Source organism: Natator depressus, chromosome 16 (assembly GCF_965152275.1).
Source record: "Natator depressus isolate rNatDep1 chromosome 16, rNatDep2.hap1, whole genome shotgun sequence".
Taxonomy (NCBI): domain Eukaryota; kingdom Metazoa; phylum Chordata; order Testudines; family Cheloniidae; genus Natator; species Natator depressus.
Window position 1 is genome coordinate 16,648,859 of NC_134249.1, and position 144,179 is coordinate 16,793,037.

The 144,179-nt window shown below is 42.8% G+C and overlaps 3 protein-coding genes across 7 annotated transcripts in view; 1 reads left to right on the forward strand and 2 right to left on the reverse strand.

Annotated features, from left to right (window-relative positions):
• Window positions 1-211: 211 nt before the first annotated feature.
• NTNG2 (netrin G2) lies at window positions 212-73,566 on the forward strand. Of its 4 annotated transcripts, none has more exons than XM_074973628.1 (8): window positions 212-361; window positions 3,813-4,937; window positions 30,732-31,375; window positions 49,035-49,207; window positions 51,231-51,257; window positions 69,413-69,580; window positions 71,445-71,579; window positions 72,371-73,565. In XM_074973628.1, the coding sequence occupies exons 2-8, from the start codon at window positions 4,725-4,727 to the stop codon at window positions 72,589-72,591; spliced, it is 1,581 nt and encodes a 526-aa protein (XP_074829729.1). In that variant the 5' UTR covers window positions 212-361; window positions 3,813-4,724; the 3' UTR covers window positions 72,592-73,565. The 4 variants fall into 4 exon arrangements, with proteins under 4 accessions (XP_074829729.1, XP_074829732.1, XP_074829730.1 ...); XM_074973631.1 differs by lacking the exon at window positions 212-361 and adding an exon at window positions 1,624-1,645; XM_074973632.1 differs by lacking the exon at window positions 212-361 and adding an exon at window positions 27,787-27,937 and having other exon boundaries at window positions 4,806-4,937; window positions 72,371-73,566.
• A 6,752-nt stretch (window positions 73,567-80,318) lies between these two features.
• On the reverse strand, window positions 80,319-128,563 carry SETX (senataxin). The gene is made up of 25 exons (XM_074974023.1): window positions 128,469-128,563; window positions 121,885-122,068; window positions 121,113-121,323; window positions 120,804-120,913; window positions 117,568-117,787; window positions 116,353-116,472; window positions 113,524-113,695; window positions 112,314-112,404; window positions 106,622-111,283; window positions 105,429-105,531; window positions 104,484-104,660; window positions 101,746-101,975; window positions 101,030-101,197; window positions 100,242-100,398; window positions 99,260-99,361; window positions 98,562-98,677; window positions 97,501-97,572; window positions 96,349-96,498; window positions 94,994-95,101; window positions 94,013-94,200; window positions 93,512-93,604; window positions 89,945-90,109; window positions 89,288-89,386; window positions 86,429-86,516; window positions 80,319-84,358 (listed from the first exon to the last, which is right to left on the reverse strand). Exons 2-25 carry the CDS (start codon window positions 122,065-122,067, stop codon window positions 83,555-83,557), a joined length of 8,589 nt encoding a protein of 2,862 aa, XP_074830124.1. The 5' UTR covers window position 122,068; window positions 128,469-128,563; the 3' UTR covers window positions 80,319-83,554.
• An 8,045-nt stretch (window positions 128,564-136,608) lies between these two features.
• TTF1 (transcription termination factor 1) overlaps window positions 136,609-144,179 on the reverse strand; it is a 21,373-nt gene continuing 13,802 nt past the window's right edge. For both annotated transcript variants that reach the window (XM_074974013.1, XM_074974014.1), the window contains exons 7-11: window positions 143,509-143,737; window positions 142,360-142,449; window positions 141,032-141,097; window positions 140,599-140,684; window positions 136,609-138,952 (exon numbers count right to left, since the gene is read on the reverse strand). In XM_074974013.1, the coding sequence (XP_074830114.1) occupies window positions 138,780-138,952; window positions 140,599-140,684; window positions 141,032-141,097; window positions 142,360-142,449; window positions 143,509-143,737 (644 nt within the window). In that variant the 3' untranslated portion in view covers window positions 136,609-138,779. The remainder of the gene's footprint in view (window positions 138,953-140,598; window positions 140,685-141,031; window positions 141,098-142,359; window positions 142,450-143,508; window positions 143,738-144,179) is intronic.

Here is a 144,179-nt window from a genome sequence, read left to right on the forward strand (position 1 = left end):
GGGGGCGGGCGGGCTACGGCCGCGGGTGTCTGCGGTACGAAAAAGTTCAACTTCTCGTATCCCTGCTCCGGGCTTCCGAGCTCCCCCTGGAGACGGGGGGAAGGGGGTTGAAATTTCTACACCGCGCCCCCCCCATTTTACCACCCCCCCGCAGCCCCTTTCCTCTCCCCCCCCCCCCCCGCCCAGCCGCCCGCTCCGCCAAGCCCTGGGACGCTGCCCCGGCAGGTTGGTCCTTACCGAGGGGTGGGGAGCAGCCTCCCCCCCCCAGCCAGGAGGAGAGGACGCGTGTGCATCGCCCGCCTGGCACGGAGCTCCGGCGGAACCTCCCTCGCTGCAGCGGCTCCAGGAGCGTCGAGCCCCGGTAAGGAATCCCGGGGCGCGGGGGAGGGAAGGAAATCGGAGGCGGGGAGGGCCCCCCGATATCGCTGAGCAGGGAGCTGCCCCCCCTCCGCTGCGTGGGTTTGTCCAAAGCCGGCGGGCGGGTGGGAAGCCGCCGCTGAGGCTGGCCAAAGCACCCACCTCCCTGGGCAAAAGTTAGTTAGCAAGATGGGGCCACTGGCGGGCGGTGCCCTGCCCGTTTCTTTAATTTTCGTTTTAACTTGTGATCTGGATGGAAGGGATCGTTGGGGAGGATGCTCTGTGACCAACCCATCGCTCCCACGGCGGCTTTCTCCGGGTGTTTGGGCAAGAGATTAACAGTCCAGCAGTTTCTGAAAGGTGTGAAGTTACAGGGTGGCTCACTTCAGTCTTTTCTATCAAAGTGCTCTGTCCGCCTTCCCCATCCCCTCCCCTCCTTAACTCTGCCTTGACTGGCTGCTTTGCATGCTCACATTTTAAACATATATATCTCTCTATATATAATAGAGCTCTGATTTGTTTGGAAAAAACAAAAGTAGCAGGAAACACCCAAAACCTTAGATTATCCCCCCTGCAGTTCTCTTCCTGGCTTTTATGGATAAAGTGCACCTATGCAATAATTTGTTTGCCTGCATATGTTTAGGCAGATGTTAAATGATTTACTCTGCTCTGCTTATTGTAAAAAGATGATGCATAGATTTTTGTGATTAGGGGAGGCTTTGTAAAACTATAAGGACACACAAATCCCAAGTGCAATATTATCTGGACAAATATTTTTAAAAGCCTCACCTTATTATTGATTGCACCCAACTTTCTGCAGGAAAACTTTTATGAAATTAACCAGTATCTTGGAATTTTCAGTGCCTGCAATTTTCCCTACCTGACAGAGATGAAAGATAGAGACTAATAGCAAAGTCCCCTGGTAACAAGCTCTAATTTCCAAACAAGTTGTCTGGAGCTTTTTTCCTCCACCTTCTTTCTCTAAAGTTAGTTGTACGACCCTTGCAAAGTACACTCTAGATTATTTCTCAAGCTTTCACCCTTCTTGTGACAAGGAAGTGCTGTTCTCTCCACTTAAACTTTTTTTAGAGTTTCAGAGTAAGTGATGCAAAGCTAGAGATCATCATATTACACTGACATCTAATTTCCTATTTTGCCTGCTTTCTAACATTAGTCCTTGAATGCTCTCAAAGTCCTTATGCAAAGGGGTAAGAAAGAAAGAAAGAAAGAAAAAAAAGCAGCATCAATTTATGTGGAACTACAAATGCATTAAGGATAGCAGCTAAATGTGAGTGAGATTTGCAATCTTTCTGTTGGGAATATGGTTCTCCTCTGAGCTTTGCAACATCATGTGCCTGCTGTATTACATGCTGGGGGTATATTTTCTAACTTTGCTCTTTAGAATGAATTAAAAAGGGGTATTATCATCCTGAAAAAGAGAGAGGGGATTAAAAAAATCTCCTTGCACACAGTGTGTGTCAGTCTTTTTGATTTTTATAGTTCGAGACGACACTTCTGGAAAGAACATTGACAACTCCATCAAGTTTACTTTCTGTACTTAATTCCTGAGCAGTGTTTTGTAACTCAAAGTCTTGTCTCGTTATTTCAATAAAGGGTTGATCCAATAAAAAAAGGAAAGAGCTAAGTCCAGATACCCAGATAAAATCTAATTTTGTGTTTTTAATACTTTGGCTATCAGTCCCTTGTGATTGCTGAGTACTCTTAAAGGAAAATAAAGAGCATTGATTCTATTTGTTCCTGTGAACTACAGTTTCTTAATTACATTGGGTGAAGATTTATTTTCCAAGGACAAAACAAAACTGATCAGGGTGAAACCTGTAGTTTCAAAAGATTTTTTTTCCGTATTAGCTTTATGCCATATTATTTCAGAGCAACACTGAATTATTTCTGCAAAACATCTGTACGGTTAAAACGTTGACACTACAACTATAACAAAGAGACAATGTGCTTGTTTGACTAATTGTAGATATATTCTCAGGCAGATTTTTATTTCCTTGGGAATATGTGATATTTAGCAAATATAACAACAAAACAACTAATAGATAGTATAGAGTCTTTCCTTCTTAAGCTTCTCCCTCCGTCAACCATTCAAGTGCAAAATGTATTATTTTTAAGGTTATGAAAATAATTTCTTAAAGATAACAGCACGGAGTGCCCGTCGACAGAAAATTACCTTACTTGGTTTGTGTATTCTACTGAAATCTCTACTTCTCTGTGATGTTGTTTACCAGTTGGCGGTGGCTAATTTGATGTAAAAATTAGGCACTGACTTTTATAATAAAAAAACAGCTCTGATGTCAGCAGGGCTTATAGACACTTCTGTGTCACACCATTTTATTTTTTTTACTAAATTTACTCAATGTAAAAATAGCAGACTATTCTTTTTTGGGGAGTTTATTCAGGGCCAATGAAGCTATAACTGGCTCTCCTTTGAACAACTAGAGATGAAGCATGAAAGATTGGTTTTCTTTTCTGCATTCATTCATCTCAGTCAGAAACCCTTCAGTCTAAAAAAGGGGGCGGGGAGGGAGATGTTAACATAGATGTATGAATCCCCCTAACATGGATCAATGGATCTGTAACCTAGAGTTTCACATAGTAACCAAGGTTCATGATAAAGCAAATACTGAACACACTATGCAGGCAAAGTCATCTTTAAATTCTGGAGGGGGAAGGGGAGTTGTAGACTCAGGTGGAAAGAGAATTAGTCATTGCTCAAGTTTTTGTTCTGAAAACACACTTCACACCTCTCATTATAGAACTACTTTGGGATTAATGCTGAGAGAAGTTTGCCTTTTTTTGTTATTTTGTTTTGTGATTACTTGCGATTTTTATACTCCAGTGGCAAGAGAGTACACACTTTTTTTGGTTTAATCTGAAATGAATACCGGGAGAGGTCATTGATCTTCGTGTATTAGGAAACCTTAAAGGTTATTAGTACTTTAAATTGTTTTCATTAAATGTTATTGTGCAAATAAATCCTGTCTGTGGATACTGGACTGTGTATCTGTCTGCCTAGCTACCTTATTTATTTGCTTATTTTGTAAGACTATCAATTTGTCTGTCTATCCCTCCTGTCTATGTCTACCTATTCATGGTCCATTCTCAATCTTCTAATGACCTATCATTTCTTCTTGATATAATTTAGAGATCCATTAGTGCTATTGTTTTTCAGATACTGTTAAAAATCAGATACCCTTAACTGAGGTAGCTACTGATACAAACCTTCTATACAATAGAACGCTTATAAGTATTTTAATATGGATTGTTTTTATTAAAGTTGTATGTCTCACTTACAAGCTTTTTTAAATCTCATGACTCCTAGAAAGCTCAGCCTAATTTGTGTATATTCCATAGGACAGTTGTGTTCTTGCAAACCTTGTTTCACCTTCTTCCCCTTTCTTCCAGCTAATCTGTCTTTTAATTTGTTGCAGGTGGTGCTTGCTAATGAGCTCTCCCTTTCCCCTTATAATGAACAAGAAACGAGACCGCAGGTAGTTGGATGGTTTGTAGCTGAAGCTTTGGAAACTTGGCATTATTAGCCAGAAATTGTCCTACGTGCATGCCTTTTCACCAATGCAAGAAGCAAAATAAGAAACAAACAAATCAATGGTCTTATTTTCAATAAAGTGACCATAGGACAATCGGTTTAGATGGCTTGCAAAATTTACCACCCAAATTATGTTGTCAGAAAAGTTGCCCTTTAAAAGAAGTAAAGTTTAGGTCCAAAGAGTCTCCCATTTCAAGGTTACATAGATAATAATGTCACTTAAATATTTTTTAAATAAAGTTTTTTTTTTTTTTTTAAATAATTATTTAAGGCACACCACAGTTTAAGGCACTTTAAAAAACTATACATTGGTAGCAGATGAAAAGGTTAAAGAAAACTTGATCTAGGCTCATCATATAGCCTCTCCAATTTTTCTCCTATCAAATTTCATCAGCGAATCAGAACTTGATAGCTCTATTGATTGAGTAGAGTCACCTCTAGATATTTTCACACTGATGTAGACGATCTTTTATGCAAAACAAACAAAACAAAACAAAAAAACCATTAAGTTAAGGAAGACTTTTGACCGCTGATCAGCAGTTCTGGAAGGGCTGTCCATAATTCTCCAGATCAAGTGACTTGCAAACTTGGCTTCTGTACTAAGAGACTTTCCTTGTCTGAACACAGCATACAGAGCTGGGCCATTGTTGTCATCTGGATCTCCTTAGGCTATATAATTTTTTAGATGAGACGTTTCCATGCTGATCCTGACAGTAACCCCTAGTCCAGTAGCTGCCTTTCTCGGGACTCTAGGCATTTCCTTTGCCCAGGGACTCTGCGCTTGGTATCAGTTGCCATGCTGCACCTGGTTGCTTTTCTGTTGCACTGTCTCCCTCTGGCCATGGGACACTATGACATTTGCAAATCCTGGGTGACCACAGATGATGGCCCATCATGGGAGTTTTATGCTTGCCAGCCCAAGGCCATGCGAATGAAGGACTATGTGACAGTGAGAGTGGATCCACCAGGAATCACCTGTGGGGACCCCCCTGAGAGATTCTGTACTCATGTAAGTATTTGGTTTCATTTGTTTTCCTAGTTGATGTGGTAATTAATTATGCTTATGTCATCAGGGACAGAGTACTGTAGCTCTGAGACAATGGGTAATAAGGATACCCTGGATCACAGTGCCACTGTTATCTGGTAGTTAGAACAAGGAACAAGAAATCAGCTTGTCTATCTAGGTTCTTATACTGTTCTCCTCATTGTCCTTTCTGAACACCTTAGTTTTATTCCCAACTCTGCCACTGACTCACTGTGAGACCTTGGCGAAATCACTTTAATCTCCCTAGGACCTCAGTGTCCCCATATGTGGCATGGGAAGAATACTTATCACCACACAGGGGTGGTAAGTAACTGTTTGCAAAATGATTTTGAGGCCTGTGAATGAAATATGCAATCAGCATTATACTACATGTCTGGCTCTCAATAGCATTCATCTTTCTTAGAAGCTCCCCTGTCATATCTTTTGCTGTAACATGTAAATACCAGCAGAACAGCCTAAGAGTGGGAGATAGTGCTGTGTCACAGAACAGAATAATGAAGACGGTCCTTAGATCAAAGGAAGAATCACTGAAGCTGAAGATCAGTTGTTTTGTTATCAGTTTGGGATGGATGATGTTTTTAGGTCACTAGGGCCAGATTTTCAAAAGAGCTCAGTGCCCAATGTGCATCCATATTTTGAAAAGGCCCACTTAATTAGTGCCTAAATGGGAGCAGAGCACTTCTGAAAATCTGGATCCAAAGGCCTGTGTAGTTCACTGGACTCCTATGTCAATGGCACAGAATCCTAATCTCAGGAGCCATATTTTATTAGTGATGAGTAGATGTTCTGTAAGTGTGTGCTAGGGTGCTGAATAGAAAGGAAGGGTATATTTTGGTTCATGGAGGCAGATGGCTTACATGTAAGACTCCTGCATCTCAAAATAGCTTCATAGTGAGAAATCCCTAAAGCCTATCCCTTTTCTTTTCTCCATTTCAACATGAAGAGGCACCATAGCCAGACACTCACTCTTGTATTTAAAATCTTCAACCTATTTTCCCTTAAATATTAATCATTGCCTTTTACTGAGTGCACCACAAAGCTGGGCAGGACCATTTGATTTGTAATTCACAAGGATTACTTTGTTTAAAGAGTTCAGAAGTCAAAACAAACAGCAAAGCAATATGGTTTAAAAGTCCTTTCCTAAACTATACAACGTTAGAACCATGGTGAGTCAAAAAAAAAAAAAATCAAATTACATTTTTAAGGAAGATCGACGACAATCAAACTATGTACTGAAGAGGCTTACATCCTAATGGCACTGAAAGGGGAAATTTCTTCTTTACAGATTCTAAATCACCAATTATTTGTGTTGAGGCGGGAGTATTGTCTAGTGGCTAGACCAACTGGCTGGGAGTGAGGATTCTCAGTGTCTATTCTCCACTCTACCACTGACTTAATTTAAGATTAGTTAAACCACATGAACTCTGTGCCTCAATTGCCCTATCTGTAAAATAGGCAAAATAAGCAGCTCATTTACTGCTCTTGAGAAAAATCTCGATTTATTATCCCAAGAGGAAAATATTGACCTAAAGCTAACTGATGCCAAATCTTTATGTTCACCAAAATACAAAGCCAACATTTGTATTGTTACATATGTTCAAAGTGTTTTCATTAGAAACATCTAGTAATTAAGTCCACTAATTCCAAATTTGTAACAATTTTCTCTTTTAAACTAATATTCTTATAGGACAGATGAAGTTATAGGTCCACAAGAATATAGTTAACTATTGATAAGTCAGTCTAGAAGCATAGATTTCCATTTATCTGATTGGCTGCAAAGGGATTAAAAGGTGAACAACAGATTTCACTGAATTCGTCAGGATGCAGTTACTCGCCAGTGCACTCTGGTTAACACTCCATCAGACCTTGGTGTTGTTGACCTATCAGGAGGTCAGTTAGAAATTTACCGACCCACTACATAAATGTATTTAGCCAGTAATGAGCCAGCATCTATTACATGTAACAATAATAATTCCTATCTTACAAGGTTGTTGTGTCTTAAGTAACGTACCTGAACTGCTTGGAGAACCTTGAAAGAAAGGGATCTAGAAATGCAAAATATTATTATGGATTTGGTTGCAATTCCACAGCTAACTCCAGAATAAACATACCGGTCCTACTATAGACATTAACTGAGTTGTACAACAGGGAGAATTTGACATCTTGTTAAAGTTTCAACTTGTAATGCAACAAAATGCACCCAAATATATTCCTTGAAGAACAAACAGATTTGGAACAAAAGTGTTTAATTGTAAGTCATTTTCTATATCATGTGACAAATTCTGCTCCCAGACCCACTTGTGCAACTGTTATTACAATTCATGGGAGTTAAGCATGTGTAGCTGAAGGTGGAGTTAGGGTCCCATGCGTCTCTGCTACAGTGCAGTTAAATAAGTACCTGGGGGAGCTGTGAACCTAGGAATTGTGTAATAACTCTCCATCATAGCCCAATGGTAAAATATAATATCATGAAGGTAGAGCGTGACACTTGAAGCCTCTTCAGGTAACGTATCTGTTCATCCTGTGCATTTTGTTCCATTTATTTTGATTTTTATAGCCTCTTTCTTAAACTCCTGGTGTTTAACATAATTAAAAATAGCAGAGATTCCATTTAGAAAAATTAACGGATCATGTTAGTTAATTAGCCTTATAAAACCCCAGCTCAAGCTGCCATTCCCCCTTCCTGGGCCATCCCCACCAAACCCCTTGCCTCTCCCAGTGCTGAATAAATTCTAAAGGCGTAAAGAGGTATATGATAATGTTGCATATAACAGTAGATAGAAATGTAATAATAAAAATTAAGCAGAGTAGACAGCCAGCCCAAAATTCAGTGGGTAGAACAATGTGCTGCTATGAGAGAAACCTAGGATGGAGTCTAATTCTTAGGACTTCTGCACCTTTGGCTGGAAGGCCACCATGGTAACTTTTCACAGCTTCTGTCATGGAGAATGGTATATGCTCCCTTACCCTTGAGCAGCCCCTTGTGGTCAGCAGAGAGAGAGCCAGTCTTGGAAGAGGTGGTTGGTTCAGTCACAGGGCTTGCGTGGTGACTTAGCACCTATTGACACAGAGAGGAGAAGACAATCTAAAGTGGGGGAGTGAGGGCTGTGAGCAAAGAATAATGGCCCTGTATAAAGGAGGTATGAGCAAAATCCCAGGGCTCTCCATCAGTCATTGTGGCTTCTAATCCTTAGTCCCTGTATTCAAGAATTGCAGGTTTAGCAACTCCCACAAATGTTGTGTTAGATGCTGTATAGCAAAGCTAACTATGGTGTATGATTACATTCTCCACACACTTTTTCCTCTCCTGTTGAGCTGATAGTAAAATATTCAATCATTTGCTCTCCTCTGTAGTTTTTAATTACCGATGCAGAGCAGGTAGACACTCCTCAGAGCATGGCTTTCTAGCAGAGTAAATTTTATGATGGCTGTTTTGATCTCTCTTCTCTCAGGTGTCTTCTGTAATGGCAGGCTGCTATGCATCTAGTTAAAATAATAATTTAATTACTAATTAAGCACTCAGTGCCGAGGTGTGTGCAGGGCACTGTACAGACAATTGAAATAAAAATAAAATTACACACAAGATTAATAAATACATGATTAAGAACTTCAAAGTAGATAAAGAGGAAATGGTGATCTAAACACCTGGCATTATTAAAAATGGATGTAGGAGGGGAGTCCTGCACAGAAGCTTATGTTAAGGTGGCTATCCTGCAAGATGTTGGATGCCTTCTGTGTGGTACCCTCAACTCGTATTGAAGTCAAGGAGACACTCTGCAGCCTTCAGAATCAGGCTCTAAAACTGTAACAACTCTGAAAGAGGAGTGTTTTCAGATGGTATTTGAAAAGTGGAGTGTGATAGGCTGAGGTGGTTGTCTGGGGGATTGCAAAAACTCTACCGAGTACTGTACCGTCTCAGTTCTAAAGAAATTTCTGTTCACATCTGGCTGCTTTTTCCACTCCACAGAGCATTCCTGCTGATTATTAAAGTAAGGGGTTTTGTTTTCACAGTTCTTGAACTTTCTCCTGTTTATGTCAGTACCTTCTGGCAGGGTCACCTGAAAAAATGAATTGTAAATTTCATGATGGCTGGAAAAGGGGTGGGGGGACGGGGAAGATGGATGGATGGATGAATAAGAACCTGAATGAATCTAAAAGTGAGACTAGAAATTAATAGGAAATAGATCTCTTAACCAAGGGTGCTTGGGGAGAAGGGTGAAATTTCAAAGACCAGCTGCAGTGTGCTGCATACAACAGCTAAAACCAGATTTCAAATGAGGGAAAGTAAGAATTGCTGCTCTATAGTAAATCTTTCTGTGGGTTTGTGTGAGTGCAGTAGCATGCTTCTGCATTACCTGATACAAAGCTACTTTGTCATCAAGCTGTTTTATTGGGGGGTGAGTGGCAGAATACGGCCTTTCTAATAAAACACACTCCGGTATCCAGATATTTTGGACCAAATTCCCCTCTGTGATATACAGAGACAGCCCCTATTGAGTATGAACTGATGCCACTGAGAAGAGAATGTGACATTTGTACTTTATTTTTCCAGGTCTGCAAAAGACTAATTATTTACAATTAACACAGTTGTGTAGGTTTACAGTGCAACTTACAGACACCGAAAAGACACATTCTCTGCCCCAAACACAGGCAAATGTTAGGGTTCCCAGCTAGTTATAACAAATGCATTCTGATCAGGGTGGGAAATGCTCAGCTACAGCCCTCAGGTACTAGAGAGGTGCGGCAGCAAGCTAATGTCCAAAACTGTAATCCATGTAATTAGTTGTTGATTAATGCTACAGAGAGCTGTCACTGTGCTAGAATACCTCTGTGGTGCATGCAGCCCATCTTTCCATTGTGAATTAGCCTTAGTCTGCAGAGGGGGGTGCTAATCCTCATTCACATGGTGCTCTTTGACAGAGGGCAGGGCTCTTAGCCCGTATTAATGTGTCAGGGGTATTTTTTACAGTGTCAGCATTGCTTCATCTGTAAATATAGCTTGTTGATTTTGACAGGAGTCTGTGAAAGGAAAGAGCTCCACTTTATTTGTTACACCTTCAGCTACATGTGATCTGTGTTGATTCCTAGCTAACTTCTCTGAATGGATCCTCATGTTAGGTCTTTACACCATTGGTTAATGTTGTTGTTTCTGTAAGTTTTAAAGCCACACGAAAATGGGGCTTGTTTAAAGAATGCTCTTCCAAAGACACTCTCAGAGATGCCTTGACACAACATATCTAGGGGTCAGAACAACTGATGGTTTAACTCTTCTTGTTAGCTTGAGCCACGACTAAAATTGGCCCCCCCCCCGTCCCAGCTCACACAATGTCCTGGCAGGAAATAAACAAGCCAACCTCACTATCTGTTTTATATTACCTACGTTACTGGAGCTGAGTCCAGAAAACTGGTAAAACTTCAAGTGTGAAACTGCGTGTGATGTCTTAGTGATCTCGGAGCATACGTGAGCAACGACAAATATGTGTATCCACTTCCCCTCTTGCTTTTTATAAGTTCAAGCCTACCTTCTGATGACTTTAAAACATCATTGGTTTGTCTAGGGGACAGGGAATCAGAGCTCCTTGCAGTTCTATTTACAGCTCTTCTGCTGACTTGTTGTATGACCTTGGGAAAGACATTTCACTTCTTTATGCCAAAATTTGTCAGCCCAGGCACAAAATCTAGCCTCTTACTCTAACATGAAGATGATGAAATTATGAATGATATTTTACTCACCTATCAAAAACCTAATGTAACTACTTGGCTGGGGGAGGGGTGGGCAAATACCATTTTGTGAAGATGTTTTTCCTCCCCCTTTGTAAGCTTGGAAGGACCATATTTACTAACATTGTGGTGTTAGGATGCTAAATTAATGTTTAAAATGGTTTGAGTTCCTCTGACGAAAGTGGTGGGAGAAGAGCAAGCAACAAAGCATTACTGTTTCTTTAAATCAGGAGTGAAAGGTTTTCTAATGCACCAATTCCATCCATTGATCAGTATTACTTCCAAATTTGGGAGGAAAGGCTGGGTAGGACTCAGAGTTAGTTTCCTATTCCTAATCACCTTCATCAACAGTACTGATGTTAGTGTGACATTCACTGCTGCATTTGAAATTAAGGTCGATGACTCCTTGCCTGCTGCCAGACCCCAATATGTATTAAAATTTTCCAGCTCCGGCTGCAAAAGCAACCAAAGGTTCTACTTAGGTACCATAGAATTTGAATGCTCTAATAATCTGGGGGATCTACATCACAAAGTTAGGTTGGCTTAACTACATCGCTCGCTCAGGGTTGTGAAAAATGTTATGCCACTATGCAAAATAATAAAGCCAACCTAAGCCTCAGCATAGACACTGGTAGGTTGACGGAAGAATTCTTCCATCATCCTAGCTACCGTCTCTCAGAGACGTGGAAGATGGAAGAACCCCTTTCGTTAGTGTAGTGAGTGTCTACCCTACAGAGCTACAGCTGTAGTATTTCTAGTGTAGACATACTGTACAAAAAGAGCCTGAGGTCTACACAGCAGCTGAGAGGCATGATTCCCAGTGCAGGTAGACATACACCTGCTAGCTCTGCTTCAGCTAGCGCTTAGAAATAGCAATTTGGCCCCCGCAGCATGGGCAGCAGCTTGGGTTAGCCACACAAGTACAATCCCACCTAACCTGCTGGGTGCAAACGTGGGCAGCTAGCTCAAGCCATCACCTGTGCGCTGCAGTCACGCTTCTGTTTTTTAAACACACTAGCTCAAGCAGATCTAGTGCGTGTCTGTCGGCCTCCCAGCTGCTGTGTAGATGTACTCTAAGGGGGAGTGCATCTCCAGCCTTAAATTAGAAGTTACTGTATAGACTGAGTTTCCCACACAAGCTTTAGCTAAATCAGTTCAATGATCTATTAAATGCATGAAGCAGGATTCATCTTGTGATGAGAATAATGTCCCACTATACAATCAACTCTTCTCAAAATGTTGATGGAAAAACATGGTGATACAAAATTAGGCTGCCAAATGGATTTAAATGATACAGTGAACTTTCGGCTAACCCCTCTGTGAAGGATAGGGGAGAGGGAATGAGCCATTTTTACCACTGTGGAAAAGTCTTATAGAATTTAATAGTGGTCTATGGGAATTACTCCAAAGACGTGTATAGGAGGCATTGTGGTCCAGTGGAAAGAAGACGCTTACTGCTTATATTCTTTCCCTAGGTAGGCTGCAGCAAATCTGTGTTACTGTTGGGCACTTCAGGTAAAATTCATGGAGTTCATATTAAGGGGAAAGTATTGGGGAGAACTCAGTAGATTTTTGAAAGTAAAAGCAAGAGTTTATTTCTTTGTCAGTGGTATGGAGTTTCCTTTAAGTGGAACAAACACAGACCCAGGGCACAGGATAATGCATGGAACTAGAGAACTTTTTTCTGTTACTGGTATTATTATTTATAGATTGCTGTGTATGGCACTTTACAGATAATGAATACATGACAGGGTTCTGCTCTGACGAATTTCTAATCTAAATTAGGTTTATCTAGATTAGGAACTCTTCTGTTTTAATACCAGCTCTGCAATTGGCTCATTTGGCCTTGTCTTGGTCAAGTTTCTTAGTCATTTTGAATCAGAAAACTGGAATTTTTCATATAGAAAATATTGAAACAGTATTTTGACAATTTAGAAACTTTTTACAAAAACATTTCAAGTCAAGAAATGTGTTAGCACCCAATCCTTTCCTGCAAAAAGGATAGGTTTCAACACATTGGCATTTTCTGAGAAAAAACATTGCCAGAAAATTCCCAGCCGGATCTGATGGAGAACTGCTGGTTTCCTCCATGCTGTCTCTTGTCTGAGCAGACAGATGCAATTGATTGTTTGAGAGAGAAGGAGCAACCACCCTAGTCATGTCTGACCACCACAAAAAGATGCAGATCTTATGCCAACAAATTTAAGGCGATGGGGTCTCTTAGGTTAATGAATTCATTTTCTGACCTAGTTTGTGAGCTCACTCATGCGTATACAACAGCAACTCAGCAATGCTCAAGTAAAAGAGCCCAAATTTCAGACTTGTCAAACTTATTATGCACGTGGGGTTTTCAGTGACCTCGTTAGCAGGAGTTCTTTAGAGAGCACCATTCTATACCTCCTTTCAAATTAGTGTCTTTCCCTAAATATGCGGCGACCCACAGGCTTTATGCAGTTCAGATTCATTAGTGGAGATGTCCCTTGTTTATATTCAAACAGTTCAACCTGGTACACATTTTCCGGTGCTGGAAAATGTCAAAAAGCCCCTGCTTCTCATGCATCCACATGGACTGTCCATTGCAATACATAAACTCCAGTCAGGTCAAGGAAGTTGAAAGGTGGGGGAGGATGGGGAGCACTGTGGCTGCAGAATCCTGGCCAAGAACCACTGCAAGTAATAATATTTAACACTTATAGCGTTTTCCGTCCAAGAAACGCAAAGCACTGAACAGTCAGTATTATAATTCCCATTTTAATGAAGGGGAAACCGAGGCAGAGTTTTTTTCAAGTGACTTGCTCAAGGAGAAGAGTAGCATTGCCATGACGATACATCAGAACCTAATGTTGGCTTGAAGATATTTAGCGAGGCACCAATGTCTAATGGACTGAGATGAGGAAAGGAAACCAGGAGCCCTTTAGTTCTAATCCTGATCAGTCTGTGATCTTGGGCAAGTCCTTTAGATTCTCTGTGAGTTTCCCCATTTGTAAAATGGGGGCATTGATACTTCCTGCCTTCACAGTGTAGTTGTGATGCTTAATAAATTAAGGTTTACAAAGTACTTTGAGATCCTCTATAGAGGTATTAGTATTAAAGGATTGTTATAACCACTGTACGGAAGATGAACATTTTTTCTTGCTCGCTGGCACGTTCGCACACATTCTCTCGTTAGGGGATCGTCTCCTCCTATCCCTTGAGACATTGTTTAGCATTTTACGGCACACTGATGGGCATTTGTTTATATAATTAGCATGATATTTTTTACCATTCACATGGCTCTGCCAGAAAAGAAAGTATCTGATGTTTAGGGAAAGGAATAATAGGATTTAAAGTGGCAGAGAGGGGCATAGGGTACCGTGGATCCGTTTCATAGAATCATAGAATATCAGGGTTGGAAGGGACCTCAGGAGGTCATCTAGTCCAACCCCCTGCTCAAAGCAGGACCAATCCCCAATCAAATCATCCCAGCCAGGGCTTTGTCAAGCCTAACCTTAAAAACTTCTAAGGAAGGAGATTCTACCTAGGTAACACATTCCAGTGTTTCACCACCCTCCTAGTGAAAAAGTTTTTCCTAATATCCAACCTAAACCTCCCCCACTGCAACTTGAGACCATTACTCCTTGTCCTGTCCTCTTCTACCACTGAGAATAGCCTAGAACCATCCTCTCTGGAACCACCTCTCAGGTAGTTGAAAGCCGCTATCAAATCCCCCCTCATTCTTCTCTTCCGCAGACTAAACAATCCCAGTTCCCTCAGCCTCTCCTCATAAGTCATGTGTTCCAGACCCCTAATCATTTTTGTTGCCCTTCGCTGGACTCTCTCCAATTTATCCACATCCTTCTTGTAGTGTGGGGCCCAAAACTGGACACAATACTCCAGATGAGGCCTCACCAATGTCGAATAGAGGGGAACGATCACGTCCCTCGATCTGCTCGCTATGCCCCTACTTATACATCCCAAAATGCCATTGGCCTTCTTGGCAACAAGGGCACACTGCTGACTCCTATCCAGCTTCTCGTCCACTGTAACCCCTAGGTCCTTTTCCGCAGAACTGCTGCCTAGCCATTCGGTCCCTAGTCTGTAGCTGTGCATTGGGTTCTTCCGTCCTAAGTGCAGGACCCTGCACTTATCCTTATTGAACCTCATCAGATTTCTTTTGGCCCAATCCTCCAATTTGTCTAGGTCCCTCTGTATCCTATCCCTGCCCTCCAGCGTATCTACCACTCCTCCTAGTTTAGTATCATCCGCAAATTTGCTGAGAGTGCAATCCACACCATCCTCCAGATCATTTATGAAGATATTGAACAAAACTGGCCCCAGGACCGACCCCTGGGGCACTCCACTTGACACCGGCTGCCAACTAGACATGGAGCCATTGATCACTACCCGTTGAGCCCGACAATCTAGCCAACTTCCTACCCACCTTATAGTGCATTCATCCAGCCCATGTTTCCAACATGATCATCTGCAGAGACAAAGTTCTTTCAGAGTGTGGGGCAGAGAAAGTGCTGCTACCCTGTGACTTCACCTGGTATCCATAGCATTCATAGGTCCTGCTGGACTGAACCACAGGGAGGTAGCATTTTGCAGGTTGGAAGACCAACCCCAAAAAGTGGCAGACAATGTTAACCTATTGATAAAGATCACTCTCATACAGACAGTAACCTGTGGTTACTCCACAGCGTTCTGCACACATGCATCTACCCAGTTATTTCTGTGCCTACAAACAGACAGCTTTGGGGTGGGTGGGGAGTAAATTTGTTTTTCCACAGGATACCCCTAGTTCCAGTGGAACTCAACTTTATTCTCTAACTTTTCCTGAGCAGGTTCCAGACTCAGTTCAGAGGTAGAGAGGTGAGGGAAGGCGGGAGACAGAACTAAGTATGGAGAGTGCATTCAGGTATATGTAGCTGTGCAGATTCTGTGGGCCAGATTGATCACATCTTGTGCTCTCACCTATACCTGTGCAAAATTGGTCTAAACCACAACCATTCTGTTTGTTTTTATGCACAATTTGAACTCACTTTACACCAGTGTGAATTGCTATACACAAGGCAAAGTTTATGAAGAATCAGGCCCCATGTGTAGCACACTGGTGGCATAAGACAGTGATATGTCAGTGTATGCTTGCGTGGGAATGGTGGATGTGCATCTGGATTAGTCCAGGAGCTGAGGGGTGGGGGTGTTGCATGAGAGAGAAGTGGGTGTGTATGTACATTTTAATGGAAAACAATTATGCACGTTTCCAAGTGCACACCTACAAATTCCTTTTAAACACAAACTAGAAAAGTATCTTCCGTTGCCAGTGCTAAACACATTTAAGGAAGTGGGAAGGCTCCCCCACACCGCGTGGGTACTTTATAGCTTTGTGTCCCTGTACACTTGCAGAAGGGTGTGACGCTGCACTCTCTATGGAGAGACAGAAAAGTCACTTTCTGCTCAGAGCATTCGTCAGCCACTTTGGTACTGCCTAATGTACCATGTAAAGTACATGTACCAGGTAAAGCCCACATCATCTTACATGTTACCGTTTGTACTAGACATGTCCTTTTTGGAATGCTCATGTTCCAGAGGAATAGCCAGCCAGTGCTTCAGAGAATGCCCCTGCATTCTAATCCCTGCACAGGGGTTGGACTGGAGAGGACAATTAAATGGTTAAAGAAAGACAGGTGTATTGAACTGGTTAGAGTGTGCACCTCTGCCCTCTAATGGACAGACTCAGACCTGCTCCATTGTGTCAATGGCCCTGTACTGCTAGCAACTAATGAAAACTCAAATGATAGTAATTTGGGGAAGGAGGATCTCTCTTCTGTTCCCTGTTGTTGTTGTTAAGTTACTGTGACCCTGGTGTGCAATGTAGTGTCTAGAGCTTAGCAACTAATTGATTTTTCGGTTCAGTAGCTGAACCAAAAATTGTTTAATTTCAATCCAAAACTGATTTAAAAAAAACTAAATGGTTTGTCTAGAAAATTTTGAAACAAACAGTTTGACTTTCAAAAAAAAAAATTCCATCACCGTTATTTTAGAGGAAACAATTGGACCAATTAATGAATAGTTTCGGTCGCCCAAAACAATTTTTTGGTGAATTTACTATTCACCAAAACAGTGTCACTAATGACTGACAGTAACACCTCTGAAGTCCAAGATGGCCATGAATTTGTGTTAATACTTTGCCTTTTAAAGAATATAATAGCTATGTAATTCTGCTGGAATATTTCTTATATAAAACAGGAGTACGTGCTAAAGTGCCATACACAGGAGCCATGATACTAGGCCAAAGGGTCAGAGTGGTGGTCACTCATGTATCCATCATTTTGATATGAGCTAAGTTCCCTGCATGAAGGTTTGCTGAGAGAATCCCTGCCAACCTTTTTAGGAACTCCACATCAGTTCTCAGCTCACCTCCCCTACCCCTTTCCACCCTTACCCCTGTGTCCTGCCCTCCCCCATTCAAATTATCTAGGCTTTTTTTTACATAATAAAATATTAATGTCAGCATAGACAGTCTCTCTGCAAAGGCTGCGTGTATTGAGCTTACGAGGCATATAAGCTTTTAAAGAGCAGGACACTTTTACTACTTCCTAAGCATTTTCTTAGTCTTGAATCAATAATGCACTTACTATTCAGTATGTGGGTCATTTTTATTGTGTTCCTTCTCATGCTGTGTGTGCATATGTGCACGCGCACGCACACACACGTGATTTATCGCCATAGCCAGATCCAGGCCCCAAATCTGTCAGGGGCTTGATTGGGGACAGAGGCCAAGAAGCTAACTCTTGAACACAAGCATTGGGGAAGGGAAGAGGGGAGAGAGGGTAGCAATAATTCCCCCCAGCAATTTGTCAATGCAAGAAGAGAGAACCAGGAAACATATGAATAAAGAGGTGCTGAGAACATTGGGTTAAATCTCCCTCAGCTTCTTTGAATGTATACGTATATTTGTCTCAGATACGGTTTCTGATCACTTTGCTCCCTGTTTGTTTGGAGGATCTTGGACTGTAGGTCACTCTGTTAATCCACAATCAAACTCACAAAACAAATAGTCACTGTTGGCAATCCTGTGTCTGAGATCTTAGCCTGCCCGTGGTGGGTTAGGTGGGTAAAGAGGTAAGGTAAGGCAAGACTGTGGAGGTGAAAGGACTGTATCTGATGGTGATGGGATTATCGGTTCAGAAAGAAGGAGCTGTTCAAAAATTATTCCCTGGAAGCTGGGGCTGCGTGTGATGCATGTATGTGCCCGGTGCAAAGAGGAGATTATCTTCTTAAGAATGGAATTTTCAGCACAGAGAACTGTTAACCCCTGCCTCCTCAAAGCATAATATATACCTCTGCCCAGACCTCTAATGATGTGGGGAAAACACGAACTACATATCTTTGAACAATCAGCAGACAGACACAGGGCCAACTTTGGGGAGCCCAAAGCTGCAGCCCATCTATTCAGGGCCCTAGAAATACCAGTGTCAATCTGTCTTTAAAATAAAGTTTCTAGCCTTTTTACTATGAAGATAAATTGTTCACTAGGCTTGAAAGTTTACATCTTAAAATGTTGTCACTGTGCTACTCCGCCCACATGTAAATTTCTAGGCAGTGTGTCCTAGTGGGTAGAACACTGACCTGGGACTCAAGAGACCTGGGTTCTGTTCCCAGCTCAAACACTGGCCTGCTGGGTGACTTTTGGCAAATCACTTCACTGCTGTGTCTCAGTTTCCCCATGAGTAAAATGGGGATGATACTGCCCTCCTTTGTAAAGCACTTTGAGATCTACTGATGGAAAACACTACAGTGGAGCTGTGACAGACCTGTCAGAATGTTGGTTAAACTCCTTGCGTCACTGGGGTGAGTGCAGATTTAAGAGGAAAGATAAAAGGGTTTTATTCTGTACCCAGTTCTGTGATGGCAGAAACATGACCGTCCAGCTTGGAATATGAAGACTCTCAGTCACTCCTTTATTGCCAATGGGGAGAGCAAACTCTTTGTTCTCTGTCTTAGCTAGCTCAGTTGATCCTGGAACCACGCCTCATATAACCTTGGCAGGGTCAGTTCACCTCTTTATCCTCATGAGGTGGACGTACTACTGAGTTCTAGGGAACGTTGTCTCTTGGTTAGAGCAGGAGCTGAGATTTTAGGGTTCTGTTACCAGCTCTGACTCTGACTCACTTTATTAGGGCCAGTCACTTAAGCCAGAATCTTCTAAAGTGGTCTCTGATTCTTGGATGCTTCAATTTTGGGGTGTCCAGCTGTAAACCTCGTAAGGGGCCTGATCTTCAGAAATTCTGAGCACCCAAAAATCCATCTGAAGTCAGTAGGAGCAGTGAGTGCTGAGCAACTCTGAAAATCAGAGTCCAACCTGTCTTGAGTTGGATATCCAAGATCAGGGGCTGCTTCTGTAATGTTGGGCCTTAAGCCTTCTGAGCCTCATTTCCCCAGTCTGTAAAATGGGTACTGTGCCTGTCTACCACACAGCTGTGTTCATAATTATGAAGCTTAATTATCGTTTGGAAAGTGGTTAGAGATGTTGGGCTGAAAAGAGTGCACCATATTATCAGCAGTAACAGTCGAATACCGCTGGACTATAATAAAGCACTAACAAGATCCTTCTAGAATTCACAATATAATAGATTGGAGGCGGGGGGAAGGAAACAAGTAGCCTGGACATATAGGTTGAATCTTTTCTATTTCTTTTCATGGTAAGACAGGCCCAGGGGAACACATGGGGCTTGGGTGAACTGCATGCTGTTGACTGAATAAGTATATCTGCTTCAAGACAAAAAGGGGTGGGGGTGGAAGCAAGATGTCTTACTAGACATATCCCGGCTTATGATTACTAAGGGCTGTTTTATTCAGACAGTGGTGTCTGTTTCTGCTGACTCATGGAATCCTGAACAAGCACACAGACAAAATGTTTCCTAATGCCCCTTGCTGAGGAGTGACCTTGCACTCAGACAACCTTTGATTGGGAAGAAATAGAAAAAGAAACCGAGGGGGGGGAGGAGGGGAGAATAGGGAAGAGTGCAATCAATTGCGAAAACCACAGGAGCGGGGGAGGAGAGAGGATGAGTGACATGAGGGTGAGCCAGAATTAGAAGCGTCTCTGTACAGGGACCCCATTTCTACTGTGTTAATAATTCATACCAGCTCTGACTTTTCTTACCAACAAACAGGAAACAGCTCGTTAGTAAGGACATTTTTTTTCACCCCTTTGCTTTCTCTGCCCTGAGACGAGCCCCTGGTGGCTAGTGCAGAGGTGGAAGGGGATGCGGGGAAGGGCAGAAAGGATGCAAGTTATGCTGCCCCATCCTTCCCACCCCTCATCTGCCTCTCTTCCCTAGTGCCATCGCCTTAGGGAGAAGGCCAGATACATTCCTAGGAGGATGAAACTTCTAAAATGTGTCACGTAACTGCTGACATCTCACCAGAATCTTTTCCTATGTACATGGCCATTTCCGAATTTCTCCTCAGAATGTTTGTTTAACATGAAAATGAATAAGAAGGCAATTTCTCCTCCATCTCCAGCTGTGCAACTCAGGTTTGCTCGCTTTTAGGAAGTAAGTGAGGCTCTTATAGCTACAAGGTCATTTACAGGTGCACCTACCCGACCGGGTTTTCAGGGGGTTGTATTTTGTCCCCCCCCACTTACAATCTTCCATCCAATGTACTGTATCTTCCCACAATTTGGAAGGAAAGGAAGAAAGCCTTTGGGTTTGTTTTTGTTTTTTTTCCCCAAAAAACATGCAGAAATTTTCCAGTGTTTTTTCCCAATGGAGAGACTTGATAACTTTAAGAAAAGGACAATTTTCCAATGAAATTTTTGTTTAGGAAAAAAGGGCCTTTTTTATAAAAAGATTTTGAATGAAAAAATTCAGCCAGCGGGGCACACACATGCACTGCACACAGTCCTGGCTTCCATGTAATAATTTGTGAGCGGCTTCATCTTTCCAAACCGATAATCCCATCACAGTCTGATATAGCCTTAGTCCCTTCCATGGCCTCATTATCCACCTACCCCAGCCAGAGATAGGAGAGAGGGCACGGAGTCAGCACCACCATGCCCTACCCTCACCCCATTCCCTGCCCCCAGACACTCCCCCTTGCCTTTAAGAGCATCTGAGATGATACCAACATAACAATTTAGTTGAAGTTTTCAAAAGTCAGATAGCTTAGACTCATTTCCTTCTTCAAAGATGTCTTGCACCTGACTCAATACATGGCTCAGGATAGCAGAATTTCACTTGGCTGGCACTACTAGGTCATGCTTTCTAACCTGATTCAGAATGGTGGTATGAGACCCAGTCCCAGTTCGTACTGGTTTAGCTACTTCTGTTTCAGGCATGTGTTTTGATCAACTGTAACTTCAAAAACAGCAATGATTTGAAGACTATGGGTCTTTCAAGTCTTCTAGCACTATGCAATACTTGATGGTTCAGAGGAAGATGTAAATATCCCCATGATGCACTTGGGTGAATTGGGCAACTTTGTATAGGGGGTGGGTGGAAATACTGCAGAACTGTTTGTTTAGTATGAGAGAGGTTCACCACATATATGTGTTAGATTATTTTCAAGCATCCAGATGCCTCTGCTGGCGAGTTATGCTGCTTGCCAGCTATTAGAAATAATCTCTGAAAAATTAATTATAGCTGTTTCACCCATCTCTTCCTTCCTAAATGTGTGAAGAGCAAAAACTAATTGTCAGTGAAATATTTCCATTTCTCTGGGAATTCCATCCTGACCACTGGCAGGTTATCAGTTTATGCCCTGAAGAATGAGATTTAATTACCTACAAATGTAATTTTTGGTTATAAAAATCACCTTGTCCTTTCTTAAATCCAGACACAACATTTGACCCTATGAGTCAAAAGCAGCAAGAAAAAAAAATATTTAACTAGGCTATTTTTAAATACAAAATATTTAAGTAGCTGGTGTATAGTCATATTTTTTTATTTGTCTTTTGAAAAAAAAAGTTCTTTAATCAAAGCCAGCTGAAGATAGTAGAATAGTTTTTGATTTAAGGATCTCTGAATTTGGTGTTTGTTAACTATTCACATTTTCTAAGATTGTCCTACACAGAGCTGATTGAATAACTGATTTTTCAATTCAGTGGCTGAACTAAAACAATTCTTTAAAAAAAAAAAAGTTCAAACCAAAACGGATTATTTTTCCTTGCCAAAATGAAAAAAAAAATCATTTGGGGTCAAATGAAATATTTCCTTGGACCTGAAATGAAATTTGTTGCGTTTGATACCTGTGTTTCAAAATGAAACATGGTTTCAAAATGAAAAGTCAAAACATTTCAAAATGGATGAAACCACCCATTTCGGTGTTTTTTGGAAATTTAAGAATTTTTTTTTTTCGGCTGAAGCTGTTCACTGATTTCACCCCAAATTTGTGAATAGTTTTGGTGCCCCAGAGACTGCATATTTTGGCAAATTTAGTAGTCACCAAAAAAAAATAAAATAAAGATGCCCAGCTAAACCTTCATTGCAGGAGTGTCTTACCTGTAACTCTGATGCTGAATTGGAATCCCCGTCTCACGAGTCCCATTTTGGGGGTGGGATGAGGAACTCAGATAAAGGAAAGTCAAGCCCAAACTGGTCACTAAAAACCAAAGCTTCTCCTGGGCATTTCAAGCTTCGACAACAAAAAAAGAAAGTTGAGGAGTTTTTGTTTTAAACACTGAAGTTAATTATTTGGGAAAGGGGACAGATTGATTTCCTCTGCAACCAAAGTTCTCCGTTTTCTCCACAGAAGAGGGATTGCACAGACAATGGCAGTTCAGACTTCCTCCTTCACCAATCTACCTCAGACCTGATCTGGGGCACGGGGGAAACCATCTATATGGATGGTGGAGTTCAGGTTCCATGGCCTACTCAGTGTTTTGCTCTCTCTGTTGAGACTGCCAATTATGTTACCAGTTATGGTGGACTTTTGTGATCTCTGCCTGCTAGGAACTGGCCTGAGACAAACTTATTGTGCAAAGGCCACCGAGTGCTAAGAACTGTTGGTTGTTCGCTATCGACCTGCACCAGCTCTGAACCAGTGGTTTAGAGAGGGCAGTCCCCATAATCCAGTATTCATTACCTTGATTTATCCCATCTTCTAACTTTCTCTACCACGTATTGTTATAATCCTCCGCAGTTAGGGTTTTATAATGAAAGTGCTTAGAGAACCTTCATCAGAATGAAGGTCAGAGGCCTTATTCGAATTACAGGTATATGACACCAGGAGCCAAATTCATCCCTGGTGTATTTACATTGAGGCCAATGGAGTTTTATTTTGCCCTACTTACCACGTTACTAGATGCCCGATTAATGTGAGGCTCCATACACAACTCATGGGGTGGGGGCGGGAGGACAAAGATCTGCACTAGGAACTAGCACAGGCAAATCACTCCTTTGCCCCCTGAAAAGGGACAGAAAATAAAAGGAATGAGGTTTGGGTGCCTGTCGAACACGTACAATATAATCAGCTGCTGTGAAGAGCACTTGGGGCTGGCAGAATATTAATGCTGATAGGGCCTCTAATCCTAGGATTAATCTGGGGAACTCGGCTAAGTGTAAAGAAGAGAAACAGAACATCAAATGCACTGGAATGAAAATTTCAGCTTTATCCTGCAGTCTCCGAGACAAACAAATCCAACTTTGTGCTTCAAAGAAAAACAATAACCAACTGCATTAAATAGAATGCATCTCTCTGTGCTTGTGAGCATATGTGAGAGAGACAGAATGTTGTTATGGGCGCTGTTTGTTTAAACCTTTCCGCAGCAGGAGCGGGCAGGGTAAATACACAGGCTGATTCATTAGTGCTCCTGACCATCTGCTCCTCAGAGCTTGAAGCTGAGGCTGAGCTCCGACTCCACAGGTCGGGTCAGAACGGGGTTTGACAGCAGTGAGGTTAGAGATTTACACATCTCCTGTGGCTGTTGGGTGTCAATCTTCTCAGTGATTGACAGGTTGCTTGCAACGGGGGCGGGAGGAAAGAGGACTAAAAGACACCCATGGTTCATCAGAGCACTGCTTGATACAGTAGAATGTGCTTTTGTAATGTCTGCTGCTCCTTGTGGCACTAATTGCAGGAAATTGAGTAATCAGGTGCAAGTGAATAATGTCTACAGTTGCCTTTGCAGAATCTGAATAAAATTTGATCCTAACTTAAGCACTTTGTTGCTGTCCTAGGCAAAACAGGGACTTTGTAGACTAATCAGCTAATCTTTAAGATGGAAATCAAAGGCAGGGTCATATGGCACCCTACTAGAAGCATAAGGAGCTCTCAATTGTGTCATAAGGTCCTTAAGACACCTGAAGTGCAATCAGGATGGGCTAGTGGTGTTAAGGGAGGAGGACTGCAACCTGGTAGGAGTGGGGGTGAATTCAAGCTGCAGTTATCTAGCTACCAATATCCAGAGGAGGAAATTGCATATAGATTTCCAACTGTGTCCACCTCTGAAATTGCCCCAAATTGAAAAAACTTGAAGACCACAGAAATTCTAATTCCTCTCAGTGATATTTTTCCTACAAAACATAAGTGTCTCCTATCGAAACTTCCAGATGTGTCCCTGATAAACCAAGAATCTTAGATTATTTTAGCTAAGAATCAATAAAAAGTCCCTTTGCAACTTGCTTTTATTAGTCCCTGTTTTAATTCAGAATATTATCCTTACCTGCTTCCATAAACGGGCTCTGATCCTAATCCTTGTGTGTGTCAGATATGCCCATCTACTGTCAGTTGTCACTAGCCTTCACTACTCTTTTCCTCTGGGCTTGATCCTGAGAGGTGCCAAGCACCCACAATTCCCATTAGCTTCAGCGGGAATGATGGGTGCCGAGCACCTCATGGAATCAGGCTCTAATACGGAAACACTGCCAAACCTCTTCTTTTCTTGCCGTCAGTCTTTTGTCACTTTACCTATGGCCCAATCGTGTTCACTTTGAAATCAATTGGAGCGTTGCCACTGATTTCCAAAGGAGCAAAGTCAGACTTTTAGTCAGGTTCCTTCTAAACCTGCAGTTGATATCAGCCGCAGTAGGTGTGACTGAAATGCCTTTCATCCTAGTCCCTCTATACCACAGCTGTCTGCAGTACTTGCAACGAAATCTGAAAACCCTCCAAAAATCTGAGGGTTCTTGCTTTGTGTGTGTTGGTGTTGTAACACAGGTCTAGATTGGGGTGGGGGGAAATCTACAGAACACTGAGGTTTGTTTTATTATTTGTCAAACAAATGCATTTTCATTTAGAAATTGTCCTATTTAAGAAAATCTTCCGTTTTTAAAATTCAAAACTTTATTTCAAGGACCAATTTTAGTATCAAAATTGATATTTTGTCTTGAGGCAAAATCTTCCATTTGTATTAGTCACATTTCTTTACTATTATAGTACTTATTTTGTGAAAGGCAAAATTTGTGCCCTCTTAAAATGGCCGTGTTGACAATAATCCTAGCAATCTGACCCAGGAAGCAATTACATTACACCTGCATGGGGTTCCATTGACCCCAGTCACCTTGTGTGTGCAGGCACAAGGGCCCAAGCAAATCAGATGGCAAGAACAGGACCATAATTAATATTTTGGATGAAATTTCACAATAAAAATGGGGTGACACTAATATTTGTATTTTTCACAGCCCAGCTCAGAATGTATTTGATTTTTTTTTTTTAAATATAGTATTTTTCCCCAACTAGGCTGTTAGTGGTTTTCTGTTTTGTTTTTTTCCTGGCATGGAGATCCACAGAGGGCTACATTTGTATTTTTGTGCAGCTTTCATCGTTCACAACAAATGTCTAGCTTATTTAAAGCATTCAACATCTTAACAATAAATAAAGTAATTTCATCTACAAAAATATATATATACACTTTGTGCTATAATACACAAGTGGTTTATCTGGCAGAAAAGCAAACAACTTCCCATCTTCATTAAGGGCCAAATTCTGCTCCTATTAAAGTCAGTTGCAAAATTTCCACTGACTTTACTGGGAGCAAGAGCAGGCCCTAAAAAACTAACTGGTTTTATAGAGTTGTAGGGCTCTCTCATTTTGCGTCCAGATTTTTTTTCATCTGTCTTCCATCTGTCTTCACCCCAGTTGAATAACCAGTCCAGCTACAGTGTCTTGTATTTATATTCTTTTGTATTGCCAGACTTTAATCTCTTTTTTCTCAGCTAGCCTCTCAATAAACCTGTAACTGGTTCTCTGACCTCCATGCTCTTACTCCTCTTGGTATTTCAGTTCCTAAGCAGTTTCGTGTCTGATGCACAAGATCATCTGCCTATCGCTCACTAACTTGGATCATGTTCCCTCTTGATGGGTATGGTCTGAGGACTCAATTCTGCAAGGTGTTAGGCACCATCAACTCTAGTGCACTAAGCACCACTTAAGAGTTTCTCAGCACCTTGCAGGATCAGATTGTAAGTGATGTTTTCAGCCCCAGGGCGTAATTTTTAGAGATGGATCCCAAATCCAAACCCTGGAACCAAACACCCTTACATTTGGGGTAAATATTTATTAGGCTTTGAACATTGCAGCAGGCTCCATCTCTCTACTGGGCTGAAGCAAAACCTTGAATCTGAACTCACTTGGACTTTGAGGACGTTCAGATCTGGATTTGAACAGTCACCTTAACCCATTTCTAGACAGTTCATGCTCTCAAGCAGATCTTCCAGATATAATAGCACAAGAGTGCCTCTAATTGGTCATTATAAAAACTGTACTCAGATTAGGCTATTGGAGTTTGCTCTGCCACCTTGGGGTGTGGTCTCACAAGCTAAACAGGGGTGGTATCATATCATTACACAACAGAAAAAATAGTGACCAAAATACAGCATACAAAATAATAGGAAAATGGAAACATCAGATTGCCAGGAGAATAATCAAGCAGCCATGAATGGTAGCATGTGACTTTAAAAAAAAAGTCAAATCAGCTCACGTAAGCCTTTTATAATGAAAACGTAAATATCTTGAATCCTCAAAATAATCTACCTAGGGTCTCCTTGCATGCATGAGGGAACAGATACTGAAATAATACCTGGAATTGTTTCAATGGCACTTTTTAAATGATCTTCTCAGAACCAACACAGGAGCTAAAGGCTAGCCATCTGCTTCTGCTCTCCCCCTCCTCCATACGGAGCTGCAATCCACCTACCATTTGGAAATTTATTGAGTATCTCAAGAGACAGAACATCTTAATGAGCTTTAAAAAAAACAACAACAAAGTTCATTGTAGGAGAGGAAGGGAGAGAGTCACTACCTTTGTGACTTGCTTGATGACTACTGTGAGGTTGTACCCAACTGTATGAGCTGACTCACTACTGGAGTGCCCCTCTCATGGCTGGGCCTGGCATAGAAGTTCTCCCCTCTCTAGCAGCCCATGCAGACAGTTTCTATAGCCCTGTGATGGTCCACCTATTTTCATGACTCAGCCCTCCAGCCAGGTTGCATTTTAGTCCAACCCTTCCAGTTTAATAGAAAGTCCAACAGAAATAATTGTCCAATCCCTCCATCCAGTCTGCCACCATCAATCCTGGGTCCAGTGGTCCCTATGCCCTTTTCTCAGGGCCCTCAAAAGTGCTTGTCCCCTTACATCAGGGACTTCACACCACCTTCCCCAGTGGCTGGTAGGAGAACCCAGGCCTGCCCTTTTCACTGGGTTCCAGTCCAAGACCCTAAGACTAGCAGTCAAAGCTCACTCCACCAAACTGCTTGCTGCCACGTCTTTTTCCCCCACTAAGCCTTTCCTTGGGCTCTCTTCACCCTGCAAGAATCATCTTGTGCCTTCTATACCCCTTCCTACCCTACTACCAGAAGAGTGACTACAGAGTTCCCCACCCCCTGCAGCTCCCTTCTTTTTTAAACTTCCACTGTTTGCATCACCCAGCCCCTCCCCAGCTGGGTTTCATCATTAATTAGGCCTGACCCACCCTCCAGGTGCAACCAGGTGGACTCAATTGGCGTCTCCAGCCCACATTAACCCTTCCATCACCTGTGTGGGGTAAGCACCCCATCACCCCAACCTCCATCTTCTCGCATGTTCACTTTTCTTTAAACTATGTCTGCACGTGTCCTGTTACAGCATTTAATGTGCAATTAATAAACCTTATTGTATCTTCTACAGCTAGACTGGGCCCTGCACTGGGTACTCATTATGGGGCATAAGGTGAAATATGGACAGCCTTCACACCCCTGCGTGGGCTATGCAGACTTTGGGTTCAGATGTATAGGAGTAAGCAGGCTACGCATCCGCTACTCCCCTCCCTTCAGAACAGGTGTGTGGGACGTGGGTAGAGTCTTGCTCCTCTTCCTCCTTCCCTAAACACACCAGCCCACACCTGAGTCAGTGAGATGGGCATCCTAATTTGCTGCTATCCTTATCCCAGCAGTAAATTGCTGCTCCCTAGAAGAAGGGGGAAGCAGGAAGAGAATAGTGCCTGTCAGAGGCACCTTTCTTTCCTTGCAGTGCTCCTGGGGCAAGACTGTTGTGTGTCACCCCATACAAAATGCTTATATCATGTATGTTTCTGTTTTGCAGTGATTTCATTGATGCTGTTTTTGCATATTGTGTTTTCTCTTGCATTGTCTATATCCCTTGTTACGTTTTGACTCTGATGTTCTTTCCCCATGATGTTTGTCCCCTGTGTGAACCTGCCTGGTCACTACTTAGAAAAGAAGCCTCTCCAGGGAAAACCCAGAGGAAAGTGAGCCTCTGAGGCCTAGTCTACACTGAAAGGTTTGCTAGTAAAGCTACAGAAAACCTTCTCAGTGCCGATACAGCTTTACGGGCAAAAGAGGGCTTTTGTCAACATTGCTTACAGAGATTCCCTGAATGAAATAAACCATGCTAGCAAAATCTTTTTTTTTAAACCAGTATAATTTGTGTCTTCAGTAGGCATTTGCTAGCATAGAAATGTTGTTAAAATAAAGGATATTAGGAAACAGACAAAAGTTTCTAGTGTAGACCTTGCCTTAGTGGCATTTTTCCCTCTTATATGGCTTACCCTTGTGTTAAGAGGTGCTTTGCTGCTATTTGTGCCATCTTTCAGATGAGAGGCAAAACCAAGGTACCAGGACTATTACCTGTTTGTTTGTCCCAGTAAAATAAATTAGCTGTCTTAGACTTTAAGGCCAGAAGGGACCATCGGGATCATCTAGTCTGACCTCCTGCATATTGAGGTTCTGTGGCCTGCACCTAGCTTCTCCTGTAATAGACTCATAACCTCTGGCTGAGTTACTGAAGTCCCCAAATCATGATTTAAACCTTCAAGTTACAGAGAATCCACCATTTACTCTACTTTAAACCAGCAAGTGTCCTGGTTTCATGATGGTGAAGTTGTGAGTGTACTGCAGCAGAACAATGACCCAATGCTAAATTTCTCCTACAGTTTCAATTGGATATGGGTTTCTTCATTTTCCATCAGCCACTTTCATATAGTGCTGCTGTGTATTAGTAAATAACTCCTACAATCCATCCAATAGGTGCCTGCATTTCAGTAACGAATGCAAGTAATTCCTCATTATAGGGAGTTGGATAATTGTGCTATATTATATCTTAAATTATATACCAGTATTCTATAAATATATATAGATATACACATACACACACCCTACAATGGAACATAAGCCTTACCATATGGGATCAGGCCCCTGTTCCATCCAACCTACTAGTGGCCAATGTATTTTTTTCCTTCAAAGGAAGATGGGGAAAACTATCACAAAACACTTGGCCAATTGTGCAGTGCTCTAAATTCGTACCTGACCTCTGCAAGTGAGTCTGAAGCATAGCATTGATTCACCTTATTCCGCTTGCATGCTGCAAGTGTTGTTAAAAGGCAAGAAAATTACCCAGCCCCTTTTGTTTTAAAGATTAGCTGAAGTGTCGATTTAATATCAAATGTCCTTTTACCAGGAGAAGAGTTTGTTAATCTGATAATTTTGCTCTCTCTCTAATTACTACTGTCCTTCTGTGGTTCCAGAGGCCTCTGTTTCTTTACACACAACTGGATCAAACCAATATTACTAAAGTTACAAAGTCAAGCACTCAAATGTTAAGAAATGCCAGAATTAAGGTTGCTTGTGCAATGTGAATTCAACTCCCTTGGGCACGTGCATTATGACACAGTCTTTAATTACAGACAGCCTTAATTCTGGCATTTCCTAACTTTTGAGTGCAACCTTAATAATGTTCCTTTATTGTAGGTTGTGTGAGAGATTTCCTATATTTTTGAAAACAAACTGAATAAACAAATTCCATCATGTGACATCACTGACACCCACACAGTTCATCAGCAAGGCTGGAACCTTTAGTTCCACTGCACAGACAGTTGCCACTTGAGCTAATGGAGTCAGTGCTAGCAACAGGGGATTCTCATCCACTCTGTGGGCCAGCACGGCAGGGGGATGAAACACACTCTTTGCCAGTGAGTTTCAGAGATAGCTGCTGACAGCAGAGGAATGTTGGGTTTCCTCCCTGGCCCTGGAAGGGAATGTGCTCTAGTGGGCATAGAACTCAGTGCCTGCCCATTCCCACCCACGCTTGACCCTTTCTGGCTCCATCCCCTCCATTTCGTTCCTGTCACAGTCCTGTCTCTTCCCAACCTCTGGCTCCTTGTCTCAGTCCCAGTCTCCTTGCCCAGCCAGTCCTATGCTCTCTCTCCAGTTTTATGTCTAAATTCCAATCTTCCCTCTCCCCTCTCTACCCAGTCTTTCTGCCCTGTCAGTCCAAGTTCCCCTTTCCTGGCTCCTCATCTGGTATGTCTCTCCCCTCCTCCGGTCTTGGTCTCATCCAGTCTCAATCATGGGCAAAACACCCACCTTTTCTCTTAGCCTTATCTTGAAAATGGCTGAACCATTTTGTCTGAAATTTTCCCAAAATTTCAGCCTGAGAGATCCCCAGCATATCAAATTTCATCCTGAAGGGTTAAAATTTGGCAATGTTTTAAGTAACTGGAAACAGGATCTTTGTCATGGGACGTGTCGGCAGCTTGAATAATAGTTGGCACTACCAGCCCCACCTTTAACAACACTAAGGCTCGCCTTCTTCTCTTATTATTGTTCATCTTCCAGGAGAACCCATACCTGTGCAGTGATGAGTGTGACGCTTCCACCCCTGACCTGGCCCACCCACCAAAGCTGATGTTCGACAAAGAGGATGAAGGGCTGGCCACCTACTGGCAGAGCGTGACCTGGAGCCGCTACCCAGAACCCCTGCTGGCTAACATCACACTTTCCTGGAACAAGAGCATAGAGCTGACAGATGACATTGTGGTGACCTTCGAGTACGGACGCCCCACCATCATGATGCTGGAGAAGTCCCTGGACAATGGGAGGACTTGGCACCCATACCAGTACTATGCGGATGACTGCATGGAAGCCTTTGGCATGCCAGCCCGGCGGGTCAGAGACCTCTCTACCACCAATGCCAACAGGATCATCTGCACAGAGGAGTACTCCCGCTGGGCAGGCTCCAAGAAGGAGAAGAACGTGCGGTTGGAGGTGAGGGATCGCTTTGCCATTTTCGCTGGCCAGGACCTCAGGAACATGGACAACCTGTACACCAGGCTGGAGAGCGCCAAGGGCTTGAAGGACTTCTTCACCATGACTGACCTGCGGATGAGGTTGCTGAGACCGGCACTTGGGGGTACCTACGTGCAGAGGGAGAACTTGTACAAATACTTCTATGCTGTCTCCAACATTGAAGTCACCGGCAGGTAACAGTTACTATATCCATGTTTGTCTCTCTTCTTGGAGGGATGGGGAAGGGGACCTAGTGTTAATATCAGAAAGAACCCAACTATATGCATTTGTCAACCCATCAGATCATCAACTCAGTATTTCTCCCCTTCCTCACCACTCTCCCAATTCAAGACAATATCAACATTTGAGCAGATGGGTGGCATGTCCCCTCACGGGATTACAAATGAGCCTCCTGAAGGGACTGTGAGAGTCTGCCATGAAGAATTGCTGAGTCCCCACACTCAAACACAATAGCCTATCTAGCAGCAAGAGCAGGAGATTAAAGAGTTGGGAAGTGGGTGTTCTGAGTTCTATTCCCAGCTCTGCCACAGACTTGCTCTTTGTCCTGGGCCAAGTCACTCAGCTCCTCTGTATCTCCACTGCCCCCCACCAATAAAATGGGGGTATTAATACCTATATTATTAGAGTGTTTTGAGGTTTTATTAATGTTATAAAGCACTTTGAAATGAAAAGCAGCATAGAAGTACAGGAGGCTCTCTGGTATGTAAACATAGACTTTCCTTCACTCCAACCAGAGGGATGGCATAATATATGCCAAAAAGTTGATCATCTTCACCCTGGAGCAAGGGATGCCTCTGAATATTGTGTAAGTTTGAGTTAGGTCAACAACTTCCTCCAGCCCCTTCACTGATCTCCCTTCTTGCTAGCACTGCTGCTCTTCTGCCCATCAAACTATCTGACCCCAAACCCATTTAGCAGCGCAGTCTATCAGGTAGCATAGTAGATTGTTGGGAAAGGCCAAACACCCACTCAGATGTGACCCGAGATTTAACTGTGTTAAAGGGATCACAAATAAGAGATTCATCTCCCGGGCTAGAGGGCTGGAATAGCATCCACTGAGAACCTACTTTGCCCTGCTGCTATATGCACACAAGTCTTCCAGTAACACCTCAGTCCTGCCCTTCATTAACCACGGCTATTATAGTCCCAAGCACTGACACAGCTCTGCCAATTCACCTCAGTCCTGACACCTACTCCGCTGCTATTCCAGCCCTTTAACACAGGATGACAGTCTCTGCCCTGAAAACCTTTCTAAGGTTGTCTAAGATGATGAGTGATATATGAAGGCTGGTGGAGAGGGATACTAGGCTCCAATCACTGAACTCCATTTCATTTATGATGCACGTCAAGATTTGAACCTGGCTCTTCAGAGATGATGGTGTACCCCACTGAGCCCCACACCCCAGGCTGTCAGTGGTTCAGTCACAAGAGGTCTTTGTGAAGTTTTATCCCACTGGCAATTTTGTTGTTTCCCTTGGTTTCAATGCTTATTTCTCTGTGCAATGCCATATGTTACGTTATGACATCAACCGAAAAAGCAAAGTAAGGTGGAAAAATGCCGAGCTGGCTAATTTCCCATCCAGCTTGTGTGAGACTTGCAAGCAGGAGGGAAAAATTCCCACCCAACTAGCAAGGCTCTCAACGATCACCAGAGTGACAGAAGAGCATCTTGTATCATTTCCAAACTGCTTGCTGCTAAGACTTGCGAGTAGAAATGTTTGGGAGGTGCCACCGTGGTTGGGTTTTCTGAATTCATGCCCAGGAAAAGGAAACCGTGCAAAGAAATGAAAGGGTCCCTCTCTTTGGGAGTGGGGGACAGGGTGATGCAGGGAGCACAGTGCGTGCACTGTATTAGGGGAGAAGTTTGGTTCCCAGGTTCATAGCTGCCCTAATTCAGCAATGGGCTGCCAGTTTATTAGCAGGGGCTCCCACAAAAGTTTTCCCCTTTAGCTGCCAATGCAGCCAAGTAACCACATACGTTTCTGCTCACAGGGAGCAACTGTGAGGGGCTGGGGAACCTATGTGTTTGTTTTTCCCTTTAAACAAAGATACATTCTCAGAACTATAACCCAGGACACAGGCAGCATCACCTGGGGCAGACTTTGAGGCTGTCCTTGCTGGGCACAATCTGTTCTGTTCCAAAGGCAAAATAAATAAGTAAAAATCTGCCTTTCAGAAGTATTATTCTGAGCCTCTGGCAGGGATGACTGAGCAGTGTCCAGTGAGTGGGTGAGTCCATCAGATACAGGAAGTCACCCCAACCCTCCCTTCTGTTTGACGGTGGAATTTTAACCAGAGAGCTCCCCATCTGGGTGTCACATCCCTGCCCTTCCCTCTGCATTAGCGGATTTCCCTGTGGGAGAGCATGCCCTGCTCGCCTCCATGTCAGGCTTGTGGTGTAGAACGCGTAGGCAGTTTGAAACATGTGGGGAGGAGGGAAAAGAACAGAGCAAGAGAGAGAGGAAACAAAGGGACAGGGCAAGAGGGTGAAAAGTGGGAAGCTGAGTGACGAGAGGAGATGAGGAAGGTGCCTAGACCCTCTTCTCTTTTCCTTGCCCTTATTTTCCTCACTGAAAACAGTGAACACCTTTACTTCCTGCTCCATCTCCTGCCAGTATCTCCCTTTCCTCCTTCAGCCCACTTGGGGGTCCACTTCTCACAGGGTGCGCTCGCTGAAAGCTTGGTGTGGAAGCAGCCGGTGTGGTTACTGACAGCAGTGGCAAAGCCATGGTAATCAATTCACAGCTCCAGTAAGCACACTTTGAATGACTGTGTTGGCATGACAGTTGTAGGTGGTGTATCAATTCATTAGGTTTGGTTGGACTGTGGGGCCATGACAAGGTTGGAAGGGGTCTCATCTCTGAAAGGGGTAAATTAGGATCAAATACTTGGTGCCTTTGCATAATGACCTTTGGGTTTCAAAAATGTACAAAGTTTGTACCTGTTGTGTGGGCAAACCCAAGATCTAGTATTATTTATACAGCACCGTCAGTGTACGTAGTCCAACCAAAATGATCCTGCCCCATGGAGCTTACAGTCCAGTTGAGATTTGCCTACTGTCCAATTATTCATCATAAGAAATGCTATAACCAAACACAGTGTATTTTACAAACATTAACTGTCTAAGTCTCGTAAACACCTCTTTGAGGCAGGCAAGGATTAGTAGCCCCATTTTACAGAGGTGGAGACCCAGCTAGAGAAGTCATGCGACCTGCCCAGGGTCACAGAGGAAGTTGGTGTCACAGCTGAGATTAGAACTCAGGAGTCCCTTGCTCCCACTTCCATACTCCGGCCACTTTTTTTTTCCCCTTGAAGATCCAAACAGCCTGGATCGAGCCCCTCTGGATGACTAGTAAGGCTGAGGAGTAACTGTGACTGCATGGGGCACTTCAAGGACAAAGGGCAGCTTGTCACAAATGTCCTGAGAGGTTCCAGCATTTTACTCAGGTGAGCAGGACTGAGTGCAAATGCTTTGGGAGTGATGTGTTTTTGTGAACCCTGAGCCATCCTGCAATCATTGAGCAGTGTAGTGTAGGGGACACCAAAGATTTACTCTGAGTAGGGCTCAGAGCATAGCAGAAGGGGCTGGACTCCCCTCCCCACCCATTGTACTTGTTAAAATAAAGTAATTGGTATATAATATAATAAATGTGCTGGAGCTTTTTTCACATTCAATGGAATTGCTACAGCTGTTGAGACTTTTTCCTTCTCTTGTGCACTGCACTGGGTACTTCATTTGATATTTGCCCCTCCTTTCTGGGCTGCGTAGGGTTCTCCACTGTGATATTTTTCATTCTCTCTGTTATTAAGAGGAAAGTAAATGAGACCTTCACAGCATGGAAGGTTTAAAACAAAATCCCAGCCCTTGTGTGGGGTTCCACTTACTCAATATTTGCCATTCAAGCTTCGGCTTCTGAGCGAGGTGCCTCAGCAGCTAAAGCCAGCTCTGACCCCAAACTTAATGAGATTAACTTTTGATTTATTTATTTGTTCTTTCCTCCAACAAGTAGAAGCCGCAGTGGGTTGTGTAATGCGTCTCTAGGGCTCACAGGGAAGGGGAGGGCGAAGAGGAGGGAGGGTTAGACTACAAATGACCAGTGGAAACTGCAGCACTATTTTAAGTAGGGGGACAATTACGGGTGGTTTTGTTTTTGCTTTTTAAGTGTCTGAAGAGCTCCCTCCTGCCAGAGCTGGCAGGCTGCCCATGCCTGCTGCAGAACAGTGGCATCTCTGCTCCCCTGGTCCCTCCACTCACCTCCAGTTAACATTTCAGCTGTGTAGGGTGACTTCACAAACACACTGGCTTGGGTGCTTTCTGAGTACTCTGAGTTTTCCCTGGGCTGAAATCGGAACTGTTTATGCAGCCTCTTCTCCGCTCCCAGACTTTAGGCCTGCTGATAAAATGAGACCCAGCTTCGAGCTACCCTTGCTCTCCCCTTGTTCACGCTAGTAATTGCTCTGTCCTTTCCCCAGGAGGACAGGCCCTTTGTGGGTCAGATTGAGGGCGGAGAGGCAGAGGTGTCCCTCAGTCTGGCTTGCCCACAGCTGCCAGCTCTGCAACTGAAATGCCAAGAGGGTGGTGGGAGGAATTCTTGCCTGTTGGAGAGGAGCCATGGGTGGGTGGGAGGGAGTCTTCATCTGAATTGACTCCCTCCCCGCTAGTCCTGTGATTTCTTCAGTTCCAGCTTGCAGGTTTTCACTGGAAACTAATCTAATACTGACTGTAAGTGAAGCTAATTAGGACGCAGGTATTTAAAACCAAATCAAACCCTGTGTACAGCTCAGCAAGGAAGGGTCACCTGGTGCAAGTACGGGGGAAAAATCGATGTGAGACTGATATAAACACTGCACTGGAAAGAGAGATGTAGCTAAGAATACTCAGGACTGCTTCAGTGGGCCAGAAGGAAGAGGGGAGGGTATTGAGTGATTCCAGGGCAAGGGAATGAATCGTTGTGTGCAGAAAGGTGCAAGTGCATAGATAAGAGGGTGTATAATGTTGAGGATCAGGAAGGGAGAGTACAAAGGAAGAGGGAGACTATAATTACAAAGAAACAAACATTTTAAAAACCAGAAGGAAAAAAACTTACCTGCAATATGTGGGATCCAGTGACCTACAGATCTGGACAGCCAGTTGGATGAAGGTGGAACACTGCATGCTAGGAACAGCAGTCTCTGTGGGCTGCTCCTCCATATTACAAATGGGAGCAGCTGCAGTCTGCTGCAGTGGGTATGGTTCTGAAGCATAGGTGGCTTTCAGGAGGGCAAAATTTAGGCACCTCTCCTTTAATTAATAGTCCATCACCAAGTTTCAGTTTGAGTGGCCCTCCGATCAGTTAAGTAAGACTGGCAACTTTGACTCCTCTTGCAGACTTCCAGCATCTTGGTATAAAGTGACTTTGTTTCTGATACTGATGAGATTGGAGTACATAGAGGCGGCTAGCCAGTTTCCAATTGGCTTTAACAGGCAGGAGAAGAATTTGATCATCACTTAAACGAAACCCTTTGTCACCAATACAGAGTATGCCTCAGTGGAGCTTTCATAGATTCAAAGGCCAGAAGGGACCATTGTGATCATCTAGTCTGCCCTCCTATATCACACAGGCCAGAGAACTTCCCCACAGTAATTCCTACAGCAGATCTTTTAGAAAAACATCCCATCTTGATTTTAAAAATGGTCAGTGATGGAGACTCCACCACTGTTCCAATGGTCAATTACTCCCACTGTTAAAAATTTACACCTATGTACTTCTGTCACCTAGACTTAGCTCATGAATTCAGTGCAGTTTATCTAATTCCTCTGCAGAACAGTGTGTTCCTGTTACAGATACTGTGACGCTGTTGGATGGGCCACCTGAGAACCCGTAGTCCTGCTGGTAGGTTACACAAATCCTCCTTTGGTCAAAATGGCATTTCTGCAAGCTCCTGGGCTCTCCCAGCCAACCCTCCCGCCCCTGGCTTCTCTAGAAGAAAAATTATCACAGGAACCTGACAAAACTTCCTGGAACAAGAGCAGGGCAGAGGTTAAAAGGACTCAGACTAACGGAAGCTGTTGGCCTCATTCTCACATCCACATTCTGTAGGCCGCACTTTTCCGGGGACCGTATGTACCCTGGAGGAGAATGTGGGGCAATCCATGGAAGCTCTGGGTAGGCTTGGAGGTCTCCATTTTGTGAGTGCTAAGTGTGGTGTTGGCTGGAACATACTATTGACTCTGCTATCCCCCCAAGCGCGTACATACGCACACAGGCACCCTTCTCTGTCTGCACCTTTACGTCACACTAGCTCAGCTAGGTCTATTTCTCAGTTCACGTCTGGCAGTTTATTTTTACTCTCTCGCTCTTCCTTGGTGTTCTTTTTCTTCTTCCATCCTGTCCCTATTGATCTGCTGAGTAACTGGAGATGCACACAACTTAGGACAGGAATAGAAACGAGAAAGCGCTTGGCCTGCATGAGTGTGTGTGCGCACGCATCAGACGGGGTAGTGCGAGGGAGGGAAATGGAAAGACCTTTCCACACAGCTCTCTGTTCACAGCTTAGTTCTCTGCTCAGAACAGCAACCAATGCAGTTAACCATGTGAGATTAAATGAATGAGGCTCCTCGTCTCTTTTCCTGTGTGCAGAGTCACAGTGGGCTTGTCAGGCAGGTGAGATAGAAAAGGCCACACTCTACTCCTATCACGCAGCATCTCTTCGGAGTAATTTTCTCCTCTCTGGAATGTCAGGCACAGCAGCATTCACTAGGGCAAACTCCATCCCAGAGGGATTAATGAGCAGTAATTGAAGTTAATGTGGCATAGCCAGGACACAGATTCAGTTATGAGAAATCAGATTTGAGAGAAGTGACTCAATTTCAGACTAATTAACAGATTCCTCTTTCTTCCTCTCTTCCCTGTTTTTTTTCCCCTTTCTCTCTTTCGCTCTCTCTTTCCAGACCTAAGTAGTCCTCTGAGAAAATTGCGGAATGTGAGCTCAGAGATGTCATTTATATTACAAAATGCACATGTGAAATAGGCTTAGAGAATAATAATACCTCGGCTGCTAGGCCTTTGTCAGGCCAAGGATTAATTAATTAGAAGAGATGATTTTCAGTTTTGTAGGTTGTTTGTTTTAGATTCCCTGCCTCCCCCTTCACAATCTGTTTTCTTTCTGTGAAGGTTTTTTTTGTTGGTGGTGGGTATTTTTTGGCTTAAATTTTCCACCTTCCAATGCTTTGGTTTGTAATTTTTTTCTCCGGTTGTTTCATGCTGCTGTGAGGTACACACTTTTACACATGGATTCCCTACCAGGGTTGCCTTTCTTTCTGCTTGAATAAGAGCATAGAGTTTGCCATAGCAGACCAAAACACTAGTCCACTATCCTGCCTCCCGCAGTGGCCAGTACCTGCAGCTTCAGACTCAAAGGAACATGACCCTCCCCAAACAGCCTCATAGTGCAGCTGGTTAATTATCCACTGCTAGTCACATGCAGGGGGGTATTCTTTGCTGCCCTCCCAGTTATCCTGTACCGCAAAACATGACAGTTGGTGGTACTAGATAAAACATCTTGCCAAAAGAAATACAATTACCCCTCTGCTCAGCTGAGCTGCAGCCTCCTGATTCTGTCCCTTTGTATGGTGCAGTGGCCACAGCCCTTTGTGTTTTCATGTTTAGGACCCAGATTGGAATCTGGAAATCGGTACATGTGTGCAATGAGTTCTGTTTGGTCTCAGACTGTATTTCAGTGCACGGAATTTCCTAACCCTCTGTCTATTTAGAAAGTTGTAGGAGACTCTCTACATGTATAGAAACATTGCTTGCTATCTTCAGTCGTCTGACAGCTGCTACTGGGTTGTTTTAGAGGTGAGGTTCTTAGATTTTGATGAACAACTGACCAGCGATCAGACATGTTTTACTGAGGAATGGAAGGGGGACTGGGAGCAGCATCTCCACCTGTTAGCAGCAGGAAAAATACACATGGGTACAAGGCAAAATGTTGTAATACATTTTGGGCTTTCCTCTGAGGAGATGCTGCTACTGAGTACAAGGTTCCAGCCACTCTTCCCCTGCATTGTTCTTGGAATTCCCAAGAGGTGTGGTATGTGTCACCCAAGTTAGGGGTGATTGGTGCCCAATAAACTATGGTATCCTGGCTTTGAGGATTGCCAGTCAGCTAGGGAGAGTGTTCTGATGATGCAATATTCCATTGGCTGAGTGTGTTCTCTCTCGCTGCAGGAGGATTGTATGGATGGAGTTTCTTTGGAAATGGTCTGAACTGGAATTAACTCTAATTTAAGAGAAATCTTGCTCCAGGCCATATAGTTAAATTAAGTTATTAACTCTCATCAGCTGTTTGCTTATATTTCCCCAAGACTCTTAAATGCTATTACTGTAATTGCTGCAAAATGGAGGAGAGTCCTTGCAGGCTTGCAGTAAGGGGGGGCGAGAGTGGGAGACACAGAACGCTCCCCCTTTGTCCAAGCACTAGTGACATTTCATCAATGCCAGCTAAGAGATGCCCAAGGTCCTATTACCTGCCTCTGGCTTTGTTTTGTGGAGCCTTCTTTCCTTTTGTTGCCGAGTTGTGTCCGGTCCTGAGCAAATAATAGAATTTCATCGATAGACTGAGGAGGTGATGTATGTTAAAGCACTTAATATAAAGAGACTTCTACAGGAGCCCAAATTAAATTTGGCCAATGAACTCAATTGCAGGCATTATTGCGTTCCAGGAGAAAGTCCAGAGAACATTTATACACATTACTCTGCAAATATTTATGTTAGTATATCCGTGGTACATCCTTTTCACCCTTCCTCCTTGTCTGCCCCCAAACCCCTACCTCAGAAGGTTTTTAAAAAGACTGCTCTGCATGTAAATAATGATAAGGGGAAATCCTTTCCAGAGTTCAGCAGTATTTTGACTGCTGCTCAGTGGCAATTTATTTAAAATGACTTGCTGCACCCAATGGAGTGGCTATCCATTATGCTAATCATCTTGGCATCTTTTAGATGGTCTTCTCTTGATAACCCAACTTCAAATGAATTTCTAAGGGCAGCAAAAATAGTTTTCTTTTCCCTCAAGGGTTCCAGTAGAATTCACCCGTCCATAACAACTCTGTGTTGCTAGGAATCTCTGTGGAGAGTATTGCTCATGGAGGCTGGGAGGAGAAAAGCATCTCGGGGATGAGTTTAATCGGTATGGTGCTTTGCTCTGTCAGGCACTGTACAGTGGATGCATTATGTGAAGTGTCCTGCACATTGAGGCAGCATGACACATATCTTGTTCCACATGATGAGGATCCAGGACATTAATCTGCCTTATGCAAAGCTGCCAAGTTCAGACTGGGATTTGAATATCCCAACAGTGTAGCCTGTATTCAGACCTGGAGTGGTGGTTTGAGGCTGAAATGGGGACATTCAGATCAGAATCTGGATTTCCCCAGGGTTCAGAGGTGGCAGCGTTGGGGATTCGGATCCCATGTAATCAGTTCAGGCCCATCTCTAGTCATATGACCATAGAATCATAGAATATCAGGGTTGGAAGGGACCTCAGGAGGTCATCTAGTCCAACCCCCTGCTCAAAGCAGGACCAATCCCCAACTAAATCATCCCAGCCAGGGCTTTGTCAAGCCTGACCTTAAAAACTTCTAAGGAAGGAGATCCTACCACCTCCCTAGGTAATGCATTCCAGTGTTTCACCACCCTCCTAGTGAAAAAGTTTTTCCTAATATCCAACCTAAACCTCCCCCACTGCAACTTGAGACCATTACTCCTTGTCCTGTCCTCTTCTACCACTGAGAATAGCCTAGAATCATCCTCTTTGGAACCACCTCTCAGGTAGTTGAAAGCAGCTATCAAATCCCCCCTCATTCTTTTCTTCTGCAGACTAAACAATCCCAGTTCCCTCAGCCTCTCCTCATAAGTCATGTGTTCCAGACCCCACTATAAGATCAAATAGCAGGATGTGAGCCTCGTGCTGAAGCCATCGGACATTGTCATGATAAGTGTCTTCTGCACCTTGAGATTACTCGGGCTGATTTACCACATGATGTTTTCCCACCTCACAATCTGGGACAGTGAGAAACCCAGACTAGGTTATTTTTCCAGGAATTTGAATCCAAATAGAAAACTCTTCTTTCTGGGAAAGCAGGGAGCCGCCTACATTCTGTATTCACTGGGAACTGTTTCACTAGCTTCTGGGTGCACAGATGGAGCACAGAGAGTCCCAGTGCAATGGCCATTGTATTTTGTATTTGCAGACTTGCTGTGAGATGAAATAGTTGCTTCATGCTTTGCTGATCTGTCAGAACAGTTGCACAGAATTAGGTAGAAACAGGGTTAATCGTCCGAGAGCTGCCTAAGTGCTGTGTGTAAGCACAGGCGGTGGATGACAATAGCGGGAAGGGAGGAAAATAGTTATTCATATATTCACGAGAGCCAAGATTAGTTGAAAGAGGGACTTTCTCAGGGACAGAGAGGAAAGAGCTCCCTTCAAACACATGGTCCCGTGAGACTCATTAAAGGTTCATCAGTTACAGTGAGCAAACAATTCAGTGGAAAGTCATCGTAATCCATCCTTTGGATGGCAGACAATAACAGCTTTCCACACCTGTGCTGAGTTTTCCCGATGCCAGCTGTGATAAGCAGGGTGGAAGGAGGGATTTTAATTTGGAGCAATTCCATTGCTGAGCTCCAGGGTGAGTCTAGATGGTCTCTGACTGGGGAGTAGGAAAGCTCTCCATCTCTAGCCTGAGACGCAATCTGCATTGCTAAGAAGATGGTGGCAAAGTTATCAGCTTTGAAGTATATGCTGGCCTTACTCTCAGCTGTGGAGAGAGGGCAGGTGATGGAGGAGGGAAGGGAGGACAGGTGGAGGTGGAGGAGAGACGTTGGTGGGTAGAGGTCATCTCCCACTGTAGAAATGGTGTGGAAGAAAGCACTGGAGGAATCCAGCTTCTCCCCTTCCACCACTCTCTTGTATGCCAGTCACAGGCCTGTCTGAAAATTCTGGATGCCTCGAGCTGCTTGTATGTGCAGTGTGTATGTCTGACTCAGATGGAGGGGGCTTGGGGCCAGGGCTCCTTCTTTAGTTTGGGGAAATTCTACGGCCTGCGTTACACAGGAAGTCAGACTAGATGATCACAATGGTCCCTTCTGACCTTGGGATCTATGACTCTAAAGCTCCTGGAGAGTGAGTACTGGGGACAAAAAGATTTCAGGGGTGATGAGTGCAAGGAAAGTGAGTAGGGCAACTTACCCACTTACTGAGCGTTTCCCCATCCCTAGAGCAGCATTACAGTGTGGTCCAGTGGTTAGAACAGAGGACTGGGAGTCAGGGTTTCTGGGTTCTGGTTCTGCAACTGAAGGTTCATGGTGATTTTTTTTGGTGGGGAGGGACGTCACATAGGTGCTGGAACTAGGGGTGCTAGGGGTATGGCAGTACTCCCTGGCTTGAAGTGATTTCCATCATCTACAGCGTTTACAGTTTGCTTCAGTGGCTCTCAGCACCTCCACTATGTGGACAGTCATTTAACATCTCTCTCTGTCTCAGTTTCTTGATCTGTAAAATGGGGATAAGGACCCTTAGTTAGCTCACAGGGGCATTGTGAGACTGAATTCAATGATCGTAAAGGCCGTGGAGATCCTGGGAATCAAATCGACTAACTATGTATGTTTTAATTTTATGATGAATGAAATACCAGGGTGGTGGCTGCCTTTTTCATTCTTTCAGCTATGCTGGAAGTCTGCTGCCCTTGCCTTAGTCTCGTCGGCTCCTCATTTACAAACCTTAAGCGTGCTGGCCCTCCGTCTCTCACGCGGAGACTTGGCACTGACGTGCCTCTTTCACTGAGACCTCTGGAATGCTGACTCGTAGAAATGGAGATGGCTAGGAAACGTTCTTCACGGCTGCAAAATGATGCCTACACACCTGTAAACTTTCCCTGGCGCCCTGCGGTTATCCTTGTGTCCCTGGCTTAAGCCTTGGCAGACTAGGCCACGCTGCGTCATTTCAAAAGGGAAGGGGAGGACGGCTAAAGGACCTGCATTAAAAATCAATAAATACTTCTGTAATGTAAGCAACAGCATTTGGAGCCAATACTGTAGTGTTACTACAGCATTCAGGCCTATTACTAGGGAATTCTGTTTGACATTCTTCTATTTATTCCCAGCATGGACAAGCCATGTATGCTTCCCCCACATTGCCCTAAGGCTGGGGATGAGAGAAGCTGAGACTCTATGGCCTATTTAGTACTTGGCCTCTCTGCTGATGCCACCTCCTCTGCTGGGTTTTTGTGTTAGAGAAGCTTACCCATGAGGAACTGGACTGAGACCCACCACACTCATTTCACACAAAGGTCATTGAATAATTATCAAATGGTAACCACTGTCACCTGGTCTAGACTTGAACCAGCAACTTAAGGGGGAAAAGGCTCTCTCCCCTTAGCAGCCCTTGAGCCAGACAGCCCTTCCTGATGTAACCATTTTATAATGGTAGAAAGGGAAAGGAGTTGTGGCCGCCCTGAGAATGGAGAGGTGCACAGTAGCCTGTGCTAGGAGTCGTGGCATTGTTCACCCCTCTAATATAATTGATTAGATCCTAAACCCCTTTTCCTGGTCCTGCCCTGGCTCAGACAGTTGGGTACCTGATAAAAAGGAGCAAAGAGAAGCAGGGCTTGCAACCCTTGGGACTGGACTAATGCTATTTTCTCCGTTCTCTGCCTGCTGGATCTTGGCTAGAGAAAGGCACTGTTTCCCCTATGCTGCCAAGCTAAAGCGTGTGTCCTTGAACTGAAGGCATTGATGGTGATGGGAGGAGGAGAGTTGTTTTCACCCAGCCAAACCTGACGAAGGAGTTAAAGCAGAACAAAAGATGGGGCGGCAGTTGGGGATGTGGATGGGGGACGAGAGTGGCAAGTTTTGCTCCAGGCAGCAGCAGCGCGGCGGGATCAGCAGCCTGGGCCATGTGAAGCTGCTCCGCTGTTTATTATTAAATGATGCATCCTGATGGATTGGTCTGAAAAGTGCTGTGTTGTGGGGTCAGGCCGCTCAAGTTATAGTTTTCTGGTTAGATGGATGATTCTCAAAGGCCGAATTCAGAAAGCAATTCCCTGATAAAATTGATCCTTTGGACGAGGTAACTTTTGTGCTATGGATAGGGCCAGGCAGCGAGAAATAGCTGACCTGGGACTAAAGGGGGAGGGCGGCGGGCTGTCTCTGCTGCTTGCTTGCTCTTTATTTAATTTTGCTTGTTTACACTCATTAGAGAGCGAGAGCCCTCTCTGGGAAGCACAGTGCCCAGTCATCTCGACGTGCTCCGACAGCCAGACAGATTGAAGCATTTTGTGGCTGACCCAAGAAGCCTGTCCTTCCTCAGCCATGCCCTGCAGGTGTGACAGAGGACTGCATGACCACTGCCCCAGGACTGAGAGCAGCCCCAAGTGCTGATCCGGTAGCTGGCGCTTGGCTTGGCCACTGTGCATCATGGGCAGTGAGCTCTGTGTGCGCACGCGGGCCATGAGCATGCACGTCTACCCGCTTCCAGCAGAGACCCTTCTTTCACTCTCCTTGTAAGATAAGTCAGGGCTGCATCCCACTCTCTGGCTGAGATTTGGTATCTGAGGCCTAGTAGTTAGGAGCAGGTTCAAATTCCATGATGGGGTGCAGCACCTCAGCTCTTCCAGGGAACCCCCCTAGAAGAGTGGGGGAGATACGCGAGCCCTAGAAAAGGGCAGAGGATTTGGTCAGCTTCTCTGCCCCCATCATTGTGCCATGCGACTGCAGGTGAAGTTAAGAGAAATGTTTAGTAAAATGCCCCATGCAGATGGAAGTTCAGACACTAGCAGCTCAGCAGCACCTTTCTATTGGAAGAGCTGCCCAGGCCCCGCCCAGGGAGGTACAGGCCATGACTGAATAACCCTGGTTAGCCTCTGTTGCTGCCGTGGGAATGCAGCTGGTGGTGAACAGTCTTCTGACTCAGGGAAGGCCTTGGGGCATGAAGAGACTGTCACATTTCACACATGATCTGACTCAGCTGCCTTGTCATTACAACAGTGTACCCATGAGTGACTGTAAAAGGTACCAGGGGCCTATGCCCAGTAGTGGCTTTTGGTCCCCTTGTCATGTGATAGCTGCGTGCACGGCAGAGGGATGAGCTATAATACCTTTCCCTTCCTGAGGCTCTCAAAGAAGCTGGCAAATATTGATTGGTTAAGCATTATCCACACTGCATTGGGAAGTATTAGACACATTTTATAGATGAGGAATTGGCGGCAAAGAGGTGAAGTAACTTGCCTATAAATCTATGGCATAGCCAGGAACAGAACCAGGAGCCCTGTCATCCAGGCCTTTGCCCTGACCAAGCTTACAGCTCCACTGTTGAACTGAGGAGGGGGAGTTGCCCTTTGCTTCACTCTTCTGAAAAGCCTAAGTGTAGGGGAGAAGGATAGTTCAGTGGTTTGAGCATTGGCCTGCTAAACCCAGGGTTGTGAGTTTAATCCTTGAGGGGGTCATTTAGCGATCTGGGGCAAAAATCGGGGATTGGTCCTGCTTTGAGCAGTGGGTTGGACTAGATGACCTCCTGTGGTCCCGTCTGACCCTGATATTCTATGATTCTATAATCATTTGGCACACAACAGTGCTAGGGTTTCATCTGCCTTAGGCCTATGTGCCTACTGGTCATGCTTTAAGCTTCCATCTCGTCTCCATCTCTTGACCTGGAGCTAATAGTTCTGCAGGGGAGAGAGGACAACTTGTGCCCTGGGATCAGTGTTGCCTCAGGAGCATCAGGAATCCACCTCTCCTCTGCTGAGAAAATGAGACGAGGAACGCGTGGCCTTGACCACTGGAGTGTCTGTCAGAAGGGGAATGAGGAGCTAGAAGAAGTTAGCCAGTGAAGTCAAGGCTGCCCATGTGTAGCACCCCTGCTTCTGAGTGTTTGTATGCTGGCTTTTAAATGGTGGGTGCTAGAGTTGAATCATGCACTTTGTTGTCCCCTTTCACAAAGAGTGAGTAGTGCTGTACCTCCCCGAAGCCCTTGCTCTCTGACTCAAGCCTGGACCAGCTCAGCAATGGTGATGCTCTGACCTGTTTTAACCTGCTATTTGCTTACTCCTCTCCCCCTTCTTCTTTTGTTAATTTTATAGCAAGAGAAGGAGCCAGTGCTCTGTGGACTCTAAATAATTCACAGAGTCAGGCTCCATGCTCCAGAGTGCTGGTCATTGCCTATTCAAGGGGGTTAGGACATCAGTGCAGAAACTTCCCTCAATCAGAGACAGAAGGAAGAACCCATCACGGCTGAGACATGGGGACCCTTTTTTATTAAGTGCTGGCTAACACCCCCTTTTCCAGACTCTCTGATTTACAAGCTGCTCCCAGCGTTTTTAAGAGCTATGGTTTTTAGCTCTTTCAGCTGTTACCTGCCATTGCCAGCCTGCAGTAACACAGACACTCAAACATAACATGCTGTGTTTGGCAGCTCCTGCTTGAGAGTGCAAATTTGCTCCCTGATGGAGTGTATATTTCCTTCTCTGCCTGGGTCAGAGATGAGCAAGGATTGTATGTTGGAGAGGAGGGACTCTGCCCAGTTTCTGCATGGCATGTGAGTAAATAGTTTGCCGGAAATAAGAACAAGGAAACAAAAATAACTTACGAGTGAAATCTTCCAGCCATGCACAAATGGGATCACAGCAAGGGCAGACTCAGTGGATCAGAAACATGGGTATGGGACTCTTTGGAGATTCTAAAGAAACTTCTGCTCCTGGAATATTTTCCACAAGAGATTGTGATTTGTCTCTTGACTGGGTATAGTGCAGGTGAACAGTACTGGGTTTACGGCTCTTGAGACTAATGTCGTCTGTTTATTCCCAGAACAGATACAGCAGAGAAAGTAGCCAGACAGGCTTCTCTTATGCACTGTCCCATCAATAGACCTTATTCTCCAATGCCATGCACCTTCTGGTCATTTACACAGTTAAAAAATGGAGTACTACCCAATCAGATTTCTTCACTCATTTACATGGGGGGTTACATTTCTACACCCCCTTTGCCTAGATATAAATGATTACACAAGGTGCAAGGTAGTAAAGAATCAGGCCCACTATACCTCAACCCTAACCTAGAGGAACTACTTGTAGGATAAGCAGGGTACTCAGTCTCCGTGGTCTATAGGGCTCATAGCCTGAGCCTAGGCCTGCGAGCCCTGAGTTCTAATCTCAGCTCTGACTTTGTAGGAGTTACCTAACCCCTCTTCTTCAGAGTCCTTATGTGTAAAATGGGGGTATTTAATGACTACCAGTCTTGCAGTGGTTCATTAAAATTTTAGTCATTAATATTTGCAAAGTGCTTAGTACTGTTTTCATTCTTTGTTTTCTCTGGACACTTCCAGAAAGGGAGCAAGTTGTGAGGATTTTTTTTTTTTTTGACAAGTGGCCTTTTGTCCACTAAGAACTGGCCTGAGACTCACTATATTAATTTCACACAGGGCACCAAATAGCCATCAGTCGGTCATAACTGATCAGGGCTGGATTGCAATGGGTGGTCTCAGGATGAAAGGTTCTATATCCTATCACTACTCCACTCCCTGGGAGAAAGGCTCTTAATTTTAACAACCTGCTTGGGGATTGAGGGTCGTGACTCATTAATATAAACACGAGCTATTCCTCTAATATCCTGTGTGTCTAAGGGCCCAAGATAGTTCAGAAGAAGAAAATGGGGGTGGGGTGGGTGGGTCTGGGTGATCTCAATGATTCTCAGAGTCAGCCTTCCCCTATCTTATCCCCCTAGATTTCAGCATGGGAAGAACACGTGAAACTGGGGGGTCTGCATGGTGTTTTGGATTGATATGGAGGGTTTATTTAACATCAGTCTGCCTTGGATCACAGGTGAAAAGATTTTGCTGATCTTCACTTAAGACTTGGTGATTGTTGGTGCGGTGGCATTGAATTCAGTGGTGTTGCACAGGGCATGAGTCAGCACAGAATTTAGGTCTTAACATGTAGATAATGCCTTTCATCCAAGGATCTCAAAGCACATTATAAATAGGTCTCATAACATTACCCCCATTTCACTGATGAGAAGAGAGAGGCACAGCGTTAGAAAGTAAGGCCAAAGCTGGTTGCCTAAAATCAGGCCCCTAAATCCACCTTTAGGCACAAATCTAAAAGTGGCGAGAGATGCAGTTGCTCCATGAGTCTCCTGTCTCCTAGAACCTTGATCTTACCAGGCCAGGTTGTGCCATTCACTACTATCATTTATAAACATGGATAGTCCTGTCCTATTGCAGTCATGTGGTTAAAGGATGATACCTCTCACATTGGAAGAGGTGTTTCAGATCCTCCATAAATAGGTGAATGAATCCTTGTAGCACAAATGCCAGACACAATAGGAACATGGGTGAGTGCCATGAAACCCTTGTCAGAGCTGCTGTGAAGGGGTAACTAGCTTGGATCTAATTCTGTACATTCAGCTACACAGCATGTCCATCTCAGCTGGGAGCGGATGGCTTACTGTCCTGAGAACATAAGAATGGCCCTACTGGGTCAGACAAAAGGTCCATCTAGCCCAGTGTCCTGTCTTCCAACAGAGGCCAGTGCCAGGTGCCCCAGAGGGAATGAACAGAACAACTAATCATCAAGTGATGCATCTCCTGTCGCCCATTCCCAGCTTCTGGCAAACAGAGGCTAGGGACTCTATCCCTGCCCATCCTGGCTAATAGCCATTAATGGACCTATCCTCCATGAATTTATCTAGTTCTTTTTTGAACCTTGTTATAGACTTGGCCTTCACAACATCCTCTGGCAGAGTTCCACAGTGGCATTGTGTACCATTCTACCTCTCTCTTTCTCTCATTTTCCTCCTACAGGTGTAAATGCAACCTCCATGCCAACCTGTGCTCCTTTAAGGAGGGCAGCCTGCAGTGTGAGTGCGAACACAACACCACTGGCCAGGACTGTGGCAAGTGCAAGAAGAACTTTCGTACCAGATCTTGGCGGGCTGGCTCCTACCTGCCTCTCCCCAACGGATCCCCTAACGCATGTAAGTCACTATACTAAACTGAGCCCGCACACTGGCCCTCTGCACAGTGCCTGCAAGTGTAAGTGAGCACTGCTTCAGGGTGCCTCCATCTGGAGTCAATGCACAGGTCTGCAGAGGAGGCGGGTTTGGTTTTACAGTGGAAGTGAACATTTGCTCGGTTCTCAGTGTGCACAGGAATTGATTGCTATGTGGGTAGATGGAAGGGGAGCTTGATGACTATTTGTAGTGGAGTGGCTGGAGTGAATGGATATAGATGGACAGAAGGGTATCCAGGCTCACAGATGGTTAGGTGTAGGCCCTCAGAGAGGTCCATGGCCTTGAATAGGCATTTTACTCTGAATTACTCTATGTCCCTTAAAGAAATAATCATCAAGCAACTGTGGGAATGTGTTTACCTTCAATTCAATACACAATAATTGCACTGAAGACTGAAGAACAGGAGGATGGAAAGGAGTGTTGGGTGCCCTATAGATTGTCAGCTGGAAGCTATTCATATGTACATCATGGAGTATCTGGCCACAGTGAAGAAGACAAAAAAGTGTCCCTGTTCCTCAGCACAGCTACAGTCCCGTGCAATTAACTGTCTGCTGCATTCGTGTTGTGGTACATGCTCACATGAAAACAAGAACAAACATCAAGGCTGTAAGTCATCATCATCATATGAGCACGGGAATGTTGGTGGAGGATGACACCAGACATAGTCCAATATCTCCAGGGTTATGTCCAGTTTACATTAGCAGGCTTGCTTAAATGTCACCGAGCAGCAGTAACTACTCCAGCCTTTTAAGTAGCAGCCTTGAGTGTTACCAAAGAGAATCCTTTTTTCTCTCCCCCTCCATTTCTGAAAGATTTATGTGCTTTAAGATGATCAAAGCTGAAATACAGGCTCCGAAGGCCGTGACAGGAATGTTTTGTGTGTGCCAGGGATGGTAGATGAGCTGGTTCTTTGAAAGAGAACAAGCTTGTCAGCTACCACCAAGTGCCTGTGTTCCTTCAAAGGATCCTGGGAGAGGTGTTTTTTTTGGTGTTTACAGGGACAATGACCTGCTATTCTCTTTGTCTTCCTTCCATCTATCTCCCCTTCCTTTTTCCTCACTTTCTTTATCCCCACTTCCCTTCCCTCCATTTCTTGCTCTTTTGGACATCTGTCACTCATTCTTCCTTCCCTATATCTCCACTTTGCTCCCCCTGCCAGTACCCATCTCATCCTCTCTCCCTTCAACTTTCTTTCTGGCAGATTTATGGCCAACTTCTGGAGTAGAAGCAATTCTCCAAAGGCCTTTCTCACCAGTCGTCATAGCATTTTCATTGCTAGCCACCTTCTTTATGGTTGGGGAAACCTGACTACTGGATGTTTATCTCCACTGTAATATCTGGATTAAATGTGACCTTAAACAGTCCTCAAACTTTACCCCCCACCTGTGACCAATAAACTAGCAGGGTTGGAAGCTGGCACCCTCAGCCTCACCCCTAATGAATACACAACTTAGAGGCAATTTCTTCCCACCAAAACCTCCCAGCCTCAGGTCAGATGCGGCTTCCCGTCTCCCCCAACCTGCATTGCTGGGTGATCTGTTCCAACCTGAAAAATACCAGCCCCAATACAATCCACTCATGAGTCAGGGCCCGCACTTTGGGAATGCAGCAGTGGCGATGTGGAGCAAGTGCCGTAGCAGCACTGACTGAGTTCACATCACACGGTTTCTCAGAAGAGACTATGACAAATCTCGAAAGCATACATGACCCTTACTGGGCATAATGGCAGGTCAGGAAAAGGGTTAAGAAGAAATTATATTAGCAGTATGCAAGCTGGCTTTCCTCCCCGCAGCCACTGCGGGTAGATTTCAGTCTGTGCCTCAGGACCCAAACATTTTCAAGGCCACTGCTGTCTGGTCACCTCTACGGTTTGCCTTAGGCTGCTTTTAAGATGCAGCAAGTGGGAGCAACTATCAGCAAGGCTCCTGTTAATTAGCACAATGGCTTCTCGGCTTCTGCTGACCCTGTTTCTTTTCCTTTCCTCCAGGTGCAGCTGCAGGCTCGGCCTTTGGCAGTAAGTAAAAAATGTAACTGAACTGCTGGCATGTGACATCTTCAGCGCATGGGCCCTGTACACATCACTTGGGAGACAAATGGTTCTTTTCTGCTCATTATCATCTGCCAGGCAATAAGTCTTCTTCTCTAATTGTCTCTCATTGTCTGTCCCATCAAAGAGCTTTCTATTTTCCTTCTTTGACTTCAGTAACCTCATTGTTTCTTTCTCTGGCATGGTTTCTCCCCATGAGGTTCGTTAGAGTGGCAACAGGAAAGGAAATAAAAAACAACACACTTCTTCAAAAACACCAATGATTGCAGTGAACTTTTCCCCCCAGTTTTACAGACTCCTGCTCCAAGGAGCTGTTTTTGAATGCTTGGATACGGCATCCAGTTTGGGTTACCTTGGGCCTATCATGCCATCCATTTAAAAATAAAAGTATATATAAATGTAATATCTGAGGCACAAGCAATTGATTTCAGTGGGGATTTCTGCAGACCAAGCACCTTCAAACTTTGGGTCACCTGGAATATAGATCTGCATTTTGTGGCTCAGGTTACTCTCTGAAAACCATATGGTGAAGCTGGAGAGAACACAGTGGAAATGTGATGGTGAGTGGGATAGATGGGCTTGTTTATGAGCATAGGGCAGCTAAAGAGGGATTATTTAGCCTTCACAGAAGACAAGAGGTGACCTGAATTAAGTATTTAAACTAGCTAAAGGTTATTATGAAATTAAACATGATAATCTACAGTACATGAGGTTGTGGGACAAGCAAGGACTCAGGGACATAGGTTGAAGAATTTATATTCATTATAATCCCTCACATTTTATTATTACTGGTCAGAGCAATGAGAATTGGAATAGAATGAATATTATAGTCAAATCATGGAATCAAGTAGTGTTCCTGGATTACTCTGTCATCCCTGGGGTAACTCCCCTGACTTTTCAGGAGTTATACCAGTGATTAATTTGGCCTATTGTATTAAATAATCCAGTGTTTGCTTTTTGGAATGTATTAAGTGAAAGGGACGTCATTTGATTTTTATGATCACCTTTTGGTGGTCTGAAGGGAATTGTTTTGCTGATTAGGAGGTTTGCCTCGGAGTATCTTTGCCATCAGAGAGCTCAGATGTATAGGAGAGAGATGGCACAGCTATTGTCAAGCTTTCAGACAGGAAAGACTTGTGTGGCCTGTTTCTGATCCCACATGACTGTGCAACTCCTACCTCTCTTTGCCTTTATCTATCCCGTCATGATACAGACGCTCATTCTCTCTTGTCCTTTTTAGGCTTAATTAACAATGAGTTAGTGATAAAGTTGTCAATATTGAAGCCAACATCCGTGCCAACAAAGTAAAGTTATGTAGTAACCCAACCAAAACATGCACGCGCACACAGAATCTTCCTGGGTTCTCATCCCAGATATAACACTGTCCCAGTGCTAAATTCTCTCTGGAATTGGTTACTCCCCCTCCCCCAAACCCAGCAGCTTCTTCTGTAGATATCCTGCAGCTTTTTGGTCATCAGTGTCCCCAGTTCCTGGTAGGTGACATACTCTCAGGAGTGAGGCTGTCCTTGTGTTCTGTAACCACCAGCTGAGGGCTGGTTTGTAGTGGTCACTGTTAATCCCCTTTGGTAGTGTACTGGATAAAGTCCCCAGGACAGCATGTTGATGTAATTTCTATAGAGTGCTGGTTGGTGACTGCAGAATGGGAACCCGTGGGGCCAGGTGAGAGCCATTCCCACAGGCATACTCTCAGGGCTCTGAGATGACTCCAGTAAGGAAGGAGAAATGAGCAGCTTTTGCTACTTCTTTATATGAATAGTAATGGCTGGAATTTACAGGGACTTAGAGCCAATTCTCTTCCATTAGATTCAATGGGAGTTTTGGCATTGACTTGAGTGGGAGCAGGTCCTGTGTGCCTCCTTCACCATGAAAATAGATCATGGAGGTGCCCATGGGCTTAGGATTTTGTGTACCATAAGAAGCAACAGCAAGAGCCACAGAGACCCTCCAGCGCCTTCTTTCCACCTCTTCTCTTTGTTTCTTGTTAGTGTATGAACGACCACTGCAAGTTTCCACTACAAAACCCATTACCCCTACAACACCCAAAACTGCAACCACCACTCCCACTGCCACTAACCAGCCTGTCACCACGCAGCAGCCAGGTGGGTGCCAAGCTCCACCCCGCAAGGCAGATCCTACCCGTGCTAGTACAGATAGGTCCCTTCGCTTGTTCCACTTCCTTATTTCTCTACCGGCTTTGCTTCACGCTGCAGCTCTTTGAATGGCAATGATTAGCTGTAAAAGGAAGATTATCTCCTCTGACTCCTTGTTCATCCATCTTGTAGGAGTTTCTGGGGACATGGATAAAAATCACACTGGATGGGTTGAGATCCTCCCAGCCAGCAGAAAGCCTAATTAATGTTCAGCCCTAATTTAATTCAATTCAGGGAAAGGGCATCTGGGCCTTGAACATTAATAATACACAGATTCTTCCCTCTTCAGCAACAACAGTGAACCACAATCCCAAAGTCTGCTCCTTAGAAGAGGCAGGTTGTTGCATGACCCTTCATCTGTCGTCTATCCTTTGCTGCTGCTCTGAGGTTATCGGAGCATCATTTCCCTTTGCCTCAGACCAGGAAGTAGAGGCCAGAGCTGGAATGTGGGGGAGTCTAAAGATATCATTTTGAAGTTTTTACTTTGAGAGCAGCCTTTCAAAGTCCTCCTGAGAATGAACAGCGGAGCCACAAAAGTCGCTCTTATGTGTGTACTATAATGAGGCCGAGGATGGTGGAGAAATAAATCTGAGGTTTTATTTGCCTGTTTCTTTACCAGAAAAGAACAAACAAACTTGACTCACCCCAAGCAAAGGGGCATGTGGGATTTAGAAGGCTGGTTTTGTGTCTCTCTTCTTTGCACAACTCTAATAAGGAGTTTTCAAATTGCAGGGGCAGGACCTCCACACTCTTACGTCTGCTTTGACCTTCCAGCAGAATGATGAAAATCGGCCTGAGTGGGCAGTTGAGGATTTTTCTTGCATCAGGGAATTCTCCATAGCATAATGCCATGGTCAGGGAAAGAGGGCCTGGCCTGAGCACTGCTGCATTCTAGTGCTTCCCCAGTTAATGGAGTGGCCCCTCAGGGCCCATTGCAGGGGGGTGTAATTTAGAGCAGCCCTAAGGGTGCTCTAAGCTGGGCCAGGAATTGAATCAGCTATCTTTGCTCTGCTCCTCAGCCTCTTGGGTCCTGTACCAAGCCCCTCTTGGCCAGACCCGAGGATATAATCTGTGAAGTTTTATATTTGGAAAAGTGGATTTAGAGGGAAGAGCCACACTTTAATGATCATCAGAATGATTCCATAAAATGCTTGGGGACAGGCTGAACACACACACTGGAAGTCCCAGAACATTATTTCTTAATATCTTCTAGATTGCCCAGTAGAGATAACTTGTATCACTTTTTTGTGGGGGGGAGGAGGAGGTTTGTTTGGTTTTTTTAAAACTACATGCAGGCCTGGTTTCTCTCTTCTTTTGGAGAAGAGGAAATGAAATGTTTCTGCTGTTAGTTCACAAGCCTCATGCACTTATTCTGCTGCTGTGCTTTCTGGATCTGATTTTCCCATGGGGACATTTTCCACCCACAGTACATTAGTAACAGTCAGTCTTCTGGAGGAGTTGCTGGAAGACAGTTGAGGGAAAGGCAAAGCTTGATTGTGTGTGCAAGCTGGTGGATTCTTACCAGCCCTGGGGGGGTTCAGCAGATGATCCCTATCATGACTTAGCCCTGTGGCTAAGGTCCAGATCCCACAGCTCCAAATGTCACCATTGCCTGGTCAGCCAGAAGGACCCTGACCACCACAGAAGTGGGAAGACGGGAGAAAGAACACCAGAGGGAATGTAGAAGAACTTATAAAGGGGGTGTACCTATATTTAGTTTATCATCATCTACAACCAAAGTCTTCAGTCCCATTGCCCTATAAATTCTCTGACCTCTCAGGCAAATCCATAGTTGCCTAGGGAGGTGGCCCCCAGCCTGTGCCCAACTCTCCCCAAACTCAGTACCTTACCTTTTCCCCAAGGGTGATAGTTTCTTCTCTGGACCCTTTCTGAGCTCTTTTCCTCCCTCAACATAGCACTCCTTCAGCCTCCAATCTCCTTGGGTATTACCTCTCCTCCTCTCAGCCCTGGAATGAGTTTAGCTAAACCCCAGGCCCTGCCCACTCCCAGCAGCCTCTGAGTGGAGTGGGTAATTGGAGTCAGCTGCTTGGTTTTCCCCTCCTACCCACATGTGACAGTCCACAAAGCCACAGTGTGTTTATGCAAATATAGATATATTCATGGAGGCACCATGGTTTCGTGTTTACAATGGGGGTTTAGATGGATCAGGAAACCTGGGTTCCATTTCCGCTAAGGCATTGTGTGACCTTGGGCTAGTCACTTCAGTTTCTTCATCTGTAAAATGGAAATAATACTTGCCCATCTATGCTAATATATATAGTGAAGAATGTGTGTATATTATCTACATACCTGTAATAATGAAACTTGGGTTACATATACATACTATGCACCCAATGTCATGTGATTTTTATCCATATTTGACCATAGCAGTGCTTTTGTGTATAGCGCGCGCGCGCGTGCATGTGTGTGTGTGTTAGAGAGAGAGGGAGCATCTTGCTGAGCATCTGTCCCTTATGGTGCAATTAATGATCTGCTGTCCTGGCTTCCTGGTATGCTTGGGGTCTGTCGAGGAGTGGGGGGTGCGGAGGGGATGGGAGAGGAGGGAAGGGGGAGATGGCAGAAAAGCTTCATGTTTCTATTAGAGAGGGGTGAACAGCTCTGAGAGAAGAATCAAACCATCTTCCCCTGAACACAGGACCTTTGTCATTCTCTAGGCTGGAACCAGCCCCTCTCTGAAGGTTCTGGTTTACACCACTCACTTTTCAGTTAATGATTTCTCCTTTCCCAGGCAGTATCTGCAGCTCTAGGTTCTAATCCAGATCAGAACAAATGCCAACAATAAAACCTGTTCTCATGGCCTTTCTAGCCCCACAAGGCCCAGATGGTTCAGGGTGACTCCAAAGCTTTTGAAGAACATCATCTATGACTGGAGGTTGCTGGGAAGAGAGGCTTAAACTATGATCCCAAGGGCTGCATGGGACTCCCAGCTGTTCTTAAACATGACCCTTCCAGAGAGCTGCCCATCTGTTAATGGCCTGTCAAAAAGAGCAGGTGACCTGTGACCCACTTTCTGTGCAAAACTGGTTTCTTCCATTGAATTAACTGGTGCCAGGCTGCAAAATTTGCAACACGACGTCCATGTTTCTAGATTGGGGTTGGCAGGGCTGAGCTTCAAGCTCTCGTTCCCTCTTTTGTTCCTCTACTGACTTAATGCGTGTCATTGTGATTCCATCTCGTGGTTGGTCCTGATGAGAAAAACAGCCTGCTACGGACTGACAGCTAACTGAGTTACTCCTCTGGCTGAAACGGCAAGGGTGTGAAAGTCCTGGACTTGATCCCCATGGATGGCTATGGCCTGCACACGTGTGGCCACAATACATTACGTGTACATGACCAGGCCCATATAGGAATCAAAGACAAGGCCCTAATTCTGATTGGCTCCGCTAAATATGTTTAAAATCAGTGTAACTCTATTGACGTCAGTGGAGTTACTCCTAGAGCTGGGCCAGAACCCCAGCGTTCTCCACCTGCCCCTTCGGATGGGTTCAAAATCCAGGTCTGAATTTTGCTGCTCAGGTCCCAGCTATACTTTAAACACAGCGTTAGCCACAAAGAAATTTATAAAGTTTCCTTTAAAATGCTTCCCTGTCTCTGTGCTGTTTCTCCTTCTTTTGGCGTGTGTTCAGTTCTTTTACCCTCTCAATTTTTGCTTCCCACCCTGAGCAGTCACTGCCAAACAGCCAGCTGAGCTCCCTGCCTCTGTGCCTATCCAACAGACGCAGAAAAAAGCAGGTATTTAAAGCTAGACTGATTTTTCCTCCCTTCCCCATTTGTGCTTTCATGTACTAGCTGGCAGCAGTCGGGAGAAGAATGTGGAACATAGACTAGAAGAGCAGATTAGATTTGGTTTTGATCTTCAAGTTGCATAGATCCACTAGATGATTGCTCCTTTTAGCCGCTTGTAGTGTTCTTTGTGGTCAAGGTGGAGCTGTGGTTGTGTGTTAGTATGAACCTCTTTTGCCTTTCATGTTGCCAAGGAGCAAATCCAAGGTGGGAGGGGGAATAGCGTCCATTTAAAAACATAGGGACATAAACTAAACTCAGCCAAAGGACACTGAAGGGGAGAGACAACTAAAGGAAACTAAAGGAGTCAAGCTGAAGAGAAATTAATCAAGTGCTTTACTTAATCTGTTAATTTTCCTTTCCTATTTCCTCATAGAAATTTGTCAGATTCCGTCAGATTTTCTGCTTTCCATTCTCAGGCAGTGACATTCTTTCCTCAAATTTGGGGTGATCAAAAAACCCCACTTCTCTCTACCTCTCTCTCTCTTTTTTTTTTTTTTTTTGGTTCATGGTCCAACCATCTCAGTGGTATCAGTTCAGCTCTGGGAAAAACAATTTGTTGGTTAACTGCTCTGACAGAGCCAGCAGAAGGAGCACAGAAATGGAATGCAAAACGTCGGTTTTGTATAGGTTCTACATAAATATTAGCTACTCCACTTCCGTATTTATTTATTTTCTGTTGGCTTCCTAATGTTTGAACAATCCAGTTTCAGCCTTTTCTCAATGTGAGGCTCATATGCACTTAGCAAATGCTTCCCACAACTGGGAGAGTGTAAGAAACATCCAATTTACTGGAACCCCCTTCCCCCAGTATAGACAAGACCTAGAACACGTCTTGTCTGCATTGAAAAAGCTCAGTGATCGGACCGTCCTGATTTTTGCTGTACTCTAATTTTAACTGAGAGGGTCTGGAGGAGAAATTTGTGTCTTTACCTCACACCCACCCCTGAAATGTAAAACCATCTGTGAATGTCACAAAGCTACAAGGGAAAAGTTCTTGGGATAAAGAGCATTAATAATTCTCCTGACTCTGTAAAGAGGAACAAGTGGAGGTGTGTGTGAATGACTAAAAAGCAAAATGCCTCAAGAGCTGTTTTTTATTGTGACTAATTAAACCCTTGCCAATTAGTGAGGGGCTTTTTTCATATTCTCTTTAACACCATATTAATATCAATCGGCTTCCATTTTCCCAATGAAAAGGATACTGTCACCTACTTTTAGAGCTTGTCATATATTTCTTACTCTGCATTGTTTATAATCCCCTAATAGGGGCTGGGAAATCACATTTCTCTCCTTCTTGGGTTTGTTCTTTAAAATTTGGCAAAGATTGAGGGGTGTTTTTTTTTTCTCCTTTTTCTTATGTTACTCAACTGAAGCTTGAAGTTAACAACAGGGCTTTTTCATTTTACTTCCTGGTTTGTACACTCGCAAGAATGAAGATTGTCAACAAAACTGTGGCACTAGGATTTGCTACAGACCCAGTGGGGAGGGCACACAGAGAGGTATTTTCAATGAGGGAGTTATTTACACAAATGGGCAGCCATCTTGTTGTTTTAATTTCTTTGCAGTAGTTTCTTGAGTTCCTTCACTGATTTTTCAGAAAATAGGCAAGGCCGAAGCACAGGCCTGGGAGTTAGGAACTCCCAAGTTCTAATCTTGCCTCTGACACCAACTTCAGGGGTACTGGACCTGGGGATACTGGGGGTCTAGCAGCACCCCCTGGCTTGAAGCCGTAATGGTTTCCAACAATGGTTTCTGCTTTCAGCACCCACACTATAAACACTGTTCTAGCACCCTGCTAATTTCTTGTAATTTTTGTCAAGCTACTTAGAGTCCAAAAATGTCAGACACGGGTGTGTAAAATTAGATGCCTAAATCCCTGTCTAGACACCTAAACAACTGGCCTGACTTTGAGAGGGGCAGAACACCTGCAGCTCCCAGTGACCGTGTGTTGCAGTCGATCTCTACACTTTATAGCCCTTGGCTCTGCACTTGGTCAGTATCCCACAGTGCCTCTAGTGGCAAAGGCCTCAGAAATGAAGGAATGCCTGCGGTCGTACATACCTAACGTGGGTGGCGTCTGAAACATTGCAAGCTGCACAGTTGTATAGGTGCAGGAATAAGTCCGTGTCACTCCATTGAGGTCAATGGGGCTCTGCCAATTTATGTCAGCAGGAGATCTGGCCCTTCATCTCATAAACCCAAGGCTACTTCAACCCCTTTTGTAATGTGACTTTCTTATATTACCTCCGCAAGAATTCACCAGCTCATCGGCAGCTGCCCCACTGCAGGTGGGCGCCCCCCAGTCCAAGGCTGATCCTGGAAAAGAAGGTAGGAGACATGCTGCTGAACTGGTATAACAGGCTAGTACAGTCCACGTAGGGACTGATGCTTAGAAATTGCTTGTTACTAGAATTATAGCTCGGCTTTCCATGCATCTCTCTCTCTAGCCCAGCTAGGAAAGGCTCTGGTTTTGTCTATGCCCTGCACACCACTGGTAATGTGAAGAGGCTAGACTGAGCCTCTGGGTTTAGTCATATACATGAAAGATGAAGATGATAAATGGTAGAAGAGATTGTTCTCAGCTTGGTTTTCAGGTGAACTGCAAGGATCATGGAAATCTAGTAGATTCCTGAGTTTAGACTGTGTTTGTAAAATGGAGTAACTTTGTAAATTGTCAGGAATGTGTTGTTTAGCGCATAGACTCTGTATGTTTCCTTGGCTTCTTGCCCTGTGCTTATGTGACTATGGTGCGCTGTATACACTACATGAAGGAATCTCAGGAGTTGGCATGCTGGGCTTTGGAACCTGAGGCTCAGCTTACCTTGCCTAGTGCCCCTCCTTCCTGGTTCATACTGATACGCTCAATGCTGGCAGCAGACTGGCAATATCCAACCCTGTTTCCCAGTCGATGAGCCCCTGGCAAGTTCCTGCTGTATAAATTAGCATCCCTTTTAATATAGAAGCTAATGTGTATTAGCGTTGGGCCCACATTAAAACCAAAGATCTGGAAATGCGAGGGGTTTGGAATGGAGGGCTGGAATTCGTACCTAGTTCTGGAGTTCACTGTTGGTCCCTATCTCCATAACAATGTCAAGCCAAAAACCTGAAGCCAAACACTGCCCCAACTTTGGGGCATTTGAAATCTTTGTGGCTTGGGCCCAGCTCTAAACTACACGTAGATATGGTACTGTGTGTGGAGAGATGGATACATATTATCCATATCTATGCTAGATTGTGCTGATAGAAAGTGTACCAGATCTGTCGGGTCCTCATAATGGCCTTTATGGAATAATTGGGACCCCGAGTTCTAGTTCTACCTTTGCATCTGAATCTGACCTTGGTTGAGTCTTTTCCCCTCCCCCTGTCTCAGTTGCTCGGTCTGTAAAATAGATCTAATGATGTCCACCTTTGCAGGGTGCTTTGAGATTTATGAATGCAAAGCACTATATAAGTGCTAAGATTTACTAATCACCTGAGAAGGTACATTAGAAGTGGCTGGGCTCCCAGTGATGTCTGACCACCGTGAGGGGGTTTCCTCAGATCTGTGTTCTCAAATAGTCCCCCTGCGGTTTGTTCATCAGGTTTGAGTTGCTTATGTGAAATCCAGCTGATTCTGAGCTGAAGATATTTAAACAAAACAAGAAGAAAGTAATTGTCTTGCATTCTGTCAATTAACAGGGACAGATGCTTTCTTCTCTGGGTGGAGTTAAAAGTGTTTCAAGACCAACCTAAGTTTCTACCACTTGGACTGTTGCCAAGTGAGCTAACAGGCATCCCTTCTGTTTAAGGAAGGGGTTAGAAATGATGGCTAGAGGATCCTCTGTAGCTGGTGAGATTCCAGCCACAGCTTTCCTCTCCTGTATAGTCTGTAGAATAGCCATATGCTGCCAGCCAACCCAGCAGCTCCTTGTATGAGGAAAGGTAATTTTACTGCTTCTAACCCTTGTTGAAGACCCTAATGTCCATGGAGCGATGATGGTTTTTAGAAATTGGGAGGGGAGGGGGGAAGAGAAATTTGATACTGCTCCACCCTCTGAGTCAATGTGTCTGACTGAAGCTCCCTGCACAGCCTTTATGAGGAACAAATACAGTATCTACATTAAGCTGATGTTCTCTCTGTTGGTGCCATTTCAAGCTGTTCGGCGTCCAGCAAACCCAACAAGGCTTGGACCCAAACCTGTTCCACAGGAGCCTCCTGAAAACATCCGAGGTAAGGAGGTGCTCTCGGGCTCGGAGCCTGTGTCAAAGGGAAGCAAGGACAGAGCGAGGGGGTTCTCTTCCAAGGTCAATAAAATGCCGACGCATAGCAGTCATTAGAATGACTCACTAGGAGGAGCCGACAATGGGTAGCTAATTCCCAGGCAGACCATAAGAGATTCGGGCTGGACTAGCCCCTTAAGGCTGTGAACGCTCTTCAGCCCGTATCCTGGAGCTCTTTCTTCATAAGCTTGTAGGAACAATGGATGAAGACAGACTGGGATGGGAAGAAGGATGGTCTTGAGGAGTTGCAAGATCTAGATTCTCTCTCTGGCTATCCCACTGACTTAATGTGACCATATTCAAGTCACTTCTCTTTTCTACACCTTCAGTTTCCCCATCTGTATAAAAGGGGGTGATGCAGCTTACCTTGGAGGGGTGCCTGTGATTCTAAATCCACTCATGCTTGTGGATCACTTGGAGTGCCCTGAGTGGGAGATGCCAGAAAAGTCCCATTTTTTAAAATGAGATAAAGTTGGTGACCTTTCAACAAGCTTATTTAGAACCCGCTGAGGGAGGAGGGGAGGTGCTTTCCCAGGTCCTCATGCTGGTTGCCAGTAATATACAGGAAACAGTTCCCTCAACCAGCCTGATGCCCAGTTGGACTGGAGCTTTGCTTTCCTAGCTAGGAGCTGTGGCTCTGCACCCAGTTAACTGAAAAGACACCAGCCACAGGTGCTGTATTTAGAAGAGATTTCACCTGCTGCAGCTGAGAACGCCACACGCCCCTCCCCCTGACCAATCAAATGGCTAGTTTAATTAGGCTAATCGGCCACCCTGGACTGACATAGTTAAGCCTAATTAGCTGATCCCTGGATTCTTAAACCTTCCCCCCCCGCCCCCCAGACAGTTTTTTTCCTTTGGGTTCCTCAGAGCCATAGGCGTCTAGTGAAAGCCAGTCTCCTTGCACAGCTGCAGCAACGGAGAAGCCGGGGCCTGATTTTTAACATGGCCTTGTACCACGCCTCAGCGTCTGAGGCTGTCCCAAGTGAGTGTAAAGCCCAACTGTGCACTCACCGCTGCGCTAGCCTCTTGCACCCACTGTGCCCAGGTACAACTAACCGGCTGACGGAGACGTGAGCGCCCAGACTGTGTTACGGACACTACCTCGCCCCAAACCTGGCCGAGCATGCTGGCCTGCCGTGCTGCGCCAAACAGGGGCTTTGGGTGGGGAGGTGCCAGGGCATCAGAGTTGGCTCTGGGATCTGGCAGTTCCCAGTGTGACCCCCCCCTCAAGTATTAAGAAAGAAGGGGGGGAGTGTGTCCCCAATCCCTCATGCTTCCTCCCCCACAAAGTGTTCATTCACTTTTCTTTTACTTAGGCTCATCCCTCTTTCAGGGAAGTAGGCAGCCGGTGGGACCATTTCCCTCAATCCCTTACCAGGGGGTAGGACATCAGGGACCATCTCCTGCTGTTTGCCTTGTTACCTCTGCAGCGCCCCCCGCCCCCGCCACAAATTATGTTCAGAACGGTCCTGTCAAAGGGCCCCCCAAAATCAACCATAGTGTTTTCTGAGCCTAAATGCCACTGAGTTGGAGGGTTTCATGGCCCTGGGGAACTGGCACAAAGGCGTGCAGGTGTTCTGCTGGCTGTATTGCCCTTCATCCTGTGCCAATCCCCCGGCCTGGTGAGCAGCGACAGTGGGAGAAGAGGCCAGACAGAAGCACTGAGCTGAACTGCTCTGATCACAGCTGATCAAAAAGAATACACAGCCAGGATTGGGGCTCTCTCACCATGGAAACATCAGCCTAGCGAGGCTTCCCCCCAGGCTAAAGCCACCTGGCTAGGGGATAGCAAACAGCCCACCTGTTCAAGGGCTGTCAACTGCCTAAGGGCTCGCAATAGCTTGGGCTGCCTGCCGGGTTCACTTTTCTCTGATGGGGCTGCTGTTGAAACCAGTCAGGATGGAAACTCAGGCCCGCGGCACATGGCGAGAAGTAACAAAACGCAGGTGCAGAGGCACCTGGGAGACTCTGGTGACTGTCTGTTTGTTCTCTGCATGGACCAAATGATCGCCGAAAGCACTGCAGCAAACAGGCTGCCTGACAGGGCCTGGCTGCCCTCATTGTGTCTTTTAGCCTTTCTTCTCGTCCTGGCTGACCCCATAGTTGTTCTCCAGAGGGCAGTATCATAAAGCACTGGAGAATGGGCTGCTAGCAGCAATCCTGCACTGGCCCCCCAGCACCCCAGCCTGGCCGAGTGCTCCTTTTCTGTCACTGAGTAACTCTTCGTCCTCGCGTCGGCCACCTTAGGCTCGACAGGCGCTTTGCAAAGGCAAGTGAGTCCTCACTTAAAAGTTGCTGCAGCTGCAGAAACTGAGGCACGGGGCAATTAAGTGACTTGCCAGGGTTTTACACAATGGGCGTGTTACAGCAGGGGAAGGACCCCTGCCGGGGGGCTGGCTCCCAGCCGCCTTCTCTGAGCACTAGCCCCTGTCACCGGTGTAGAGGGTTCACCAGCAGCCAGAAGGCTGACCATTTCCTCTCCATGCCCTGCCAATTGTTCCCTGCCACCAAGGCCTCATTATTATGATGTATATTGTGGTAGTGCCTACCGTCCCCCCAGGCAGGACGGAGGCCCCATTGTGCTTGGCATCATACTGCCAGTAGCTCTTCGGGGCAAGGCCTGTCTGGGCCTAAGAACAGGCCCCGGGCTGTGATTTGTGCTATGTGAGGCCTAGTGGTCTGGCTACACAGGCTGGGTCATCCCCTCCTGGTGCCTCTGTGGCTGGCAGCCCGATCCGGCAGCTGGCCCTGCCTGTAACTGGCACCTCATCCCGGCCAATGCTGGGGATGCAGCCTGCAGTGTTCTCCTCCCTTCCAGTCCGCTGAGCTAAATCTAGCCCAAAGGCACTGGGAGGTGCGTGGCTCCACCTGCCTGGTTGGAGAGGGCAGCTGAGAGGAGCTAAGCAGCTGCACCCATGCTATGCTGTTAGGAACATCCTCTGAAGCGCTGTAAGGCGGGAGCTTGCCCTCGTGGGGGTCACTGCCATTCTAGCATGATGCAGTGAAACAACACCCCCCCCCCCCCCCCCAAGGAAGAAGCACATCTGCTGAGAGACACAGCTTCTCCCAGGGATGGCAGAAATGAAGGGACGCACAGTGAGCCTTTTAGCTGACAGCCGCTGGGATGGGGTAGGGGTGTTACGCAGCCAGCATCCGCTGCTTACAAAATAACGCTCACTGGTTTCACTTTGCTGGTTGGTTCGTGATCGTCTATCAGTGGGCCATTTTACCTGGCGCCGCAATCACTCATCCTAGACCCTAGCAAGGTGGGAGGCTGAAGGGTCATAAGCGCAGCAATGGGTTGGGGGAAATGCGTGGGGATCTGTTGATTAGAACAAGGTATTGGGCATCAGGCCTCCTAGAGCCTATTTCCAGCTCCCCACCTGATGCACGATATGATTGTGCGCTAGTCACTTAACTGCCTTGTGCCTCAGTGTCCCCATTGTAAGAGAGAGCTACCACCACCCACTGTACCTCCAAGGGCCTTTGGGAGGCTTTGCTAATGAAGATCTTGTAAAGTGCTTGGTGCTCCTCAGATGAAAGCCAGCTATGAAACTGCTATGCGCAGGAAAAATAGAGAGACGGACAGTGTGAGGCTGGGGCTTTTTTGCTGGTGAGCCGTTTGTAATTCGAGAGGGATTAGGCTGTTTACTGTCAAATGAAAGAGGCTTGTCTCATCTCCTTCCCCCAGGAAACAAGCTAGTTGAGTTTTTTCCTTTTTAAGTCTATTTCAAGCATATTTGAAACTATACCTCACAGGGGCTCCTGCTCCAGCTCTTGCTGGCTGATTGACTGTTCTTCCTAAACAGAAATGAAGAGTAAAATTCATAGAATCATAGAATCATAGAATATCAGGGTTGGAAGGGACCTCAGGAGGTCATCTAGTCCAACCCCCTGCTCAAAGCAGGACCAATCCCCAATTAAATCATCCCAGCCAGGGCTTTGTCAAGCCTGACCTTAAAAACTTCTAAGGAAGGAGATTCTACCACCTCCCTAGGTAACGCATTCCAGTGTTTCATCACCCTCCTAGTGAAAAAGTTTTTCCTAATATCCAACCGAAATCTCCCCAACTGCAACTTGAGACCATTACTCCTTGTCCTGTCATCTTCTACCACTGAGAATAGTCTAGAACCATCCTCTTTGGAACCACCTCTCAGGTAGTTGAAAGCAGCTATCAAATCCCCCCTCATTCTTCTCTTCCGCAGACTAAACAATCCCAGTTCCCTCAGCCTCTCCTCATAAGTCATGTGTTCCAGACCCCTAATCATTTTTGTTGCCCTTCGCTGGACTCTCTCCAATTTATCCACATCCTTCTTGTAGCGTGGGGCCCAAAACTGGACACAGTACTCCAGATGAGGCCTCACCAATGTCGAATAGAGGGGAACGATCACGTCCCTTGATCTGCTCGCTATGCCCCTACTTATACATCCCAAAATGCCATTGGCCTTCTTGGCAACAAGGGCACACTGCTGACTCCTATCCAGCTTCTCGTCCACTGTAACCCCTAGGTCCTTTTCCGCAGAACTGCTGCCTAGCCATTTGGTCCCTAGTCTGTAGCTGTGCATTGGGTTCTTCCGTCCTAAGTGCAGGACCCTGCATTTATCCTTATTGAACCTCATCAGGTTTCTTTTGGCCCAATCCTCCAATTTGTCCAGGTCCCTCTGTATCCTATCTCTGCCCTCCAACGTATCTACCACTCCTCCCAGTTTAGTATCATCCGTAAATTTGCTAAGAGTGCAATCCACACCATCCTCCAGATCATTTATGAAGATATTGAACAAAACCGGCCCCAGGACCGACCCCTGGGGCACTCCACTTGACACCGGCTGCCAACTAGACATGGAGCCATTGATCACTACCCATTGAGCCCGACAATCTAGCCAACTTTCTACCCATCTTATAGTGCATTCATCCAGCCCATACTTCTTTAACTTGCTGACAAGAATACTGTGGGAGACAGTGTGCAGAGGGTCTGTGCAGAGGGTCTGCAGGAGGCCCTGAATCTCCCTGACACCTTTGCACTGGGGTGAACTTTCTCCTTAGGGTACATGAGCGTGGACAGTACTTTGTTTGGCCTAAGAACTCCTATAGGGCAGGTAAGCGGAGAGTAGCTACACTACCTAAGGCTGGCACCAGCGTGAGGGGTACAGCCCTGGGACAAGTGCAGCTCAGAGTGTTAGGGTCACAGAATGCTTTCAATGGGTGGGCCTGAATTAGTGATTAGAACAGGTGACTCCGCCTTGGGATTCCCACTTCACCAAACCACTATCTCCCCCCCGTGACTCAGTTTCCCCACCTGCAAAGTGGGGGATAACTGACCCTTTCCCACAGCCTGGGCGTGTTGTGAAGTTTAATGTTTGTAAAGGAAAGTGGAATCCTTAGCTAGGCAGCTCTGTAGCTGTGTTCACACTGGAAGCTCCTTGGGAAGAGAACGTGTCATCTTCTGCCTTGTGCAGCACGGAGCACAGTGTGGGCACTTGGACGAACATAGCAGTGTTAAGTTTATTACCTGATTTTTTTGTTATAGCTCACCCCCCACCCAGGCAGCAAACCTGTTTGTCAGCCTCTTCTCATCCCTGCTAGGGTTTAAAAAGGACAAAGCATCCCAGGCACTGAAACCCATTAGCCCTCATTGGAAGCAAAGGCCAGGAATGTAATCGCTATGGTAATGCACTGAAGTACGGCTATAATGGGCATGTTAGCAGCAAAGGTTTCTCTCTGCTGGGATAGCTCCGAGTAAGTCCCCTTCTCGGGCAGCCCGGCTACTTACCTTCCACTGCTGTTGGGAATGCTCTCTCTCTTCCCGAGCATTGAGCTGTATCTTTTTTTTAATCCCACATGCAGCTGCTCCAAAGAGCAAACCAGGACACACAGCACGCTCTGCTGGCAAGAAGCAGGCAAAGACGCCAGGTACTTCCCGCTGTAGTATGTTAGCTGGCTGGTGTGGTAGTTTGCGTGCTGTTAGGAGAGCCCTACCTGGTCCTAAGCCTTAGAGCAGTGGCTCTTTCAGTCTTAATTGGGTGAGGTAACACTGGATAATATGGTCTAGATAATACTTAGTTCTGCCTTGAGTGCAGGGGACTGGACTAGAAGTCCTCTCGAGGTCCTTTCCAGTCCTCCACGTCTGAGTCTATAAATTGCTAACACCTTTTTGTATGCTATTTGGGGTGACCTACATTAAATGGAGTCCACGGAAAGAGGTATTTTTAAATGGTTAGACTTGTATATCTTTAGCCTGACTGTCTAACCTGATTCATTCCTCTACACATATGTAAAGCAGTGGGCAGGATCCAGAAACAGGAACTCTGCTTTTCACTGAGCTCTGTGCAAAAGAGCACTTTTATGGGTGGAATTTCTTATGCACCAAACTTTAGGGGGAAAAGAAAAACAAATGAGAAATGTAGAAAGCCACCAGCTGTCTTGAGCAGAAATAGATTTCAGCGATGCCAACGTGATGTTCTTGGCTTACTCCATTATTGTTCTAGCACCAGAGCTGCTCGCCCGCAGGGTAGGAAGTGAATGTGTGTTAAGTGATGAGAAAAAGCATGTTTTTAATTTTTCCAAGCGGCTTCAAAGATCTCCAAACTCATCAGGCTCAAATCTGGCTCTGGCCCAGTGGCACCTGTTGAAACATTTAGAGGTAAGAGGGAGAAATGATGGTTGGTGGGAAAACAGAAAACAAACTAAGACACTGCAAGCTTTGGAGAGATCTTTCTAACCCTGTGATCAAGATTTTCCTCACCTTTAAAAAACACAACCACCACCTACCTGGGTCAGGGAGATGTCAGACACTTCGAAGACTAGCAGTTACACTTGTCTCTGAATACATCTGCTATTTATCGTTATAAGAAGGAATCCTTATGATAAAATAACCGTCACACACCTACAACAGCCACCAATACCCAATTAGAAGATTCCTTGAACATTAACTGAACAGGCAAAATTTATTTCACTGAGATTCAGTGTTTACAATTCATCTCAAAGGCACTGTGAACTGTGGGGGAAAACCCTGCCTGGCTCTTTCATAGAAGCAGATCTCACTCCCCTCCCCATCACCTCCCCCCCCCCACCCCAGTGCATGTCAACTTGTCACTTGCATTCTGTTTCCCTGCCATCCTTTGTGTTACACTAACAGTCAAGATAGGCTTGAACCAAATCTCCAGAATCTCCCAACTACTGGGAAAGGTCAGACCTGGTCTGTCCTTTGCAGCTTGGGCCTGTTTCTACTGCACCTTCTGCCCCTTTCAGCCTCTTTATTCTGCTGCTGGTGATTAGGGACACACCAACGCTGCCTATGACAGCGGAATGTTGAAGCGGGGTGGAACTAGCAATGTGGACTAGACACACATCGGCCCCTCTCTTGTGCCAGTCCGCTCCCCATTATCCCTTCAAGCTCCCCAGGCAAACTTGTCGCCCTGAGCCCTAATGCTGTCAGCGCCACGAGACAGATGTTGCTAGCCATCTTATCCTCTGGTGTGTCTAATGGAGAATGAGGACAAAAGCTCTCACTAGTCGCCCTGATAAAAACCCTGCTCCTGGAAATAAAACTGCGGGCCTGTGGCTTAGAAGGCTGTGTACCCATCTACACCTGAGGAACAAGGCCTTAAAAAACCGCCTTTTCCTGCAGTGAGAGCAGGGTAGTTACTCTCAAACCCTGATCACCCACATGCCAGCACAGATCCGCAACCAACCCAGCTGGCTGTCTCCATTTTTTGGGGGGTGGGTGGGTGGGGGAGGGATTGTACTGTCAAAAGAGAACCCATCTGAGTCCCCTGGATTCATGTCACTGCCTTATTAACTCTGATGGTGCATGGCCATTCTGGCCCAGTGCCATGGGAATGACCGCATGCCAGGGACTTCTCTCGCTTCTCTTCCCACCAGACTGCGAGTGTTATGGCCACTCCAACCGCTGCAGCTACATTGACTTCCTGAATGTGGTGACCTGCGTCAGCTGCAAACACAACACCAGGGGGCAGCACTGCCAGCACTGCCGCCTTGGGTTCTACCGGAACGGCTCGGCAGAGCTAGACGACGAGAATGTGTGCATAGGTGAGGAGCTGGGGCACTATGGCGTGGGGTAGGCACTGCTCTCCGGGGAGTTTCACGAGGTCGCTGCTTCACACGTGGCTGAAATTAATAATGGTTGAAAGTAGTTACCAGCCGCTGGCTGTTTGGTGGCCTGAGAGAACGGAGCCTAGTGGCCATCCAGTTTCTGGTCAGCAATCGGCACAGAGCGGCCAACGGGTAAATGGGCTTCAAAGACTAAATAATTCTGTCTCTCCCAAAGGAGGTATTTCAGCTCCAGCTCAGTTCAGGTGCATTGACAGCCCAGGATAGGGGAAGCTTGCACTGCCCTAGAAAGCAAGCCCGGATTTGAACTGGCAAACTCACAGTAACCGATATGCTATCCCCACTTCCCTGAGCCAGCCTAGCTGCCAGCCCCAGCTATCCGGCTCTTGCTGGATTATCCCCACCCATGGCATGGTTCAGTAGTGGAGGTAGTTATTGCAGCTTTGCTGTGCTCTTCCCCACCGCACGCACTCTGAATGATCCCTGGGGCTGTTGCCCCACGGGGCACTAATTCACTCATCCTTGAGAAAGAGGACACACCGGGCTCGCTCAGCTCTTGCCAGTCCCTCTGAGCAACACAGCGCTGCTGCTGGGTCTGACCCGTTTGAGCCAGTGATGAGGACTCCCTTCTCCCCATGCTGCCAGCATTCCACAAGCCCTGAGTAAAACGTCTCTCTTCTGAGCTTTACACCAGCTCCCGGCTGGGAGGCTTTGAGTCACATCTTGGAGGACTGATGTGAATCAATCAAGGAGCAGGTTGGCACTGGGCCTTCTCCATTTCTCTTCTGTCATTTTCCTCCTTTTACTCATCACCCTATTGCTCCAGCGGGAGAGGGCAGAGTCTGCACCCCATTACACTAATGTCACCCCATTAGCATCAGTGGCATAACTGCGTACAGAATCCAGGCCCTTGCCCAGCTACCTCGCCCCCGCCCCTGAGGTGAGCGGCAACAGTCACATGCGCCCTACCCAGCAACTCTGCAGCTCTAGGGCTACCAAACCAACACCCCATCTACTTCCTCCGCCACCTCCATGGAACTGCTCTCCCGGCAATCAGTCCCACTCCCGCTGGCCTCCAATGGAGTACAAAAGGACACTGGAGACAGAGGTTCCCGATTAGAGTGAGAGGCTGCAGAGCGGGTAGCACCCGAGCTCTGGGTCACCCACTGGCCACCAAACTGGAGCAGCTCATCCAAATCTCTAGCACAAGGAGGCTGGAACAGGCAGCGGGAGGTGGGGTGGATCTGTAATACCCTAGGAGCCATTGTACGGTGCCTGGCGTAATAAGGGGCCTGATCTACCACTAGCACTGCTAGGCCCTGAGGTAATACGAATCAATACCACCCACCCCCGACACAGAGGACTGAGTATCCACTTAGAAATACCTAGTCTCCCTCCGAACAACAGCAGAGGCTCAGAGCACTTCTTCACTTTTGAGGCAATTAAATGGACTTCCAGGTAGTTTGGTGTGGTCAACCCTTCCAAGCTTGTATGTGGATGTTGAGCCGTGGTACATTGGTAAGGGGAGAAGCTTGGCCAAAATATGCCTTTCCTTCCCATCACTTCTGGGGAGCCCAGAACAAGCCGCATTTTAGTAGTAGGTAGAGCAGAATCTGTGTATAAATTGCTGTGGCGGAAAGGCAACTCAGAGCAAGGTGGGGTACTTGTAAAGTACTTGTAACAGTTCACTCCTAAAAGTCAAGGATTAAATGGGCAGCTCACACTGCCAGCCCTTCTCAAGGCCCTGTCAGCGTGCAGAGCCCTGTCGGAAAGGCATGGAGAGCTCCCTGGCGCTCAGTGTGCACAGTCTAATGTAGTAACTAGCTTCCATGTGTTTGGACAGAATGTAACTGCAATCAAATCGGGTCGTTGCACGACCGCTGTAATGAGACCGGCTACTGTGAATGCAGAGAAGGTGCCTCCGGGCCTAAGTGTGACGACTGCCTTCCCAATTACTACTGGAGACAGGGTTGTTTTCGTAAGTACCACAGGCTGGCGGGTAGTAGCAGGGTAACAAATGCACAGCAGCAGCCATAAAGCCACTGTACTTGACAGCTGTGGAATGAGCTAGAGCGTGTTCTCCCAAGGATCCCCAGGCAAGGCAAAGCCCTTACTCCGGCATGGCCAGAGAACAGGAGTGATGAAGTGAGCCAGCAGGAGGGGGGGGAGTCTTTAGCAAGACTTGCTCAGCTGCCGATTGGAGGTAGTTGCAGAGAGCCCAGTTTATAGGGCTGTTCAGAGAGCAGCAGTGGAATGCTGAGGTCCCACCCCATTAATGTCATGTCATTGCAGAGTCTGCAGCCACGGTGTGTTCCTATGAGTCTGGGGCCTTAGACTTGCACTGGTGCTGCAGGGCAATTGGATTAATACCAAGGGCCTGAAAAAAGACCTGAGCAAAAGCCAGCCTACACATTCTCTGTATAGGGGTGTGTGTATATATCTATATCTCTTCTTACTATATGTTCCATTCTATGCATCCGACGAAGGGGGCTGTAGCCCACGAAAGCTGATGCTCTGATATATTTGTTAGTCTCTAAGGTGCCACAAGTCCTCCTATTCTTTCCACACATTCTAGTTACAGTTTTAACCCAGGCTTTTTCAGCTACACCTTGTTCCTGATGGCATCCCAGTGGCATAGCCTTCAACACCCCTTAATTAAATTGAAGGCAATAAACCTTTGTTATAGCACAGGGCAGAATCTTAAGGCCCCAGGGCTGTAGGTATCCAGGAGTAATTCCCCGTGTTCTTTCTTCCCTCTTCACCTTGCAGCCAATGTCTGTGACGAGGAGCTCTTGATTTGCCAGAATGGTGGCACCTGCTACCAGAACCAGAGATGCATCTGCCCTGCTGGCTACAAAGGCGTCCTGTGTGAGCAATCCAAGTGTGACTCTGACAACAAGGCCTGTAATTCTGCCTCCAGCACATACCTCAGCCTAACCCTCTTCCTCATTAGTGCACTCATCCTCCAGCTGCGACACTTGGACTTTTGAATTGCGAACACAAGAGAGCCAAGTCAAGGTGCATCATGAGGGAGAGGGGGCGGGGGAGAGAGGAGGCGAGGAGACTAAGGTCATAGAGAGCCCTCCATAGCACCACCTCCTCAGCCTTCCTTTACTCTAGGACTTCCATGACGTCATTCAGGCCCCTGTCCACAGGGAGGCACAGCATCTCAGGGGCTGACTCCTGTCACTCCACCAGCAGCAGCCTTGCTCAAACATCCGCGCCCCGGACAGAGGTGGCTGCAGCATGGACTTGGCTGCTGAGCTGCAGGGCGAGAACTGTGACAGCCGTTGTGCAGAAGCGGCAGTACCTTGCTGTCATTAGAAAGGACTCCTGTCACACACACTTCCTTAAAAGCAGTGACTCGTTCCCCATTTCGCACAGGGGGCTCTGGTTCCAGGGCATGGGGGACCCTGCCAAAACAGTGCCGCAATCCAAGGATTTTTTTTTTTTTTTAAACTTTTCAGTAGTTTGATTTTCTTTCTTGTTTTGAAAGAGCCAGTCCTAATTGCTCCAGAGCCCCATGGCACTAGAGACTGGAGTCCAAGGCATCCCTGGGGGACTCTTTGGTCCATCCTTGCTACATAGTCCCATGTTTCATTGTTGACCTGGCGGACCCTAGAGATACCGTTGCCTACAAATCTAGTTGCTGAATTTATTAAGTTTTGTATTTTTGTTGTTGGATTTTTATTTCCTTTTCTTGCACTTGACCAGAACAAAAAGGCCATTGTGCGCATGGTATATCAGAGTGCAATGTCTTATCCAGGCATTTCCGTATAGTGTACAGTTCAAATACTTTTTTGGTAGAAAATTATTTTTGTTTGAATTAAATGCTATAAAAGGACTACAACCTAAAGGGACATTTTACCATGAGCATTTGATTCTGGTGTATAATCCTACAGTAAAGCAACTATTAATTGCTGCTTGACCACCATGTTTTCCTTTGCGTGCAGAGTTAATTACAGGTAAAGACTTATTTTTTGATACATGATGTCCTCTTGTGTTTTCTGACTCAAATACCAAGGTGCACCCTCTGGGGGTTTGTTTTGTCTTTAAGATCTAAGGAATTTAAATTTTATTGAAGCCACAAGCAGCCACAACCTTGGACTTCAATGTAAACTTACAGGTGTTAGTTCAAATATGGGAAGGGATTTAAAGCTCATGGACATGCTACATAGGGGGAAGTATTTTAAGACATTCACATGGAAGGGGGCTGGAGAATTCTGAAGCAATACGTGATATAATTTGCAAACTGAGCAATCAGTTTGATCCCCCAGCTGAATGCTTTAGATCTCTTGCTCCCTGAGCAACTCCAATGCTCTGGTTTCAGCCTGAGGTAGTTCAGAAGTTGTTTTTCCACCAGTCCTCCACTGGCATTTTCCATTTCTAGTATCCTTACCCAAAGTATCATGCTACTGCCCTTTCCCAGATCAACATCTCTCCTCTTTTGATACTCTTCATATAGGAACCGCCCCTACTTCCCACTTTGCGGCTCTAAGCCATAGCTTGTACCCAGCAGTGGGAGTACTCCAGGTCTGAAAACAACACACTTCAAATCTTTCAGCCCTCTATTTCAAAAACTATATACAACTAGAACCACTGAAATGTAGCCACTGCTGCAGTGGAGGATGGCAAAGGACCACTACTTTGTAAAAGAAGGGGAAAACCTGAGTAGAGACAGGAAAAAGTCTCTCCTTCAATGAAAACAGTATCATGGAATCATTAAATCCAGAGGTCTTGTTTCCTTTGAGCTCATTTTTTCATATGAAAAATTTCACATACGAAGAGCATGGAACTTGATTCAATCCAGCACAGAAGGGGAGAAGGGCTGAATTGACCCTTTAGGTACAGGGAGTTTAAGTACTGCCAACTTCATGAACTTGTTGGCAGAGGCATTCTCTCCTTTTCTTTGGTGCAGCTGTACATTGTCTAAAATTGGCTAGATGCTGCTTGTTGCTACCATTTGTTCTTGCTGTACCACATAAAGTCCCCATGAGTTACAATTCTTGCAAGTAGTTTTTATAGGAGAGTCTATAACTAAATCAAGACCTTAAAAGCACGTCTGGAGAGGGAAAATACACATTTCCCTGTCCAACCGCTACTATTTCTCTAGGAAATTAGATTATAAGCAACTGCAAATAAGTTACTACTTCATAAAACCATTTCCCCAGACAGACTCCACAGCTACTGGAGCCCCCGCTCTGTGCTCAGGTGGCTTTACTGCACTGGAAGTCGGAACATTTATAACAGCAACACAAAGCTTCCATGGGGGGGAAAAAAAACAATCAAGGGTGGCACTGTTGGGAACTGACCAGCTAGAGACTATGTGCAAATGGCTGCTGGACAGGAGGCAGTATTGCATTAGACAGCATTCTTAAAAAGATGTCACTGGCTTCCTTGCATGGCTTGAGAGAGAAATAAGCAGTAATGATGTTATGACCCTCTCACCACAGGTTGGCAGCAGGGTTTAGACCACGTACCTTCAGTACCAACACACGGGCTTCTATAACTTGAGCCGAAGCGGCTCCTCCTTAGCTAGTAACAAAAGTAGGCTGTTATCCTTTAGAGTAGCCACAAGGGGGATACAACACACATTACAGCTGCTGAAGTCATGGTGCAAAAAAAAAAAAAAAAAAAAAAAAAGGAAAAAACCATGGTGCCGATCACCTAGTATTGGGCTCTTTATAAATACCTACCTAGACAGAAGAGGATGCCTCGCTAAAGTAATCTAACCATAGGAAAACACGGACACCAAGGAATTGTCTCAAAGGCAAAGTAAATGATCCATGGACTTTGGTTAGGACAACTCCAAATAGCCAGTTAGAAAGCAAGGGGAGGAGTTCTGGTCCCCTCATAAAGACAGACTCAAAGCTGCTATGGTTGGTCCTGTTTTAGAAAGCCCATTTTCATTTTAAAATTTAGCACTCATGCAGCCAGGAAGGACATACAACTGAAAACGCATCTCCCCAATCACAAATTCAGCGTTTAAAAAAGGAAATGTTTTTCAAAGCTTTGAGAACTTCAGTGCTTTGAGCATATTGACAAAAGGTAACATGCAAGACAAGTATCCACACAGAGGAGAAATAGCTTTACTATAATACAAAAAGAAGAAACATCCTTCATCTTAGGTACATCCCACTGATGAATGTTCACATTCTGGAAGACCCATACAGAAGCTGCAGTCATTCATGAAGCAAAAGTTTATGCTTTTAAATAGGCAGGGAAATATTAGTTGTGGGAAGGCTAACAAAAAAAAAAAAATCCTTAAAAAGGCACCAGCACCCTCCTAGAAAAATCTACTCACATTAACGTTTTAAGTTGGTTTGCCTGTTTATTTTTAAAATTATACCAGTCTGCAAAATGCTGACCTCTTTAAACAAGCATTAAGACAGACCTTTGTTTTTCCTATTTACCTCAAATTGTATTCCAACTTTAACTATTTGGTGGTGTCATAACAAATCTGTTTACCCAAATAAAAGCCACCAAAAAATCTGCAATCCTAGACCTGTTGTCTGGCATGATTAAACAGTGCCGCCAGTATGAATCTATCACCATAGCTACAGAAAAGAAGAAAAAAAAATCAGTCGTTTGGGTTTATGCACAAATTCACTCACCCAAGAAAGCTTTTAACCATATTCATTCTCAGCTGAAGACAGGGAAAATTTACATTTGCTAGAATTTGTGAGAGCCACACAGGACAGTTGTTCTTTTTTAAATGGTTAGGAAATGGACAGTTTATCTGAAAGGGGGAAATACAGACCATTAAAGGGACTCAGCACATGCTGTCAGCACTTTGTCCCATCAGCAACATTTTGTGCTTTAATTGGCTTTCATGAAATGCCCCAAGTGTAAATAAAAGCAGAAGCTCAGTGTTTTCTTAGTTCTAAACAAGATAAGAGTTAGGCACTAAAGATACTTAAAGCAGCATCTTCTAGGAAATGTTCCTAGTCCATGGCCAGACCTGGAGTGCTTTGCTGGGGCCACGTAAGGGTTGGTTGGGAGTGGCACATTTAGGCACTAGGGGCAGAGGAGAGTTTCAAGTTGCTCTAAAGTACACTTGTACAGTTTTGCTTGCCCAGAAGAAGTGTTGGTTTTGGGGTGGGGGAGTGTAAGGGTGGAAAAAGGGCGGGGGGGACAGGAATGTCAAAAATCTGTTGTCATGGGCCATAATGGTGGGGAACTCTAAAGATTGCTGAGAATTTTGCAAAGTGGCTCTAAAGTGACCCTCGGTTAGCCAGGAGCAGGAGTGATAGACTCTGAAGGAAACCCCATGCAACTCTGCAGTGATCTGGGAGTTTAAAGTGGGGAGAGAGCGGAAATCAGTAACGGTCCTCAGGTCCAGATTGCACTGAATCCCACTGCAGAAGAGCAAATTCTCTACTTGATACAGCAATTAAGTAAGACTGCACTGGGCAGTGTCACATATGCCAGTCTAGAAAGCAAGTTTTATACATGCTGAACCATACCAGATGTAACAAGTGTACAAGATAAATTTACCTCTCACTCCCCATGATCTTCCTTGACACTAATGGGAAGGGAGTCTGTACCTTAGCAGACAGGAGCACATGGCTAACAGGCTTCATCTTTCAGAGGCATTTAATATACAACTCACTGCTTAGTTTAGATTTATTTGCACTGAAAACAGTGCAATGGATTTTTCCAGGGATTTAGAAAGGCCTTATATATGACTTGGGAATGGAGCCTTTGTGGACAGAAGTTGTATTTTACGGTTTAGCACCATAAATCCCAATTACAATACAGCAGTTTGTTTCATCTCTGAATTATTTATCCATGCAGCATAGAGGAGAGTGTCTTGCCATTTCAGAAACATGTTTCTGGTTGTTGTGGTAGTGCTAGAGTAAATATAGTCTGCAAATGACCAACTAGCCTTCAGCTGTCGACCACTAGAACAATGTCATGCCCTAATTTTAAAGTATAGATATCAGCTTGCACATTCCAATGGTTGCTTTAAAAAAAAAAAAAGACTGAAGTCCCTGCATTTTTAACACTTGCTTTAAAAAGGGAACTACAACATACTTATAAATCTTGCCTTACCCTTCATTTACTGGAACATGCTCTCTAGCCTCATCACTTGTTTTGACCTGGAAATACACAATACTTGGCACTTACATGGCATCAGTAGAGATCAAGACCCTTCATAAGGAAGGGGAAGAATTACTTCCATTTTAGACACTGGGCAACAGGCACAGAGGATAAGCGGCTTGCCCTATGTTGCCCTCCGAGTCAGTAGCACAACTCAAACCCAGATACCTCAATGCCCACTCCTTTGTTTTGTTCACTGGACCAAGTTGCCTTCAAATCAGCAAGCCACACGTGACTTGTCTACATTAGAGTTTTCTTCTGAAAATTCTTCCACCACTTTCCCGGTTTTAGTGGCTTTGAGAGCTCAAAAGCAGACAAGGCCCTGCTGTTTTTAATGGCGTGTGGTTTAGATCTAGTCAAAGCAGAGTTAGACAGAAAATGTTAAAAATACATGGCCATGAGAGCCTTGTCTACTATAGAGCACCTAACGTTGCTACAGTGGGAGCTGGATCTGTGTTACTGACAGTGGGACACTTTTTTTTTTTTTTTTAATTTCATGTGGACACCTTCCCCCTTCCAGTAAATTTAGTTAAGTAGGCTTTGGGTGCACTTGTAACAGTCAAATGCCAAGCACTTCACACAAGTGACAAAAAGTTAAGGTACCAGGTATGACTACATTTCCTGAACTGGGTTATTGCTTTTATCTGGCTAGTAAATCTGACCTCTGTATAGATACCATGAAGGGAGGTACCTTGAGTGCCAGACTGAGGTTATGGTATCCTGTATAACTGCAGTGAAATCTGCAAAAGGAAGATACTCGTATTAGGCAATGTTTGGATACCGCCTTAACAGACGGTGTCTGATTCTCCTCTAAGGGCAATTCTCTTCCACCTTCACAAGAAGGCCACCTATTCTGGACAGAGTATATTTCAGCACTTATAAGCACAAGGGATTCCCATTCTATTATTCAGAGATAACAAATGACAAGCACCACAAAGGAGCTGCTATAGCATTGAAAATTAAGCAAATGACCTGGAAAAAAACCAGAAGCCATTGATTCACAAACATTTAAAGTTTCTTCCTCCAAACTCATTTGGTCAAAAGACCAAATTAAACTGCTTCACATTAAAATACATGCAGTCAGTCTTCCATACATTCATTAATGATTCATCTAGGCAATACACGTGCAAGAGGGCGGGCGGGGGTCTTCCGATGGCTATTCTGCCACTTACTAGTTCTGAAACAAAAATACATGAGAAAGAATAGTACAAGGCTACTTGCATAGTTGAGGGATTGGCCGGATCAGTCAAAGGAGGAGAAAACAAAATAACATAATGTAGATTGCATGCATGTTCATCAGTCTCTACTAAAAGGTTGATTACATGATGCATGGGCAAAAGAAACAGTTGAGGTGAAAATACGTTAAAACTGCACCATATCAGTGTGCATCTTGGCATAGGTTTTATTTTTGTAATACATTTAGTCTAAACTCTCAGAGTGAAGAAAGTGCCTTGGATCACAGTTTGCCTGCTGGTTACACTAAGTGTTATGTATATAGCTGGAAGAAAAATACTAATTAAAAACTTAATCTATTCCACATGAACTCTCATTTTTACTAAAAGCAACCAATTCTGGGCTATGCATAAAGAGAAAAATGCTTAACATAAAGGGCAAACTCAACTCAAACATTTTTTATTCAAAAACAAAATAGAGCATTAACAGACTGATGTGCTAGTGCAGAGAAGTGATGGACAAAGCGGCGACAGATACAAAGTAAAGGCAATAAAACCTTGTATCAGCTGAGGGAGTAAACTGGAACGGTACTGCAGTATCTCAATCAAACAGGGTTTATTGAGAAGTTATGTTGGATCATATTAAAGAAGTTCTGTATTAAAATCACAAATGAGTTTGATTCCCCATAGTTTAAATTCCAGGGTATTACTAATTAAGAGGTCTCTTGGGTTTTGGTACTGTTTCTCTCCCTCTATGTGTGAAACTTGCAAGCTGCTAATTGTGTTAGTACATTCTAAGACAGAGTCTGTTCTCAAAGCAATTCACAGAGACTCAAAGCAATACTCTAACAACAGAAACAGCACCCAGAGACTCCTCGCCCTTTTGTTGTATTAACAATTGTGATTAAAATAGAGATAGAGGATGTATGTGGATGGATGCTTGGTGTGGATAATAACTGAATGATCAGGGAGGTGCCAGCCTAAGAATCCAGTGTCCATCGGCTGAAGAAGGCGTCAAGTGGAAATAACCAGAGGACCCCCGGAGGGCAGACTGGAATCCACCCAACAGCCTCAAGAATGGGAGAACCAAAGAACAAGATAACATCTAGCAGCACGGAGCCGTCAGGAATGTGCCATCTGCTGATTGATTCAGCAACAGCATGATGAAGCAATTCCCACAGACTGGCCTAGGAAGAAATTCCTAAAAAAGAGACTCTAAAAAGTGAGAACTTTGGGGTCTGATTCTGCAAACCAACTTCCAGGAGCATCAGATGAGCATCTGACAAGGCCCTGCTCCCTCCTCATGTCCAGGCCACCTGGCCAGTGGCTTGGCATGAGCAACTCTAAGGCTGGTAACTATGATAACAACCTTGCAGAACCTGTGTGTGTGTGTGTGTGTGTGTGTGTGTGTGTGTGTGTGTGTGTGTGTGTGTGTGTGTGTGTGTGTGTGTGTGTGTGTGTGTGTGTGTGTGTGATTAAATATGAGATTGAATGGAATGTTATAGCTATAACTAACTGCTTACTATGATAACAACCTTGCAGAACCTGTCTCTGTGTGTGTGTGTGTTTGTATGAATGAATGAGTGAATAAAGATGAGATTGAATGGAATGTTACAGCTGTAACTAACTGCTTACTATGATTCTTTCTGTATTCACAATAAATGTGGTATTTTGCCTTTTTCCCTTTAATAAGATCCTGCTGGTTTTTAATTTATTGGTACAACAGTTATACAACTCCAGTAAGCAACAGTGCGTGTAATACAGGATTTATTGGGTCCAGATAGGCACGCACAAGCCACTTATCCCTGTGTAGTAAAAATTGCACAGCTCATCACCTCTCCCTATACAGAGGCAGGAGATATAAAATATACAAAGCATGGGTGATGTAATGCCACAAAGGCAATGTAAGACATCAGAATAAAATTCCTTCCAGCACCTGACAAGTGTCATTTTCAGGATAGAACTTACATTCTGGAATGTGCAGCTGATTTGACAAAAAGGAGACTGGAAGAGTTCGAAGATTTGCTTGACAAACAAACAGTTTTCCAGTTAATCGTTAGAAAAGCATTCCCTGATTTAGACTGACTTTGTCTTCAGTTTTTTTACATGAATATACACTGCATGGTTTCCATAGCTATAGGAACTACATCGGTTAGCTGGTTAACCCTGCCTTTTTAACCATACTGCACCGATACAACAGGTTTATAAGGGAGACAGTATTTCAAAGTGTTCCTATTTAGCCTAGATATAGATACACACAGGGCATGAATCTCAACTAGGAGTTATACAGAGATCTCTAATGTATGACAACAAGCAGCTCATTCTAACAGCTCTACTCCCTGCAAACACAAGTTACATCATACACTACTCTGAACGACTTTCATGACTGTTTAAGGTGCGTACAGTGCTAGCAATTAATGTAGTACACATGAAACAAAGCTTTGAGGTGAAATACTGCCCTCAAATTTTGTGGGCAACATCTGTTATTGGCGTTATTTCTTGTGCCTATCTAAGGGCAGAATTTAGCCCATTTATTCTCTTTACCATCACTGTAATAGAGAACAGCAGGTCATGAGCTGTGCCATGCCGATACAGGAGATATAGCCTTCCAACATACCTATCACTCAGCTGTCACTAGTAAAGCCCATCTATTTCAAGCTCGGATAGGTGAATTCATACCAGTTCAATTTACAGTTTACCACGTAGGCTACTGTCCTATTATTCTTACAGTAGTTATGTCATCTCTATATTTTGCTGTGACACCACCACCACGCAGCTGTTTGTCAGTATGAAAGGAAGAAGGCAACATTAATCACTGCAATGAAAGTATCGGGAGGGAAACCTAAACAAAACCACTGGCACAGTTGTTTAGCCCATTTTCTTATGTTGTGGTGAAACTGGAAAGACCAGCATGGTAACGGAATCAAAACACTCATGTGCAGTGGTGGGCATAAGTCATTCAGTAGATGTGCCGAGAACCTGCTCCCGTTAATTTAATGGAGCTAGGTCTTAATTTTGCATCTTAAGAAAGCTGGGTTCTATCTCACAAGAGCTCACATATAAAGCAAGTTTGATGGCTTCCTTCTAGTTCTGAGGTGTCATTTGTCCACAACATGAAATGATTTGGCATACCATGGTAATCTCTTCTCAGATCAAACTTAGAAAAGCCATAGTAGAGGTATTTGCAAGTTGAAAATGAGCTGCATCATCATCAAAGGTCCACAGAAAAAATTTGCACCTTGCTTGCCCACACTACTTCTGGCTCTAGCCAGTGACAGATCGTCAAAGTGCTAAATAAACACACGCAAACAAAACATGAGCTCTGTATTGTCTCTATGCAAAACAGATAGTATGCCTAACAGATGTTATTCACTTTCTTTATACACTTAGACATTCATGATATTCCTGAAAGAGCAACTGATGCCTAACTCTGAACACATTCTATTTAGAAACAACTCCACTTGCACTTCTTTTTTTGGTTCGGTTACGAAAACATGCACATGAGTAGGGCTCTTTTTTTGTTTTTAAAAAATTAGTTATTGCAGTTTTATTCATTTACCAGTTAGATATTCTACATCTACAGAGTAAACAGAATCCAGTAATAGTAATAATCATACTCAGCTCTTATATAGCTAGCCTTTTCATCTCTGCAGATCTCAAAGTGCTCTGTTACCAAGCAAGCCAAGTATCATCATCATCAGCAAGCATGGACTGGATCTTTGATAAAGATTTCAAAAACTTCTGCTGCTTATTCCTCACTTGGAGCCAATAGGCCTAATCAGGCTCATGCAATCTGACAGTCCTCAACTACTACCGACTTCAGTGGGAGCTCAGTGTCTTGAGCCACAGTTAGTGCCATCAGTCTATAGACTCAAACTGCAATAAACTGATGTCACAATCAGAGGGCTAAGGACAACAGCTGAAGAATAAGGACCAAAAGTAAGACTCAAGGCACATCTGCATGAACCAAGGATATTTTGTTCCTATGAAAAAATGGGGAAGTGAAATAAAAAAATTATATATATACACACCATATGTAGAATTCTGTTGAACATTCACGCACACACACCCCCTTCTCACTGTCTTCCACGAGATACCAGTGGAATTTCAGAAAGAATCAAAAGCCATCTGACCCGTTACCACCCTCTCAGCCTTTTCAAAATGTCCCATTTGCTATTAAAGAAACTAGACTTACCAAAAATTTCTGGTGAGGTTTTCTCTCAGTTTTTTTTTTTTTTTTTTTATAAAAAAAAATTTGCTCCACTCTGAAATCAGCTTTCGGGCACGGAAACAAGCAGCAATACGCTTGCTGAATTAAATCTTAAAATAATTTTGTATGCTATACAAATATACATCAATTCAACATTTACAGCACTTCACTTCCTAGGATCATAGTTCAAACTTATTGCCATTACATATGGCGCAATTCCCCAACTTTTCAGTTCAAAAGCTCCAAGGATATGATTTTTCAGGTATGAATTCACCCAACAGTCAGTGATGGGATGGGAAAAACTGGATCTGTTAGTAGAAAAGTAGCAATATGAAGGAGTTCCAGGTGAACTAGGTATTTATTTTTTTTAAATATAGTCCATATTTTTAAGGGCAGGGATAGGTTTTGGAGGGGCTTATATAGTGGGGGCAAGGCTGCCAGCCGCAGCTGATCCTAGAAAGATTTCAGCTAATAGGAGACCTTCCTCCTCTTGGCCTCACTCAAGTCTTTGTTCTCTGGGGGTTGTTCCAATGCCCTTCTGCTTGCAGGGGTCCGATAGTCCTTGTCTTTGCTCCACTCATTACCTTTCTGGTCTTCTTTACTGCCAGTTCTTGCCTCTTTTGAGGAGAAAGAAACTCTCCAGTCATGGTCCTGCCTGGCTGTATGGGAAGCAGTGAAAGGCATGTCCGGCTGTCTTACAGTTTGGTTGGGTTTGTTGGAATCTTCTGCCTTGGAGACAGTAGGCTGCACGGTGCTGATCTGACCCCAGTGGGCTGCCGATGCATCAGGTCCCCGTGACAATGTCACATCTGGATTGCTCAAGGCTGATGGATTGCTATTCTTGGAGGCCTGCTCCTTCCCTGTCGCTTCTGCCCTCCTAGCCAGTCTTGGATCCCGTGGTCTCTCTCGAACAGCAGGCTGCACTGGTGTGGGAAGAGTGACTCCTTTGAAACCCAAAGCTTGAGACTCTGGTGCCTGTCTTACTACTCCATTGCCTTGTGCTGACAGGCCAGCACGGGCCGAGAGTATTCCAGAGTCATTGCTGCTTTTTCTGTTGAGGACCTTATTCTTCCCATCACTGCCCAAACATGCCTGCATTTGAGTAGCTTTCTCTGACAGCGCAGCAGTAGGAGGATAGGAGAGTGGCCGCTGTAATGTTGGTTTGAGCTTCAGAATTTTAACAGCATCCCTTTTATAGTTTTTGTCACAAGTCTTGATGATAGCGCCTCTTCTCTGAGCATCCTGAATCAGCTTATTCCAGTCTTTATTGTCCTTGAAAGAAGAAAAATAGTTAGCAAATAGCACACACAGGAATCTCAGGATGCATGTTGTCCTATTTTTAATCCACACAACCTCACTTCTGATAGCTGTCACGGGAACTGTATGTACACTTGCTCTGGGATGAAAGGATTTTTAGTAAAAGTTTCATTAAAAAGCAATACAGCATCCCACTGCTATAACACAGAGAGGATACTTTTAGCCATCATCGTACAAACTCATTTAAATTGACAGCTCCTGTAACTATGATTGTCAGGACAGCGGTCTTCCGACCTTGTCCAAATACAACACAAGAATATGGTGTGATTGCCCCCTCGTGGTGCATGAGATACAGTAAAAGAATATGTTTTTTGAAAAATTAAGGCAGTGGTGTGCAAACTGTGGGGGGTACAAGAGTTTGTCTAGGGCAGGGGTGCAAAGAAACTCTGTTAATGTCACTTTTCATAGCAGACTTACTAGCCCCCAATTGCCACCCTTACTTCTGCTGCTGCTGGCAATGAGGTGCTAAGACTTCTGTGAAAAGTGATATTGACAAATACCACTTTTCACACATTGCTACTCTTACTTCTGCACGAAAAAAGTTTCAGATTACAAGTAATGGAGGGGGCATGCCAAATTATCTGAATGGTAATGGGGGGCACGATTTGATAAATTTGCACACCACTGGTTTAAGGGACACCAACTTCAAATATAGGCAATTTTTAAAAGGTGAATTTAAGCAGTTTCAATTACTACACCTGCTCCAGATTCCACCCTGCCAATTTCTGTGGGGGTCCAGTCACATTTTCTTGTTTTGTAAAAACATTTTTCTCCACTGTTTCGGAGTGAAAGACCCACACGCAAGGAAAACTGACTATCCCAGGGAAACTGTGAAACTGACTGTGCATTTGATAGCATTTTGTGCAGAAGGTAAACAAACTGAAGTAATAGAAAAAAAAATCTAATTTTTTTCAGTTGGTTATCTTAGGCATTACTTGAAATGTGTAAGTAAAAATTCAGACAAAAGTGTGTTTTTTTTTTTTAAAGCGAAAAGTGTTCCTTTAAAATTTCAAATTCAAAAAAAGACATTTTAGCTTCCTAAATGAGTAAAATCTAATGGTTTCTTAGATTGATTATATTAGAAACAAGTCACTATATGCAAGGACAATGATATAATGAGAACAGGGACATTTACTGATTCTCTGCTGAATGAGAAATGCCAGCTACAGTAGTTAAACTGTCCCAGCAGTCCTGATTCTTATTACAATGCCGACTAATAACCGCAAAACTGGCCAAGTGCAGTACACTTGATCCCAATGAAATAAGCTAAGATCTTTCCCTTTTCCTCCTTACTTTATGCCAGCATGCCTAGGATCTAACAAATTCTGGAAGCAAAGGGGTGAACAGGACAACATCAACAAGCCAGTATCTGGAACTAAACTGGCCTCTTTATGCTTAATTTGCATTCTCAGCATGTGCTAGAGCGGAAAACCAACTCTTCCTCAGGCATGGAGGGCCCTGTCAGGAGATATTATGCAGTTCTGCTCTAAATGGAATGGGGAGCAGATCTGGGGAGTATTTGGGGCTGGTGGGGTCCTCTGGTCTTCTCCCTACCTGAAGCAGTCACTAGGACTGGGGAAGGCAGCTTCGTTTGGTTTATTGTTTGGCTTCGGAGGGAAGAAAGGGGATGATTCTGACCCTCAGGCTGTGGAGCTTGCCAGTGCCAGCTCTCGTTCATGCTGCCACTGAGGAGAAGATTTACCCTCTCATACTTTCAGTATTTTTTACTGATAAATTTTATTGCAAGCCATTTTACAGAACAGCATCTCACTTGCCTGGCTTGAAACAATGGATACAATTCTCCCTTCAGAAAGCCTTCTGTGGCTGTGTATTACACAAGGACAATTGACTCTGCCCAAGAGTAGCTTTCAGACCATTGGATTGCTTTAACTGAGCAACCCTATCCCAACACAGACTCCTCTTTCACACAAGGATGGGCTGGGAGTGACTTTCACTTTCTCATTCCTGACCTGAACTAACAGGGAGAACAGGCAGAGATGCACCGGACTACAACACTGTACCTACCATTAACGTTGTCAATCTTCCAAGGATGAAGAGGCTGTACCTGGCTCGGGTAATTGTAACATTCAGACGCTGAAGACTTGCCAGAAACCTAAATAATGAAACAAAATTAAGTTGCTGTACTATTTCTTCCAACACACTTAACTGAACTTTAGTTCTTATTTTTAAGAAGTGACAATTGCTGAAATAAAAAAAAAAAGCTAACTACAAAGAAGGTGGGTTTTCCTCCATCCCTTGTTCCCACTACAGCAGCCAGCCCTCCTCTAAACAAGGTACTTTGGTTGTTACCCAGGCTCCCTTTGCCATCTTCAATCCCCTGTAGAGAATCTCTCTCCCCCCAGCTTCTACTGCTGCTGCTTCCCTTCTCAATGATATCTCCAGTCCCTCCTGGTAGCCACTACTTCTTTCATCTTAAAACAGTCTCCAAAGTCTTCCTATTCCCTCTGCCACTTCCCTCCCCTGCACAGACTCACAGATGGAAGAGATCAAATTTATTTCTCCTGTCAAGACTTTGAGCTTCCTTTTGACTTGAACTGAAATAGATTAATAATATTTGGTATGATTAACATGAAAACGTTCTATTTAATATTTCAGCACTGTGCTTAAATATTTTATTTATTTTTAAAGGTCACCTGCAAAGGAGAAACACACTGTTTGTGCCGTTTTTGCTTTGTCATGGTTTTTGAGACCTGACATTATTGTTCCTTGACAAAAAAGTTTTCACATTGGAAATATTAGATCTTGTCTACCCTATTTTTGCCAGAGGACTCTACAGATAACAGAATTATAGGTTTCAGAGTAGCAGCCGTGTTAGTCTGTATTCGCACAAAGAAAAGGAGTACTTGTGGCACCTTAGAGACTAACAAATTTGAGCATAAGCTTTCGTGAACTACAGCATCCAAAGAAGTGAGCTGTAGCTCACGTAAGCTTATGCTCAAATAAATTTGTTAGAATTACAGGTTTTATTCATTGTTTAAAGTTCAATTTTGTTAGCACCTACTTAATTCAAACTCCTGATGAACCTTGTGGGAAAAAGCTCTGTTAAAGACTATAACACTACCACTCCTCCTCCTCCAATGAGGATTGAGAAAGCTCCCAACTCCAGAGCCTACTCTACACAAAGAATTTTGCAAAAGCAAGTCTCGTCATGGCTGACACCAATTTAGCCAAACAGGTCCCACAGCAATACCTGGTGTTACCAGCATGTTAATGAACCCTATTCTTCAGCAGTTTCACACACACGATAGTAAAAACATGGCAACCCAGAGAACGGCCTATGTTAGGGCTCCCACCAGGGGAATTTCCGAGGTAAAATTCCCTAGTGTAGACACCATGCGGTTCTCCAGCTAAAAAATGGGAAGGCACAGCTTGATATTCCTGATAGTTTTAAGGTAAAAAAATCTACAGGGGTCTCTTCTCCCCCCATTAAAATACCCTTTCAGTGTCACTTCTTGGACAGGGTTTTGCCCCCTTTGTAGGTCACCTTTTCAGTGAATTCACTGCTGGACTGGTTACCCTGGAGATCAAAGCCCCTCTGCTCACTACACAATAATCTATAGCACAGGCAGCGGTGGTGCAAATTTCCTGTAACACCTTGCCAAGGTGGTTGGACCCTGCTTTGAAGAGACCACAGTGATTAATACTTCGTGCCTGCCTACATGAACAATTAGACTGCAGCAAGCTGGGGTGCGAATCTACACCACACCAGCCAGCCGTGGTCTGTCCACATACACCCTTGCTGATGCATGTTAACAGTTTGTTAGAGCGCTTTCAGCTAGTCCCATTTCGAAGAAGGATAGATCAAAGCGGTCTAATGAACTGTTAATGTATGTCAGCAGCATCCCCAGGGACAGTTAGACTGTAGCAGGCTAGTGCAGGGTAGAGCGGTCTAACTGTTCATGTAGACAAGCCCTTAGAACTTAAAGAGCATCTTATTGCCAAAGCAACGTACAAATAAAGCCTCAACAGCTGGGTGAGCTAGTAACCTTTATAAAGGGGCAAACTGAAGCAAAGAGGGTAAGTGACTTGCCAGCCAGTAACAGTGCCAGAATTATACCTGGCTCCCATTCCCAAACAATCATCTAGATTAGGGATTTCTGAATCATATTTATAAACCACTTCCCTGTTTAGCAATACTTTGGCACTGGAAGTGCTATATAAATAAGTCACTTTCATTCACAATCATGAATAATTTTTTTTTTTTTTTAAAGAAAGGAAGATCAGCACATCAACAAAGTTACAATACACAGCCATATGAGTATAATTTGTAAGATTGCACAGCAGAGCTAATAGCATGAAGAAAGATACACAGCCATCAGTTACCCAGGTATCATCTCTGTCCAAACTAAACAGACAATTAAAATGGCAAACCAAAGGATGCACACAATTTAATCTGTGCTCAGTGCAGATTATTATAATACTTGGCATTGGGAGACTCAGGTTTAATTCCCTGCTCCACTATAGACTCTGTGCGAGAACCTGGACAAATCACTTAGCCCCCCTGTGCTTCAGTTTCCTGTTCTACAATGAGGATAATACTGCCCTACCTCACATGGGTGCTAAGAGAAGAAATACATTAAATATTTTGAAGTGCTTGGAAATCTACTGAAGAAAAGAATTACATAAGGGTTAGGTATTTCTATAGCACCTCCTGTCCACTTTTAGGAGATCAGTGGGGTGGGGTGACCATTAGAATGCTTAATTTGGCAGAGATGAGAAACACCAGACAGATATTATCTCCTTGATGTTCTCTTACTGACATTCTGCAGAGAACACATGTAAATAAAGTCTCTCTAGGTGCGTGCAGACTTCAAGTCACCAATCCCCCCCCCCTTTTTTTTTTTAAAAAAGGGCAAGACATACCCAATTGACCCTTGTGTGCTGTTCGCTCTTACACACGTCACTATAATGCAGTCTTTCTGTCGACCCTGGAACCCGTCAACTGTGTCTACTTCTCCCGCTCTAGGAAAGAGGAATTTTGAGCTGTTTAAAATTTTCATTTTTGGATTTTAACCAAGTGCTTATCCCAATAACCTAAGCACTTTTATGAAAGGTTAACCTCTTAACATAATCCATGCTGTAAATTAAACTATTTCTTTAAAAAAAAAAAAAAAAAGATACAGTGCATGACCCTCCTTTCTGAAAACATTCACTTCTTTCTCAGACGCCAAGATTATGCCAGAATGTGGTTCAGGTTCACTGTAGTTCAGGAATCATTTGAAGTGTGCTCTTTAATCACCTTTATTCTGAACAGTTGTATAAATCAGATCACATAAAGAGATCCAAACTAGAGAATGGTACCCAAGGACCTCACTAGCACTATGAAGAGAAAAAGCTTTGAATGCTGCTCTATGCTTGTAATAGCTTAACCAGTTGCAGCCAATTGTCAATACTTTTTCTCAGCACAAAAAAATTTTAACGATTACAGTTTCTAACCTACTGCAATATTTGACAGAGAAAATGCAAAAGGACTCCATCCAGAGGATTTCGTCCCAGGTAGAACATGTAGGGTATTTTTACCTGCCCCTGCCAAACTCTCTGTCCAGTTCTTGTTGAATCATCTTTTTCTGTGCACTGTAAGGGGTGATTATTCCTATGTGACGAAAACCAATATCATTCTTTTTTTCTTTAATCAATTTCATTATTTCCATCACCAGCTTTACTTCCTGGGGATTAGCAAAAGAGCTGAACAAGATAAAGAGGAAGAAAAACAACATCAAAACCATTTACATACTGTTAAACTCACTACTTTAGCACAGCTCATGTGCTAGGATTTACTGTGCCTCTTCATGCTTTATCCTTTTGAGATCTCTGGATGAAAGATGCTGCAAAGCACTTATAAGCAACTGCCAAGCTAGGGCTGACATACACCAGTGGGGAAGATCTCCTGTGAAAGGCTCTGTTATTGGTTCCACGTGAGCTCTAATGCCTGGGGAAATTATAGAGGAAGGGAGCAAGTGTGTCTTGTGACAGCAGACCCTTAGAATTCAGCAGGGAGAAGCAAGTCAGTGAGGTCATAGGGGTCTGGAGAAATGGTGCTAGAGTTAGCAGTGTGAGATGGCAGCTAGTGGGACACCAAACCAGGCTGCAAGGGATTAAATTCCACACTATCACAAAATGAACACTTATTTATATTTGCGCCCATGCACCACAGCAACGTAGGGCTGGAAGGGGCCTCAAGAAATCAACAAGTACAGCCCCCTGCACTGTGGCAGGACCAAGTAAACCTAGACCAACCTGACAGGAGTTTGTCCAACCTGTTTTTAAAAACCTCCAGTGATGGGGATTCCACAGCCTCCCTTGGAAGCCTATTCCAATGTAAGTACCCTTGTAGTTAGAAAGTTTTCCCTAATATCTAACCTACTTTTCCCTTGCTGTAGATTAAGCCCATTACTTCTTGTCCTCCTGTCAATGGACATGGAGAACAATTGATCACCATCCTCTTTATAACAGCCCTTAACATATCTGAAGACTTACCAGATCCGCCCCCAGTCACCTTTACTCAAGACTAAACACACCCAGTTTTTGTAACCTTTCCTCAGAGGTCAGTTTTTCTAAACCTTACATCATATCATTTTAGTTGTTCTCCTCTGGACTCTCCATTTTAGGAAAGATTTGGACAAACTGGAGAGAGCCCAGAATTGGGCACACTACTCCAGCTGAAGCCTCACCAGGGTCAAGCAGAATGGGACAATTACCACCTAATGCCTTACATACAACACTCCTATTAATACACCCCAGAATGATATTAGCCCTTTTTTGCAGCTGCACCACACTGTTGACTCTCATTCAGTTTTTGATTCATTATAGCTCCCAGATGCTTTTCAGCAGTACTACCACCTAGCCAATTACTCCCCATTTGGTAGTTGTGCATTTGATTTTTCCTTCCCAAGTGAAGTACTTTACGCTTGTCTTTACTGAATTTCATCTTGTTGAATTCAGACCAATTCTTCAATTTGTCAAGGTCATTTTGAATTATAATCCTGCCCTCCAAATTCCTTGTACCCCTCACAGCATGGTGTCATCTGCAAATTTTATAAGCATACCTTTCACTCCATTATCCAAGTCATTAATAACTATATTGAATAGTACCAGACGCATGACTGACCCCTACAAGGCCCCACTAGGTATGTCCTCCCAGTTTGGCAGCAAACCATCGATAAGTCTTTCAACCAGTTGTGCACCCATCTTATAGTAATTCCATGTAGACCACATTTCGCTAGTTTGCTTATGAGAATTTCATGTGGGACTGTGTCAAATGCCTTACTAAAAATCAAGATATATCACATCTACTGCTTCTCCCCATCCAGTAGACGAGTAACCCTGTCAAAGAAGGAAATCAGGGTGGTTTGGCATTGCTTTTTCCTTTTGACAAATCCATGTTGGTTATTTCTTATAACCCTATTATCTCTAGGTGCTTACAATTTGATTGTTTAATAATTTGTTCCAGTATCTTGCCAGGAATCAAAGTTAGGCTGACTGGTCTATAATTCCCCAGGGCCTCTTTGTTCCCCTTTTCAAAGATAAATATTATGTTTGACTTTCTCTAGTCTTCTGGGACCTCACCCCTCCTCCAGGAGTTATTAAAGATAACTGATAACAGTTCCAAGACTGTTTCAGCTAGGTCCTTAAGTGCCCAAGGATGAATTTCATCATGCCCTGATGACTTGAATATATCCTACTTATCTAAATAAATAGTCTTTAACCTATTCTTTCCCTATTTTGGGTAGAATTTCTTCACCCCTTGATGTTAATATTACTTGTGTTGAGTATCTGGTTGCCATTAACCTTTTTAGAGATGACTGATGCAAAATAGGCATTACACATTTCAGCTTTCCTGATGTCATCGTTATTAGCTCTCTTTCCCCGATAAGTAGAGGACCTATACTTTTCTTCATCTTTCTCTTGCTCCTAATGTATTTAAAGATTTCTGATTTTGTTCCTATATGCTTGTGCTATTCTTTTGTACTTCCTCCTTTGCAATTAGTCAACATTTCCACTTTTTGTAAGATTTCTTTTTGATGTTCAGGTCATTAAAGAGCTCCTGATGGAGCCACACTATTCTTCCTATCTTTCCTTCACATTGAGATTGTTAGTAGTTGTGTCTTCAATATTGTCTCCCTGAGAAACTGCCAGCTCTCCTGAACTCTTTTCCCCTTAGATTTTCTTTCCATGGGACCTTACCTACCAGTTCTTAGTTTGTTCTCTGAGAACGATACAAAACAGTTGAGATAGCAGTCTGAATACTGGAATGAAGAAAGCATGAGGAGCAAGACATAGCAGAGAAAGTCCAAACAGTCAGTGCTACATGTATTGTGTGCTTTTTTATTTAGAAGACAGCAGGACTTTAAATTGAAAGTGGGTTGGGATTTCTCTTTGAACGTTGTTTCCTAGACCAATGCAGTAGAGCCATTTGATGGTCACACACTACCATTCACTCTCTGGAACTAAGTATTTGTGACAATAATGCTTTGAACCATACTCAGACAGATTCAGCACAAACCACGGTGGAAGAGCTAAGTGCCAGCAAACTTTATGTGGAGCAACTGGAGCCATTCAAAGGTAACCATGGATTGACCTTGGACAGCCATGGAAAGCCCTGGAGATTAGCAGAGGGAAGAAGAAAGGGCAGGTGACCTCGACTAACAACACCACTACATTTAAAGACTTGTGAAACACTACCCTGCACCCACAGAAAGGTAAGTGGGTCCCAGACTGGATATGAAAAGAGTTAGAAGGAAAAAAAACCGGACAAAGTTAATGACACTCATTCCAGATAGTAAACAGGCTGTTCACAGGGTCTCTGGTTCATTACAAGATAACTCCATCAGGAAGGATAGCCCTGACTCTACTCAGATATACAATCACTTACACCCAAGCCCTTTTATAAAGGCAAGATAATATATTTACATCAGAGACATGCCAAACTCGTGCCCTGAGCAACAATGTTCTCCCACTACTGAATGTCAACGTCAGGTCTTTAGTTCAGAATGGAGCTTTGGCTACGTTCCATGTATGAAAAATCATTCTGCAGTTAATTATACCAGTAGATTTAGATTTTGGTGGAAAGGAGAATAGAGAACTTACTCATTATTCCGTTTCTCGTGGCCATCTGCTACATCAAAGACCAGGTATGGCTGGAATAGCCAATCTGAAGAACATCTGTTCTCTTCTGTTGCTCTGTAAATAATTGTAATTATCACCATTGCAACCATCAAGAGTTCTGAGAATTGATACATCACTTATTTACGACAGGTAAAAAAATTTGCAGGAGACTTTCAGCTTCTCTTCTAGATTCCATAATTCCTTATGCCATCAATGTATACCAAGGCAAGAAACCGAGCTCTTGGTGATAGAGAATTAGCCCAGTCTTTGAGATTATGATCTAGTACATTCATGAGCCCAAGACAACAGCTGGAAGAAGGCTATGGGAGTTTCCACGCCAGTTATGCAAACATCTGTTTCTCTCTTTTGGAAAGAAATCCTACGGGCAAAGGAGTACACTGATTGATATGTGGGAAATAACTAAGTGCTGTTAAGTTTTTGCTGGAATACCCCTACTAACAAAACAAACAGAATGCAACCCACCTGTCAGTCTTTAAAGTCCTGCCATAAATGTAATTGGATGGGAAGAGGCAGATGTCAGGATGCATCCTATATTGTACAGTCAGCTGTAAAATGGGCAGCTTCCCTGTAACATTCTGCTGCATCTGTTCCTCCAGGTGTTTGTGCAGGCGAGCCATCATAGACTGATCATAGCCATACTCTTGAGCTTTCTGCCAGAGGCAAAACACAGGACTGACTTTTGTGGAGTTAGGTGCATCTTAAACTTCATCATAAGAAATCCAATATGGGCTTAAACTTGCAGCTTTGTACATTCGTTTTCACACCTTTAACTCACCAACAAGACACTGAGTTTGAGAGCATTACAGATATTTATATTTTAGTTTTCACAATTTGTATTTGTCAGTAAGTCTGCACCTTCATTTCAGCAGAATTTTACTGGCATTAATCAGTCAGAAGCTTTATAGTTAGTGGATCTTTTGAAAAAAAAAGAGGTTATATTTCTTATTAATCTATCCAATAAGAAAAGTTTCCAACATGCAGTTTCAGGGGTAAAAAAGCAATGTGTGGTATGAATTACATTTAATGTTTCCCCTTTCTTGGCTCATACAGATAGGAATATAGAGCCCAAGCTCCAGTCCGAGCTACAATGTCCACACTGCTATTTTTAGCAAGCTAGCGTGAGCCCCACTAGGGTGAGTTTCTCTACCTGCATCAGGAGGCTCACTCCCAGCTGCAGTGAAGACATACCCTAAGTGACTTACTTGACCAACATCACACAGAAAGTCTGTGGCACAGCAGGGCATTGAACCTGATCACCTGAGTCCCAGGCTAGTGCCCTGACCACTGGACCATCCTTTTCCCCCTTGTATTTTATATGTTCAAATTGTCCCATCTAGCCTTGATTACATACTTTTATGCAGTCTGTGCTACTAGACGTTATTGTCCTTTCACTATTTCCATTATACAACTCCATTACCAAAGGTACAAATACAATCTGCTTACCATAGATATTACAGTAGGAGGGAGCTGCTTGGGATCTCCAACAAGGACAAGTTTACTACAGCGATGAGTCAATGGAATCAGAGTTTCAACCTCACATGACTGCCCTGCCTTTCATATACACAAGCAGGAATAAATGAAGTAGGAGTTGTAAGCCAAAAAGAGGAAACATAAGTGTTACATTTCCTATAATGTACTCAGAATAACCCAACACATTCATTTTTCAAAGTTAAAAAAAACAAAAGAAGGGAAATTGCTTTGCTTAAGAAATCTGAGTGAAGAAGACTAAAATAAATTGCTCTCAATATGAAATTACATGCAAAGCAAATATTCCTTGCTCTCTAAACAGAAACATTTATAACCCATCAATCTGGAAAGTTTCCACCACTTTTTTTTGCTGTGCTCACCTTCAGAGATTCATGTCCCATGTGGATCCCTCTCTTTCTAAGAAACAGATTTCTGCAGTATTTCTGTGGTTTGGGAAGCCATCCTGGCCAGAGCAACCTGCTGCTCCCCAGCCCATGAGCATCCCCTTCTTGGGATATGCAGGAAGCCAGGTCCCCACCCCTGAGACTCCCAAAATCACTCACAGGCTACAGGCTCCTTTGGCTCTGGTGCAATTCCAAGCACACATGCATGGGCAGGCAAGAACTACCCCCCAAGGGGGCACATGCACTTCAGCCTCTGGAGAGGTGAGCGAGCTGGAATGCTCTTTCCCGCCCGCCCATCTCCTGCAAAGGGAGGGGCCACACTCCCTTAGTCCAACCTTCCTCCTCGTTCTTAGAGCCTCGCGGCAGCAGGTGAACCAAAAGACTCAGCTAGTGAGAGGAATATTTTGAAGAAACAAGACAAAATTCAGAACCAGTCAGGTCCTTGTGCCCCCACACAGCGACACACCCCATAGTTTGAAAACCAATGGTTTAGATTAATTCAGATTAATCTCCCACCTGAGTAACAGATACATGACAGAAGTAATGAACTTTGACACTGTTCTCGCCTTTCATGGGTCTGGGATCTCCCAGACTTTGCTAAATCGTAGAACATGGACTCAGATGGTTGCTATTTATAACTAGGACAAAAAAGGCCTATCTACAAAGGCCTCAGGCCACTGGCTGACAAACAGTGTGTGTAGCCTTATCGTGTTCTGCCTTAAGCAGAAGAGAACGTAGTTTGGGGATTATGGTCTGGCTCTGGCACTGAGGAGAGCCTATCATCAGAAGCCACAAAGCAGTGTTGAGGAAAGACTGCAGCAAAAAATGTTAGCTTTATAATGGATGTTTCTCCATCCTCCCAAATATCATGCTGCAGCTGTTGCCATCGATACTAAACTGATTATAGTTACTAATAGCTTTGCTGACCTCATCCACAATGACACAGCTGAAAGGGTCAAGTCCTTGCCGACGAAAAGCAGACTCCAGCAGAAAGCCTCCGCTTGTGCTCAATGTGCAACAGATGATGTGGGACTCCAAGATGATGCTAGCCTGCACTTCTTGAGGGCGCCCTCCAACCTTTGAGTACAAAGGCAAGACTCTTAATATCGTGCTTCTTTTAGACGGATTTAAAATTTTCTTAATCATCTGTTTTGACTTGTGATAACAGCATCTACCGGTTTGGCCAATTCAAACAGCTAAACATATGGTTACACTAAAGTCAGCTCCTTTGGAGGGATATTAGCTCATACCAAAAGAAACTGAACATGAAACAAATATTTTTAGTCTGCCTGACTAAGGTTTTGCTCTCACTAACTCCCAAACACAACAATATCTCTATGTAGTTTACAAGACATTGCTGTACAGGATGTAAACTTCATTGAAAGTGTACTTTTATGTCTGTATGTATGCAATCCAGACTTTACAATTGTTGTATTAGAATTAGTTCACCATCACCACATTCCTTAACTCCTTAGGACAAAGTAGGGAGTCATGAACAGCCTATATCCGTTACAGATCCAGCTTTCATGATACCTTGGATAGCTGCCTGTAGTTTGGCCCTATTTTCTGCTTTTTGCAAAAGAGTTCAGCATCAGAGTGTGTTTCTACCTCTAAGAGCATATCAAATTACTTTACATAACCTCATCATTCTCCATAAGCCAAGTAATTCCCCCAATTCCTGCGTGCTGACTTGCTTAAAAACATTTAAATGTATTTCAGCCAGATGTTTAGGAGCAGGATGGTGAAGGGAAGGAGTCCTGAGGGAGAGTTCATATATAATTGATGTCTCCCCTAGAGTCTGTTGCTCCTAACAATGCTCAAGTGGGTAGATTGTTCATTATTTTAAATTCACCCTAAACTAATGATGTTACATTTAACACATTTCCCATCTGTTTCTTTGTAAAATCCTGCCAGCAGAATGTACCTGGATTTTCACTCAAGTTTTATTTAGTTACTTTTAAATCCTCCCAGCAACCTCAAAACCAAGAACCATCTATTTTGTAAGAGATGAAAAAATGATGCATCTATACAAATTAACCAAGTTTGTTTTAAGGAGTTGCCCTGAGGAAAGATTCCTACCTGCCTCAGCTGAGAAGTGAGTTGTTGCCGCTCTCTTGAAAGTCTGGCAATTTCCTCATCTAACTTTTGACTCTGAAAGAAAGATATGAACTTGAATATTCGTATCAAGAGTAATTACCAATGCACATTTCCTTTGTTCTCCTATGGCCTCAAGGTTTTCTATACATCTAAACATGTTCAACTTACAGCCTTTTAATATCTAAGTGTACCTGTATATGCAGACCACAGTTTCTTAGAAAAGATACACAACTGTGAGCTGTTGACAACGTAAGATATTTAGATTCCTAAACACACTACACTGGCTTGTCTCCATGAAGCTAAGCACTGTAATTTACTATCAAGTAGCTGCAACACACAGGTGTGCCAAGCATTTAAAGCAAAAATTGAGGGGAGACTTATAAGTGAAGTAAAGTATATCAAGCAGTCATAAAAATGTTTCTTGTCTGACTGCTTGATATGTAAAGAGACAAGGTGGGTGATGGAATATCTTTTATTGGACCAGTTTCTGTTGGTGAGAGAGACAAGATTTCAAACTTACATGCAGCTCTTCTTGAAGTCTGGGAAAGTTAATCAGTGTCACAGCTAAATAAAAGGTGGAACTGATTGTTTAGCATAACAACACTGCTTGATATGTATCCAATTCCAGCGTTAAAGGTAAAAAAAAATCTAAGCTTAAAAACACACAAGAAAATGAATTCATGAAAGTTTTTAAGTGCCAATTACAGTGAGCAAGAAAGGACTATTCCCTCTAGCTGACCACAAAGTAAATGAAGGATCCTGCAAACTGCCTTAGAGAGTTCCAGGTGTGTACACTGCCTTATCTAGAACTTTGACACAGCTAAATGACAGAGACAAATACCTCTATAGTAGAAGGCTATTAATTCCTGGCTTATTTTAACAGTATTGGTCAAGTGCCATGTGTTTGGAGGGATAAAAGAAAATGTTGCTTCCCATCACAATTGAGAAAGGTATATTCAGTTTAGAAAGAAGAACTCTTGTGGATTGAGCCTCCACAGAAATGAAGATGTATGAAAAAAAACTACAAAGCAAAATTAAACTACCTTCTGCCTCTTATCACATCTATCCATGGCACGCTGCCGAGAGAGACTGTCCAGCTGGCGATCTAGGGCTTCCTTTTTCCTGTGAATATCCTGGTCACGGCCAGGTTGTCCCCGGTCTATGAAAATAAAATGAGGAAGAAATTAAAAGGAGAAATTTAAATGTTACAGACCAATTTTTTTTTTAAAAAAAACTTATGTGACTAGCACCACCTAAGAATGAAAGGACTGGCGCCCAGTTTACTTGTCATTGTTTATACTCCTTTTACTTCCTGCATTTCTCACCCTGGACAACAAAAATCAATGAAGTCAGTATTCTATTTATTAGCCAGGCTTTTAAATGCCACAGTGTCTAGATTTCAAATGCTACTGAAGGGTTTGTTTAAATACAAATGTTCTCAGTAGATTTTTATTTGCGGGAAAAATCTATTCGCCTTATAAAAGCTGTTTACTTTTTTTAAAAAAAATACAAAATTTAAGTTTTAGGCCAAATTTATATTGACAGTGTCCCCCTTTTTAGGCCCATAGAGAAAACAAGTTCCTTATAAAAGCACTGTGGCACAATATAGGCTGTTCTATAAATACCTGCCTTCATGACGTTTCTCCTTTGTGTCCAGTGGAACTGAGCACATCGCATAACCAGTCTCAAGACCATATTCTTATAAAGGAAACTAAAGTAATCATTTTTGCATGTTACTTACTCATCCTGTGGCTAACTTGGCTGTCCAGGCTGAATCTCAGGACATCAGTGCTTATTGACTTTTCTGGACCTAGTCGCACTAAGTTTATATCTCCACAATTTCCTGTATATAAACCACAGTTTCAGATTATAGATTCAAGATAGGAGCTAGTTATGCTAGACTTCATTATCTACACTATTTCTCATTTTAAAAGGGCATTTTCTGATGCACATTTACATATCTGCTATGAGATCACAGTCAGAAATGCAGGCACATGAATATGGAGTAAACATCAGCTATATGGAAGAATCCTTGAGAGCTTCAGTGAAGCCATGTTTAAAAAACAGTGCATGCAGTTCTGACAGCAGTATTTTGCCTGTGTACTGGAATATTCCCTGCTAGTAATTCACTTCTCCTAACACTGACCTACCAAAGTAGAGAGCAGTCCCTCCCTTTGCTTAGACATTGTCAATTTCACACAAGCACAAACAGTGAGAGAAAATAGAACCACAAAGTGAACTGACTCCAGAATATATTGCAAAAACATTTTACCCTGACCTTTAATGGCAACGCAAACTGATAAGAGCTGGAAATTCCAATAGTTTCAGTATAAAGATGGAAATCGTCCATCCAAGCCTTTGAGCCATATTGAGAAAAAAGTGTATTAATACTTTAACACAAAAAGAGGAAAAGGGTCAATGATAGTGATTTCAAGCTGCAAAGTTTTGTAAGTGCTTGCTATTAAAGCAATATAGTCACTGACAAACAAGTTATACCATGCACATTCTAGAGAAACATATGAAAGCAATCAATAGGGAGTGTGAGGTCATACTGATTATGTTCTTCTGTGGGGAGAACGTATCTTACTCTTATCTGTATAGCACTGTAATTGTACACATGCTTTATGAATAAATGATGATATGAAGCAATTGCATCCTGGTTAAACAGTTCCTTTTTCTCCTTCAATGTTACCCATTTTATATATGGAGATAAACTTGCACACCCAAAGGATTTTTTCTGTCTTGGCATTTCTCTTTGAACTCCAAGATTATCTTTTTCATGAGTTCATCAACAGCAGCATTGGATGGTGCACAAACCAGAACACGGTTTCGCTTGATCTTGGCATTCAAGTTTTGAGCTGGATTCTCATTCCCAGATCTCTGCAGGTTAATAAACAAGACATCAAAACCAGCAGTCTAGTCCAGATTTTTAATTTCAAAAGTTAGACAGTACACTCCTCTCAAACAGGATATGGTTAATCTGGAAGGCTGCTTTACTGGGACCTCTCTCAGGGAACCACCCAATCTTAACAGTGAGTAGCAATGACTTCTGCTTAAACTGCAAAGTATTGGCATGAATTCTATTTAATGGAGATACATTTGGCTAATGTATAGGGAGTTAACACGAAAACTAACAGGTGTGATGATTTTAGTGTGACAGATGACTCAGGTTTCTTACCTTGCTAACTATGCAACAGCTAGGCAAAGTAGATTTATGCATTTTGTTTTTCAAGCATTGCTGGAATTAATAACTTTTTTTTCCAAAATGCATGTGGTGTTTCAATACCAGAGTCACAGCTAGTAGCCAATGAAATTCACAGCCTCTTATTCAGTACCAAACAAACAAAAGTGAATGAGTTATATTCTCTAGTAGTTACTACAATAAATACTTTAAGAATAATTACATTTAGTTCATGTCACCAACTACTTCATTTCACTGCTTCTCTTGGGTGAGCAAAGGTAGAATGCCTGACGGAATATGACAGGTTTCAGAGTAACCATATTCACCTACCTCTGTCAGAATACGGTACAGGAGTCCAACAATAGTTTTTGATTTCCCTGTCCCAGGTGGCCCATGGATCAGGCAGATTCTGGGAAGTCTTGGATGCTCCTTCACCATAGCATAAGCAGTTTCAATAGCCTTCTTCTGATCTGCATTGTAGTCTCTCATGTAGGAAGTCTACAGGGAAAAAAATAATGTTCTGTTAACTGAAGTCATCAATAAAAGTTTCTGTGCTTTCAGTTTGCGTTTCTTGTTGTGCCCTCAGTTTGAAGAGCTTATAGAGTGCACACACTTCTGAGACTGAGTTTTCTCTCTGCACAGCACACCCCTGACCTGAAGGCTGCTACTGAGAGGATTTTAGGTCTCCCATGCCTTTCCTTTTACCTTTCTACCACCACCCCCTCAACTCCTAAGCAGGTATTTCTCCACCAAACAGCGGACGGGAGTGCTTCTTGATTAAAACAGATATCAATACAGTGCCATAAATCAAAACAAAAAAGAGGCATCTGAACATATGTTCAGCCCCTTATCTAGACACAAAGTTCATCAACTCCATGCAGTTTGACACTCAAAGATGCTTTTGAACCTGGCTCAGCTGCCCAGTACTACGTTCAGTGAGCACCCAAATACTGGGATGGCTTTTCTAACAATTTAGCAAAATTGGTAAAATAATTTGCTCACTTGTCATCCCTCACCACCATTTACTACTTAGTTACAGGACTTACAGTGCTCTCGGAAGTTACATTCAAATCCCTGGGACAGAAGTCAGTGTAACTTGGATTTATGATGGGTTTAGCCAGAGGACTCCTGCTCAACAGTAGCAGACCTTTGAACCTTCGTTGCGTGGTCACTAGAGAGCTGACCACTACACATTTCACTGGCTGATTTATGTAGTATGACAAATTGCCTCGAGTTTGGACAGAAAGGTGACAGACAACATGCTGCTCATTTTGCCCTGTTAAAAGAAAGAGCATCATGGTAAAGCAACCATATATTTTATTCTTCTCACATTAACGTTTCAAGTTTGATGGTTATATTTCTTTTCAAATACAAATTTAACTACTCCTGCAACTCTTAACTCCAACACATCTTAGTGCGTTGCAGCCTGATTCTGGAAGATGTTGAACATTTTCCAGCTGAGATTGTTAGGACACTCAGAATCTTACAGGACAGGGCCCAAAGAGTACACACAGCACTTATTCACCGTCAGTCTTTACTTAGACAGAATACCAAGGCTTTAACCAACTGTAGCAGTGCAGTCACCCCGCTCCAGTCAGAAAGGGGTTAAAAGCATCCAGGAGAGGTTGGTTGGGTAGTCAGCCACAGGTGTGGTCGCACCCAATTAGGGCACTGCTGGCCCTGAAAAGAGGGCAGGCTGGTAGAGTGAGAGAGACTCTTGCTCCAGCTGGGGAGAAGAGAGGACCAGGTTGCCTAGGAGAGCAAGCAGGGGTACCTTGGACAGAGCAGTACTGGGAAAGGGCAGGCTGAGCTGGGGGCTCTGGCCTGGCGACCTCACAGGTTGAGGCCTTGCAGCAAAGGCCTGAGGAGATACTAGGGCTGCAGGGAGGCAGCCAGGCCAAGAAAAGGCAGTGGGTTCAACCCCCTTGCCAGTGATGAGCGGCCATTTCAGACTGCAGTTTTCCCCTGAGAGAATAGGTTAGATGACGACTGGCAGGAGCCACTGAGGCAAGGTGGGTATAGGGGGTTGGGTTTCCCCTGGGTGGGGAGAGCCAGAATGTGGAGGCACTGCCATGGGGCAGCACCCCAAGGAAAGGGGCACCAGGGTCCGGAAGGGACACGAGGCCAGAGGTGGTGGAGACACCAGGGCAGGTAACAAAGGGCGAGAAACCAGCCAGAGGAGGTGCTCCTGAGCTGGATGAGCTCATTCCTGGACAACCAGCAGGAGGCGCCGTGCCAGTGACTGCACGCCCTGCTACACCAACTTTATATAAAAATGTTATACACCCATTACAGCAGATCTCCATTTCTAGTTTACCACACGACACACTGAAGAGACTTACAACTAGGTCCAAGAAACAATGTCTAGGTCAGCTACATGGGAGGCACATGAGGATTAGACTCTTGGTCTATTACTTCCCAGGAGTAAGTGCTGTAAAAGAAGTGCATTCAACTTGTGTGGGAAATAAGTGTATAACATAACTAAACAGAAACCTTTTCAGCCAGCTAAGGAACAGTGTGTTATAAAGGGAGTGTTATAACAGGGTGTTATAAAGGGAGTCCGATTTTTATCAGGGTCGCAGCAACACATCACTCTGAGGGAGGGGGAATATAAAAATCATAAACAGCATTTCAAAAGAGAGAGGGAAATTGCCACTTAATTATATGGCCCACTTTTGCTGAGTAAGGATTTGATTCCTGGGGTCTCCATAAATTTTTTAAAATAGAAAAAGATGGTACCCGTAAAAGGTTTGTTGACACTTCAGCTAGACCAAGAAAGATTTTGAGGCTTGCCTGAGAGCAAGGCTCCCATGATGTTTCACAGGGAAGATGAAGCTAACTTTACAGAGTGGAATTTTACTGAGCAGTAACTCTTAGAATATTTTGAAAATGGTTGTCGGAGATATTTTATCAATGTACTACCTGCAAGACACAAAACAAATAAACGTCTAAAATAAGGGCATAAAAAATGACTAACCAACAGATGTGGAGACAGTTCAAAAGTTGCAATGTTATGGGGAATCTTGGAAATAGCTTAAGATAACAAGTTTGTACCAAAAAGAGGAAATACATAAGGACCAGAATGATACACGATAAGGGTAAAAATAATTGCCCTTAAAAATCAGGAGGAAGTAGAGTATCTGCAGACTGAATGCATGCTGTCAGGGAAATATAGGGAAAAGTCTTTCACAGCTGTTGGTAACTATTTCTCTCAGTGTATGTGCTGTGTTTACTAAGCATTAATAAATCCAATCAAGCTAACTATCCGAGGTTTGTTGTTATTAAACTAACTCAGACTCAAGAGAACCCCTCTCACTAAACATAATCATAGTTTTTAAATTATTGGTTATTGATTAGACTAATTGTTAATTCTTGATTAATTAATAGTACTTTGGAAAGTCTAAATTAAGGGACAGGCCCAAATAAAGGTAACATTTTAATTTTGGAACAACAAGGATGAAAGGTCTGATCAAATACTAACAGTGGCACTGTTATAACCTTTACAAGTCATATTGGTTGGAAAGTAAAAGGGTTCTCAAATTTATATTTAGATGATCAGACAATAGATTTGTTGCAGAAACTCTTCCTAAGCTAGCCATTGGAGACAAACACTAAAGAAGAAATAATAAATACAAATAAAATAAGTTAAAAATGTACCAATTAGAATGGATTTAGAGAAATATGACTTTGGAGGGAATAAAAAGATATGGTGTTATCATGCAAAAAGAACCAGCTCCCATCCTAGTGGATTATACTATAATATCTCTTAACGACTTTTACTTACTCGTTTCACGGAGTGATGCACGGGAGAAGCGGGTCACAAAACCAACATGATACACTAGATGGCTCTCCATCTCGCTTTCTTCTGTAAAGGTGTTTTGTTTTTCAGGCACCACCAAAAAGATCAAGTCGTCATCCTTTGGATGAAGCTGTTTTGCCAGATCACTTTCCCGAATGCACGCTACCGGGAACAATGTAAAAATTAACATGGGCACAGCCAGCCGTATTTGGGTAACCACTGAACTATTCATTTATTGCAGGGACTTCTGAAATATGCATCTAATTTTTAAAATGGTTAAAAGTTAGATAAATGCAGACTTTACAGTGTGTGACCTGCCCAAGGCTCAAGGAATCTATGCAAGAAGCAGGATTATAACTCAAGAGTACCTGGTTGCCAATCTTGGACTCAGATCAGACACATGAAACCAAATAAGCCGAAAAGCTACTTCATTCCCATCTCCTTTTCCAGGAAATTTGTCAAACAATTCTAAATGGGTCAGATCTGATATATTAAAATATTCAGAAAACAGCTTGGCATAGTGAGCAATTTTGAAGCATGAATTCCTTGCATGGGGTACTTTTCACCAACATGTATTTTGTACCTTTTTTCAAATAAACAACGGAAAAGTCTTATAAATCTGGGCATTCTGGATGTCACACGCAAACTGCTCCTACATAATTAGGAGCAATAGTTGTGCCATATCTGACTGGCACAATGTTTTCTCTAGATTGGCAATAAAGTACATTTCTGTTTATGCATTTATACCAAGCTCATCACTGTATTTGTAACTAGGCCTCAGGTTCGACCTGTAACCACAACATAAATTTGAGCACTCGGATTTGTGTATCTCCTACACCTATTTCTACCACTCAGTTTTAATTCATTAATTCAATTCATTGTATTTTTGCCTATTTCCCCAGAAAACTGGGTGTTTTCATAAATACTCACCTGTAAAATCTGCTCGATTCAAGTCAGCACAGAAATTTTGTAAGTGCAAATGATGATAATTTTTCTCTCTTGTTTTCTGGTTTTCTATCCATTCCTGTGCAACCTGCATGTAATAAAAGTGGAAGTTATATGAAAATATTTTAGGAGGTTGTTTTTCATAAGGATAAATTATATTCTAAAATTACACCATGATTTGTCATGACTAGTGAAGAGCACCAGTACTGAAGTGAACTGGCAGAAATGAAGCGAAACCGATGGTACTGTTGCAGGTCAAGATATAAGGTGACCTTCAAAATGGAACAACATTCAATATTTCTGCAAGAAAGAAGCCTGAAAGAGTTTTTCTTACCAGTCTGCTCCAAAAACAGTTTTTCTGTTTGCTTTTTTACTGTCAAGTCTTATCTGCCCTGTTTCTGCTGAAGGACTTTTGGGGGGATGCAGAGGTGGGGCTTGAAAGCATTCTCAGACGCTAATTGAAGGGACAAGGTGAGTGAGGTAATAATTTTTATTGGACTAACTTTTGCTGGTGAAAGAGACAAGCTTTCAAGCTTACACAGAGTTCTTCCTTAATTAAAGGGACAGGGATATTGTACCTTTACCAGAACACTTTTCTAGCAAATGTTTGTGTTACACTGATGTTAAAATTTTAAGCAGTCTGAAATAAGATCATTTCCCATATCAACTGGATCTCTTTTGCAAAGCTTCTTGATGTCAGAAGCCTGACTGATCTATTCATTCTTAACATATTTTTGGAAAACAAAATAGCCAAGACCTGACTTTTTCTTGTAAAAAGACATTGAGATTTTCCCTTTTAGGCCTTCTTTATACACTATGAAGAAAAAGGGGCACAAACCCAATTTTTCCCTTTGCAGGTGGCCTTTTAAAAGTTAACTGAAAGAGCTCAGTTACAGTGGATGGGAGTGCAGAGGGCATGGCAACAGTGCTCATGGAATATCATTTTTCTGAGCACTAAATTAAGCTATAACATTTTAAGCTCTAACCCTGTCCTTTCCACAGAAATGTACAAATATCATTAAGATTTTTTTTTTTTTAAATCAAGGCACAATAACATTTTCAGAAGTTAAGATGAGCAGGTACCTAGCTCTTTTAGCTCTTCCTAAAATTTTCTGTGCTTGATGAAAACAAACTTAAAGTGGTAACAGTTTCATAAAAAAAGCAGATAAGTTACTTACTGTTTCAAAGGCATTTAGCATCATCAAGGGGAAAAATGTGTTAAAATAGTCATTGTATCCCTGAAATTTGACAGGAACAGAGACCATAATTGATTGAAGAAGGTTATGTGGAAGTCCAAACTGGCTGAAGTTGACAAACATTTCATAGTTCCATTTCAGAATCTCTGTAACAAAAATACTATGATCACGCTGTTGAGTGACAAGAGCATTTGCTTGTGGAAAGGAAGGGAGACCTCTTGCTTGCCCTGAATGAGCCCCCAAGGCAGACCTGTTGGGAAAACATGAAGTACTGTTTGTCTGCATGTTCTGGGGCCGGAGAACATTGCTGGAACTCTGGGACCGAAGACTATTGCTGAAACTTGGGGTCTTGACTATCTGGTTCTCTGCCGATACAGCTTTTGGATTCCCTGTCTTGGACACTCTGGATTTTACCACATTTGACTTGGCTTTTGATGACGAGTGCTTTGAAATATTTTCAAGATCCTTCGTGAGGTTGGCACTCCGTGAAGAGCTATTTGAGCTGAAAATTTTAGTAGTGGAAGGTTTTTCAGGCTTACGAGGTGGTAAACCTGGCTTGACAAAGAGATGATCTGAAGCATCAGTGGCAGAATGCTTCCTACAGTACTCCACTGTCTTTTCCACCTGTTCTGTACAATCTTTGTACTTGCACTTCACAATACCTAAGGGCTCATTCTGCAGCAGACTTTCAGCAGCATCTACTTCCGTGTCTACTGGCTCTTTTTCACTAGCTATTATAATATCTCCAACATTTTCCATCTGCGAACACATTTCCATATCCACAGGATCTAACTGAGTTAAAAATAAATCATCATCACTCTCTTCATTTAATTTAGGCTTGCTCACTTCCAAAGTTGCCCCCTCAAAGTTAGGTGTAGATGGGGAAACTAGAGGGACAACATATTCTCTCTCTGCAGGTTCATTTTTGTAGTCTCCATTTAAAGATGAAGAAAAACATGATTTGATCTGTAATGCAGGAACTGCCATATTGTTTTCTTCTATTTTCATGTTAGATTCCTTAGAACCATGTGGAGCCATTTTATTCATGTGTGTAGTTTGGACTTCCTTTCTCCCAGGTGAGCAGCTTTTTCTCACATTTTTCCCGTCATTGCTTGAGGGATAGCATACCCGCTCAGCTGTGCTCGCTTTTTGTTTTTCACTAGTTCCCACAGCAGATACGGGGTCAAAATCCACAGGCTGTTGTATTGGGTGCTTTGGATCAGACTTTTCAGTTATTTTTTTCCTTCTGCCCTCAGAACTTCCTATCTGATTTTTCCCTCTCCCCACTTGTGTGGGTCTTATCTGCCTCCGAAATGGAAGATCTTGGCAGGCTAACATTTTTCTATTATGTTTTGTAAGTAGATTCTGTGGAGCAATTAATTTAGTTTTTTGTTTCTGTGGAGTCTGAACTGCCCCAGCAGCTTTCCCATAACTGCGCAATTCAGCCAGACTATCTAAGGATCGCTGGGATAACTCAAATGCTTTGCGGGGGGCCTTTTTTAGGCCAAGTTTGACCACAGTTGAAGTTGGCTCAGGACACTGGTGAACTTTCTTTGGAGGAACTACAGCAGGGGTTGACCTGCAAGGCTCAGTATTTCTAGAACTAGTCTGAGGAAGTTTTTTGTTTTGCACAGTTTTAAGGCTCATTTTTCTGGGACTTCTAAGGGCAGTTCTTACCAACTTGGATTTTGCTACGCTTTTGCCTGGGCTTAAAGTGCTTTTTTTAATAGTCAACTTTGAAGCTAATGATACACTAGATGCAGATGCTCTGGGTTCCATCAAGCCTGTGTTTTTGGCATGGACTTTAGCAACAGCATCTGGCTGAGTAGAATTCTCAGACTGAGCAGTTGCATTTCCCTGGATAGCAGGCTCTTGAAAAGTTGCCTCAGATTTCGTGCCAGTTTTACTAACTTCCTTATGAGACAGAGAATCTACCTGCCTTTCAACGGCCTCTTCTGCTTTTTCAATGACATCATCACTGATATAATCTGTATCATAACCCCAGTCATTTATACGATCTGCCAACTCAAAACTATCTGAAGCACATTTGCTTGTTGATGTCAAGTTAGAGTCTTGTTCCTGTGCCTGATTCACTTCCTCATCATTTATCTGAGAATCTTGCCAGACTGAAAACACATCATCTTCAGTTTCAAACTCAAAAAATTGAGAATTATGTTCCTCACATGGCAACGGGGAGCTATGAGTCTCCAATTGCTCTTTTTTGTTTGCACTATCAGAAACATAGTCAGGTGTTAAAGGCTGTTTTTCTGGACACATATACACATCTTTTTTTACTGGTTTCTTAATATCCAACTTTTTTTCCTCATCAGAAGAGGAATCTGAAATGATGATGACTTCATTGTTGGGACAATCTGCATCAGAAGAGGACTCATTACTTTGGCCCTTTGTGGATGATCTAACAGCACCTTTTACTTTCCTTTTAATGTGACTCAGATGTACTGAGCGTTCTTGGCTTGAATCAACAGGAAAATTGACACCTTTGGCATAAGCGGCTAAGGATAATTTATCAAGGTCTCTATCAATCTGAGAGTCTGTTAAGGGGCTAGCTCCAAATTGCTTTACCAAATCACATGCAACTGCTGCATTATCTTCATGATTTCTTTTTTCCTCTGAATTGCCTTCTCTTTTAAAATATCTTGAAAAATCTAACAGTCTGTCAGTTGACTCATGCTTAATTAAGAGTGGACTGATTAGAGGAGCATTCCTAGGTATCTCCTCTTTATTTTCAGAACTAGATAGACTGTTAAAATTTGCTGAAGTTTTATCTGTACGTAGCATGCTCACTTTTTGATCTTTGAGGTCACCTCTCTTTGGGCATAAACTGCCAGAATTAGACTGTCCTTGATCTGGTATTTCTGTGTTCAGGTCTTTATTCAGTAAAGGCTTTGGCAAAGAACTTGATCTTCCTGAAAGGGATCTCTTTTTCTTTAAATAATGTATAAACGTATCAAGTGGAATATTGTCTTCTTCACCTCCACTTTCTTCCAAGCCAGCCTCTTTTTTAATGAAATTTGAATAATCTGCCTTGGTGTCATTTGATTCCTGCTTAAGAGAGAGCACCTTGATTTGAAAAGTACTGTTCATGCTGTTCTCCTGTTTATTTTCAGAAGCGTTTGAAGTATTAAAGTTAACTGAGGTTTCACCTTCATTCAAAATATTCACTTCCTGATCTCTGCTGCCATCTTTACTTGTACAGAGACTCTCAGAGCGAGACTGTAGTTGGTCTACTTCTGAATTTGAAGCTGATTGCTTCATTAACTTCAATAGTTTTGTGGCCCAATCAGCATTCTGTACCTGGGTTTTCAAATTTGTGATTTTATCAGGATCTACCTTAAACTTTGAACAGGAATTAGGGGAGCAACTTCCATCCTTTCCATTTGAGCTGTGAATATCTTCATGAGAACTGGAACAAGATTGAGCACTCAGACACTCTGGCATCCTCACTTCTGTTTCGTCTCTCTCCAATATAGTATGACTTTTGAAATCACAGACTTGAGGACTTGTGTTGAAGCACTGTTTAAGTAAGGAGTTATTCTTATTTTGGTTCCCCTGCACTTGGTAGTTGTTTCCATTTTTATGGGTATCCTTGTGTATTTTTGTTGCTCCAGAGCTATCAGAATGTTCACATTCCTGAAATGACCTATCATGAGGTTCTTTTTTAATATCTGTCAAAAGGCATTCTGCAGTTACACATAATTTTGTATTGTTAAAAGACATTTCCCTATATTCCTCTTCCCAGATACCTCTTCTTCTTGGGGAAGAACTCTCTTGACAAGCCTCATCGCTCCCAGATGCTAAAGAAAATGGGGGACTGAGGTTATCCCTGTATTGTATATTCATCTGACACCTGTCACTGGCTGTCCCTTTCTCTTGCTTTATAGCAATGGTGGGCAAATTTGTACAGATCACGCTATTTTCCACAGGTATGGAAGCATTTGATGATCTGTCCTTTATACTTCTTATTACCTGCTTTAAACACATTTGCAATTCCTGAGTTTCCCGGTTGTTCAGCTGCCAACCCATAGGTAAGTTTCCACGCAAAAGCAGATTGAGTTTATCTAGAAACTGTTTGCAAACAGTTTGTTGCCCTAACTGGTAGCCTTCTCGAAGAAGGCTGCGTATCAACTGCACGCAAGCATGCTGTACAGAGTTAGAAGCCTGTGAAGATATTGTTGGTGTAAGTTTAGGAGCGTTTCCAGGTGCTTTTTCAGAGCAGCGCGTAAATGCTATAGTTGGAAGTTTAGCACATTTCACTACTGCTTCCACCCATTCCTGAGAGCTAACCCAAAGCAAATGCAGGCACTTTTTATTTCTGTGTAGTTCAACAACTGACACCAAAATCAGGATGAAAAATTCAGAAACTTTGTCACATTGCTGGACTCTTTCACTGAGAAAGCCTTTGATTTCCGAGCACAGATGGTGAATGACCTCTACTATATAAGCCACGCCCAAGTCCTTGAGGTCCATTAGGGACTGAACAAAAGGAATAAACCATAGAAATGTGCTGTTATGGACGCGCATATCTTGGCCAATATCAGATTGAAGCACATTAGCCAATGTCTGCATATCTTCGTACATATTGGGGCAATAATCCGGACAAATGGCTGTCTTCCATCCAGTATCCTGAAATAGAAAAAGACAAATCAACTATTCATTAGGTATTTTGCACAATATCACTCTTATAGTTCATTTGGATTGCTTTGATTTACCAAACAATACTCTCAGCCAAAAGTTTCTTTTAGCTTCCACCCCTACAAATAGTGCTTATTAATTATTTATGGGCACTGATTTGATACAGCAGTTCAGTGGCATCCTAGAAATCAGTTACTAACCATTTTACCTCTACAGTCTAAACAAGACCAAACTCTACCATACACAAGGAACTTCTCCAAGTCCCAAAGAATAAACCATGAGATTAAAATATTGAAAACAGTTCACTTAGTCATTTAAAAAACCAAAGCACCATTCACAGTATGTAGCATGAGTTTCCATGTCAAAGTGTCAAATGTACTTTATTTTAAATGTTTACAGACTCTGCACTATTTTGATATCAGATAGTCACAGCACTTTTGCTTAAGATACAAAAGTTGAGTGACAGTTATGATGCAAGTGTGTTTCTTATAAACAGAAACAGTTAAAAAAGTAAGTTATGTATGGGTCCAAAGTATTCAGTAGATCAAACATTTAATGGCATGTCGCTTCATTACATATTTAGCACAGTAGTTTAAAAATATCCATAAACCGACACAAAGGATATAAAAGGGACACTGTCAAATAAAAATCTAGGAAACTTAAAAATGGGTAAAAAGTGTTTCCAGGTACAAACACCTGTCTCCTAGTTCCCCTACCAATTTTTGTTTTACCACAACACATACCCATTTTATAAAATGTTTCTCTCTCCTCCATTGCTCCACGAAAGATCCACACAAACAGGAAGAAAAATGACTGACTATACTGGGTAAACAGTGAATGTGCCTAGAGACAAACTTCTATCCAGTGCACACAAATTACAAATAGAGAAAAATAATATATCTGAAAAGAAACCTATCCAAGAACACTAAGTATGATTTAAGTTGAGAGTGTCCTTTAATAAATGAATCAGGAAAAATAGCAGATAAAATAAATACAAAGCTTTTTTTTTTTTTGAATTTACCTTTTTGGGCTTTTCTGTGTTATAATTATATACTATCTGGCTGCAAGTAACCATTTCTTCCTCATAGTTTGACTCTGGTTCAGATTTAGTCCTAAAGAAAAGAAATACAAGTTGCTCCAAGACGTGCAAATTATTCATGAACTAAGTGAAATAAGAGTCAGAGAAGATTTCACAGTTTCAGATGCCACATTTTATTACTAACTGATGCAAGTGATAAAATGTGTGTGGGAAAACATTAATATGGTACGTTAGAATGTGTAAGATTGTTCTAGTTCTATTATTTTATGGTGCCCACAAGTGTGGTAGATAGGGTTGCCAATTTTGCTTGGATATACTCCTGGAAGTTTCATCATAATGACAATCTTTAATTAAAGAGTAATCTTTAATTCCTGGGAATTCCAGGACAATCCTGGAGGGTTGGCAACCCAAGTAGGTGCTTTAAAGAAATTGCATAAAAGAAAGCTACTGGCTTCAGAGAGATCTTACTACTAAATGACAGATTTGGATAATGACTTCAGGATCTAACATATACTAGGAAGAAATATAATGTAATAAGTACTTGCATAAACATGTTGTTTAACTGAACAAGATCTTTTTTGAAATGATCATCCTTAGTTGTATTACTAACAGCTGCTTTGATGTTTAAAAATTCGCAGTTTTAATAATCAAATTTACCTATTTATGCCATTTACTATTTTCACTTCACTCATTAATGATAATGAAAAAAGACTGATAAGTTTCCTCTGTCTAGTTTTCTTTCAATAGGATAATGTGGCAATTTTGGCCTGTAGACCACCACAGAAGAATATTTAAGTCCTATATCCCCCACCCAATTGCCACTTTTTGAAAAATGTTTTTATGGAAAGGTTTAATTTAAGGTTTTGTAATTAAGAGAAAAAGGTTTACAAAGCCTAAATCTGGGGCTGAAAGAAGTGTTAGTACCCTCTTAAAACAACTGTGTACTGTAAAGAAGACTGTTTAAAAGGTGGAGCCCAACTATGCTTTCCAAATTTCTCTGCACAGAGAATCCACTTCCACAACCGGATAGCTGTTTACTAACAGATTACTTTTCCGTTGAATGGGTGACTTAGCTAGTCTGCTGGTTGCTTAATTTTGAATGTCTAATATATGGTTACTCTTAAAAGATGTTATGGTTATTCTTAAAAGATGCATCTCAAACATTATGTTAAATTTTAAAACTTGAACTCACCTCCTTGAACTATTGCGTATATTTTTTATTTCATTGTTGTAGCTGACATTGTTGATAATGGTTTGAAAGGCCTGGACTGGATCGATGAGTTGACCCCATACTTTAGACCCGAGCTGATCCAAAATCACCATAAAACAGTGCAGCGCTGGCCAGAAAGGATCAATGCTTTCATCTGAAATGTAACAGTTTAATATCATGAACAGTTGAGGGGGGAAAGTGTTCTGCGCTTTCCTACTGCTAGCTGAATACAAAGTGAATTTAATTCTTCATTTCAGTGCTTTTATTAGTTAAACATTGAAAAAAAGGTGAATTACAACTTTTAAAAATAATGTTTAAGCCTAAAAAATGTCTTAAAAAAATTAAAAAAAAAAACCACCCAGAGGAAGAGGAGAGGGGAAGAATTTAAAAATTCCCCTCAGAAGCAACACTGGTTTTGCAGATAAGGTCTGAGACCAGCCACGCTTTCCCTCTATAACAAGTAATCTGGAGGAGCGAGAGAAGCGAAGATATAAAATGGATGATAATTTTTAAAGCTTCCCCTCACTGCAAAGCTGTGTCATTCCTACCTTTTTCCCTTTTTGTTTTGGTTGTGATATTTTGGTGGGCGCGTGTAAGAGGTATATTATTGAGATGAGTTATTATGCCTCATATAGCTGCCCAGGGAAGGAGTGTTATGTCTGAGAAAGAGCTTTATTTTTCTTTATTTCATATTTCAGGTTTTGCAGCCACTGTGTCCTTCTGTTTGGCCTGCCTCCCCTGTCTAGCCATTAGTGTGGCTAGGAGCCCCCTCCCTAGAGGAAGTGAACAAGATGAGAAATTTAATTTTTTCCCTCTTGCCTCTAAACACAATAAAATCTGAAAAGATAAAAAGATTTGGTAAAAGTGTTTATTATTGTTATTTACAGGTATTTGTGTGGAGAACACAGGGCTAGGCAGGGAAGAATATCTGAATCTTACAGCTTTGTCAACTGATTTGTTCAAAAGAATCTTCTATTTAGACTTCTGCAGTTAGAAAATTTTTAATGATTCAATGGAGAAAAGTACCTAAGAAGATTCAGTTACAAAGATAGATAGATTTTTTTTTTTTTTTAAATCAGCATCTTCTATTCTGGTACAGAAAATGACACAGCATTTTGAGTGGCCAGCACAGAGTAACTCATTCTCAGCATTCCATTCTAGTTTCATTAACGAAGCTGTTAAGAGTCAGAATCTGACATATCTTTAGAGGATATTTTGGAAACTGTTAAAATGAGTGCAGATAAATCAGATTCTTTTCCCACAGTAACTGAAACTGAGGAATTTGTAAACAGTATAAAGTAAATTACAGACATCAGCTAAAAAAAATGAAGCTTCAATCTGCTTTAGATAAATGTAAATTTGCTAGAAGTTCACTGATTCAAGAAAACATATGCTTCTGTAGAAGAACTCTTGAGTTTTTAAAAAACAACTCTTGCATTAAAAACTAGAGTACTGGGATTACCAAAAGGAATGAAAGAGAAGATGCTATTAAAGAAATTCCTTTGTTACTTGACAAAATATCTGATTATAAATTTACTCTGCCAATAAAAAAATTGATGGCCAACAAGATTCTTTGTCTGCAGAAATCCCAGACCTTAATTATCTCCTTTAGTTCGGATAATGCTAAAGCTCAATTTTATACTCAGGACATAGTCTCCATTTTTCGAGTTCTAGCTCACATAACACTAACAAGGGGGTGCAGAATAATTAAAAAGTGATTGAATTATATTGGTATTTAGGCATCTTTTTTTTTTTTTTTTTTACCCCAGAAGACTAGCACTAATGTTTGATGGTAAAAGGTTGTATTTTTATGACTGACAAAGCAAAAAAGTCTTAGATATTTAGATGCAATTACTTCAGGAAAAGGATAAAAAAGGAGAGGATCCTCATATATACAGAAGACTCTTACCACAATTTGAGTAATTTTAACTTTTCCTCCTCCTCCTCTTTTCCTTTGTTTTTGTTGCTTCATCTAGAGGCTAATTAAAATAGAATAATCTATCAACTACTGAAGGGGTATTTCCTTTTAAAGCTCCTTCAGATCTGAGATAATGATACTATACAGTTTTCTTGTATATGTGTTCTTCCTTCTTCATGTAAGATTATAAACTTTTTCTTTAATGAAAATATTGCACTTATAAAGATCCAATCTTTTTCTTCTCATATTACAAAAAGAAACTTATAAATAATTAAAAACATCCAAGTCTCAGAAAAAGGATCCGAAAAATAATAAGCAGGAACTACAAAGTTTGAAATGTTACATTTGCAAATTAAAATAGTTACCACACAACTATGAACTTTCCATTTTCACTGAATTGTCTCTCACACCACTAATCAGGAGGATATGGAAATTCAGCTTCCAGGAAATGTAAAAACATAATCCTGGAAGAGTGACTTCTTCCCTTTAGAATGCAAGAGCCAGAATACATACCACATGGAAAAAACTACATCATCTCTTCTAAGTGGAAATCACCCAGTAATTAGAAAAAAAAGTTTGCCCTCACCTAACGCTTTACATATGGCTCCATAAAGCCATAAGAGGCACCTTTTCTCCACTTTTCAAAGTCCCTTTGAACCTTGTTTTTCAGTATTTGTCTCAAGGTATATGTCCAAATATTGTTCTTCACATCAGGGAAGGAATGAAATGTCGAAGTCTGAGAAACCCTGTCTTTGGCATTATACTTCTATACCAAAAATAATTTGCTCAACAAAAGTAGTAAGTTCTATTAGGAATTATATCACAACCAGAATATGACTGTTCATAATCCATTTTTAATCTCTACCACTGCCTCATCAGTTAAAATTAATTACCATCTGTTTGTTTCTCCATGGTGTGAAGTATAGACTGCATGAAATCATTCTGCTTATCTGGACCCAGCAACAAAGAATCCATAGCTTGTTCTTCCAGCACTGTTAGCAACATACAGATACCTGCAATGAAAGCAATCTGTCTTTATGTTTGTGTAGGAGATCCATTTTTTTCCCCCTTCAAGTTTTGGCAAACCTAAATAGTACTGTTTTCCAAAGCTCACTGCAATGAAAGCTCTCAGAGGAAATGATCAGCATCAGAGGAACCTGAAGCGGATGAATTTAAATAAGCTACTGAGCCTCCTGGACAGACACAGTTAGAATTCTTTTATTTGACAACTCCCAAAATGCATTACACATTTCAAGAACTTTGATTGTACTGATCTCATAGGGCTTGAGACAAGATCCAAAGAGAATTAACTGAAATTTCAACAACTCTAACTTTGCAGAATGAATATTCCCGTGAAGAACAGCGATATACCTGTGGGTTTGGTGGTTACTCTATTTTGCCGGCTAAAAGGTGACTAAAGGTTAAATCCTGCATGAACCCAAAACAATAGCTGTAGACAGAATTCAATTGCCTGGACAATACCAAGAATCTAATGGATGAAGGCACCTCCAAACCCCATCTAAAGAAGCGAACAAGCCAGTTCGGTCAGGTTCAGGAGCCCTGTTTGAAACCTTAGGAGATCTTTAGGTGGGAACTTTCAAAGAAACCTTTGAAATGAATAAAAGACAGCCTGTGTCCTGAAGGGGAGACACAGAGAGGCAGCAGCAGCTACAAAGGTACATCCTGTTTCACCAAGCTTCAGTGCTTGAGGGGTGTCTGGTTCAAGTGGAACCTACTTAAACTAGCAAGGAAAGGCTATGTTTAGGTAAGGCAATATGCATTTAGGCTTTTTTTTAACCCTTTTCTTCCTGCTTGTAATGTTCCTAAGAGTAAATAAATCATACTCTGTTTTGAAAAAGCTGTTCTCTGTTACTGAGTTTACCAGCTGGTCCAATTCCCGGAGAGGATTCTCTAGCAAGGATTCTCCAGAGGCATTGTAACCTTGGGGTTCAGTTAGAAGTGGGGTGAATCGCAGAATTCCACTCAGAGCAGAGCATAGGGGTTGGCCTGCCACTTGAAAGAAATGCCACAGCCAACCCCCACCCGGGGGGGGGGGGGGGGGGAGAAGAGAAAGCACAAATACAGCTCACTACTGAACAAACACTTACCAAGCCAGTAGTTTTTGTAGTTGGTGGTATCATACAAATGGGATGGCAGAAGAATGAGTTTCCCCTTCTCAATCATTGAAGAACTATAAATATCAGGACTGTCAAACAGCCCCAACTCAATGACTTTAAACAAGCAAGTCAACACTTCCTGTAAGTCATAGTAATCATCCCTGTCGACTTTCCCTAAATTTCTTGCTGTCAGGATGGCCCATCGACGAATCTATATATTAAAAAAAAATACTTAAATATTACTAAAAAGAATACGACAAACAGGAATCTCAGAAAAAGCTGTAAGTTTAACAGCCATATTCCTAATAAAATGTGGTCAAATACATTTGTACTAAGGGCAAGTTCTTGAAAGTGAGAATCAAGTATTCTTCCAGCATAAACAAACATTTCCCCGTGCATATTACAAACTGTGTGCAATGCAATCTAAAAAATCCAAAAGAGTTAGAAAGCATACATTCAAGGGCAAAATCTCACTGGAGGCACAAGATAGAGGCACTCTTTATCTCTAGACTTGTTTGATATCCTTGAAACTTTACTGATCAACATTTAACACAGACAGAAGTGCAATTAAGGAACCATAAGTTAATGCTGTATGCGAAGGATGCCTGTCTACTTATTACTGAGCCAGAATCCATCTTTTGACATACTTGAAGGACTATAGATAAGTTCACGGAGGATAGGTCCATCAATGGCTATCAGCCAGGATGGACAGAGATGGCGTCCCTAGCCTCTGTTTGCCAGAAGCTGGGAATGGGCGATGGGATGGATCACTTGATACTTACCGTTCTGTTCATTCCCCCTGGGGCACCTGGCATTGGCCACTGTCGGAAGACAGGATACTGGGCTAGATGGACCTTTGGTCTGACCCAGTATGGCCATTTTTATGTTATGTACAGTATATTGTCAGATTATAAAATAGGGTAATATATCTCCTATGCATTTCTCAGGACCAGCTTATACATCAGTTTGAATGGCAGCATTTTCAGTGGGTAGCCTCCCTAAAATGCCTACAGATCCACATCCATACCAGCTATCAAACTCTGTCAAGTAAAATCTGGATCCACAGTTAGACACAATATCAAATAACTTGAAAAAATGACAAATACTCACCTCTTCCTGTGGAATAAAAAGAATATTAAGGTGAATAGCCTGCCTAGGTTACTATAAACCCTTATATCCCTCCTGATCTACACACCCAAAGTTGCTTACTCATATCAAACTATTCACTGACTTTCTCGGAAGTGAAGTAAGGAGGACATTCTGTCCTGCCTTAGTCCTAAAGTGTACTATGAATCCCTCAAGATACACAGCAGGGCTTTCAACGGTATCAGGGCTTAGATCCTAAGATCCAGGTGTTCTGTGGATTCTATATAACCACCACTCCTCAATCCTTCCCACAGCTATTGAAGCTACCAGTAAGATCAGGGCAGATCTAGCTGTATGCAAAGGCAGTTTTGTAGGATAATCTAAGTCTCCCTGTGGAGTTAAGATTATGTCAAGGGAGCGAACGAAGAGGGGCACTCACACTTATCCAACTCTGTACCAATTACTTCCTTAGGTCTTTTTCTGGCCTTCCAATGCTATTTGGCCTGCAAATGTCGACATTTTGATAATACCTGTGACTTTCAACCCAGATGCACCCCAGAAATTCCCACTTTCTTACCATTCCTTAAGGGACTGGGTTCAAAAGGTGATAAGCTACCGCCATCTACTACATTATGAATGCCCTCAAGGTCTGCTTCGAACTAGAACATATGGCACAGAGACCTCCCATTGTGGTCTAGGATTGGCCTATTAAAATATCCTCCCTGAACCTCATTAAGATACATACAACTAAAAATACCATCTAGCCTCCACTAGTCTCAGAATGAAGAAGACTAAAATAAAGGACAACTGTGCCTGCTGGTAATGTCAAACTCTGTGTGCTATGTCACTATATATGCTATGGGAATGCTCTGTAATTACAGGATTTGGGGAGGAAGTGTGTTCCTGACTGTCTCTTATTCCAATTGACAGTGCCACTCTCACCACTTCTATTTCACATTGGAGGTAATTCCAAGATCTCTGAACCTCAGACTACCCAAGGATATAGCTTTTAGTGACTAAAACCAAATGATAACAGAGATGGAAAGACTCAACATCCTAGCACAAGGCTGGAGTATGAACATTGTATTTGGCTATCTTGGAAAGAGTGGCATACAAAATATACTTGGACTCAGTTTGAAAGCACAGATCTTTATTTTCAGAGATGCTGAACTCCTGCAACTCCTATTGACTTTAACTGAACTTTTAAGTTCTCATCACTTCTGAAAACAAAGCCCCATAGCCTTTGTTCCTTGACAGGTATCAGTGACCCAGAGTTACACATTGTGAGCTTCTGCACCACACTTTCCACTTTATATGAATTTCATTTCCTGAATACATGATGCATTTCCCTCCTCTCCTTCACTTCTGATTCCCCCATTCTCAGTCAATTATTTTCTTTACAGGCAACAGAATTCCATTTTCTTTGGATTGTATTCCTATCCAAATTCTAATTGAATAACTTGCTGTGCCAAAAAAGGAGAATGAAGAATCATGCTGAATTTTGAACCTTAACTCTGATTTTATTTTTAATTACAAGATTTGGAAAAACAATCTGAATGTTATTTAAACTCAGTCTACGTAGTGGAATTTCCTTTCGGTACAATTTTTATTTTGAAAAACACCTGCTTCTTTAGGTTCTCAATTCAGTATGAGGCTCAATCTCCAGAACAGGTGAAATTAAGAAAAGACTCAGTAGAAATTAAATGCTTTAAACTGTTAGGCGCTCCTATTATCCACCTTGAGAAAAGCCATATAATACCCAAAATGTTAATGTTACAAATGGCTCAAATTAAACAGTAAACATTGATTAGTCTGCTGACTTCAATGTGCCGTGGCACTGACTTTTCTTTCTTGCATGCTCTTGAAAAATGCTGAGATCACTTATCATCATGGATAGGAATATTATATGCCAAGACATACCAATCCCATTACTAATCAAGGTTACATGCTTCTATGGATTGTTTATATGAGGAGGATACCGCAGAAATGTTTGAACCTTGAAACAACAAGCGTATTTCTCTTGCCAAATATGAACAAGGATACACGTACACAATCAAATCCCTGAAACAGAAGTGCCTAGTAAAAGCTTAAAGTGAGTTAATTTTTCTGATTGTATTCTCATTGTAGGAGAAATAACTCACCACTTCATTGGGGTGTACCAACAACAGATAAATGCCCGGATGTTTGTCAAAGACCTGAAAGGAGAAGTTAACTTGTTCCATTTTACAAAGAGCCTCAACACAGAGCTCACCTAAACAAGAGGAGACATAAATGGTAAAGATTAACCAACACCAAGACAAGCTAACTTATTTTAGTCCTTAAAGAAATATTACCCTTATTTTAGTAGGGCAACTAAACATTTCACTAATGCCTGTTTAAAATAATTATTTTCACCTTCTGCAATAGTGAGAATACTGGATTCTTTCAAGTGTAAGCCATGAGATACTCACTGATTCGTTCATGTAGCAGCAGGTATGGGTATTTCAGTATTTCTAGAAGAGGTACACGCAGGTTGTTCTCGAAATCTGGGCCCGTGTAACCAGACAGTTTAGTTTCCCCATTGTCATCCACTATAAATAATTCATCATCCTCTTCAATGTCTGTCTTCATGGATTTCTCAAAGTGGTCTATGAGACGGGAGGTTTCCAACTCCCATAAGATCTATTCAGGGAAAAGGAAACAAGGAGACAATAGTCTGTCCAGGTTGCTAAGACTGAGGATGTTTAACATCATGTGGAACTCCTGATGAGATTCTAAGAGCTCATTACTTTGTTTTGGAAAGTTACTTTGCAGACATGGTGAGAAAATATTAACAGTTGGGCATGGAACTCAGGTGACACAGATCATCAGCAACATTTTCAATTTGGAATTGACTGATTATAGAATAATTAAAGTAACTTTAGTGGCAGTCAGAAATTGTAGGTACTTAATGAATAAAGTTTTGAATAATTTATTCATTTCTGAATAAAGTTAATAGCTTTATCATTATTTTAGACAGAAGACTGATAATTGGGACAAAGTTCTGTATTTAAATACAGGAACAGAGCACATTACAAGAACTTACAATTAAATGGTAGCATATGCCTCCTGCAATAGTCAGCTAAACACAGAGCCCTCACAAAATTCCTCTCCCTCAGTCAGACCTAACTACCACCAAATCCCACCCTCTGAGGTAACTCAATTAAAGCTTTTATTCTGTACAGCTCAGTAGGAGACAATTACCTCCTGCAGTAAGCTTGGCAATCCATCCCTTGCCTTGTGATATTCAACCACACATTCCAGGCAGTAACAGAGATCATCATTAGCTGCTGCACGATCTTCAGGGGATAAAGTCTTGGAAGCATAAGTTCTTAGGAACTGGGTGGTGGAGGAACCACCAGGCGTACACCAACGACATGTGCTCATTCTTCAGATACACACATAGAAAGAGGGAGGGAGTTATTAGCAATCAAAACACTGAAAGTAGTAATAAGATCCAATTTCACCAAGATCTCTTAAATGCTAAGGGCTAGAGACTTCTGTAATGTGCAGATGCAGTGGTCATAGATGATTTTTAAAACACTATGACCAAAACAATCAAATATAAGTGCCCAAGTTTAAGCATTTATATCCATATTTATGCACCTCATAGAAGTGGCTTCATTTTCAGAGCATTTGAACACCTATTGTTCCCAGTGAAATACAAAACAAAATTTAAAAACTAATAATTAAAAAGTATTTTATTACTCCTACAATTAATTCGTTTGGATAACACGGATAGGAAAAATTTCACCTTGCATGTAACTAAAGAATCGATAACTAACCCACAATACAACTTTAATGAACTCTTTCAACATATACAATATTAATATACGTATGCATCAGAACAGTTGTTTGTGAAAACGAGGGTTTATCGATACAAAGTTTGATTAGTTCTACTTCACCTCCCTAAGATTCTCATAGTTCAATGAAGCCGTCGCTTAGATTTAAGAAAATGGATTCAAGATTTTTCAGTTTAGTAGTCATCCCTGACATTCCCACAAGTGGCTACCTCTACATTCAGAATAAGAGAAGTTTAAGATAAATTCTATCACTTCTACCAAGCTAATAATAAACAAAGAATAGATTCTATATAACAATTGTGTAACTACAGGTGCTCAGCTTTATTAATACCAATACTAAAGGTATACGCTGGCTATGAATCAAACATTTTCATTCTCCTCACTTTGCATCAGTTAAGGTGACAACCTAATTTATTAGTATCACTTCCTAAAAGGTACTCACGTTATGAAAAAGAGTTTGTGCACTTGGTTTTTTATTGTTACTTAACCCACACAGGAATGGTACTGAAAGGGACAGTTCCTCAATTTGCTGGACACAGTCTTGAATTAGGCAAATATTATACTACTTTATGAAGCTATGAAAGTGGAGGTACATGCATATTTAATGCCTTGAGAAAATATTTAGTAAGCTATCACCTAAAATTGTGTGTCAGTTTCAATTTTTATGGGTTTAGCCTAAAATGCATCAGTAATATCTGTTGTGTGAGGAGCAATTAGCTATCATATGACCACTGACATTTGGAAAGGAGGCCTTGGTGAACTAGCACTCCATGAGCAATAGTCTAAACATGAATGGTCTTGAAATTGAGAATAAAGTCCAGATAATTTCTACTGCGTTTATAAGACTCCCCTAATGAAACAACATAGTGCACAGCTTGGAGTAACAGCCTAATCAAAGTTCATATTCTGTCACTATAATTAAAATAATAAAAGTCTCCAAAATGGGCAATTCTTGTCAGCATTTCTAAATATTTTCACAAATCCGCAGTATTCTAAACATTCTAGGACCAGACATTGACTTATTCTTCCTGACCAAATATTCCAATAAATCATTTGGTTAACGCCTATTAGTAAACATACATCTGCATAATACTGGCCTACAACTGGATCAGCATATATCCTCACTAATACCATACAACAAATCAGCTGTATTTAAAACTAGTAGACTTTTCTTAATTATTAAAGATAGCCCACCTTTCCTTAAAAAGTGGCTGAAATATCACAAGTGAATTTGAATATTACAGGGATCTTAAATCTTCAACAACAACAAGGTGCCACAAGTACTCCTCATTTTGTTTTGCTTTTTTAACATCCCTGTGCCTTCACTGGTGCTCAAATTGTAGTCAACATACCACTGCTTTTCCCTGAAGCATTTGCTGGTGGTCCATGCTACTGAGTCTCCTTGCTTCCAGATGCTAAATTGCATTACAATGCAATTAAAAACATTTTCCTAATTTTTTTTTCTGATACCAGTTTCTGTACTTGACACTGTGACCTTACATAACCATAAATGAAAAGGAAGTAGTGGTCTATGAGAATTTCTCGAATAGGATGGAGGCCACACTCAAAAGTTTCAGGATCCCTGTATTAGGCTATGTAAACTGTAAGTCAGATTCTGCCACCATTGTCCACACATTGGGGTGTACCCTGCTTGTCAAGCAGCCCTATTGAAATTAATGGAACTAAGTACAGAGTATGAGATCGCTCAGGGAGGACAGGTGAGAGAATATGGTCCTATGATGTTTATGTTAAATACTTAAATAAGTTTTTAGAAAACCTAAGATTAGAGGGCCACCACCACCATGTGAAGAGTCATAATGGTGACCAAATCGTGACAGAAATCAATTCAGGGCCAGTCTACACCATCAATCTCACCGCATCTGGAGACCAATTTACAGCTTGTCTTGGTTATGTAACTTAGACAAGACCATACATTTCAGTTTACTGAATTCCATTACAAGGTTAAGTCATTGCACAGGTCTCCACTACAAAATGGAATTGTGTTGTAACTGGGCCAAAGAACAACACTACTGAACTCTGACAAGTTCATTTCTGTGGGCTTTGCGGGAATATGTTTGAACATGGTTCCATAACAGTGAAGCCCAGCACTGATATGGACTTTGAGAGAACATGAAGTGTGAGTGAAAAACAAAAACTTAGTAAGATTCTCCAGATAACAAACAAAACTGCTATGCATGCGTGTTTTTTATCTTGCTGATTTACCCAGGGAAATCTATTGGCTTAAAAATGAATTAGTTTCCCTCATTTTATGCCATTTCTTATGAACATTAATTAACATGCATACTGGAGAAAGTTTTAATTATCTTAAATATAAATCCATTTACTCAACACATTTTTCTATCATTTGCATCACTGGCTTGTTAATAATACAAGAGTTATGTCTAAACAAGGGGCAATTCTCTCAACTCATCTTCTCCTATTTGATGTTGCAATTAAGTCATATGGTTTTGTTTATGACATCATCAAAATATTTTCCATAGCAATACAAGGATGCCAAACACAGTTTAGTAGAGTAAAAAATAAAAACCCATCTCCTACAGCAACAAAGGAAGACCAGGCCAAGTATATTTTTACAAATATTCTCTCTTCCAAGTTAGCTTTTGCACTAAATAATCCAAGCAAGAACCAGCATTTCCTGACTTCTGAGAATTTACCTGCAACTTTAACACTCTCACCAAGATTTTGTTAAAGAAATTACCTAGATTTTTTTTTTTTAATTATAATCTGAAACTATTTGTCTAACAACCACCAGAATGTCTTATCCTGCACAAGGTGCATAATCATTAAAGCAAGGCCTCCTACAGAGTCTTCATTCATTGCATACCTTATTCAATGAGACAAGGGCACATCATTGACTGTTGAAAACTTAATTTGCTAGACACATTAATAAATATTTAAATATTGTTATTACAGTAGTGCCCAGAACCTCCAATCAGTGTTGAGGCCCTCTGTTACGTGCTGTACAATGCCTTCTGAACTCAGACGTCTTAGCCGCACTGCTTTACAAATGTGAAAATCAAAACAAGGCCATCTCAAACTCTTCACCAACTCAAACACTACACATTCTCAGACTTTAAATCACTTCTATTAGGGTTCAGTTTTAGACGATCAGTGTTATGATAGGTCAAATAACTAAAGCTTAGGCAAGCTTAGTAATCAAAAGATTATTAGTCAAAGATTCAGGAGCACTATACTGAAAGGAATGAGTTAATACTTCACCAATCTGAAGAACAGGTTTTTGCAGAAGTTACATCTTCATTCTGTTCCAAATCATTACCTACTTCTACTTATATTTATAACTCTGTTTATCATGGACACAAAAATGCCCCAAATTCCTTCATCTCATGACATACCCTAATCTTCCTTTTCCATGCAGGTTGCACCTACTGTCCAAGGTTCTTAGATATCTGCATCCAGTTAATTTAACAATCTTGCAACAATTACAATAGTTGCTTATTACTTAAAGCCCAAGCAAAACCGAGAACACTATCTTGTCCTTGATGATCTCTACAAATGCAAACAATAAAAGCTTAAACGATTTTTAATACATTTCCAGCACAAAGCATGCTGAAAGCAATACATTAAGCATAGGTGCACAGCTTTCAATAATACATTAATTTTGGCTAAGTAATTTTGACTAACACCTCCAATGGAAAGTGCTTCAGCACTCCAACGTTTAAAAGCTGTATCTTTTGGATCAATCTGTCAAGACATATAGCAAAATTCTACAAAGCATGCAGGAAGTTTCCCCATTTACATGCTTTTAACTTTAAAATTACTGAACCAATTTTCTTCAAACTTGTTCTGTTCCTTCTATCTCAATGAGATCTACAAACCAGGCTAAGTTTGTTATGTTTTAAGTCACTGAATTAGCTCGTGTACAAACTTTTTGATTGAAAATTTAAAAATAATGCACCCAATTTTGTTCAGTTTTTCCAAAAACAGATTAATTCACCTCCAGATTGAGAGCAAGCCATGAAAATTTCAGCACCTCAGGAATTAGTTTTAAAATTATGAGCAACCGAAACAAAAAGGATTAGAATAGAAAATAGAATTCAACCATAACTATATATGAAAACTTAACACATATAGTGCACTGCATGTTCAAGTCACTGTAAATACTGGCTAATTTATTCTCAGAATCCTGTAAGACAGATGTTACCCCCTTGCAAGTTGTTTACGTGCAAGCAGCTTCCCTATAGTGTAACCAGCTGCTCCACATCACTGGACAAACCAGGAGTCGCTGCCTAAGAGTTACTAAAGGTACTTCAGCAACATCTGTACACTGTACTTCAAAATAACTAGATGACTCCATTTAACATTACACCTTCCACAGGCTTCAGAAGATTTCTGTGGAGTGGAATGGGACAGGACAGGACAGGACCATTAGTGTTTTAAAAAATGTTAAATGTTTTTTAAAATGTTAGGGCATGAACAAAGTAAGCATATGCTTTCTAGGAGTGTTGCCTCTGGAATGTCTGGTAAGTCTCTGCCAGTTCAGGAACAAATGAAAGGTCTGGTCTGGACAGGGAGAGTGATACCTGACCTCAGCTACAAGTGAAGACATCCCAGAGGGGGACTCATCTTCTATTCCATGGCAGGGAAGACAGGAAGATAGTGGTGGAAGAACAGGGAGGGATTTTTTGGCAACTGGGGCCCAATTACTATGGGAGAGGAGTGTGTGCATATTTTCCACAAAAAGAGGAATTCTACTTGGGGTAAGGATTTGAGCTGACCTCCTAAACTGAGTATGATGGGAATCTGGGGAAGTAGAATTTACTTCCTAGATCTGCACGTCTGTGGGGAAGAGACTGGAAAATAATAGAGAAGGGGGCAATTTCCATGCTGCGGGTGGGACTGGCTGAGCAGGCTGGCAAGGGAGCAGTCTCCATGCTTGGGGGACAGGAGCACCATGTTCTGGGGGCACTGGAACAAGGACAGTGTCCATGCTCAGGGGAGGAGGGGAACACGGGGCTGAGGGGAACACAGGGCTGAGGTAGGAGCAGTCTCCATGCTCGGAGGGCACTGGCCAGGACAGGGGCAGTCTCCAGGCTCGGGGGGGGGGGCGCGCTCTGGCCAGGGGCAATCTCCAGGCTCGGGGGGGCAGCCCCCTCGGGAGCACTCTGGTCGGCAGGGGGAGACAGGGGCAGTCTCCAGGCTCGGGGGCAGTCCCCTCAGGAGGGCTCTGGCCGGGGGAGGACAGGAGCAGTCTCCAAGCTCGGGGGGGGCACTGGCCAGGAGAGGACGGGGGCAGTCTCCAGGCTCGGGGGGCAGTCTCCAGGCTCGGGGGGGCAGTCCCCCTGGGAGGGCTCTGGCCGGGGGGGGAGTGGGCACTGGGCAGGAGGGGACGGGGGCAGTCTCCAGGTTCAGGGGAGCACTGGCCGGGGGGGGCAGTCTCCAGGCTCGGGGGGAGGGCAGTCTCCAGGCTCGGGGGGGCACTGGCCGGGGGAGAGAGAGTCTCCAGGCTCGGGGGGGGGCAGTCTCGAGGGGGGGCCACTGGCTGGGGGAGAGAGAGTCTCCAGGCTCGGGGGGGGGGCAGTCTCGAGGGGGGGCCACTGGCCGGGGGAGAGAGAGTCTCCAGGCTCGGGGGGGCACTGGCCGGGGGAGAGAGAGTCTCCAGGCTCGGGGGGGGGGGGGGGGGCCAGTCTCGAGGGGGGGCCACTGGCTGAGGGAGAGAGAGTCTCCAGGCTCGGGGGGGGCAGTCTCCAGGCTTGGGGGGGGGGCCACTGGCCTGGGGGGAGGCAATCTCCAGGCTGGGGGGGGGCAGGGCCACTGGCCGGGGGGGAGGCAGTCTCCAGGCTGGGGGGGGCACTGCCTCGGGGGGAGGCAGTCTCCAGGCTCGGGGGGGGGGGCGCCACTGGCCGGGGGAGGGGGGGCGGGGACGTTTCCAGGCGCGGGGGGGGGGGACACGTTTCCAGGCGCGGGGGCTTCTCCTCTTTCCCTCCCTCTCGGCTGCCCCCTCACCTCCTCCCACCGCCAACCTCTGGGCGTGGGCCTCAGCTCTACTCCGCCACCATGGCCCCGGTGGGCATCCAGCCAACACTCCCCCGCCTCAGGCCAGCCCCCGGCGCGGCCCCCACCCCGAGTTCTCCTCACTTCCGGCCCATCCGGGTGTCTCGGCCGGAAGTGAGTTTGTTTTTCCTCCGAGGCGGGGCGGGGCCGGGAGCGCGCAGCTCTAACCTGGAGGGGTCCCGCCCCAGGCTGGGCGCGGGGGGGGGGCGCTCTTAAAGGGCCCGCGGCCGGCGGGAGAGACGCGGGAAGGAGAGACGCGGAAAGGGGAGAGCGGGAGCGACGTAGGAGAGGTCCAGGGCACTAGCCTAGGAGGACGTGGGTTCAATTGAGGTTGGCCCCAGCCTGGGCCAGTCCCCTGGAAATGAGGAGCATAAAGACCTGTGTCGGGCTGGACCGTAACCGTTCTGTGCCTCAGTTTCCCCCTGACAGCCCCCCCCCCCCCCCATCCAGTACTGGGACAAACCCAGGCATCGCTTTAGCGGGCAGAAGACAGGGACTATGCCATTTTGAACACACCCCTCCCCCAGGGTGGCCTCAGGCGCACGGTGCCTGTGGGGTCCTGCCCGCGCCGGCGGGGCAGCGCACCGGGAAATTGGTGCTGCCCCCTCGTGGCGCGACCCTCGCATGCACCCTGGGTACACGGTCGCGTTGGCCAGGGTTGGGTCATGCTGGCCGGCCCGGGCCCACCCTATTCCCGGAATAACCACTATTCTGGGAACAGGTGAGTGGCTATCCTAGGTAGGCAGGAAGAAGTGGAGGAGGCTCCAGCGGAAGGTTCAAGGGAAAGGGGGATGAAGGGGAAGTGGGGCAGGAGACTTAAAAAAAAAAAGGGAGGGGAGAATTGACAGTTTGGCTGGGCAGGTACCACCTGTCCTACACTCGGTGTGATTATCACACCGCTGCCATTAGCTCCTACTGAGCCTATTTCTAGCCTCTGCCAGCCCAGCAACTCAGAGCCCCTCTCACCATCCTACCTCCCATCCCTGTGAAGCAGATCAGAACCATTGCCCCCAATCTGCAGCTGGGGAAATTGAGGAACTTGCTCAGTCAGTGGCAGAGCCAGATTGATAACACTCCCCTCTTTCAGGGGGCAGCTGAAAGGTTTGACATTGATGCTAGAGCTGAGCACAGTGAAATCAGAGGCCAAATCCTAAAATCTTGAGATTCATGATTTATAACCAGATGTAAATAAAAAATACTGTTCCACTTTGTGTTTAGCAGTGACCCTCTGAGTTGGTTTCCTAGACCTGAAGAAGAGCGCTGTATACGCTTGAGAACTTGTTTCTCTCACCCACAGAAGTTGGTCCCATAAAAGATATTGCCTCACCTATCTTATCTCTCTAATTAATCACATTGGTGTTTTTTATCTGATTTTCAAGTCTGCCCCTAATTTGTGCATGATCATTTGTGAAGTCAGTGGCAGTTGAGGGAACTCTAGCTCAGATGACAAGGCCTTTGGGGATGATTTATCCCAGTAGGGGTCCAATATGCAACTGCCATCACCATGGAGCATGACTGATGTTGTGTTCTGATGGAGGAATATCAGCATCATCCAGCTATTATATTCTTTATGTGCAGATTTCAAAGTGTTTAACAAAGGATGCTAAGTATAATTATTCCCATTTTACAGATAGGGAAACAAACAGAGCTGAAGTGACTTGCCCATCATCTGTCTCTATCCACTAGACTGCACTAATTCAAGTAAAAGGTGCTCTGTGGGTAACTAGAGGACGCTACACCTAGCATTAGGAGAGCTCCATCAAGTTTAACAGCCTTTCTTATCAGCCTCTAATATGTACATTTAGACTCTTACTGATAAAGAGCAGCTAATCCTCTTTTGATCTTTAGCTGCTGCTACTCTAACACTTCCCCAACTTTGAAGTGTCTCTTAGCTGCAGATGCATCCCTTGTAACCTTGCTGTCTCAGCCTTTGGTAATTTTACATACTCAAGCATTTTCTAACACCACTGAGACCATTAATGTTCCATGAACATATGTTAAATTACATATTTGTTTGAATCACTGGAGTTCTAAGGTCTCAGTTCTGTTTTTTAGTACTGTTTGAGCCTTGTGTTCTCATTCATAACAGGAGCCTCCTACGCAGAGCTTTGTCAGTGTTGATTCTCTTAGCTCTGGCCTAACTTTTTTTTTTTTTGGTGGCACTTGTTTTGCTACCTCTACTTACAATTACTTTGTTTCTATCTCATGTTTCCTCTCCACCTCTGAGATGACAGCATTTCCTTCTGCCCTCTACGATCTTCTGTTTCTTCAAAATAAACAAGTGAATGAGGAAGTTGGGTGTTATGTTACCTCCCTTTCAAGTCCCATTGATAGGGGATAGGAAAGAGTCAGTAAATGCCTCTCTCCCCAAGATCCCTATCCAGAGTGGCAGACTTCTCTTCATCCAGTCCTGCTGGTGAAATAGACCAGAAACATAAGTGTCAAAATAAATAAGGCAGTCAGAATTGCTGCCCTCTCTGGTTCCAGTGCTGGAAAGGGATCTTGAGTGATAAGCTACTTCCCCTATCCCATTCCCTCTGCAAGCTGTCTCCCTCTCGTTCCCTGGCAGATACAGGATATCTGCACATTATTCCAAGCAGTTACTTGTACTGAAGGCTGCCATTGCACACTGGCTCTAGTATGCAATTCTTGCTACTGTTACAGGCTTCACACCTACTCTAATTTTTTTTTTTAAAAGAGGTAGCTATTTCACTTTATAAACTGGACAAACAAACAATTTAGGTGATAGCTTAAACAAGGTTTATTGTACTACCACAAGGCCTGATTCTGAGGATGCTCAGCACCTCATAACGTCCATTGATTTAATTAATTTACATGTCCTCCTTAAGAGGCATTTGTGAGAACCAAAGGGGTAAATTTAAGAGGGAGGGAGGGAGGCTCCTTAGAAAACTGGTTGAAATTCACCAAGATTCTCAATGGTTCTGGACCAGTTGCTTATTATGACTCAATGTTACAATGAACTTAAGTTTTATTAAAGTTTATTTTTCGTTTAAATGAAGACGACATAACAAACAAACTACAAAAAAACTACTAAACTAAAGATAAAACAATACAATTGTCAAATTAAAGTCAGATTAAAATCAAATCAAATTAACAATTATGGATTTGAACCAAATAACCAAACCAATGTTAATTTTGTTGCAGCAAATATCAATTTAAAATTTTTTAAAATATAAGTGATACCACGCTATTTTAATATTATGGTTGGATATAACTAGGGCCCTGCCAAATTCATGGGCATGAAAAATGCATCATGGTCCATGAAATCTGGTCTCCCCCCCCCCCCCCCCATGAAATCTGCTCTTTTGTGTACTTTTACCCTATACTACACAGATTTCACAGGGGAGACCGGTGTTTTCGGTCAGGACATCCAATCTGAGAAAGGGAGCTTCAGGGGGACTGCAAGGTTATTTTAGCGGGGGTCGTGGTATTGCTTCTGTGTTGCCTTCAGACCTGGGCAGCGGGAGCACAGCAGCTCTCAGTCAGATGCCAAGCTCTGAAGGCAGCGCCCCACCAGAAGCAGCACAGAAGTAAGGGTGGCAATACCATACGATGCCATCCTTACTTCTGCGCTGCTGCTGACGGCGGCTCTGCCTTCAGAGCTGGGATTCCAGCTAGCAGCCGCCTCTCTCCAGCTGCCCAGCTCTGAAGGTAGCGCCGCCATCAGCAGCGGCGCAGAAGTAAGGGTAGCAGTACCGCAACCCCCCTCACAATAACTTTGCAACCCCCCCCCACATCCCCCCAACTCCTTTTTGGGTCAGGACCCCTACAATTAAAATACCATGAAATTTCAGATTTAAATAGCTGAAATCATGAAATTTACAATTGTTAGAATCCTAGGACCATGACATTGATCAAAATGGACCCTGAATTTGGTAGGGCCCTAGATATAACCATCATATTATTATTACTAATAATAATAACAACAACCAATTTTTTTTGCAAAAGCTCAAAAAGGCCTCAGTTATAAATATATGTACATATATTTTTGCCTCAACAAATAATGCAATTGCAAACAAAAAGAATTTTTTTTATTAATCCCAAAGCTTTTTATTCAAAGGAAAAAATGTAAGGGGAAACCTTAACATGAATGTAAAGGCAATATTAATAATGTCTATTTCTTGTTTGGGTTTTTATAAAGTTGTCAGTGCCTTTACTAATTACTGAAATATAGTTGTAAGAATATTATAGCAAAAAGATAAAAAATAGAATATATATTGTCTGGTTATGTCACAAAACCTTAAAGCTAACCAATTTCAACAGGTTTCTACCTTAGTCTCCCAAACAAAACATCATGAAAATGTAATACTCTCAAAGTGTTTGCATAGACCTGCACTTAAAATTCAGTCTGGTTTAATTTTTATACCCTTTTCTTTTATATGTTATGTTCAAGGGAAGTTGTGGTTGGTAAAGTTTGTATATCAAAAGTGGAACTGGTATTGCAAGCAAATTAACTCTAAAAAAACCCCAAAAAACCCTGGGTAAAAACTCCGTTATTAATTCTTTTGCTAAACCAGAATGCTCAGCAGAGGCGTGCACCTGCTCACAGAAGATTGTGATCATCTATTTGAGCAGGTTAAGCACAATATTTATTACGAAAAAATAGTGAAGTCCATGTGAAGTGAAAAAGAATGTCTATGCCATAACTGCAAAAGTATCTAAACCTGGTCTATTTGCGCTAAATTGGGAAAATGAGAACAGAAGCATAGCTTGTGTTATAAGAGACTTGGTCCCTATTACACTGTAAACAAACTAAAGTTAATCTGTGTATTAAATATGGGTTGAAAACAAGCGAAATGTAAACAAGCAAAAGCTGTATTATGTTTACCAACTTAAGCTGTTTAAGGGTGCATCCCACAAACTGAGGACACCAGAAGATATCACTCAATGAAGACACCAGAATATATCAGTGCATCAAGAAAAGAAAAATTAAGTGCTTTACAAACAACAGACTGGTCAACTACACCTCCGTCTACCATATATAGACAGTTAAGTAGGCAATCAGCTAGAAACCACTAGTTGAACCAGGTCTGTCATTTAAACTGTGTATTATTAAGCAAAGTAAGTTCATGTGCCTGTGGTTTTAAATCTTTAGCACTGAAATATGGGTGAAATTGGCTACTGTGTAAAAGCAACTGTATTATTGCTGTATACTTCATGTTAACTAATATCCTAGCATTTATCAGGAACGTACACAAGACTGGAGGGCTGGGCAAAGGACTATTTTGCAGTTTGGTATCTCTCAAAATAGAAGACTCCAAAATCTAAATAGAATTATGAATTACATTTCAAAATTATCTAACTCTGAAGATCTATTTGGAACAGGAGTAATATAAAATATATATATTTAACAAAACTAACTACTTTGACAACCGGGCAGTGGAAGCTGTCTCTCATGGTATTAAGAATCAGTACATCATTTACAATGTGCATAACATTCCTAAAACTGTTTAATCAAACACAAATAAAAATTAACAAACTAATGGCAGCAAACAACATGAAGACAAGGAAAACACAAATTAATAAAGAAGTTATTTGTACTGCTTATGGCAGTTACATAATAACGACCATAACCAACTCATTAGGGAACATTAAAAAAGAAAAATCACCAGATCTTGTTAGCTAACTTGTCTTGTCCTCAGTGTATAACAAAAGCAATGGTAAATGGGCAATATGTCAAATTGTGTAGACAAATTCCCTGTTAATATCAGTCACGATATGGGGTCAGTGATAGAGCATCCTAACTGAGGCACAGGTTATTTAAAACAATCTTGTTCAGTATCTGGTTAACAATAGTGAATCCTAACACAGCAATATTTGATAAGTTGGTTACTGTCCATTCAGTAGGTTATCTGGAAGACAACATCGACGAGAAACAACTGGCTCTACGTCCACTACTGATGTATCATAGAGCAGGGGTTCTCAAACTTCATTGCACTGCGACCACCTTCCAACAACAAAAATTACTACACAATCCCAGGAGGAGGGAATGAAGCCTGAGCCTGCCCAAGTCCTGCCGCCCAGGGGCAGCGGGACTCAGGGGTGAAGTCGAAGCCAAGGACTTCAGCCCCAGGCAGGGAGCCTGTAACCTGAGCCCCGCTGTCCAGGGCTGAAGCCCTCGAGCTTCAGCTTTGGCCACAGAGAGTGGGGCTCGGGCTTCAGCCTCAGGCCCCAGCAAGTCTAAGCCAGCCCTGGCAACCCCATAAATGGGGTCCTACCTCACAGTTTGAGAACCTCTGTCATAGAGCAATGCAAACCTAAAGAGCTTCGCACCATGGCTTGTTACGCCAGGAATGATATTGACTTCCCAACACCAATGTGTGGCCATAATAATTCAGGCCAATCCTGTCTCCTGCCCAGCAAAGCTTACCAGATGGTAACAACCAGCAGTAAGGATAACCTGTAACATGGATGGACCTACTGTGTAGTAACTAACCACAAGAAATTTATATATGAAGGCCTCATGTGTGATGTTGCTACTCCCAATTTTTGTTTTCCTCTTCATATACATAGTATTGTGGAACTACATTGTAACAGTGCCTAACCTAGTATTTCAGAACTATAAAACTACATTCCTCAATCAAAGTCCCGGATCTAACATTCCCAGGCCCTCCATCAGAGACTAAAAACACTTGGAAAATAAAATCTGTCCCAGGCTCATACAAGGGACTGTGCAGACCAAGGGACAGAGGGGTGTGAATGTGTGGATGGTAACGTAAGGTGGTCATATAACAGTATTTAGCCCACTGGGTCATCTTCAGTCCATGTACTGTGCTTCTCCAGGATGGCAGGTAAAACATCCTCCCCAAAAAAGGATAAAAAGTGGAGGAATGTAGTAGGAAGAAAGAGCCAGAAACATGGGGCCTGGTACAAGGCCTAAGGGCTGAACTAAAGTGAGCAAAAGTCAGGCCTTGCTGATATAAAGCAAAGTTAGCAAGAGCCAGGCTACGAGCAAAAGTCAGGCCTTGTTACAAAGCAGATGCCTGCTTGCAGTTCACTATCCAATACATGAACTTGGCAAGAACAGGGCTGGTATTGCAAAAACACAAGCACTCCTAGGTGCTAAGTATTCACGTAAACACATTCCAGAAGGATTGTGCCAGAACACCTCGATACAAAGTTATGGTGTAAATACACTCCCTGAAGATAATACAGGGACTAGGGTGACCAGACAGCAAGTGTGAAAAATTGGGACAGGGGGTGGGGTGTAATAGGAGCCTATATAAGAAAAAGACCCAAAAATCAGGACTGTCCCTATAAAATTGGGACATCTGGTCACCCTAAAAGGGACACACTGACCTCTCCTAAGGATAAGGTCAGGATGACACGGTGATGGATAGATATGTTTTGACTGGACCAACAAGTACAAGGTAAAGGGTGGTAACCAACCACGTCAGATGGGCAATACCTAACTTGTTTGCATCAGTGTATAAGAAAGGGGTCACAGAGGGGGTATCTTTGTCTGGCCGAGGGGGAGTGGAATATCCTACTGCTCACTGAGCTGGTCCATTGTCGCAGGCATACATGTATTAGTATACTTTGAACCGGGGCATTAATATTGTGCTTTATTGGCAATAAACCTGGCTGAGTGCCTTCACCACTGATCTGAGTCTGTGGTCTTCTTGACAGGTTTCAGAGTAACAGCTGTGTTAGTCTGTAGTCGCAAAAAGAAAAGGAGTACTTGTGGCACCTTAGAGACTAACCAATTTATTTGAGCATAAGCTTTCGTGAGCTACAGCTCACTTCATCGGATGCAGCGAGCTGTAGCTCACGAAAACTTGCTCTTCTTGGGCAGTTTGATCAGAGTCTGCTATACTGGCTACCTGGCCAGAGCCAGTGCAGCACACAGAGAGAACACACACAGAACCAACAACTGACAACATCACTTGTGTGTCTGGCTGAGTGCATACAATCAGAACAAGCATCTCAGTTTTTCAGATGCTAAAATGTGATCTTTGTAGGCCAGGATTAGCCAGCATCCACTTGTACAGTATTATTAATCCCACGCATTCAAAAATCATGAGTCAGACTCCCAAAAAATCAAGATTGATTTAAAAACGAGACTTTAAAATAATAAATTTTGGATTCTTTTTATTTGCCTTCTGGTGTTTGAGCCTCTAAGATCTACAGTTTTCAAACTGGAAACATTTTTTTTTTTTAAAGTGAGAGATAAGATTCTCACCTAACAACCTGACTCCAGGAGCTGAAAGTTTAAGTATCATAACAGGTTGCAATACCACTTGTATCCTCATTTTCTGATGAGTCTTTATAGAAAATGTAATGAACAAACCCTACACAAAGACTAACTTTACTTGCACAGTCACAGCAAATTATTTACATTCTCTTCATCTATTTATAGAAAAATGCCATTATCTTACAACAGTTAAATCATAAAATGAAGACATATGTACAATTTTCATCTTGTCCATCAACATTCTTATTATTATTATAATATTTACATAGAAATACTTCCAAGAAAAAAGGAATATATGATCTGTTGAGTATTTTCTCTCTGCATTATATTAAAAAAATTAAGAAAATCTTAAGTGTATCACTTCAGTTTTCATAGAAACATTAAAAAAAATGTTGTATAAAAGATTAAAACAGAGTAACCCGAACTCCAAAACTACTAACAGTTTATGCAGGACATATTACAGCTGTTTTAAAAACAAAATAGCTGCTAAAACTACAATTCAGGCTTCTACAATTCCTCTGCAGCAACAGAAGATGTCACAATCATCTAAAACAGTGCAGCTCCCTGATTTCTTTTAGTTGTTATTGGATTATCAACTGTTGCTGGAGAAATACCCAAATTTCAGGTCTCAGCAGATAAATAGCTTTCTAAACTGAATTCATGGAAGCCCTAGGGCCTGTGTTTGCTAGAGGTCTGACTAGATGACCACAATGGCATCGTCTGGTTTTAACAACTATGAATAGATCATTTGGATATTGAAGAACTGGCAACATACCACACTGGGCATACACTAAGCATAAACGCAGAGTTTGACACTAGAATAAGCCGTCTTATTAATATAGTTTTCTGAACTAAACTTAAACCCTTCCTTATTCTGGAACAGTTTTCAGTTGTAGACAAGCCCTTAGGAAACAACCTAAAAGTTTTTACTCATAAAAGTTAATACTTTTGATTAAAAAGAAAAACATAAAATGCACAGGCCAATAAAAACACATGATGTACCTAAGAGACCACACTATGGCTCCTCTATGTATTTGGACATTTTATAAACTGATACTATTTAACCAGAGGCCCAGAAATGCTCCATAAATCTTCAAAAATTTATTACTCTAATACTTCTACAGTGCCCAATGTGGGCTATGTAATAAAGATTCTTAAGTCCACTTTTCTGAAGAAAATTCTTCAGATCAATAGAGTGTTTATAAACTTCAGTTATTTGACCATTTTTACTGTATCAAAATCAGTTGGGTCATATAAATGATTAAACTGAAATGGATTTGTCTTAGTCAGTCAGAGCAAAGGGGGGGTGCAAGGAGAAAGGGGGCAAGTGTGTAGTTACTGACTGACCAGTGTAACAGCTTAAATTAGCCATATAGCAATCAATTCTCCGCAGTCTGGCTAACAGTACACTGGTTCCATTAATATTCCAATGTTTCAATTAGGTGGAAAATGTTTGACAGAATCTACAAAATCTTAGTCATTAGATTTCAAGTTGATTTATCCCCAGTTGTTATCTCTGAAAACTAGTGGTACCCTCTACTTACCTAAACAGTTTGTTGCATTTTTTTAAATACTGAACACAGCAAATTAAAAAAATTCTACTTACACAGACTTAAAATAAATGGACTTTTTTTTTTTTTAAAGGCAGATTTTTTTTAAAATGAAGATCCTAATTTGACGTTAGAATGCTGAAAACCTAAATTCACTCAGACAGGCTTACCCAGGACTTCTAGCAAATTTGTAATGAATGAAGTATTCAGAAAAAAATATTGTTTTTCAGTGTTTCCACAAGTCCAGTATAAAGTGACCTTTAGCTTCCCCAAACAATCTGAAGATAAGGTTAAAAGTCTCTAGTAACAAAGATACCGCAAAAAATAATCTACATTTACTTCTCTCCAATACAAAACAGGAGAAGCAGGCATGCGTGTGTCTTCATTCTTCCCATTATTTCATGGTCATGTACATTCAGTTTCTGATTTAACCCCAGTTTAATCAGAATCCATTTTTCATTTTGGGGGTGTGCAAAGAGGGAGCATTTTGGAGGATAATCAGTCATTGTCATCAACATCATCTTCACAGTTGTCAAAGATGTCGCTAAACTGGAAAACCTTTTTCTCGCAGCTGGAAGACGACCTGTCCCAACTCTGAGGACCCTTGTGCCTTTTTTCTAATCTTTCCTCAAGCAATGGAAGTGTCTCAGCATAAAGGTAATCGATTATTTCTTTAAAAATGAACAACACTCAGTTTAGTTTTAATTTCATCTTGGTCTTTTCATTAGCAAACTGTTCTCTCAAAGGTTTGCAAAACTAAACATATTGTGACTTTTTTTTGCTTATTATATTAACAATTGCATTTATGTGCTAAGAGTATATGGTGCACTTTTTGCAGACAATCTCAAGGCACCATATTAACATTAATGTTTGCAGTGTACCCCCATAAGCATAAGATCTGTTTTACTGATATCAGAACTTTGACAAAGAGAAGTGAATTGACTACGCTTAGGGAGCAAGTCAGCAAGTTGGAAATAGAACCCAGAAATCCTGAGACTCTTAGTCTTCTGCTCTAACCATGAGTTTGTTCTGCATAGTCTTAATCACAGACTCAAAACGGAAATTTTTCTTAATATCAGAAAGGTATTATGTGATGGATGCTGTTGAGTGGCAGATTAGAGGACTAGGAGCTCAGACTCCTGAGTCCTCTTACTTGCTGTCAATGATTCACTGTGTGAATTTGAGTAAATCCCTTAACCACATGTAAAATGGGGATAATAATACAATCTTACAAAGTGTTTGGTAAGGCTTAATTCATTGTAAATGCTTTAAGAACCTTGGTTTAAAGGTGTGATGGATGTGTACAACACTATAAAAATGTTGCAACAATCTCCACTTAAATATCTGATGGTTTAAAAAGGAATAATTTAATATAATCTTTTAATGGGAAACCTCAATGCCCTACACCCTTCACAGTTTGGTATTCCACCACTGTCATTTGTTTGTACCCATCAGGGCTCAAATTGGTTACCAACGCCTTTTTCATTCTGCCTCCTTGTTTTCCAGAATCTAGGCTTTTTATTTTTAAATTAATTTTCTAGCTGTTATGGTTGCTGAGATAGCATTGAAAATGTGAACTGAGTTTATAATTGATACACTGACATCTGACTGCATTTGCGGTACACAAAACAATTGCTCTGATAGGTGTGACCTGCCCTATTCATCTCATACAGTGGGTATTAATTCAATATTGTTAACAGTTTCATGGCTCCTCAAAGCATGCTGGAAAAGAATATATGAAGACCTGCACAATGTATAATGACCCCTCATTGTGGCACCATGAGCAAGTTGACTTGGAAAAAGCACCACTTCATCTCACCTCAAATCAAGAAAGAGCCAAGCTGAGGGAAACTAGCAGAGCTCTACAAAGCATATAAACTACATTGCCACCCTTATGGAGCCACGTTCAAGAAGCCCAGTGGGACACACATGTCTAATACAGGGCAAGTCAGGTCCAAGTTTCCCCAGCAGAGCCCATGGGCATACTTGGTCTCACTGAGAGGAAGCCAAGCATACAGACGATGCATGACCATATTTTGAATATCTACGAGGAGCAGCATATCCAATGGGTAGAGCTTGCACTGGTAATCCCATCAGTACACAATTATACTCTCCAAGGAAAGTAGTACTAAAAGTTCCAAGACTAGGGTGGTTGGACAATGCAGACTGACACTGTGCAATGCATCAGTGATTGGGTGCTATTGTGTAACTATACATCAAAAATATTAAACAATCATAGAATGTGTATGATCTTAGTCAAATTCTATAGGGAAAACCCTGACAGAATGACACACAATGCAACCATAAATATACTAACCGGGAAAAGTCTTCGTTTGCCAAGAAGGGACACTGGTAGCTTTTAACTTGTAAAATCTGGCTTGAACATAGGCTTCAGGGACATCTCTGAGAAGAGAAAGGTTCATAATTAGTGATACAACATACTACTGGGAAGTTTCACTATTATAATGGCGTCCATTCATGGGAATGGCACTTTTTGCTCCAATTAACTAACCTCTCACAGTGTTAGCTAAAATCTTTTTGGTCTTTAGACCACTGAATACAGATCCCAAATGAATAAAAAATATTGGCCAAGACACTCTTGTCCCTTTAGCATTAGTACATCAAGGCTAACACTGGAATACATGAGGCTGTATGGGTCCAAATCTGTGGATTCCTTTGTAGCACAAGCCAGATAAGATGTATAATAAATGCTACTTGTTTGTGGCCAAAAAACAAACAAATGTTTTTACCCAATTATCTCACAGAGCTCTTCCCAGTTCACTTCGTTAGCGTCTTCCACCTTCATTTCATACAATCTGAGAATCAAAATACAGAAGGAACTTATAGGGAGATCTGAGATGGCAGTTAACTAAACCCTGAGTCCATGTTCCTCCTCCCCATTACAAGACACAGCACATTTTGGGCTGGTAAAATCTGTGTGCAAATGTGCTTGTGTGTTAAGTGCATAAACTGTTAATGCAACATTAAGGTTGCCAAATTAAAACAAAGCTACATGAAAACATCTTCTACTCCTTGTCCTCACAACAGCATTTTCAAATACTGTTTCATGTGCACTGGCAAGACTTACACTGTCTATATCCATCTATTGTCTAGTCTATTGTATTATAGATTTTAGGCTCCATGGGGTAGGGACCACCTTTTTGTTCTGTGTTTGTACAGTGCCTAGCACAATGGAGTCTATGACTAAGGCTCTTAGGTACGATAATACAAATAATAAATTACAATAAATAATAAATAAATAATAATAATAAGTTAAGGTGCTAAAGTAGAAGCACTTAGTTAATTAAAGTCCTTTTTTTGAATTGCTTATATCTTTCTGAAAGTTTTATCTATTTGCGCTGAAATTTTCCAGATTGAGTGTGCTCTGATTACAAGAGTAGAAACATTTTTCTCCAAGTGCCAGCCATGAAGATTCAGCCTATACTCTTTCCATCTCATGCTTCATTACCAGTAGATAAAGGTGCTGCAAGTCAAATTAGGTCTTCAATAATACTTAACATGCATGCAACTGCCAGTCTTCAGATCATGCTCTCATTCACCTGTGGCAAAACCACTGAAGGCAATAGGATTACACAGTGGTTACTGATTGGAATTTAAGTAATTTTCTCGATGATGCACAAGATGGAAAAGAACATAACTACTTGCTCAATATCAGCTGTGTTGGCTCTGTAGGACTAACAAGAATAAAAAGAAATGGACAACAAATATGAATCTGAACATACACAAGGAGCAGCTCTGTTGAGCATAAAAGTACTGTTTTTACATAGTCAAGCCACAGTCTAAGTCCCCAGGATAACTATTAGGGTTCTTTATAACTGTTTTTCTGTTACAAAATACCTGTATAAACATTACAGAAACCTAAGTGTGGAATATAACACCATGGAGGTTACTGTCCTTTGAGTTTAATAATCCAGAAACCTCCCACTCCTCACTTTTCCCTTACATGTACTCTAGATTTTTATTTTACTCGCAGGTTCTTATCAACCAGGACACTTTCATAACATAACCCATGATCCCTAGACAAAAACCATAGAACATGCACAAATATGATCCATACCTTTTAATAAGATCGATTTTGACCTGTAAACCTTTAGTCCCACCATATACTTTCTGCCCATTGGACATTTTCTTTGTTACAATTGAAATCCTAGGGAAAACAAAGATAAGAAAAGGGCATTTTCCCACCATGTCGGGGGGGCGGGGGGGAGGAAGAGGGGGAAATCATCAAGGTTGCGGTTTAAAAAAAGATCTATTTTTGTTCCCCATTAAATTAGAGAGTTATGTGTTTTGTTAATTGTCTTATATGGCTCTATAGCTTTGCTTTTCCCTTTAAGACCCTTTCTGCCCTACCTGCCAATGGTTACACCTCTCTTATGAGCTTGCTAACATGTTTTGTAAGTGAAAGTGTTCAGATCCAAGAGGCTCAGTCTAATGCAACATTCAAATCTAGGGGGCTTGACTCTCTTGTCACTTACATCAGTGTAATTCATAGAATCATAGAATATTAGGGTTGGAAGGGACCTCAGGAGGTCATCTAGTCCAACCTCCTGCTCAAAGCAGGACCAAACCCCAATTTTTGCCCCAGATCCCTAAATGGCCCCCTCAAGGATTGAACTTACAACCCTGGGTTTAGCAGGCCAATGCGCAAACCACTGAGCTATTCCTCCCCCCAAATTCCACTACAGTGGAATTACTCCAGATTTTCACTAGTGTAAGGACAAACTTTGGTTCTAGATCTCCTATTTCTTAAAACTTTTACTTTCCTGTCATTTCACTAACAATTTCTTTTCATTACTATGATGAAAACCACCAACTGTGCCTATGAAGTTGCCTCCTTTCTTTAAAAAAAAAAAATTCATAATATGTAACACCACACTGTCACAGACAACAATAGAATACGCCCAGACCATGCAAAGACTTAAGCGTGTGTGTAATTTTACACGTGAAAGTAGCCCCACTTCCAGTTATGCACATTCTTATGTCTTTGCAGAATTGGGGCTATAGTCTGTGCACAGGTAAACAAGTTTTGGAACTGAAAAAGAAGAAAGTCTTTTTAAACCAACTGATGTGACGTATCTATTATGACCAGTTGTTTAATCATGCAAACATATGCCACAGTACATCTAGCTTGGGGAAAGGGAACAAGAAGGTAAGAGAGGTAACTCCAGAAGTGTGTATTAGTAGCCAGACGCAAAATAAACCTTACCATTTCTGTTTACATTGTCTCCAATATCTGGTTCCCACTTTAGCCTCTATCTCAGTCCAAGATATGTTCTTGTACAGTTTTTCACGTTCAACTGAGAGAGTTCCATCTGAATTCTCTGCCCGTAGCAAGGATGTTATGTCTTCCAAATCAGCCCTCTTCTGAATGGTCTCCTTCACTGCTTGAACTAGCTTCTGTGTCTCCTCCTTACTCCAAGGACCAGAATTAACCTCTATATTGTTAAATAAAGTTATTGATTTATATAGCACCTCTCACAAGTGAGTAAAATAAAGAGAAAAAGAAGTGTCTGATCCTGCATCACAAGTGAACAAAGGACAATACCAGGAGCCAGGAACTCCAGACCTCCATTCCCGCACCCATCACTAACTCCTTCAGTAGATTTTGGCTAAGTTACCTAACTTCTTTGACTGAAGTTTTCAAAAAGGATACCAAAAATTAGAAGCCTAAATCCATATCCAGGCATACAAATAAGTGGCCTGATTTTCAAAAGTGCCAAGCACCTCAGCAATGCCCACTGACTTGAGTAGACGTTGCTGGGTACTTGCCATTTTTGAAAAGTTGAGCCTCTTATTTGCATGCCTAAATATGGACTTAGGCTCCTAACTTTAGGCATCCATTTTTGATAACTGGACTCCGTACCAATTTCCCTGTCT

What these genes read in the sequence shown, in the direction of transcription:
- SETX (XM_074974023.1), bottom strand. Translation starts at nt 122,067, where the DNA reads ATGAGCACATGTCGTTGGTGTACGCCTGGTGGTTCCTCCACCACCCAG. An exon ending in TGCCAAGCTTACTGCAGGAG is followed by an intron (nt 121,324 to 121,884) that starts GTAATTGTCTCC and finishes TTCCCTGAATAG; the next exon opens with ATCTTATGGGAGTTGGAAAC. An exon ending in CTCCTACTGTAATATCTATG is followed by an intron (nt 94,201 to 94,993) that starts GTAAGCAGATTG and finishes TGCCTCTGGCAG; the next exon opens with AAAGCTCAAGAGTATGGCTA.
- NTNG2 (XM_074973628.1), top strand. Translation starts at nt 4,725, where the DNA reads ATGCTGCACCTGGTTGCTTTTCTGTTGCACTGTCTCCCTCTGGCCATG. An exon ending in CGACGAGAATGTGTGCATAG is followed by an intron (nt 69,581 to 71,444) that starts GTGAGGAGCTGG and finishes GTGTTTGGACAG; the next exon opens with AATGTAACTGCAATCAAATC. An exon ending in CTGGAGACAGGGTTGTTTTC is followed by an intron (nt 71,580 to 72,370) that starts GTAAGTACCACA and finishes TTCACCTTGCAG; the next exon opens with CCAATGTCTGTGACGAGGAG.